The sequence below is a fragment of the Salvia hispanica genome, chromosome 6 (genome assembly GCF_023119035.1).
Source record: "Salvia hispanica cultivar TCC Black 2014 chromosome 6, UniMelb_Shisp_WGS_1.0, whole genome shotgun sequence".
Classification (NCBI taxonomy): Eukaryota; Viridiplantae; Streptophyta; class Magnoliopsida; order Lamiales; family Lamiaceae; genus Salvia; species Salvia hispanica.
This window is the reverse complement of record NC_062970.1, coordinates 41,394,015-41,513,964: the sequence shown is the minus strand read 5'-3', so window position 1 is coordinate 41,513,964 and position 119,950 is coordinate 41,394,015. Positions and strand designations below refer to the sequence as shown.

General features: G+C 36.2%; 23 protein-coding genes across 31 annotated transcripts in view; 11 read left to right on the top strand and 12 right to left on the bottom strand.

The window, feature by feature from the left end:
- Positions 1-5,122: 5,122 nt before the first annotated feature.
- Positions 5,123-7,699, top strand: LOC125191822. Of its 2 annotated transcripts, none has more exons than XM_048089243.1 (5): positions 5,123-5,322; positions 6,032-6,487; positions 6,647-6,832; positions 7,099-7,275; positions 7,444-7,699. In XM_048089243.1, the coding sequence occupies exons 1-5, from the start codon at positions 5,275-5,277 to the stop codon at positions 7,543-7,545; spliced, it is 969 nt and encodes a 322-aa protein (XP_047945200.1). In that variant the 5' UTR covers positions 5,123-5,274; the 3' UTR covers positions 7,546-7,699. The 2 variants fall into 2 exon arrangements, with proteins under 2 accessions (XP_047945200.1, XP_047945201.1); XM_048089244.1 differs by lacking the exon at positions 5,123-5,322 and adding an exon at positions 5,862-5,944.
- Positions 7,700-12,073: 4,374 nt separating this feature from the next.
- LOC125194018 lies at positions 12,074-15,786 on the top strand. The gene is made up of 3 exons (XM_048092010.1): positions 12,074-12,457; positions 13,536-15,300; positions 15,384-15,786. Exons 2-3 carry the CDS (start codon positions 13,666-13,668, stop codon positions 15,537-15,539), a joined length of 1,791 nt encoding a protein of 596 aa, XP_047947967.1. The 5' UTR covers positions 12,074-12,457; positions 13,536-13,665; the 3' UTR covers positions 15,540-15,786.
- Positions 15,787-15,973: 187 nt separating this feature from the next.
- LOC125195366 lies at positions 15,974-16,636 on the bottom strand. The gene has a single exon (XM_048093524.1). It carries the CDS (start codon positions 16,634-16,636, stop codon positions 15,974-15,976), a length of 663 nt encoding a protein of 220 aa, XP_047949481.1.
- A 2,008-nt stretch (positions 16,637-18,644) lies between these two features.
- LOC125194020 (transcription factor MYB15-like) lies at positions 18,645-20,086 on the bottom strand. The gene is made up of 3 exons (XM_048092011.1): positions 19,885-20,086; positions 19,655-19,784; positions 18,645-19,210 (listed from the first exon to the last, which is right to left on the bottom strand). The coding sequence occupies exons 1-3, from the start codon at positions 20,012-20,014 to the stop codon at positions 18,757-18,759; spliced, it is 714 nt and encodes a 237-aa protein (XP_047947968.1). The 5' UTR covers positions 20,015-20,086; the 3' UTR covers positions 18,645-18,756.
- Positions 20,087-24,140: 4,054 nt separating this feature from the next.
- LOC125192048 (60S ribosomal protein L23) lies at positions 24,141-25,888 on the top strand. The gene is made up of 4 exons (XM_048089501.1): positions 24,141-24,217; positions 24,310-24,594; positions 25,491-25,532; positions 25,652-25,888. The coding sequence occupies exons 1-4, from the start codon at positions 24,205-24,207 to the stop codon at positions 25,732-25,734; spliced, it is 423 nt and encodes a 140-aa protein (XP_047945458.1). The 5' UTR covers positions 24,141-24,204; the 3' UTR covers positions 25,735-25,888.
- Positions 25,889-26,501: 613 nt separating this feature from the next.
- LOC125193808 (peroxygenase-like) lies at positions 26,502-28,272 on the bottom strand. Its single transcript, XM_048091700.1, has 6 exons — positions 28,096-28,272; positions 27,707-27,856; positions 27,454-27,539; positions 27,087-27,181; positions 26,875-27,000; positions 26,502-26,796 (listed from the first exon to the last, which is right to left on the bottom strand). The coding sequence occupies exons 1-6, from the start codon at positions 28,217-28,219 to the stop codon at positions 26,643-26,645; spliced, it is 735 nt and encodes a 244-aa protein (XP_047947657.1). The 5' UTR covers positions 28,220-28,272; the 3' UTR covers positions 26,502-26,642.
- Positions 28,273-28,672: 400 nt separating this feature from the next.
- LOC125193809 (eukaryotic translation initiation factor-like) lies at positions 28,673-31,371 on the top strand. Its single transcript, XM_048091701.1, has 5 exons — positions 28,673-28,908; positions 29,673-29,841; positions 30,290-30,415; positions 30,973-31,038; positions 31,121-31,371. Exons 1-5 carry the CDS (start codon positions 28,727-28,729, stop codon positions 31,169-31,171), a joined length of 594 nt encoding a protein of 197 aa, XP_047947658.1. The 5' UTR covers positions 28,673-28,726; the 3' UTR covers positions 31,172-31,371.
- Positions 31,372-31,463: 92 nt separating this feature from the next.
- Positions 31,464-32,142, bottom strand: LOC125193810 (protein PROTON GRADIENT REGULATION 5, chloroplastic-like). Its single transcript, XM_048091702.1, has 2 exons — positions 31,738-32,142; positions 31,464-31,667 (listed from the first exon to the last, which is right to left on the bottom strand). Exons 1-2 carry the CDS (start codon positions 31,978-31,980, stop codon positions 31,563-31,565), a joined length of 348 nt encoding a protein of 115 aa, XP_047947659.1. The 5' UTR covers positions 31,981-32,142; the 3' UTR covers positions 31,464-31,562.
- Positions 32,143-32,767: 625 nt separating this feature from the next.
- LOC125193698 (actin-related protein 2/3 complex subunit 2B) lies at positions 32,768-34,653 on the bottom strand. The gene is made up of 8 exons (XM_048091556.1): positions 34,527-34,653; positions 34,381-34,447; positions 34,087-34,306; positions 33,772-34,016; positions 33,574-33,706; positions 33,409-33,500; positions 33,288-33,344; positions 32,768-33,214 (listed from the first exon to the last, which is right to left on the bottom strand). Exons 1-8 carry the CDS (start codon positions 34,583-34,585, stop codon positions 32,936-32,938), a joined length of 1,152 nt encoding a protein of 383 aa, XP_047947513.1. The 5' UTR covers positions 34,586-34,653; the 3' UTR covers positions 32,768-32,935.
- Positions 34,654-35,425: 772 nt separating this feature from the next.
- Positions 35,426-36,919, top strand: LOC125194198. Of its 2 annotated transcripts, XM_048092281.1 has the most exons (3): positions 35,426-35,714; positions 35,815-36,014; positions 36,489-36,919. In XM_048092281.1, the coding sequence occupies exons 2-3, from the start codon at positions 35,821-35,823 to the stop codon at positions 36,544-36,546; spliced, it is 252 nt and encodes an 83-aa protein (XP_047948238.1). In that variant the 5' UTR covers positions 35,426-35,714; positions 35,815-35,820; the 3' UTR covers positions 36,547-36,919. The 2 variants fall into 2 exon arrangements, with proteins under 2 accessions (XP_047948238.1, XP_047948237.1); XM_048092280.1 differs by having other exon boundaries at positions 35,428-36,014.
- LOC125194196 (protein unc-13 homolog) lies at positions 36,583-41,250 on the top strand. Of its 3 annotated transcripts, XM_048092276.1 has the most exons (6): positions 36,586-36,711; positions 37,215-37,865; positions 38,109-38,990; positions 39,213-39,671; positions 39,752-39,938; positions 40,191-41,250. In XM_048092276.1, the coding sequence occupies exons 2-6, from the start codon at positions 37,290-37,292 to the stop codon at positions 41,159-41,161; spliced, it is 3,075 nt and encodes a 1,024-aa protein (XP_047948233.1). In that variant the 5' UTR covers positions 36,586-36,711; positions 37,215-37,289; the 3' UTR covers positions 41,162-41,250. The 3 variants fall into 3 exon arrangements, with proteins under 3 accessions (XP_047948234.1, XP_047948233.1, XP_047948235.1); XM_048092277.1 differs by lacking the exon at positions 37,215-37,865 and having other exon boundaries at positions 36,583-36,711; XM_048092278.1 differs by lacking the exon at positions 36,586-36,711 and having other exon boundaries at positions 37,746-37,869.
- A 43-nt stretch (positions 41,251-41,293) lies between these two features.
- On the bottom strand, positions 41,294-46,397 carry LOC125194197 (protein NRT1/ PTR FAMILY 5.2-like). The gene is made up of 4 exons (XM_048092279.1): positions 46,110-46,397; positions 44,547-44,764; positions 42,709-43,274; positions 41,294-42,215 (listed from the first exon to the last, which is right to left on the bottom strand). The coding sequence occupies exons 1-4, from the start codon at positions 46,219-46,221 to the stop codon at positions 41,360-41,362; spliced, it is 1,752 nt and encodes a 583-aa protein (XP_047948236.1). The 5' UTR covers positions 46,222-46,397; the 3' UTR covers positions 41,294-41,359.
- Positions 46,398-50,871: 4,474 nt separating this feature from the next.
- LOC125195365 (LRR receptor-like serine/threonine-protein kinase EFR) lies at positions 50,872-54,162 on the bottom strand. The gene is made up of 6 exons (XM_048093523.1): positions 53,276-54,162; positions 52,722-53,077; positions 52,195-52,650; positions 51,974-52,098; positions 51,330-51,853; positions 50,872-51,241 (listed from the first exon to the last, which is right to left on the bottom strand). The coding sequence occupies exons 1-6, from the start codon at positions 54,160-54,162 to the stop codon at positions 50,872-50,874; spliced, it is 2,718 nt and encodes a 905-aa protein (XP_047949480.1).
- A 2,662-nt stretch (positions 54,163-56,824) lies between these two features.
- On the top strand, positions 56,825-58,491 carry LOC125192938 (50S ribosomal protein L28, chloroplastic). Its single transcript, XM_048090614.1, has 2 exons — positions 56,825-57,099; positions 58,007-58,491. Exons 1-2 carry the CDS (start codon positions 56,880-56,882, stop codon positions 58,237-58,239), a joined length of 453 nt encoding a protein of 150 aa, XP_047946571.1. The 5' UTR covers positions 56,825-56,879; the 3' UTR covers positions 58,240-58,491.
- A 7,659-nt stretch (positions 58,492-66,150) lies between these two features.
- LOC125197047 lies at positions 66,151-67,208 on the top strand. Its single transcript, XM_048095743.1, has one exon. It carries the CDS (start codon positions 66,622-66,624, stop codon positions 67,039-67,041), a length of 420 nt encoding a protein of 139 aa, XP_047951700.1. The 5' UTR covers positions 66,151-66,621; the 3' UTR covers positions 67,042-67,208.
- Positions 67,209-77,783: 10,575 nt separating this feature from the next.
- LOC125192081 (phosphate transporter PHO1-like) lies at positions 77,784-83,744 on the top strand. Its single transcript, XM_048089536.1, has 14 exons — positions 77,784-78,084; positions 78,838-78,915; positions 79,318-79,555; positions 80,843-81,161; positions 81,254-81,302; positions 81,382-81,453; positions 81,534-81,663; positions 81,743-81,863; positions 81,959-82,208; positions 82,284-82,388; positions 82,466-82,663; positions 82,735-83,013; positions 83,089-83,225; positions 83,316-83,744. The coding sequence occupies exons 1-14, from the start codon at positions 77,860-77,862 to the stop codon at positions 83,401-83,403; spliced, it is 2,289 nt and encodes a 762-aa protein (XP_047945493.1). The 5' UTR covers positions 77,784-77,859; the 3' UTR covers positions 83,404-83,744.
- Positions 83,745-83,931: 187 nt separating this feature from the next.
- LOC125192009 (KIN14B-interacting protein At4g14310) lies at positions 83,932-87,346 on the bottom strand. Its single transcript, XM_048089462.1, has 3 exons — positions 85,599-87,346; positions 84,892-85,505; positions 83,932-84,710 (listed from the first exon to the last, which is right to left on the bottom strand). Exons 1-3 carry the CDS (start codon positions 87,249-87,251, stop codon positions 84,179-84,181), a joined length of 2,799 nt encoding a protein of 932 aa, XP_047945419.1. The 5' UTR covers positions 87,252-87,346; the 3' UTR covers positions 83,932-84,178.
- Positions 87,347-92,150: 4,804 nt separating this feature from the next.
- On the bottom strand, positions 92,151-93,889 carry LOC125197534 (factor of DNA methylation 1-like). Its single transcript, XM_048096295.1, has 6 exons — positions 93,750-93,889; positions 93,281-93,606; positions 93,155-93,211; positions 93,016-93,087; positions 92,818-92,946; positions 92,151-92,740 (listed from the first exon to the last, which is right to left on the bottom strand). The coding sequence occupies exons 2-6, from the start codon at positions 93,602-93,604 to the stop codon at positions 92,285-92,287; spliced, it is 1,038 nt and encodes a 345-aa protein (XP_047952252.1). The 5' UTR covers positions 93,605-93,606; positions 93,750-93,889; the 3' UTR covers positions 92,151-92,284.
- Positions 93,890-100,274: 6,385 nt separating this feature from the next.
- On the bottom strand, positions 100,275-101,337 carry LOC125195364 (factor of DNA methylation 1-like). Its single transcript, XM_048093522.1, has 5 exons — positions 101,023-101,337; positions 100,873-100,944; positions 100,682-100,810; positions 100,395-100,609; positions 100,275-100,326 (listed from the first exon to the last, which is right to left on the bottom strand). The coding sequence occupies exons 1-5, from the start codon at positions 101,335-101,337 to the stop codon at positions 100,275-100,277; spliced, it is 783 nt and encodes a 260-aa protein (XP_047949479.1).
- Positions 101,338-102,785: 1,448 nt separating this feature from the next.
- On the top strand, positions 102,786-104,326 carry LOC125192803 (plastid-lipid-associated protein 6, chloroplastic). The gene is made up of 4 exons (XM_048090463.1): positions 102,786-103,061; positions 103,372-103,608; positions 103,688-103,814; positions 103,882-104,326. The coding sequence occupies exons 1-4, from the start codon at positions 102,834-102,836 to the stop codon at positions 104,094-104,096; spliced, it is 807 nt and encodes a 268-aa protein (XP_047946420.1). The 5' UTR covers positions 102,786-102,833; the 3' UTR covers positions 104,097-104,326.
- Positions 104,327-106,200: 1,874 nt separating this feature from the next.
- Positions 106,201-109,706, top strand: LOC125196085 (kinesin-like protein KIN-10A). Its single transcript, XM_048094450.1, is given in 7 exon segments — positions 106,201-106,968; positions 107,207-107,362; positions 107,442-107,549; positions 107,636-107,746; positions 107,827-109,230; positions 109,309-109,531; positions 109,534-109,706. Coding segments are annotated over 7 exon segments (2,787 nt in total). The 5' UTR covers positions 106,201-106,335; the 3' UTR covers positions 109,686-109,706.
- A 154-nt stretch (positions 109,707-109,860) lies between these two features.
- LOC125196086 lies at positions 109,861-113,055 on the bottom strand. Its single transcript, XM_048094451.1, has 6 exons — positions 112,932-113,055; positions 112,719-112,839; positions 111,375-112,065; positions 110,867-111,160; positions 110,350-110,606; positions 109,861-110,265 (listed from the first exon to the last, which is right to left on the bottom strand). The coding sequence occupies exons 1-6, from the start codon at positions 112,984-112,986 to the stop codon at positions 110,061-110,063; spliced, it is 1,623 nt and encodes a 540-aa protein (XP_047950408.1). The 5' UTR covers positions 112,987-113,055; the 3' UTR covers positions 109,861-110,060.
- Positions 113,056-113,646: 591 nt separating this feature from the next.
- Positions 113,647-119,950, bottom strand: part of LOC125196083 (COP1-interacting protein 7) — an 8,112-nt gene continuing 1,808 nt past the window's right edge. For 2 of the 5 annotated variants that reach the window (XM_048094445.1, XM_048094446.1), the window contains exons 4-15: positions 119,578-119,698; positions 119,455-119,494; positions 119,077-119,129; positions 118,945-119,000; positions 118,627-118,779; positions 118,316-118,530; positions 116,605-118,166; positions 115,367-116,296; positions 114,719-115,112; positions 114,319-114,384; positions 114,136-114,217; positions 113,647-113,960 (exon numbers count right to left, since the gene is read on the bottom strand). In XM_048094445.1, the coding sequence (XP_047950402.1) occupies positions 114,150-114,217; positions 114,319-114,384; positions 114,719-115,112; positions 115,367-116,296; positions 116,605-118,166; positions 118,316-118,530; positions 118,627-118,779; positions 118,945-119,000; positions 119,077-119,129; positions 119,455-119,494; positions 119,578-119,698 (3,658 nt within the window). In that variant the 3' untranslated portion in view covers positions 113,647-113,960; positions 114,136-114,149. The remainder of the gene's footprint in view (positions 113,961-114,135; positions 114,218-114,318; positions 114,385-114,718; positions 115,113-115,366; positions 116,297-116,604; positions 118,167-118,315; positions 118,531-118,626; positions 118,780-118,944; positions 119,001-119,076; positions 119,130-119,454; positions 119,495-119,577; positions 119,699-119,950) is intronic. The other 3 variants (XM_048094449.1, XM_048094447.1, XM_048094448.1) reach the window with 3 other exon arrangements.

Genomic DNA, 119,950 nt, shown 5'->3' with positions numbered 1-119,950 from the left:
ATGACAACCCTTCTTAAAGTGACACCGTGACACCACTTATACAGCAATATTATAAACGCTACACAGCAATATTACAAACACTACACAAGCAATCTATAGATTGTTGTATAGTGTGTCGGATATTGCTTGGACAAGAAAAATTGTTGTATAAAGACCATCAAATTGTTGGCCGTCTTTTTTGGGGGTCTTCTTTTTGCCACGTGGCAGCTTATTATTCGTCCACGTGTACAAATGATTGGCTAGAAATGGTGGTATGGTGTTATTTTAAGGGGTGGTGGCATGACAAACACGGATTTTGCATGTTTTTAAGAGCTAGATTTAACTCGTTTTAAATGTCAATCATGAAAATTATGTTCTTAAATTGCATATGTTATACATTTGGTATTTTTGATGTGTTTGTTGATAAATGATAGAAAAAGATAGAAAAAAGTGAAAAAAAAGGCCAAAGTGCAGCAGACTCTATTCGAGCCTATTCTACCAGCGATTTTGAAGTCCAATCAGTTCTTAATGCATACCATCTCTTCGTCTTCGAAAGAGCTTCGCGTGGATATCTCGCACGTCTCAATCAGAGTTCTGTGGAGAAAGTTATGGCTATTCTACGAACATTGCACAGTGCAGTCAAAGCTGGCGGAAATTTACGGAAGAAAAGAAATTAGTATATTGTGAAGCCCAATCTCTCCTATTTCTTGAAGATCACGAAATTATCAAAAAAGAAACCTTTTTTCCAACCTATAAATACCTCTAACCTAATTCATAATCTCTATCTCAGAGCATCCAATCCTTCCCCCTCTACACATTCATCCATCCCATATTCCACACATAACCATTCATCTTCCATTGGAGCGGAGCTCTGCAGATCCAGGCAAGAGAAGACTGGAGATCGAAGATTCAACCTTGGGTTTTATCTATTTCTTTCATGTCTTGTACTTTATTTGTAGTTTTTACTTGTCTATGAGTAGAACAACTTTTATGGATTTTTTGGTGAAGAATTAAATTGATTTTCCTTGTTAGCTCTTGTAGTTATTTGATTTATCCTTGTGTCTTCTATATTCAATTGGTTAGCTACCTCTTGAATACATGTTAGAGTTGATTAGAGTACTCGTGAGACGAAATGGTTGACTTGGACAAGGGATAATTCACACTTTAATTCAATAAAACTCGGGAGAGTTGAGGTTTCATGTGAGGTCATTGGTCTTACAATCTTTTAGGAGTTAGGTCTAAGAATTAAAAGGAGACTTCAATTATTACACCTAATCTACAGATTTCTCACCTCGGGAGGGGGTTTAATCTAGTTAAGTGACCGACTTAATAACTCTAGAGACCGTAATTCAAGGAAGTCAATTGTGTTTTGAATCCTAAAATTCTACATTCATTAGCCCGTTTCGTATTATTTGATTTTATGCTTTCTTTTATTTGTTCATTTACTTTCAGTCTAGCTTTAACAAACCAAACCAAAACTTTGTGTCTCTAAATAGTATATGATGTTTAGTATATGGTAGTCAGTTGCAATCTTATTCCCTGTGATCGATATCCCGGTACTGACCTTTAACTATACTATATCTACCTTGTATGCAGGTATTTTTAGTGCTAATAAATAGTGCATCATGGCACCCTAACATGCCCCTACACACAACTTTCCTAAGCAAGTAATTCTTAAATATAAATAAATGTTTTTATATGCACAAGGTAATATGGTATATGTACAAAATATTTATTTAAATAAAAATATAAAACAATCTAAAATGACTATTTTAACCTCCATTGTCATTATGTCTCTAAAACATTTCTCATATCTTATATATCCCAACAGAATCGGTGAACCGCTGGTTCAGGTTTCTCAAATTCTTGAACCTGAACCAAACCGTCCCCCAGTTTGAACCGTCACTTCCGGTTCCGGGTTACAAACTGGCAGTTAACTGCCGGTTCGGTTCGGTTAGTGCATGCCTAGCTATGATCAAACTCTAGGGCGATGTAAATTCGATTCTTAAAATTTTATGCTTCGATTTTTCTCTTTGGTACATTTTATAACAGTGTAAGTATCACGGAGACTATTATGACATTACCCTAATGTGAGATTTAGTCTTTGATTTGAGTGTAGAGTTGTTTGTGTATACTATGTTTAGTAGATTCTCCTCCAATCTTAACAACTTCCTCCATTCCCAATTTGTCAAGGATATAGGGGAAAATTTATTCTTCCATTTCCCTCAATCAATTCTCTGATAAATTTGTGATTCTTCAGACAATAAAAGACACTATTTGATTTGATGAATATAAGGATCTAAGATTTTTGTGCTACACTTACTTTGGAAATATAGAAGAAACATATTCCTTAAAAGACATGATTTGCCTTAAGGTGCTGTTCCAACCTATATTTTCTCACACGTAAAGCTGCTAATTTTTAGGCTAAAATTTTAATCAAGATTTCATCAATATGGCCCAACATTTGACATGTGAATATATTTTTTTTTCTAACAGTAGTATTAGATCAATCAAAATTAGTACATATCAGATTGAAAAGGTGGTTTGGAAAACTTTGACATAGTATATAATCAAAACAAATTCTGTTCCAACCTATATTTTCTCACACGTAAAGCTGCTAAATTTTTAGGCTAATATCCTTAATTTTAATCAAGATTTCATCAATGGCCCAACATTCGACATGTGAATATATTTTTTTTCTAACGGTTGTATTAGATCAATCAAAATTAGTACATATCAGATTAAAAAGGTGGTTTGGAAAACTTTGACATAGTATATAATCAAAAAAAATTCAAATATTGGTGTGTTGTTATACTTTCGGTTTTTGAAAGTGCAAGTCATGAAATGAATATAAATAGTTATATTTAAATTAAGGGGTAACTGCTTTTAAAGTCACCAACTTTCTATGAATTCCGGTTTTTCCCACGAATTTTAAAAAGTTCGTGTAATATCACGAACTTTATTGTCGGTTGCCATTTTCCCATGTCAAGTTTTCCGTTCTGATTCAAACTGTTCGTTTCCTATTAAGACAATGTCCAAATTCTTTTTTTCTTACTGTCGTTATCTTCGTCTTTGAAATGGTACAAGGTCGCACAAAGGTCGCAGCCTTCATCAAATGGTCATAACTTCTTCATCCGAGTTCCGATTGAGGCGTACAAGGTACCCACGCGAAGCTATTTCAAAGACGAAGATAACGATAGTAAGAAAAAAGAATTTGGACATTGTCTTAATAGGAAACGAATAGTTTGAATCAGAACAGAAAATCTGACATGGGAAAATGGCAACCAACAATAAAGTTCGTGATATTACACGAACTTTTTAAAGTTCGTGGAAAAAACCGGAATTCATAGAAAGTTGGTGACTTTAAAAGCAGTTACCCCTTAAATTAATACTGTAGTATTTTTTATATTGTTGTTTGGTGTAATTCCGTACAGTGGTTTATATATATTGAGTGGGGGATGTGATCAAATGAAAATTCTAAATATTGTACAAACTCAAAACTACGATTTGGACCATTGAAAAATGTCAACAGGTCAAAAAAAACATCAACAGGAAAATGTCAACAGAATTTCAACGGTAGTCAATGATTGATGTTGTGTTGATACTGTGTTGACATTAAAATCTTGAAACTTTACACTATGTTTATATTGTAGTATTTAAACTGTGTTGAAGTTGTGTTGAGGAGTTTTGAGTTTGTATAATATATAAGTTTGTATTTTATCACAACCTTATTGAGGGGTTGGTGTGATTCTAATTTAAATAACGTTTTGAATCTCAATTTGGTCTTGAATATTGCTTTAATTATTGAATTTTGGAATTTATAGTATAATATCAAAACAATACAATAATAGTACAAGAGAAAGGGCCTTTTGACAGTAAAGGAGGTCTCTAATTACGTAGGGTACCAAAAATAAATAATACTAGTAAATCAAAAGGAAAAGTGAGGTTACAAGATTCTTATCATATGTCTCAAAGTCACACAAACGTGCTATGAAATGCTCTTTTAGCAAAGAATTTGGTGCTTTACTCACATCTTTTTAATGCTTTTTTTATTTTATTTTTTTATATCAATTTTATCTATCTATTCACACAGAATTTGATGGATTTGAATTACATCAATCGTGATTGATTCCTTATCACACTTCTTGTTGATGTTTACCAAAATTAAATCCATAGTTCACTTTTTAATTCAATCATCACTTGCAAAATAGCACTGAGCCATAACTTCGGGAGAGAATGTGCCTCCTCACAAAGAGGTCAGGCCTCAGGGCTTTGTACGTGATAGTTAAATTGTTTTACAATGAAGAGATAAAATCTAATGAACTCCTCCACAAGTTATAGAGAGTGTATCAGATCAGATCAAACATACACCAATTTTAAAATATTAGTATGAATCAAAATTTTGGATACAAACTTATAAGTAGACTTACACCACACTCCTCCTAAAGACTATATTGATTATTGGAAAAATTCTTGTGGATGAAGTGGTCTCAAGCGACACGACTTTAACATTATGGGAGCTAATCAAACATCCAATTCGCCACTTTTAATACAGAATATTATGATCATCCTAGAAATAATATATATTCTCTTCGACAAGGAAATATGTTTGGAATCCAAGGTCCTAGGTTATTAAAATCTTACTAATAAATCCTTTGACCATGAAGCCACGTGACCAGTGTTATCTAATCATGTGAGATATATGGATTAATCTATTTAATTGAAAATTATATTCCTTAAGCTATTAGAGTTAGAATTTGGCTCAAAGAATTAAAAAATTTCCGTAGTTATTTGTACATTTTCAAGAATTTATTTTAGAAATATGAACTAGCTAGTCTTGTCTTGTGACATCTTTTGTGGGACGAATAGGGTATATATAATTTAAGAATGTCGATATCAAATTATACTCCTTATATAGTAATTCATTGTTATAATAAACTAACATCTAGTAAGTCATTTTGTATTTTTACATCTATATATATGGAATAAATATGCCACGTCGGAGCATATTCCCCCAAAATAAAATGGTTTAAATTATGAAATATGTGGCCCACCAACATTTTCGGATTCACCTTCTACATTAGGAAATCTATATAAACTAACTCTTATTTCTGGATGTTGTAATCTACCATCAGCATACCCATGCTTAATTCTGTCTGTTTAATTCATCTCAATCCATCCATATCTAGGTTTCTTCACTCTTAATTATCCATCCTCTTGAAAAAATATACATATATGTTGGTATGCTAATTAGTGTACTAATCTTCCCATCAATGAAGGCTGGGACAGAAAACAATGATGCAAAACATGGTTCCTCCTCAACAACAACACCATCCTCCTATTGTAATTCCCTCAATTCCAAAACCCTTTTCTTTCTTTCCTTTTTTCTATTCATTTATTCAATCACAATTTTATGTTAGGACTGCATATGAATACAATCGTGGATATGTCAACAAAAATAATACTAATAATAAAAAATTATAGTATATGATGTGTGGCCACTCCATTTTCTCCCAAGACCATACACAATTGATGGAATATTTAGCCTTTTGAGCTTATACAATAAGTTACCTAATATTGATTCTTTTATTGAGCTAGGCTGAATAAGGATAGAAGCACTTCACATGGTAGGATAGCATTAGCATAGCATGTCATTATATATGGTTCTAAGTTCCCAAAGTTTGTCCAAAAATGGACATCAGTCTTATCTCTGCAAATTCAAAAATACCAAAATATTTCCTTGTTTAGGAATAGTGGTATTCACATTTCATTTCCACACCCCACATGGAGCACATATGCACCCACCTTTTTTCTATTTTCTGCAAAAATATCTATATCAGATCACCCACAAGTTCCATCTTGTGTGCCTTCATTTGATGCCATTTAGGTACATAAATCTCTACAAATTTTCTCATAAATTCATCTCACAAAAAAACCACACATTCTTCTACCAATTATTATGAGTGTATGATTGCTAGCTCAACCAAAATTTGTTCATTTTGAATTTTGTTAGTGTTTAATTGTTAATAAGTTATAGTCTTTATTTTTGCAGGATGAAATTACAAGCCCACAGATTTTCGAATCGGAATATTTCCTTCAAAACTCAGAGGTTGGTTCGAGTTCAAATTGGTGGTATAATAATGGTGAAGGAGGCAACAAGGCGGCCATGGCGGTGGAAGACGACATCTCCGCCTCCATCGATTTCAGCCTCTCTCCCTCCTTCACCGCCACTCACGATCAGTTACTAGGCGAGGCCGCGGCGGCGGAGGGATCGCTCTATCCGCCGCATTTGTACAACCCCGAGCAGCAGCCGGGGGACTACCTCCAGCCCCCCTGCGCGCTCGTGGATCCCGTGATCGGCCCGTACCTGTCCTCGGGCCACATGACGCCCTTGGACAGGTCGTGGCTGTTTCTCTCTGGGGTTCTCGGGTCCGATTTCTCGCACCACGAGATGGAATCCCAGGGCGCTGCCGCCGCGGCTTTCCATTGCTCCGCCGCTGATCTTCAGGTCAGTTCGATGGATTAGATAAAATTGAGTCCATATTTTAATTTTACGAGTTTCATGTTTTAGTAGTTAAATTGGTCAACTTTTGACCAATTCAATCTCGGGCCAAGTTAATAGCGAACAATTGAAATTTTTACAAATTTAATTTATTTGCATGTGAAGGCACTGAGTAGTAGTGAGAGTCAACATATGGTCAACGGAAGTCCAAGTAGGACTTTGGCGTCTGAGATTTCAAGCTTGGAAGATCCAACGTTTAAAGTGGGGAAAATATCGGCTGAGGAAAGGAAGAGGAAGATCCATCGATATCTCAACAAAAGAAATCAAAGGAATTTTAGCAAGAAAATCAAGGTTTTTTTTTAATTCTCTGATCCCTTGCATGTCTAACACGTAGAAAAAGCATAGAATATGGAAGAATTACATCAAGATTGAAAATGAAAAGGGAAAGGAACAGATCCTATTTTTTCATAAAAGAGAAATTGAGTCAAACAGGAACAGATGCAGATAAGAGATGGATGTTTGTGGATTTAGATTAAGACATCGTATTTCATTATCAAACATAATCTGCAAAATCAATTAGAATTTGTGATGTTTATTATTGCACGTGTAAAATGCAGTATGCATGCCGGAAAACGCTGGCAGACAGCCGGCCGAGGGTGAGGGGAAGATTTGCCAAAAACGATGAACTCGGGGAGGCGGATCTTGCAAGAAATTCCGGTAACAACCAAGATGACGACGTAGATGAAGATGTTAACCAGATGTTCCAAAACTCCATGCCTGATTACCACCACAAGGTATGGCCATGCATTCCAACTCATTTCGTCCCACTCAAAGTGACATAATTCTGACAATGAAAACGTCTGTCTCTCTCCTTTATTATCTGTTTACTTAATATAAATAGTAAACAACACATTCTTGAATTTTCTTCGATCGATATTGAAATAGTTGTATGTTAATTTCAGGCTGCGAAAGAAGAAGAGTGTATCGACCCATCGGAGTTATTTGCACAAATGAGTGAAGTGAATTCATTCAAATGCAACTACCCAATCCAATCTTGGATCTAATTAACCACAAGTATATCACTAATTTTCTACCACCTTAACATCATGTAGTATATATTTGTAACTTTTAGTTTACCTTTGTACGTATTTGTGCTGTTTCTGTTTGTCATATACACATAACACATGCTCTAGTTCTTGAATGATCATACACATATTTATCCTTTATTAAGTTGTGTCTTAGTATTTGATCTTTTGAAGCAGTCGAAATGTGTTTGGTTGAGTTCATAGCCAACTATTTTAAGCTTCGAATTACAACACAACGGTACTAAATCTATTGGTAAAGATTTCATCAAACCTATTTCCATACAACTGAAAGCATTATAACAATAATATATTTGATGCATTTTAAAACTAATACAATACATAATCCATTTTTTAAAATTATTTTTCAATTTTGAATTAAAGTTGATAGGAGTATATAGTAACTAGGAGTATATAGTAAGTATAAAGGTATAATGCAATCATATAGGAGATGCATTGAAAATATATAGAAGATGCAGGTTTAAAAAATTGTGAAGAATCGTCTTGAAATTACCTATATAAATTTCATATATATGATCAATCACTAGCTGATCAACAAAACAGTTCGAGTAGATTAATTGTTGCAAACTTGCAATCTTAAGATTAATGCTGCCTCAAAATGGCAAATGCAAATGACAAAAGTAAGAACAGTTAACAAAACAATCACCCAAAAAGAATCAATTTGCAAAACAAAACAAAAGAAAAATGTCAAAATTTGGTATGACAGTATCCAATTGAGCCTAAAAGTCAGGAGCTTTCATATAATATGCAGAGTACATGAATGGGTTGAACACAATTAGCCAGAGTCAACGACAGAGTTCTAATGATATTCTAATTATATGTCAGTAATCAAATTAAATTATAACCCTAGGTTATACTATAATTTTGTAACTTTTCATAATCAAAAGGCCATTCACAACACTGCTGAATTTCCGGAAATCGGAATTGTACAGGACGTTGATGGGGCACAGCGGCCGCGAGATGGACCACCGATGCAACCCGCGAATTCGATCGGCTGTGTCATAGGCCACGTTTGAGGTCGCAACTGAATTTTTAAAATTAAAAAAATATATATATTTTTATTCATCTTCTCCTTTTATAAATACCACACAAATCATTCATAAATTCACTAATCTTGATTAATGAATTTCTCTTTATCCACATAAACTCTCAAAACAAAATAGATCCTTATGAAGGAAATGACAATTAATTCCAATTAAGAAGGAAGATACTAGTACTAATTATTCAGTTAATATTGGAGGCTGAAGCCCATTGGGAAAAGAGCTGCGAAGAAGGTCGCTTCTTGGGCCTCGTCTAGTAAGGACCAACGTGCCTATAGAACATGAAAATGTTGCATCGAATGTCTTGTGCATGCTTATTTTACCGACGAGTCACCACATGTGTTTAGCCTTCGGTTTCGTATGTGTAGATTGTTGTTCTTACGCATTTCTAACATGATGGTAGGACACGATGAGTATTTCCAGCAATGCTCCGATTGTATGCGAGTTTTTTCATTTATTGTGGACGGATCGAGTAAAACACAGTGGGAATGAATGTTATTTTTATACTCCTATTTTTAATAGATGGCATCTTTCTTTCTAAGAAATGTATTTTCCATTTTACCTCTATAATTTTGTCTCTGTTGTTAATGGTGGTTCGTATTTTCCAATTGGGTAGTTGGTGTAACGGATTCCGCAAAATTAAATTATGCTTCTGTCCTAGTCGTTGTCCTCGTAAAATTAAATAATTCTATTTCTACTTAAAAAGTTGAAATAAAAAACTGTTAGGTACATGAACCACATATAATGGAAAAATTGGCAACCAAGTGAAAATTTGGAGTTTTCAGTAGTACTATACTTTGAAATCGCATTCAAGTTTCAAATTAAGTGTTTAAAATTAAATACTATAACCACCAACTTAACAAATTTTTATTCTAATTTTCATAAACTTGTGGGTTGTTATCATGCAGAAACCATTTCCCATTCGTAGTCAACATATAATATTTAAACTATGTAGTCTAATATATGTTATCTTAATTTTTGTTACAATATTTAATAATGCTAGCGTATAGATAGTTAATTGCGCCGAATTTTGGATTTGTACCTTCCAGTCTTCGGACCTATTAGACCTATTAAATCATGGAATGTTAAAAAAATGTTTTAAATAAAATATTAAGATTGAGAAACATATATGCCCTACATAAGGTTTTTTGATAGATGCCCTACTATAGTGTTACTTGTCATTTTATGGTGAGGATCATTTTTGGTCCAATTGCAAAAATATTATCCAATTATAAATATGTAAAATGATAACATTTATTTGACTTCGTCAAATCAACAATTTTTATTAACTAGTATTTCTCATGTAAAATGTATGATTGAATGAATTTGTATAACTAATTGTGAAATTAATTAGTTTTGATTTTATACTTCTTTTTGAACGTGGAAATTTGTGAGGGCTTTAAATTTTAAAATAAATAATAAAAATGGGTTATACTAGTATTTAATAAGTGTTTGAGGTTAGTTAGTAACTAACGAAAAATATTGTTAGTGAATTGTACTTATATAATACTCCAATATATTGACTGTTTGAGCTTCAACGGCCATTATAGTGATAAATTATTATTTATCTAAAAGAAAGATAAGTTGTATAGTGTATATTAATGTCGCATTCAAATTATTTTCTCCCTAATGAATCCAAAAGTGGGTACGAGTATATTTCAAGACAACTGTTGTAGATTGTAAGTTATTCTTAAATGGGAGGTATAATGAATTAGTACTAAAGAAAAAACCATAAGAAACTTTATAAAAACATAGTACTAATATTTTGTATGTATTCAACAAATACAATATTTGGCGGATTCGATACACTTTTTTGTTGTTCAAAACTTAAAAGGCTACTTATAATGAATATTTCCTTGCTTAAATATATAAAAAAAATAGCACCACTTTATGTGAAAAGGCCTGCCCTTCCGGAATGAGTATACTCTATTAAATATAGATAAGAGTTATAGGCTAAATATAATTTAGAGAGATGCAAAGTGATTTGAGCATTAAATAAGACCGCTAATAAATTATACTAGTACTTATTTAAAATTTATAAATATTTGAAAATTGAATACTAGCAAAGTTTTATTTTTTATTTATATACATAAATGACGTATTTGGTGATGTTTAAAACAGCTTTGTTTGAAAAAAATAAAATGAAAAAATATTTCATTGAAACAACGTTATTTTGTAATTGAATAATTTAATTTCAAATCTTGTATTAAGACTGACCATAATTTTACAGTCCAAAAATTTATAATTTAAATAACTATTGAAGTACAACTAAGTCGCAGTTTGGAACATTTGGATCCCAAATTAAACTGTACGAGTACTACTAAATTTGATTACCGTATTATAATTGAACTTAATTATTGTGGTCTGTGGACATATAACAAATATCTACTGTAATTACTAAAAAAATCGCGACCACTTAAATTAATCGCCATTACTATATTAAAGTCTCCACATGGCTGCTCTCGACAAAAGAAGAAGATTAAAAGAAAAGACTAGACATCAGGTTCACTGTCTGCTAACAAGATTTTGTTGATTTTTGTAGTATAATTTAACAATAAATATTTGTTTGATAAGCTAGATCTCACATATTCAATCTAGAACACATATTTTATGTATATTCATTAGTTATGATTATATTTATACAATTACAAATATCACTCTAAAGTTAAAATACTATACTATACAAATCATATTACTAAAGTTTGATAGTATTTTAGCAATTATCAATCCCATCTTCCATTTTATTGTCATACTAGCTCCGTCCCTGAAAATTTGTCCAATTTTTCCTATTTCCATCCGTTCTTCAAAATTTGTCTCATTTCACTTTTACCATTTTCGGTAGTGGATCTCATATTTCACTAATTTATTCCTACTCACCTTTTATTATAAAACTATTATATAAAAAATAGGACCCACAATACCCTCACTTTTTCAACTCACTTTTCATTACATTTCTTAAAACCCGTGTCGGATCAAAATGGGACAATTTTTAGAAACGGAGGTAGTATTAATAATGATATAACAACCGATTTTAAAATAGCACCGGATAAAACAACAATGTAATAATCACAAGTACAAACACGTTTAGTCCACGTATTTTAAACACGACTGCAACATCAACCTAAACCTATAATTGTAAAAATCACCTGATTTATTTAGCAATTTGCATAAATTAAAACATATTGTATGAACAAATTTGGAATACATACATGAGTGCAATAAATATCACCTCCAAAATCCCATCAGTTGAAAGTTTTCACGCCTCAACTGAAACACAACACCTCAAAAGAATTAATGTGGCGATGGCCCTTGCATCTTCATCCAGCACAATTCCATTAAAATTAATTAATAAATGCCATATTTTTTCACATGTAAGAGAAACCAGAAAAGGGTCCACCGTTTCTTTCTTTTTGGGCTCTCGTTTGTTTTTTCGTGGCCGTGTCGGTTTCCGTGTTTGCGTATCCACTCACCTAGTGGGCGTATGACTTCTCCCCTCTTCGTGCGTACCAGCTCACTCACACTCACACCCTTCTCCTTCTCTCTCCTCTCTCTCTCTCGCCATTTCCGTTTCCGAAGCATTAAAAATTAGAGGATTGGTTGGGCTGGGCCATGAAATTTCAAGAATTTTAGATACGTGTAGATCCCACCATAGACAATTTTTTTCTCTTTTTTTGGTCAATTACTTGAGCCGTTTGACAATTACTTATACAGTTGAAGCTTCTGTGTGGTTTGATTTCAAAGCACACGTCTAGACATTTGTGTATTTGTGGGTAGGAAAAGCTTTTTTTGGAGTGGCGGAGCTTCTTATTCTTCTTCTTCATTGTCGAATTTTGGTAAAGTTTCTTCCTTTACTGTTGTTTATATTTTATGCTTTCTGGAATATCCACTTTGTGCTTTGGATTGGTAGTTTTTTACTTTCTGGGTATTGCTTGGAAGTGATAACTTGTTTATTGCAAGACTTTGCTCTTCTTGAAAAGGGATTCGGCTGAGTTTGGTCCAAGTTTGGAGTGATTTTACTTTAAAAGATTCAATTCAATTCTTTACGTGAAGATAATGGTTTATATTTGGATGTATGTAATTTGTCGAGTTGCTTTGTTATAAAGTTTTGGAGTATTTATGGATTTATGTGGTTTTAGGATGGTTGCTCTGATTTGATCTTTGATGTTCTTTATGGTTATTAGTCATATTCATGATCTTATTTAATTGAACAAAATAGACCTGATTGGCATTTTGTTGGATTGGATTGGTTGGTGTAGTTCTACTATAACAGGTCTATCTTTTTCATATTTTACTTCAAATATTCAGTTTTTTTATTGTCAAGAGCCTCAGTGAGTTAGGATTCAGTGAAGCCTCTGTTTTGACTGATGTGGGTATATTTTCTTCTGTGATTTTGTTACTCAGAGATCAGCTAGTGTTTTTACTGGTTGATTAAAGGAAGTATTTATTCTAGTTGTGTAGAACAAGAATTAGTTTGAATACTGTTAGTATAATTAATGTGGTGATGAATCCCCTCCTTGTGAAGATCTTATCTGTGATCTCTCCTTTTGGTAATTTCTGTTATTTCTTCAACACCTTTGATTAAATGATTTTTTTTCATTATGCAAGTCGAAAGTTCTGCAATTTGAGTTTGTTTACTATATCTAGATGAAGGTTGAAATGCCCTTTTTTTCTTGATTCTTTCCTTACTGAGGTAGATGATCATGTGCCTGATGTTTCATATGAGAATTTTTTAGCTGGGCGTTGTAACTTTACTGACTTTAACTAATCGAAAGGATAAATGCTGTTTGCCCTTTAAAATTTTGTGGGTTATGTTTATCCAATTTGTTTGTGGTTTGCTTCTTGATTATCCCTCCTCTTCTGGATACCTTTTGGATCAGATTGTACTAACTGTTTTTATATGTTATTCTCCAGATTGCTCGGAGTAAGTATTGCATAACATAAGGCTAAGTTTCCACCATAGTTAATGAGCGTAGCAGAAGTTGAAAGTGTTAACTTGCTCGTATTCTTCCATTAATGTATTGTGTTTCCTTGGAGCTGGAGTATGGAAAGCCCAAGTACAAACTTGGGGAAAGATGGTAGTGAGGAGGACAATGCAGTACTGTGTGCTACTGGATGTGTAGAATCCAGTCAAGAAACTCTCGTTCCCAAAAGAAACTTAGTGCCCAGCAAGACCCTGATACTAAGCAAAAGGAGGTCAAGAGCTAGTGCAACTTGCAGGGAGGTGTTCCTTCAGAACATCCACGCCTCACGGAATAGTCTTCCTAAGCATATTATCACATTTGATGAAAAGTATGCTATTCGTTGCCTTCAGTCAATACGTAATTTTGCAGTAAGGGCAGCAGCTAGGAATTTTAGCTCAAAAGTTGATATTTTGACGGATCATACTAGTAGTTTAGCATATATCAGGGATAGAAGTTCAAGTAATATGAAAATTGAATATCCATTGGTTGGTGGCACTGAGGTCATCGTGGACTCAACTGGTGACTGGACCATTGGCACTGTCTCCGGTAGCCAGACCATGATCAACATCTTGAAGAGCCCTTTGCTCCAACAATTTGGCTCCTTAGATGCCACGTTTATGAAAACAAATTTTCTTGGCGCGAGCGAGCAATTCTACTCGGATTTTGCGGGCTCTGTAAAAGCAACCGGTACCATATCCCCTAACTTGGAAAAGGAGGTAAAAGTTCTTGATCATAGATATGCATCTGCACCTCTGCACAGAAGGGATGCTTCTATATCGAGCACAAGCTCGAGCTCTGATCAGTCATCATCTTCGGGTATCTCATTCCAAGGAATGCTACAGTGTACATGGAAGGATGGACTCCCTCACCATGTTTTCACTGTGGATGATAAGAGGGAGGTCTATTCCGCTGATTTGTCAAAGGTTGAGTGTTCAGATGACAAAGGTTTGGACTACTTATACACATTCCATGCGCGGAGAAATGGCAAGAAAGAGCGTGAACTTGAGTCACAAAATATTGCTCAGATGCGAGTGTCTTCTTCAGTCGGATTTTCTTCCAATAGCATGGAAGTTAGGGAGACACAGTTCGTTCTATCTATCAACAATGACAACCGCTCAGGGGAGATGCAGACCTCAAATCAAGCCCACAAGAAGAACAAGAGATTGACGAAGAAAATGGTGGATGTTTTCAGGCCAAGTCATGCGTATAAGCAGAGATCCTCTTCTAAAGTAGGCATATCAGGTGCCATTCTTGAAGACACTCCATTGGAACCATCTGAAGGTGATAATTTTCCCGACGTAGTTGAGAGGTGTGCAGAATATAAATACGCACCAAATCTTGAGTTGGCCGCCATTGTTGTGAAGGATACTTACCACCACCATGTCGAGGCTGAGGTCGAGGCTGGAGGTTGGGGATTGAAGTTTCTTAAAAAATCCGGAAACAAAAAATCTCCAGATGCCACAACACCTACCAAACACTCCAGAAACAGAGGCGAATGCTCAACCAGCACAGACATTTTGATACCCGCAGGTATTCATGGTGGACCAAGAACGAGAGTGGGTGGCCCTTCGAGCATTATTGAGAGGTGGAAATCTGGTGGCCACTGCGACTGTGGAGGCTGGGATGTTGGCTGCCCACTAACAATTTTCAACACTGGGCCGGGAAGCACAGATTATTCGTCCCAGGAATGCAAGTCATTTGATCTCTTTATGCAGGTTCGCATACATATACCCTTCTCACTATCTGAATAATCTTCTTGTTATCTTCATCCATTACTTAGCCGTATGCAAATATACAGGGTTCAAATCAAAGTCTACCAAGCATGAAAATGGTGAACATTCACAAGGGCTTGTATTATATCAATTTCCAGTCGACTCTGTCAACTTTGCAGTCTTTTGCTATTGCTGCTGCTTTGATTCATTCGCGAAGTCCTGTTCTTCGATCCAGTGTATAGGGCTTGAGGCGAGGTGCCGAGGAATTAGTGTGTATAAATACTGCTACCATTAGCAAGCAAAAGGTTACACCATACATACATGGTATGATAGTTATTTCCATTTGTGTTGTAGAATTAGTTACTATTTGGAAGGTTAGTTATTACAGTTGTAACCGATTATCTTTCCGCTATCAGCCTCTGGGTTTTTAATCCCCATTAGTCTGCATATGAATATCATGATTTATGAATATAGCTTTTGAAATGCTCAGTTCATGATGTTTGGTATCCGGTCATGTTAAAGATGAAAATATAACAATATATGAAGAATTGTTCATGCTAAAGATTAAAAAGTAACCAAATTGTCAATGACAGAAATCAGATAGATTTGCAAAAAGCTGCTAAAGAAAGTCATGAATCAAAGATTGTTTCTGGAGACCAATCACTTTAGAGTTGCCTCATGTGAACACCACCTTTGTTTGATTATATGTGGCCTTGTGCATCAACAATTCTGCTTTGGTTGATAAGATTTTCTGCTGCAGCAAACAAACTTCTCTTTCGTACGCTTCCAAATCCTTCTCTAATCGCCTGATCAATGCATCAGATCTAGCCTCATAAGGCTGGCAATCTTTGAAACTGTTCTTTGTCTGAGCTATATACTCCACCCTATCAAGAATCCATCCCACGCTCAGCTTATGGCTCTCCAAAAGGCGGAGTTCAGAGATCATGCCTTGAAGCTCTGCAGGCGTGAGATCAACGAACTTGGCCTGCTCTAGCCTTTGGTAGATCTGGCAGATTCGTTCCAGGCAGGCGGAGACAAAGTCCGTCGAATTGACATCTGCACCACTAGTGATGTTGCCATATTTGTCGAAGATGGCTCTGAGCAGAGGGGCGAATTCTGTCTTCACCCTGTACCCGTGTATGTAATCATAGACATGATTGGAAGATGATGATCCCATCTGTTGAGGTCCTTGGATATCTGAGATGAGTTCCACGCTAGGTTCGTCCATTTCCTTCTCTTTGCCATGATGGTGCAGCTCTGGCTTGTCGTCATCTTCATCATCATCGATAGTTATGATTAATTTTGGTGTCAAGGTGGAAGATTGGCCCTGAGTCTTCATTGTACGGCTTCCAAAAGGTTTGGTGGGGTAACGAGGCGAAGTGAGGACTGCTCCTCTTGAAGAAAATGCAGGAGAAAATGGATAGTCCTGAGTTGTGGAGGAGATTGTATATTACTAAACCAGTAGTAACAGAACATAATTGCCAAGATGTAATCTTTGAGAAAATGTATAAACTAAGACCTGAGATTGATGATGATAATTTTGGAAGTTTCCTTCTGCAGCTTCTCCATATTCACATTCTCTACTTCTCTTTCTTCCTCTTCCTCTTCCTCGCCCTCGCCCTCGCCCTCGATCTCCTCCTGCCATTGCTACTCCAATTTGTGGAGAGACTGGGTGATTTTGATTTCTCTCTGTTTGTAATTGCAGCAAGAAAACAACTTTATATGTGAGCATCAATTCCTACGTGAAAATATTACTCACACAGCAACACACAGAGCATGAAGGAATGAGGTACAACTAAATGATCATGAAAAAGGTACAAAATGAAATCTGGATTTTTCTAGAAATGCTTGAGATTTACCATGTGAACTGTTAATTTGCTTCACACATGCTTAATTTTGAAACCTATTTCAAATTAATTGCTTGGAAATGGACAGAATAATAATATTTCGTACATAAAAACGCGAGAACAATTGCATTGATTGAACATACAAAGTAACTGCATAATCAGTTCAAATTAACAAGCAAAACGCCTCATGCCAGCCCGGCTGCTTCCTTATTCTCATGGATCATCTCACAGCAGATCTAAACTCACGGTGAGCTTCTTCTCCTGCTCCAACCTGCTCCTCATCAAGAGCAATCACTCCAGCTTTAATTCTTGCTTCATCACCAATAATTCATTTCCCTCTGTAAAGAGCAAACTTGTTTTTTCATAAGCTTCCAACTCCTCCATCAACTCAATAAGTCCATCCCACATTCAGTTTATGTCTCTTGAAAAGGTGGAGCTCAGAAGGAAGATGGACAGAAGACCGGATTATTTGACATCGTTACCACTAGTTATGTCGCCGTATTTCTTGAAGATAGCTCTCAGCTGAGGGGCAGATTGTGCTAATCAACATAATATTCATAATTATGATTATAAGAAGATTCCACTTCCTCATAATCAGTACGAGGTTGTTTGTGATGAATGCTGCAATGAGTTTCTTCTGCGGCTTCTTCTCCATATTCACATTCTGCTCTTCTCTTTTCTTTCTGCCATTGACATGATTTTTACAGTATTTTCTGTCTCTGAAATTTGTAGTTCTTTGGTGATTGCAGTTTCCAGTTAGAAAACAATTACACTACACCATATTAATATGCATGCTTTCACCTTCTTGAAGATTTTGTCCCACACCATAACATATAAAGCATGTGATCGTACAAATCCGATTGGGATGTATTTTAACATTTTATGTTGTTCAAAATCATTATTAAATGATATTTTCACTATTATCTATGCACTTTCCGTGAAATTGTTTATATTTTAATTTTACTTATCTTATACGGTTGATTTTACAATTTATAATAACATAAAAATGAAAATAATAGGTTCAAATTAAATTCTATCACTGATATAGTATTGGTTCTTTAGCTTAAATCTCGTCGGAAAATTTTGTCATCTAAAAATGAGAAAAATCAAAAGTTCATGTATTTATGAACAAAGATTATATATAGCTCATGTGCAAAACAAAATTCGTGTGAAATTTCGTGTATTTTGGCGCAATCACCCCAATTAGTCTCCATTCTTCTTTGATTTGCATTTAAACTTGAAACCATGAATCTCTTCAAGAAAACAATATATCAAAACATCATTCTTAACATCAATTTAAGGTTATGGATGGATTTGTGAGAAATTCACTACTTAATTAGCTTATTCATTTCACAGTTAGAGGTGAAATTAGTATGTATCTTATATTCCATCTATTCATGAAATTAGCACTACCTAATTGAGTTTGCTGATGAAATATAGTGGTATATAGTACTCCACATAATTAATATCAGTCTGAAGTTTGATTCTGGAGTTTCTTACTAATAAAACAATAATTTCACAAAGATATATAGCACAAAAATAATCTTGACATAGTAATTGGTAGCTTAATTAGTAAGTACATACAATAACAATATCAATATAGCATGCATCACTAGAGAACTATGTGAAAAGGGTAAATTGCAGCTTCTTCCTCCATCGATGGCGTGTAGGTGTGATTATCACTGTAACAAGTATCGACCACAAATGGCTGGTTCCAAAAACTCTCCAGACATCCATCATTGAAATTCATTCCCATTCGGCTTTCGCACTTTTCTCCTATAACCACCTCCTCCTCAGCTTCTTCTGCTCCAGCAGACTGTGAAGACGAAGCACAGTCTTCCGAGTCACACGTCACAGCCATCGGATTCGGCGAATTCAACCTCTCCGATGATTCCAGAATCAGCATACCAGATGTCTGAAGATCCTCAGAAGATTCTAGATTCTTGCATGGGGTGATTTGAGATGGAGATGGAGCCTTTTTGGTGTGTTTCTTGAAATGTGTGTGGCAGTAATTTTTTATCTCGTTGTCAGTTCTTCCCGGAATCTTTGCCGCCATCGCGGACCACCTGCATTAGAAAATCATGTGTTTCATCTTAAATAAAACATGATCAAATGTAATGAAGGTTCGTTACAAACTAAACAGAAGAACTCTTCGTAAAACCAAAGACGGTGAAACCCTAGAATTAACGGTGAGATGCATAACCATTATAACAAAATGCAATTACTTAGATTGAAAAGTTTCAAAAAATGACCAAATTTTAGGGCGCAAAGAAAAACATCCTTAAGGCACAATTGCCCACTGCATCCTTAATCTTTTGCTCTCATGAATGCTTTTCATTTGCGCCCCTTAATTTTAGTAGGTCACAAAAATGAGGGTGTTTTTTAGTGGATGATGTATTTAGTCAATTCGTGACTGAACTGGTCGAATCGGGCCGGTCAGATCCAAGTTTTAAAACACCGCCCCACACCAATTGTCTTACACAACCGATCTGGGACATTGAAATGCGTACTTGTTGCCGAGCTGACGGTGAAGTTTAGCTATAAGGATTTCTTCTTCCTGGGTGAAACGACCTCGTTTAAGACCTGGTTTAAGGTAGTTGACCCATCGCAATCTGCAACTCTTGCCACATCTAGCTAGACCTGTAATAAATCTATATGATCAGAAATCATGAATCTTACACGACACAACACTACTAGGAGTAGTAAATAATGGATTCAATGGAGTGGTATAATTTGTTACCAGCAAACTTAGGCAGCAATCTCCAGTTCCAGTGGCCATATCTGAGAACATAAGATCTTAGCTTGCTGTCTTCTTCTTCACTCCACGCTCCTTTCTTCACTCCATTTTTGTCAACGCTCGATTTCCTCATTTTCTTCCCTTCATTGGAGTATCTCTGATTCAAGATGTGCAATGATATATATACACATACAATCTCAATCTCACTCTCGTAATGATCACATATTCACACACGTATATATAAAAAGTCAAAAGACAGTGATATAAAGACACCTAGAGAAACACACAGAGATATTTATGAATAGTGATAAAAGTGTGTGAACTTATTAGGAGCAAAGAGACAGGAAAATTAATGATTTAGCGTATACTACTATATTATGTTGCATTGTGGTTCATGTGCCTAAAAACTACAATGAAGCTTCTCTTTTCAAAATCATTGAAACTGTCAACACGTAGTAATATATAATTTAGGGTTTAGGTCGGTAGTATATGTAGTTTAATCATTTGTTTTAAACACAAATTCGGATGCATGTGTGCATTTATTAATTGGGAGAATGTTTGTTTCAAAATTGATACTACTATTTTTTGGCCTTATCGTGATATACTACCGTAAATTCATTGAAAATTTCATAAGTTGAATTATGACTACACCTTAAACTAATTAAAGTACTCCATGTTTTTAATTCATAGTAGTAAAGTCATTTTTTTTCACGGAGATTAAGAAAAATGTGTGTAATGTATTTAAATAAGAGAGAAATGTGTGTAATGTATTTAAATAAGAGAGAGAAAAGTAAAAATGAAAAAAATGTGTTACTTTTTACTAAAAATTGAAATGATTCTAAAATTATAAAATGTTCAAAATGGAAAAATAACTATATTTATAGGGAACAAAGGGAGTATTATAATTCTACAATAGAAGCCCTCTTAATTTGAAATATGGTGTTTACAATAATTTATCGTAGTGCGTAGATATTGTGCTTAATTTAAAACTCTTAATTTGAAATATGGTGTTTACAATAATTTATCGTAGTGCGTAGATATTGTGCTTAATTTAAATATTACTCGTTTGTCACTTATCAAGCTAATTAAGTAGTACTCCCTATATATTATTCACCCATTTATCAAGCGTTTGCAATAATTGACTTCAAGTATCCAATGCAATTTTAAAAAAATATATATGATCCATTCCATCATTTTCATTCACTACTAATCAAACACTATTAGTTTAAAGTTTTACTAAAATTTGCAACTATCTACGTCCCAACCTAAATGACACATTTTCTTTTTACAATGTTCCAACCCAAATGAAACCACTAGATAAAATTCCAGGTCCCAATCTAAATGACACATTTTCTTTTTATAATGTCCCAACCCAAATGAAACCACTAGATAAAATTCCATACTGCAAAAGAAATGCGCTACTTTAGGATGAGACGAAGTGAGAAAATCAAAGTTATAGTAGTTTTTTTCAACCGAAGAAAGTGAAATCAAAACCCAATAATGGAGTATTCGTTAATTACCCTATATAGTAAGTCAATGGTTAACACATATAGTTAACAATGCTGAAACATGTTGCACACATTAAATTAAAGAGTGAGATACACAAGTCATCAATATGATTCAATTATATGATGTTTCTATGGCTGTTATTAATTAATTGACTATTGAACAAAATCTGCATGTTTCTATGGCTGTTATTAATTAATTGACTATTGAACAATATCTGCATCAGAGAATTGATTCAGAAGTGTACAATAAACAAGGGGTGAAGACTCAATTTTCAATTTGATTTGGCCAATTACAATTTTATTCGTTCTAGTTTGAAAAGGTTTCCTCCCTCTTCATCATTTATAAGCGATCAAATAAAATAGCTTCTGCACTCTTTTCTTGATTTATTCTTCAATTAACAAATTCATGTGTTGAGATTTAGAATGATGATAAATGGCTCATAAATAACTCTGGGGAATTATAGTTGGGGCCTTATGTGGTTATTAATCTTTGAAAGCACAATTATAATATATGCTTACAAATTGCAGTAATTAATCCAATTATGAGAAGTAAAAGTTAGTAATTGTCAAAATTATATGATGAAAAGGACAAATTTAAGTACCACGCCTATTTTGGATAGTTATTTATTAATCCATGAACTAATTAGCTACTCAAAATATAAAAAAATATGAACTAATTAGCTTAATTATAAGAAAACAGAAAATCACATCAAAATCCAAAGTCAGAATGTCAAATTATTCTCTTTATTTTCCAACATGTATGCAGTAATTCCTAGCTTCCATGTGATGCATAACTCAATTTTAATTTGTTTGTGTATTTTACAAATTTTAATAAGCCATCAAATTTTCAAGTCAAGCATGGGACCAAAATGTTTAGCCCCACACGAAACACGTTCCACGTACCATGTGCGAAAATAAACATTGTTTGGTAAATAGCTAATTAAACTCTTTTTTCACAATAGTAACGTTAGAGTGCAAAAATTTGTCCCTTTAGAGATTATATATTCAGGATTGTATTTTTGTTTTATATTTTATTATAATGATAGTTGCATTTGCATAAGGGCATCCACAGCGGTTCACAAAACCGTCTCTATCTCGTCTCGGAGAGACGAGACGGATAAGAGACGCCGCTGTGGGATGCATCCCGTCCCCATCCCGTCTCTATCTCGTCCCACGTCTCTTAATGATCCACGCAAAATACCAAAAAACCTAAGATGTTATGTTAATTAAGTAGTTTTTTAAGTATCGTTAAATTAATAACTTTTATCCTTCACTGAAGTGAAAAGGATGAATATTGATTTTTTTTATATATTAAAAAGATGGGGAAAAAATTGGAGAATTTAAAGGGATAAAATTTTCTTATTCCTAGTATTCCAATAACCATAGATAATGGTCCCTAAGAGTGAGCTTCAATGTTAAGAAATTGGGATTGGGATATAGAAATCTTTATATTCTATTGTACTACTACTATATAAATCTTTATAATATACTTTGAACCAAAAAAGTCTTTATATAACGCAACATAAATTTCAAAGACCAACTACACCATTTTTTCATTCAAAATATGATAATTGTGAACAAATATGGATGTTTAATTAAGAACCTATTTGCTAACATTAGTGCGGGAATCCGGTCGGTTCGGTTCCTATCAAATAGATTGGTTGGTTAATCAACGCCCAAAATTGACAAAGCCAAGAACTTGAACCGACACCGAATAAGGTTACCCGAGAACATGACTTTTTTTGGTTCGGTCTCGGGTAACCAAATAACCGAGAACCGTTGACCCAAGCCTAATACATGTTAGACATTTTGCTTGAATGTGAATTCATTATCAATATTGCTTATTTAGTGGCCCCTCATAAATATGAGATCGTTTTTTCTATTGATCTATCACTACCATTAGAGATCAAGTACAGCTTTGCATTATGTTAAAAGGGTACAAAAATGTTTCAATATCGTCGTTGAAGCCAGAGAGATGTCTTTTTCTAGTGTTTTTGTCAATTGTCATAATATATGTTCTCATAATGATAATATCACCAGTGGATTCAACTGGGCACAAGAGAAATGCAAATCAAATTGGAAAATAGATTTCCTTTCTATACAAAATCAAATTCTTATTTTCATACTACTATTCCGCTAAATTCAAACCCTGAATCATTTATTGAATTAGACAAGTCGTACACAAGTCTACTCTATACTAGAGTAGTAGGAACGGACACAAAATAAAATGCGGCTACATAATTTTGTTAAATAAATCTACCAAACTTTCGTTTTCTACCCAAAAACCTTCGACGAAGATTCGTCGACCGCAACATATGTTGATGTTTGGAAAATTAACGTCATCATATGAAATGCTTATTAAAGCCCATGTTTTAAAATTGATAATTGCTTATTTTGACTGCAAAACAAAATAAGAAAATTCCATATTTTAAAGCCCAAAAATCTTGATCACGAAACATATTCATGTATTTAGTATTTTCTTTAAGTATAAACCTGAAAACTAGACAAATAATGTGGGTTTGTAAATTTATGACAGTGGAAAATTAAAATACTTTAGTAATTACTACTCCCTATTTTCGTTTGTTAAAAAATAGTAGGAGTCCTATTACCCCGAAACAATTTGTTGTTTATTTATAATTAAATTTGCAAAAAGAAGCATAAAAAGCCCAACTCCAACCTTTCAAATATTCTCTTGGCCCAAAATCTTAAGCATTAGGCCCAAGATCTCAGGCAAACCCTAATTACTAAACCCTAAAAATCCTCCCTTTAAATTACACAAAAAAAAAAAACCCATTTGCACACACCATAGCTGAAAATGTCGAAGCGGGGTGAGTTCAGATCTGCGTTTCCTCATTCTCGTAGTCATGTTACGAAATTTCCATAGAAACTTGCTTAACTTTGATTGGAATCATTGTTTCAGGGCGTGGAGGATCGGCCGGAAACAAGTTCCGGATGTCGCTGGGTCTGCCGGTGGCGGCGACGGTTAACTGCGCTGACAACACCGGAGCAAAGAATCTCTACATTATTTCCGTCAAAGGTATCAAGGGAAGGCTGAACAGGTTGCCGTCGGCTTGCGTCGGAGATATGGTGATGGCTACTGTGAAGAAAGGGAAGCCTGATTTGAGGAAAAAGGTCATGCCTGCCGTCATCGTGAGGCAGAGGAAGCCTTGGAGGCGAAAGGACGGCGTCTTCATGTATTTTGAAGGTGAGACTTTTCCCCCAATTTTTCTGTTAGTCAATGTAACTTTTAAATTAGGGTTTATTGCTTTAACCACCTTTTTGTGATATTATTATGCGTGAATTTTGATTTGATATCGCTGATTTTTTTGTATTTTATTTGAATTATCTGATTTTGACCTCATGCGTTAGATTATCATTGTTCTACTTGCCAATTCATGAACCATTAGATCTTCAATCTCCTTTTGATTCCAGACCAGTCATGTATCCATCTTTGTTAAATGGTGCTGATACCGTTACGTGTCTGGAAAACTAAACGAATCCTTCGTTACAGGTGTGATTATGCTCAAAGCTTACTCCTGCTCCATTAGGAACCTACATTTTACATTGCTACTTAGTTTGGAATTTGAGATTAATTTGATTTGTGATCTGAATAAAGTTTAATCTGGATTTCATTCTTCAACTGCCAGTTTGTGGTATTTTCTGTAAATTTTGACTGGTATTTGAAATTAGTTTTTTGAATCATTGCTTGGTGTTAAGATAACAGTAATTTTCGAGTTCATGTTTGATTATGCTTTACAATCTCTTTTTTGAATATCGCCATTTGTTCATTCTGTGTCTTCACCAGACCTTAGTCATGTATCCATCTTTGTTAAATGGTGCTGATACCGTTACGTGTCTGGAAAAATAAGTATTTCCTTCGTTACAGGTGTGATTATGCTCTAAGCTTACACCTGCTCCATTAGGAACCTACATTTTGAATTACTTATTGCTACTTAGTTTTGGTTAGTCTTAATATGGTATCCCGGTCTAAGTAAATGTTTCTTGATATGGAATTTTTTACATCCAATGTTCGGGATTTTTAAGGAATGATTAGTGTGGAATTGTTATCTGGTGCTGATCTTCATACTATATTGTTTGCAGATAATGCTGGTGTTATTGTAAACCCAAAGGGAGAAATGAAAGGTAAATCTTGCATGCATTTGATATGTTCAAATTCAATACATATTGATGTTTCTTTATAAAGAAGTGGTTTGAACTTTGAAGAGTTATTTGGTATTGATATCTTGCTTCATGGGGTGCAGGTTCTGCTATTACTGGTCCAATTGGAAAGGAATGTGCCGATTTGTGGCCAAGGATTGCTAGTGCTGCAAACGCTATTGTTTGAGCAACCAATCAAATGATGTTTTTCTTAAGGATTATGTTTTGAATTTGAGATGTTTTCTTAATGCATTTTGTACTACCATAAGATTTTGATTCGTGGCCTTCCTATGGTTTAAACTTATAGCACTTACTGTTAATAGTACAATCTCCTTCGCCCACCTGAATTTTATTGTTTTTAGGTAATTTGTTGGGTACAAGATGTGACCTTTATAAAAAAATGTAAACCTTCGTTGTGAAATGCGCTGGATGTCGACTAAATGCCTAATGTTAAGAAAAATTGATGGGGCTTCACTTATGCTAGATCTCTGGTTTTCTTAAATTTTAATTTTTCATATTTGGTGTTTACTAGAGGAAAAATTCTTCTGAAAATTCTGTTGTATTATGAATTTTGGAGGTTTTGGATTGGATTTTTGTTTTGCTACCGAAAGAGTAGAAGGCGGGTTCCATACATAACTCATATAAATAATTCATATTAATACAAAAATATATAAGTTTACTTTATAAAAAAATTTATTCTTATTTCATGTTAATGCATAAACGATGTTAATTTTTCACTTATGTGATGCATAAAGCATAAAACAAAACAATAATGAAATTTTATGCACTAACATGAAACAATTATAAAACTTTTTATACTAACATAAAATATTTTATACTTTATATAGACAAAATTAATAACATCCAAACAAAAAAATATTTATAAAATATTTTATACTTTGTATAGAGAAAAAATTAATAACATCTACACAAAAATAACGAAATTGTACTAAATTGAAACCAAAATTTTGGACGTATATATGAATTTATTCCATTCAAACTTTCATGTTATCTTACATTGTCATTAGTAGTTCTAAGTTACTCTTACATACATAACTAGTCTCCAACATAAGGACAACAAGGATTTGTATGCCACTAGTCGGTCTTGGTCTGGGGCTGCATTTGCATCTTGGCGCAGTACTCGAACAAACTGCCATCGTAGCAGCGCCTAATGGCCTCTTTCGACAGCAAGCCATCTTGATCACTAGCTAGAAAGTAGAGAGCACCCCACTCCACCTTATTCGCAATCCTGCATAACATAACATAAGTGAAAGAAGAATCATAAGTAAAATGTGGGTATGCAAAGCTTATAGTCATCACCCCATACCATCCAAAAAAGTCGAATACTTCTCTGTTGCCTTCGGTCATGTCCCACAACTCTCTAAATGTAAGCTTATCTGGGGATGTTCTACCATACTTGCTAAACATGTTCTCAAAATTCACTGGGGAGTATCTGGATCGTGCAAGGCCGGTTATTTTTCGAATTTAGGGAACGCCAGAAAGAATTACAAACACATCAAGACATGATTGGCTGCGTACCTTCCTTCCCTATCATAAGTTTCAGAGGCACTTCCATGCTTGGCCTTGTGTATATTAGATATGTATATAGGGAATAGAAGAGAAGGAAACCATCCCTGTATGAATGTGTGAAGCTATATTATTCTCATCAGTTACATATGCAGTGATTGTCATAATTAATAAGTATAATACTCTTTTAGACTACAATAAGAGCTCTAACATATTTGAAATAAAAGCTCAAAGGTTGCAAATGCTTCCAGCAAAACAAAGGCAGATAAGTTTTCATTGGGACTAAAAACACTATAAATCATGTAGACCAAATCACATTCTCAATATCTACTTACAGCCACTCATATGGTTTACATATCAACCTAACACAATTACTTACTGGGAGTGTAGGATAACTCAAGCCCAAATTGATGAAAAGGGCCAGGAAAAGTGATACAACAATATTGAACCCGAGTTTCCGGAGTCCTGCATACATTGAATGGCATGTGTTAAAAAGACTGTAGTGGTGTGGACATAGTCGTCTTCTTCGTCGTTAAAATACTCCTACTTCAGATGCAACTCAAGGCAAACATAGCAATATATGTCCAAAGCAAACCAACAAATTGATGCTCATCATAAGGGATGAAAATTACCAGCAAAGGTTTCCCATGGATATATGATACCGTTGTCGTCTAGATCAAAGAAAGCACAATGCTGCTGAAGCACACTCATACCACGATGATTACGCCCCGGAGTTCCATCAGGATGGTCCATATCTGCAGCAACTAATCCTCTTGCCATATCTGAAACTCCATTTACAATGTCTATTAGCAATTTCACAATTCACAAATATGTTTTTCATCAACATAGTAACAAAATTAGAATAGCTGCAGCTCTAAATTAATTAACCAACTCTTAATCAAAACCTAAAACAGAAAATCACAAGCATATTTGGGGGAAAATCACATACTAGCTCAATCAGCACATACAAAATCGAAAATTCAATAATCAACATACATATATAACGTGAAACAGAACTCACAGGGCTTAGGGATTGAAGTTTCGAGGTCGGTACGCACGGGACGATCGATGGTCACCGGCGCAAGCGGCGCCACCGGTGACAGTTCCGGATTTCTTTCCACTGGATTAGCTTCAATGGCTGCCATCACTCTCCTTCAAACAAATATGTAGGCAAAATCCAAAAACGAACTAGTAATTGATTCAATGACGCTTCTTTCAGCTATATAAATTGCCGAAGAGACGGTGGCCACTGGCCAGGTAGCACCTTAGCAGCATAGCCTATATGGCGTGGCGCAATGCATGCGTAACACATCGATTTTGCAGCAAATAAACAATTCTGGGAGTTTCAGCTCTAAATTGGATATTGAGTAGGCGTTAAGTCGTGGGATAAATATAAATTTTCTCATTAATTACAATTAGAAAATTAATTAAGCCATATCATATCTATAGGCTTAATCAATTAATGTAGATATTAGTAGTATTTTCTAAAAATATCAAAATTTGAAATTTTTATAAACCCAACTCCGATTAGCAGCTAACTCGAATCTAACCACGGTTAATTGGGGCTCTCTACCCTTGAAAACCCAGAGAAAAAATATAGCCCAACCCTTACTTTCCCAACCCTTTTTCTTCGGTGATTTGATTTTGGTCGAATGGCATCTGAGGTGGCGGCTGCTATACCAGAAATCCCGGTCGAGGCGGAGAAGCAGCCGCACAAGCTCGAGAGGCAGTGGACCTTTTGGTTCGACAACCAGTCCAAGCCCAAGCAGGGCGCTGCCTGGGGCTCCTCTCTTCGCAAGGGTTATACCTTCGACACCGTCGAAGAATTCTGGTGGTACGTATCGATTCCGAGTTTCAATTGTTTAACTGTTGGTTTGGTAATATTTTTCGATTTGATAGAGAAGATTGTTGCTTTGATTTTGTTTTTCGGTATTTTGACCTAGATTTTTGAGGTTTGCTTCTGTATTTTAATGTGCTCTCCGTTGTACTTTTTGCACGCCTGTTTGTACATCTGTTTTTTGTTTATTCTTTATTTGTGTGTTGGAAGTTGATTGCTGTTGCTGTGGGTTTGGCTGTGACTGCGATTCTTGAGTTTTAGAGTTGCGTGTTGGCTTTGAAAAAGATTTAATCTTGACTGGGACCTCCTTGTCATGGTTCTTATGATTAAGTACCTGAAATTCTGGTTTACCTTACCTGATATTGTGGCTAAGCAGGGTAATTTAATTAGGGTGTAATGCTTGAACAAGTACTATCAATTATAATTGGATTTTGTAGTTTGGTTTACCTTACTGCTGTATTTTGCACTCTTTCCATCTTCTGCAACTCTGTCTTGAATAGGCCTACATATTTGTGCTATATATAATTACAAAATAGCTGAAACTTGTGGAAATATCCATACTGATAACTAGATTTAAGCCACTGAATGGAAGTGTGGAAGAGGTAATGGATGAATTACTGTGAAGTTTGCTGTTTGTTGTTGTTGTTGTTGTTTCATTTTTTTAGATGGGGATGGGAAGGCAATGGGTATTCTATTGTCAATTGCAAAAAAACTTTCCATTTTATTATGACTTACTGAATAATGTGGTGATTTCTATGCAGTTTATATAACCAGATATTTAAACCCAGCAACTTCTCTGCAAATGCTGATTTTCACTTGTTCAAAGCTGGAGTGGAACCCAAATGGGAAGACCCTGAGTGTGCTAATGGGGGCAAGTGGACAGTGACTAGCAGCAAAAAGTCTGATCTGGACAACATGTGGCTTGAAACTGTAAGGAATCCTTGCCCTTCACTTCTGGTTACTATGTGTTACAAATGGACCTAACTAAATGATACATACTGAGAGATTGATTAACAAGAAAATCAGGACAAATTTGTTTGGCTTAGCATGTAAGGACAGTGAATTTACTATGTTGAAAGTACTACAACTTGTGTCACTCTCACACCCAACCCTCGCAATGTCCAAACCATAAATATTTTCCTAGAGTATCTATTGAGAAAACACCAATGGTTCCGAAGCTTTCTCTGAGGGCTGGGTGTGTTTTGGCCTTGCAAACTGAAGCTTGGGTGTGTTTTCCCTTGGAAATTCTTACACAGCATTATTGGGTAGAGGTCTTGTATCCTGACTAGATATGAATAAGATCTAAAGACTGATGTTATGATCAATGAATGGATGGGATTTCCAATTTGACATTGTCTTTTGTGGTTTTGTTTGTTAGTTAATGGCTCTTATTGGAGAGCAGTTTGATGACACTGATGAGATATGTGGAGTGGTTGCCAGTGTGCGCCAAAAGCAAGATAAACTCTCATTATGGACCAAGACTGCAGCCAATGAAGCAGCTCAGGTATTTCCCTCAGATAGTTAATCATGTCAATACTTTTATTCTTGTTGGTTTAGAATCTTAGATAATAATGAGAACAGAGTTCGTTATGATAGGGTGAGAAATATCCCATCTGTTCATATTGACTGTTTGTTGCATCATGTGAGCAGTATGCTGTAGAGACAGATTAGGAGGTTATAGGAGATTACTATGATACAAGGGATTTTAAGGCACCCCTAGGTAATAAGATTGTGGAGATCATGCGCTTTGAATGATAACCCTTCAATCTGGGGGCAATTTAACATAGGCTTTACAAATTATTCTGAAATAGCAAATGTCAGCATGTCCACCATTGCTTGAAGCTAGAAATTACATCTCCGTAGAATCGATTTGGCTAAGTCGTTTCAGTATCCTTTATGTCCATATGGTTGGACATAAGGACAGCTGAACTTTTCTGGCCACTAATTATGATTTAAAACTGTAATATTATAAAACAACCGTTGGAGTATCAATATATCGAGCACATACAGTTATACAACCGCAAGCTATTTGACATTTACTGATTCATCTTTCCCATGCAGATGGGCATTGGAAGGAAGTGGAAGGAGGTGATTGACATCACTGACAAAATCTCCTACAGCTTTCATGTATGTTCTATCACCTATCTATGTATTCTTCACTTTGATACCTCATTTTCTTAACGTTTTAATCTTTTGCGGGTTACTACAGGATGATTCGAGAAGAGAAAGTAGAGCACCAAGAAGTCGGTATCAGGTGTGAAGCAACGGGCCAGCGATTTTGTCAGATCATGCCTCTGATTGAGTTCCCAAACTTTATTGAGAGCGGCACTCTTCTCTTCCTAGTGAATTTGTGTTCTTTTTCAGTCTATCTAGTTATATTTTGAACCTTATTGAATCACCTGTGAAGATAACTTCATTCACATTCGACATGTCTTTTTTGATCAGAAAATTGTTGCAACACACCATTTACTACTACAAAGTTTTGAATATTTACCAAATGTAACAGATCATTCATCTATTATCCAATCTAACATGAAACAGAGGTATTCATCTGACAGTAAGAGAGCTGTATCTTTGATGTTTATGAATACAATACACAGTAACACCTGTATATCAAACTGAATACATAAATGGCAAGAAACATTATCTCATCAAGCAAGAAAACCTAGCCACTCTCCATTCTTCTTAGCCAGCCGAATCAGCCCCTGCCGTTGCTTGCTGTCCGCTCCTATCGATTTGCAGAACTCCGTTATCACCTGAACAAATATGGTTTAGGGTTTAGGGCTTTCGGATAAAAAAAATAAAAAATTATCGGGATTTTGTTACCTGTGAGTGAAGGGCAATGGCCTTGCCTCGGAGCTGGTTGAACCTCTTCTTTCCGATGATGTTTCTTGTGACAACGACAGCGGGAGCGAAGATGCCGCCCTTTCCACTCCCCATCATCGGCTGTGGCCGTACCGCCACCCTGAGAGGAGGCGGCGCGGCCACCTTGGCCTGCAGCATGGCGTGGTCTTCACCTGAGCCCCAGCTCCCAAGAAAAGCAGAAGCAGAAACTGAGGTGGAAGCCATTGATGAAAGATGAGCTACTTTCCAGCTGACTAGTGCTGGAGGAGAAGCAAATTCTTGAGGATTTTGCTGTGGATTCTGAAATTTGTGTTGGAGGGTTTTTGCTTTTTTGAATGATTCAGAAAGACTTGAGGTGAGGAGGCGATTTGAGAGCCACAGAAATCTGGTGGGCTTGGATTTTCTTTTTCCTTTTTTTTTAATATTCGTTGGAATTTCTATTTTTCAGTTGAATGTTGATTTTTCTGTATGGTTCCTAGGCAACTGGAGATCTTTGTCTTCGATTTTACTGGCTGTATCCATTCAGTGGTCCCTCCTATCGATTATTTGACACGTATGATCTGAGTTTGAGGTGGCAATATTTTGGCCGTAAAAACTGCAAATATTTTAGGGTACAATCTCTATATTCTTAAGCTATACAGTAAAATATTTATTTTAGAAATAAATGTATATTTTCAAGAATTCTTAAAACATTCAACCTCCAGTTTGCAAATGAAAAAAATAAGGAAACGGATGAACAAGATGAAATAAATAATACTATCATTCAACCAAAATTTTGATTTGGTACGAATAAAAGAACATTCTTATGTTATTATTAGTAGATAAGATATTGTTATTCGTGATAGTGATTCTGTTCAAGATCATTGAGGAATATGTAATTCATTTATTGACATTACATTTACGATGAGAGATTAAAACCAGAGTTATTGCATAGTAAAAAACCTTATGACCCAAAAGTAAACATTCGATTAAATTTTCAAATGAATTTGTGTCAAATAATCAATCCAAGTTCTTATCCAAAGTTTACGTAGTAAAATGAAAGCAACCCAATTTCACATGTATTTTCATAGCTCTAGAAAATTATAAAAAAAGGAGTAGGATTTTTATTGCTAATAATACATGGAGACTAATAACCCTCCTACTAAGATGTTTCCTTCCTTCCTTAGCTGAACAAATATGTTCATTCGAGCTTCATATACCTTGTAACTGGAGAGAATTTGGGCATTCTGAGCCATTTCCTACGCAAACGGCTGAAGCATCGAATCTTGATTCTCGACCGAATCCGCTTCATTTTATTACCCAACTCCTCATTCCTCTCTAGAATCTTCTTCTTCGACACCCTTATCCATTTCCTCACATTCGTACATCCTCCATCAACCTTCTTCTTCTTCTTCTTCTTCGACTTCTTCCTCGTCTCTTGGTGATCATCATCTTCCTCATTCTCCACATCACGCAGCGGCTGCAACAAAAACACAATCAACACTCCCATAAATGCAATCATTTTCAGTTACTATAATAGATTTTCAGCTAACCTGAACTAACTTATCAAGCCGCATTCTCATTCTTCTTTGCACGAAGCCTCTGCTGCTCTGTTTCATTCAAAAGTTTTATGAATCTCTTTACTATTTTTGGCAGATTCTCAACTTTCCTTACCTTCACATGCCACTTCACAAATGTATACACGTTTAGAAGGTTCCACACTGTCTTCTCCAGCTTCTTCCCTTGCACATGTCGCGCCGTTATGTCTGAAAATGCACTTGTTGAGTCATGTCTCAATATGAACTTGTCTAAAAAAGGTTAGTTGAATTTAGCTATAACCAAAAGAGAGGAAGCCTCCGTTTGTGCTGAGGTCTTCAATCGGCTCGCCTCTCAGCTCTGCAGGCGGAATAGGCGACCATATGCAGTGAGGGGCCTTTCGGAATGCTTCTGTGCTTCCCACATCCATGAGTTCCTGCACCATGTTAATCAGGTTCGCGTGAAACTCACTGCTCGTTTCTTCCTATGTCGAACAAGTACCTGAAAGAAGGCCGTGGCAATGATCACGTCTTCCTTCTCCTTGAATCGCATTGGAAATATTGCACTCATCTTTGCTGGCTGTTTGATGACAAAGAATGACTCCCTTGGATGATATATGAGTTTGATTGGTTTGTAAATCCCATGGCCAACTTCTTGAGAATCAACACTCCTTAAAATTTCCTTCAACTGATTGCTCACTAGCATTGATTGAACTGAGGCTATGTCTGAAATCATCTTTGTGGAGGCTGTGGAATAATGTGTATAAGAATATAATCTTTTACCATTCTGTCCAAGAATCTGCATATCAAGACTAACCTTTATTGTTGTCATGTGGGATTCTTGAAATGTCGAGCTTCAGAGTCAGCTGATAGCCCTCGTTGGGAGGGACGAGGGCCTCCATAACCCCGGGGAAAATTCCATTAACCATCTCAAGAGTGTGTTGAGGAAGAAGCTGTGATGAGATTGGGAGCCCTTGAGATGATAGAAGAGGTGTTGACACTGATAAATAGGTGTAAACTGGATCTGTCACTGAATGCTGATGGGAAACAGTTAGGCCAATTTTTGGTTATGTTTGGACTGCACTTTTTGAGATGTATGAATCAATAATACCTTGACATGGTAGTGTACGGAGCCGAATTCGTGCACGTGGTGGTCTACCTCGAGTGGCCTTTCTGCTCTGTGGTCAAGATTGGATGATGTTCCGCGTGTTAGTTTACAGATGGTCGACACGATAAAAACACGAAGATTTGTGATACCTGTGTATCCTGGTGAGGATTTCCCTCAATGCTGGTGAGACCCTTTCAAAGCATGCCATTTCTTGTTGTTGTTTGAGTTTGTGTGTAGTTTGAGGAGGGAAGATTGCAACTTATTGTTGGTGAGAAGTGAAAAATGTTTGTTGAGTAGAATGCAAGTAGTGTGTTGTGCAATTATGGTTAGAAACATGTGAAGCAATGGAATGGAAATCACACACTTGGAATTTTGGAGTGAGGTGAAAGATAATGACATAAAACAGTTAGTTTGGTGATTGAAAGAGGAAATCTGACTTAAGTTTAAATCTATGTATACATTGGATGATAATTGAAAGCTTCAAAGTATTGTCATTTTAATTATTATTGGATAACACCAATATCCTAATATATATTCAGTGGTATCTTAAAAAATGGAATATATGGGATTGGACACACTCAAAAAGGTTGTTGTCGGTGTTGGAAGGCCAAAATAGTATAGTGTTTGTTGCTATATAGTGAAGAACGGAAATGAAGCCTAGTCCTAAAATCGTGCAACGATTGTCGCTATAAACCTACACATTGTATGCTAAAAATTCGCACAAGTAGAGTGAAATATAGGAAACAAAATATACATGATGATTGATGAGTAGTTATATTTGTGTAAGCAAGTGTATATGTGAATGAAATTGGAAGGCTCTTCATTTAATGATAACGAAATTAACTAACAAGAAGCACAGTGACGGTTAAATCTACACTGTTGAATCTTAAAGCAGCCATTTTTGGATGTAAATGTAACTATCAAATTTCATTCAATAAGCCTTTGGATTCAATTTTTGGATCAGAATTTTATCCAATCAATCAAATTCTAAATTTTATAAATTTTATTTCGATTTAGTTTGAATAAAATTTTAGGATTTGGATTTAGATTTAGGACATTTTGGTGACCACAACACACATTTCTCTCTCACACATCTCTTCTTCTTTGGTGCTGGCTGGACAGCACGTGCAGTTTCTTTTTCTTCTGAGGGTTTGTGTATGGACGGATAGCGAAATTCTGATTCGTCGAAGAACCGATTCATGGTAAACTTATTTGTCGCTACTCACAATTTCCCCCAAATCAGGGTCTACTCTTTCTTCTCTCCAATCCACTTATTCTTTGGTTTTCTTGATTATGCAATCCGATCACTCTCCGCGTTGACTTGTCTGAGGAAATCGGTAAGGTTTAGTTATACGGATTTCAATTGATTGCTCCTGAAGAATTTGGGGGGTTTTCTGAGTATCGATGGCTATGGATTGAAATCTTTTGGGGGTGTAGAGATAGATGGATATGAGTAATAAGAATGGCGTTGTGGAGCCTCCAAAGGTAGTTATTGAGGAGAGTGATGAGACGAAAGCATTACTATCGCCTTCCAACAACGGTGGATTGGCGAACAAGTCGGATAAACCTAAGAGGAAAGTTCAGTGGATGGATAAGAATGGAGATAAGCTTGCAGAAATCTTGGAGTATCAACCTAGGTAATTAGGATTTTTTTTCTGCTTCTCAATTTTGATGTTTTGTGTTGTTGATGCTGCTGGATTTTGGTTAAGGTTTGTTTGATTCTTGTGAGTTCTTGAGATTTTTCAATTTGTGACTAGAAACTGATGCATTAGAATCAGAACAGCAATGTTGTTATAAATATATAGATACGTGAGGTGATGATCTTGTTGATGTTCAACATTTAATCATCATTATATTGTTTCAGTTAACTGCATATTCAAGTACACACCAATATGTGATAAGATGATCAATACACCAATGTTTGGGCCGAATGTATAGAGAATTCGAGTGACCTTTCCTTTGCTATTCAATTGGCTCATTATAATCTGCTATTGGTTGTAGTTTCACACAGTAGTCAGATCATTAGCAGTAGGCTCTGTATTGGTGCTACACATGGATATCTAATTGCTCGTCGTTTGCCTCATATAATGTTCAGTTCTTTTGCTTTGCAGTGATGTGAGCGACTCAGAGGAGGACGACTCAGATTCTTGCAACTGTAGGATAATGTAGATCGGATTTCCTTAGATCGTCCGCCAGTAACTTTCTGGTGGACTTGAGAGACTCCAGTTTTGTTATAACTAAAATGGCACACCTTTCTTGAAGTATATCGCTAACCAAAGGAACGCACCGGGTTCATGGTTTCGGGATTCTCATGACTATCTGTCTGTGTATCATGTGAGTTTTCTCAGCATATTAATATTAGCATAGAGTGTGCATTTGTATTCTAAAATCATGTGATTATCTGTGATTGTTATATACTAGGAGTAGTAAAGTTGTAGGAGCATCCATTTGCTTCCTTGTTTCCTCTTGTACAAATTGACAGTTTTGTGTATCAGACTGGTGTCTTTAAGCAATATATATTTATGGAATGATAATTATTTCTGTATGATCTAAATATAAAGTTATGAAAATATATATGCATTTAATAATAAAATCTGGTAAAACTCACGTATTAATTTCTCTAAAATATATACACTTACATTACATGCTTTATATAAATGAAGATATTCCTAAAAATGGATATATTCCTGAAATAGTTAATGTTGGATCATTATCTTAGATTATAGCAAAACCAGCCACCAGTTTCTCTCTCATTCTAAAACTAACTTTATTTGTCTCCGGCCATTCTCTCTCTCTCTCTCTTAACGTATGACTAACAATAGTATTATGTAAATCAGTTTCTCTCTCCCCCTTTCTCTGCCGGATTCTTGACGACGCAGATTACCCTCGCCGGAAATTCGACCCCGCCGTCAATGGGTCGTGATTTCCGCATTAACGTTAACCACCACAGCGCACCCTCCTCGCCGACCGCCTCCACCCACCGACCGCCCACACCTACCGACCTCTCGTCGCCGTTCAGCGAGATCGAAGGCCTCGATCGCGATGAGCTCCGCGAGGCGGCCTACGAGGTCTTCTTCACGGCATGCCGGTCGTCGCCGGGCTTCGGCGGCCGGAGCGCCCTCACGTACTACAACTCCTCATCCATCGACACCGCCGACCCATACGGCGCCTGCCCCGGGTCTCCGGGGAAGCATAACGGCGTCGGAATGGCGGTCACCAGCCGTGTCAAGCGGGCCTTGGGCCTCAAGATGATGAAGAAGACGCCGTCGACGCGGCGGACCAACTCATGCGGGGCGGTGCCGATGCCCACATCCCCGAACTCGATGGCGCCAGGGCCGTCGAGCCCCAGGTTCGGCTTCACAGTGCCAAACGCATCGAGGTCGTGCCGGCCACTCACGTCCGCAGAGATCATGCGGCAACAGATGAAGGTGACGGAACAGAGCGACAATCGGCTCCGGAAAACTCTCATGAGGACTTTAGTTGGCCAAGTAGGTATTTGACCACAACCGTTTAAAATCACCAACTCTGGTTAATATTGGTCAAAGCAAATTGCATGGAAAAATATAAAATTTGGTGCTGCAACTTTAAAAAAAACATCCATAAATTTGGTGAAAAAAATTTGTTCATTCTGTAATATATTGATGATGTTTTTCAATGAAACAAGACCGTTTTGTTTATGAATAGACCATGTCACTTAATTCATTAGCAGTGACGTATATGTATATATTCAGATGGGGCGGCGGGCAGAGACGATCATCCTCCCGTTGGAGCTGCTCCGCCACCTAAAGCCGTCGGAATTTAGCGACGCAGTCGAGTACCACATGTGGCAACAACGGCAGCTGAAAATCCTAGAGGCCGGACTAGTTCTCCACCCATCCATCCCTCTAGACAAAATGGACGCATTCGCCACCAGGTTCAAAGAGATTCTCGACTCCTCCGACCAGAAGGCCATCGACACCGGAAAAAACTCTGCCACCATGCGAGCCCTCTGCAACTGCGTGGTGTCGCTGGCCTGGCGCAGCCCCAACGGTGGCAGCACAGATGTCTGCCACTGGGCCGACGGCTACCCTCTCAACGTCCACATCTACACGGCCCTCCTCGCCTCCATCTTCGACTCCAAGGAGGAGACCATGGTGCTCGATCAAGTCGATGAGTTGCTCGAGCTGATGAAGAAAACATGGTCCACTTTGGGAATCAACAGATCCATCCACAACCTCTGCTTCACTTGGGTTCTTTTCGAGCAATTCGTGGCGACTGGGCAAGTCGAGCCGGACCTCCTTGCCGCATCCTTCGCCATGCTCACCGAGGTTGCTAGCGATGCTAAGAAATCCGATCGAGATCCTTACTATCTCAAGATGCTGGCGCGAGGTCTGAACTCGATGAAGACGTGGACTGAGGCAAGGTTGCTTAATTATCACCACAATTTTAATAGAGAAACTGTTGGATTAATGGAGAATATGCTTCCTTTGCTCTTCTCCGTTACCAAGATCTTGGAAGAGGATGTGCCGGCTTACGTCGCTTCTAGCCAGGAAAAGGATGAAAACGGCGATGAATCGTCTGGAAATCGAGTCGATTATTACATCCGATCGTCCCTCAAGAACGCATTTGATAAGGTTTGCATGCAAATACTCCTTCTATACCATAACATGTGTCTCACTTTTATATTTTGGAATGTCCCTTATTAAATAGAGTATCTTATTTTTACTTTTACTAGTTTTGGTAAATTTATGATACATTCTTAATTTGTTTCACTTATATTTTATTATAAAATTAATATATAGAAGTAGGCCTCGCGTCTATTAACTTTTTCTAATCTAGTTCATATCTTTTGGAAGGTGGTAGAAGATAAAGACGCGTCGGGGTTGATAAGGGATGGCGAAGTGCAGGAGGCAAGCGAGCTGCTAATGAAGCTAGCTCGGAAAACGGAAGAGCTGGCAATGAAGGAGAAGGACATTTTCAGCCCTCTTCTGAAGAGATGGCACCCCATCGCTACCGGAGTTGCAGCCGTGACGCTGCACAGCTGCTACGGGGGTTTGTTGAAGCAATTTTTGGCGGGAAAATCGCCGATGTTGAATGAGATCGCGATTGTTCTGCAGAGGGCCGGGAAGCTCGAGAAGAGCCTGGTGCAGCTGGTGGTGGAGGATTCCGTCGAGTGCGAGGACGGCGGCAAGGCAATTGTAAGGGAGATGGTTCCTTACGAAGTCGAGACCATTATGCACAAACAGCTGAAGCAATGGAGCCAAGATAGGTTGTCGAAAGGGAAGGAGAATATCTTGAGAGCGAAGCAAACTGAAGTAATTAAACTGATCAAGATCATAATCTAGTATGTACTACTATCTTGGAGTAGTTGAGATGTTAATTTTCATTGATGCAGACATGGAATCCCAAGTCACAACACGAACCCCACGCTTATTCAGCTGTAGAGGTGATCTCGTTCGCGAAGGAGGCCATTGAGAATTTCTTCGATATTCCCATCCCAATAATCGAGAGCTCGTTCCATTATCTCATCGACGGGGTGCAGAACATCTTCCGCGAATACATCGCTTTCGTTGCCTCATGTGGTAAGAAACATCTCAAGACCTAAAAGGAACTACGCAAAACTACTTAGTTTATATATTTCAACAATCTTGATATCATTGAATGGAATCTCATGTTTCCTCTACTGATAATAGACTAGTTTTTAGATAAATTTTTATATTTTCTACTTTGTTAATAAGTTAGTAATATTATGGAATGAATCTTCTTGTTTCTTTGCCAATATATTAGTCTTGTGACGAATTCTCATATTTGGTCTATAACACGGAACTCTGCAGGAACGAAGCAAAACTACATGCCCACACTTCCTCCGTTAACACGGTGTAGCCGCGACTCGAAGTTTGTGAAGCTCTGGAAAAGGGCTGCATGCAGCGTCGGAGTAGAGGATCTCAGCCAGATCCTCTCTGGCGGCGGCGGCAACCATCTCCGGCCAACAACGAGCCGCGGAACACAACGTCTCTACATAAGGCTAAACACATTGCACTACCTCGTCGCCCAGCTGCAAACACTGGACAAATCAGTCTCCATGTCGCCCAAAGTTCTCTCCAACAAAAGTCTCTCCTCCAAGAAAAAATCCCCATCCCACTTCAAAACCAGTCTGTCCACATTACAGCTCGCCTGCCGGCACGTCTCGGAGGTGGCTGCGTACCGCCTCATATTCCTCGACTCCAACTCCGTCCTCTATGGAAGCCTCTACATCGGGGGCGTAGGCAACACGCGCATCAACCCGGCTCTGAGAGTCCTCAAGCAGAACCTCACCCTCCTCTGCGCCATAGTCACCGAGAGAGCTCAGCCTAGGGCGCTCAAGGAAGTGATGAAGGCCTGCTTCGAGTCATTTCTCATGGTGCTTCTAGCCGGCGGAAACAACAGGATGTTTTGCCGGCTAGATCACCCCGCCATTGAGGAGGACTTTGACCTCCTCAAGTCGTTGTTCTGCACGATCGGAGAGGGTATGATCGTGGAGGACGTTGTCGAGAGGGAGTCTGAGGTGGTGCAGGGGGTGGTGGCCCTCATGGGGCATCCGACAGAGCAGTTAGTCGAGGATATCAGTAGCGTTGCTACTGAAACCTGTGGACTAGGCGGCGTGGGGCAGAAGATCCCCATGCCGCCGACCACGGGAAAGTGGAACCGCTCGGATCCCAACACCATATTGAGGGTGCTCTGTGCTAGGAAAGATCGAGCTGCTACTCATTTTCTCAAGAAAACATTTCACTTAGCTAAGAGAGGGAGTGGCATTAGGATTATTTGAAATATTCTCTTTTCACTTTTTTTTCTTCAATCCATAAACAACACAAATCTAGTTAGAGTGCCGAATGTAAATAAATTTGCTTTATTCTATACTTTTCATGTACTTCTGTAGTTGTATGTCGAGAAAAAGATATAGGTTGGTAGAATTTTGTTTCTTTGTTTACTTTTTTATTTGTCTCAGTCACATAGTGTAACAACATTAATCCGAAACATGTTGTCTTGATCCCTCGAGTTCTTGCGTAAGCACGCTCATGGAATCTGAGACCTCTGCCCTGTATACGTAATACCTGACGACAAGGAGGAAGAAACCAAAGTTGACGAGGTTCAAGATGGCGAAAAACGCATAGTAGTAATCAAGATGTGACGCGTTGAGGTTATTCCTTATCCACCCTTGGTTGCCTCCAGTGATCCTGGTGACAGTTGAGAGCAGGAAACTGCTGAGAAAGTTTCCTGCTCCTAGACTGGTAGTGGAGTATGAAGTCCCGAGGCTCTTCATGCTCTCGGGCGCCTGGTCATAGAAGAACTCAATCTTGGCAACCTCCAAAAACGCGTCCGCAGTTCCCATCAGCACGAACTGCGGTAGCAACACAAAGATCGACAACGGGACCTGGTTCCCGTTGTCGACCAGGCCGTTCGCCTTGGCAACCTGGAGCCTGTGCCTCTCGGTCAGGGAGGCGACGACCATGATGACGATGTGGAAGACCATGCCGATGCCCATCCGCTGGAGGAGGGTGATGCCTCTAGGGTTGTTGGTCCATTTCCGGATGAGCTTCATGAAGAAACGGTCGTAGAGGACGACGGAGATGAGCATCGAGAGGGTCACGAATCCGGCTAGGCTGGCCGGAGGGATGACGAAGGTGCCGATGCTTCGCTCGAGGGTTGTGCCCTGCTTGATGAAGAGGGTGCCTATTTGAGCTATCATTGTGCTTGGCACTATTGTGGCTATCAAGATTGGAATCATTCTTAGCATTTGTTTGGTTTCTTCAACTTGAGTCACGGGGCATAGCAGCCAGGGGCTGGTTGAGTTGCTTTTCACACATGCTTTGTTAAGAAATCTGCATCAATTCACCAAAGAGAATTATGTCAACAATTTATGAGTGATGGAGAAAAGAATTATGCCACCATACATATATGACTATTTTGTTACAAAGTGTACACAGCCTAAAAAGTATTAAGTGATTTCTTCTAAATCTAGCCCTTAACCCAAAACAATTTTGGTCAAATTTGCCCACAACTCTAATAAATAAACCGTAAAAACCATGATCTAATTAGGTTGAAGTTGTTTTTAATGTGGCATTGGAAAAAATTTCTAAGACAAGACCGCCTATGAATTTCATCATTTTCTCAAAACACATCACAAATAAATAAATTTGAATGTGACAAATCATTAACGTATTACAAATAGGAAATTAGAACATTTCTTCATGGAAAATTTAGAAAAATGTTAAAATTCATAGTTTACGTTTGATATCTTAAAGTTGTAGGACGGACCGAGACTTGACCAAAATTTATGATTTTTTCGAATATTTGTCCTTTATAAACACTAACCTCAAAGTGGGGGTGGAATCAATCCTGTATTTTCCTTTCTTAGCATAAACCTCCAAATCAAGCTCAAACAGCTCCTTAGGATCGGCCGGGACGGGCAGGCTCCAGTTTCTAAGGGCAGCCACGATGACCCTAGCCATCCTCGTGAAAGGGCTGCCCGCGGGCACTTTGTGCCTATAGAAGGGCGTTCCCGCCAAAAATATGAGAATCGAAATGGCAAGCCCAATAGTGGGGAGCCCATAACCGAGAGTCCAGCCCACGTTGTCTTGGATGTAAACCAGCACCGTGTTAGCAAACAGTGTCCCAAAAAATATGCTGAACATCCACCAGTTGAAGAAGGACAGCTTCTGGGCCTTCTCCTTCGGCTCGAACTCGTCGAACTGGTCGGCACCGATCGTCGATATGTTGGGCTTCGTGCCGCCGGTGCCCAGCGCCAGTGTGTACAGGGCCCCAAAGAAAACGCCCAGTTGGAGTGTAGTGGGCTTTTTGCAGTTCAGCCCACTTGGATCCGAACATGGGCTGGGCTTTAGTGGATTGATTGATACTGATAGAGTTAGGAGGGACATCCCCTGTTATTAAGGGTAATTAGATTTTGATTAATTCAGACAATCATATTACAAATGAATTGATTTGTACAATTGATAATTAGCACTAATAATTACTGTTTTGAAAGACTAATGAATTCTGAGACCATAAGATCTAATAACAAACCAACCAAAGAAAAAGGGAAACGAATCTTAGTTCCTTTTTAAGGAATCTTAACTCTTTACCTAAGATGTACTATTAAAAACTATTTGAAGAAAGATTAAAGCTACTTGGCTGTCATGATAGGAACATATTCGTAACTTAATAATTAAATATTTAGATGATGTTAAATGCTAGAGAAAAAAAAACTTAATTGAAAGACTAGAGAATGAAAAAAAAAATTGACTACCATAATATATTATGACCAAAGAGCACTACTCTATAAATAAGTTTTGTGAAGTATTATGGCCATGAATTTGTGGACGGATCTAGTTGAAAATGATTTTGTTTTTGGTAAATGCATAATGATATTATTGTTCAATTAGCCTAAAAGTAATTCATATATTGCTGATGATTTTATACATTGATAATAAAAAACAGTTTGATCATTTTTTATACCTAAAAGTATTTCATAATTAGGTTAAAGAAACCTCATTTGTTAAATCTAGTACTTAGGTTTAGATTGTGACATGTCATGCTTAAGTATTTTCATTCATTCACCCTTTTTTTATCAATAGAGTGATTTTTTAAAGATTAATATACAATAATATGGTTAATTAATTAGACTGTGTGGATTGCATGAGAGAAATACTAGTTTTCATATAATACATTAATAGGAGCACCGCAATTTGTGAGTGACTATATTTTACTAAATGAAGATTGGGGACAGATGAGATATCTAACTAGTAGTATTAAATTTATGTGACTATTACAGCTGCTGCTTAAATATGATTGGTAGAGCAAATTATTGCACCAAAAATTGAATCTATTATTTTTTCAGCAACTCGCATTGAAAATTTCAAGATACCTAATTGTTGACTCCAAATCCAACTTGCTTATTTTTCTAACCAAGCATAAAAAACTATGGATCAAGGACTCTAATTAATTTTCTTACTCGAAAACTGCACCTGACTTCGAAAAATTAAGTCCTTCACAATACAATAAGATAGTAGTAACAAGTAGTACTAATGTATTAGCCAGATATAGTTAACTAAGATTTAATAGTAACGTGATAGCATCCCCACATTGACAATATAGTGTACTTAAGCAAAATAAATAAATGACTAAAAATGTGTAATTGTAGCAAGTAAACATACCGAAAGGTAAATTCCACATGCAATGAGGAAAGTCCAGTAACGACCCAAGAGCGCGTCAGCAATGTATGCACCCAAAACCGGAGTCATCCAAATGGTTCCGACCCAATTGGTGACATTATTGGCGGACTGAACTGTGTCTTGATGCAATTTCTTGGTCAAGTATATGAACATATTTGTGGATATACCATAGTAGGCCATACGCTCAAACACTTCGTATACTGCATGTCAACAAATAACCTTTAATTAAAATTTTTGATTTGAAACTTTATTAAAATATGCGGAATAAATAATAATTTGATCAAACTTCATAGTTTTATAGATATTAACCCTTAAATATATTATGTCGATTTGGTGTGTACATTTATATGCTCTGTTTTATTCATAATTGCCTATTCCCTATTGGTTGGGGAGACTTATAAATAGTTATAAATTATTGGTAGGTTTATACCATAAAAGAGATCATGTAAAGATGTAGATCTTACTGCCAATTAATTGACGTATCAAAGGATCTGTTTTTCTATATAATTGCCTGTTAGTTGGGGAGGCTTATAAATAGTTATAAATTAGGCTGATTTGTACAACTTATTATTGGTCAATTAATTATCACAAAAAAGCTCATGTAAAGATGCACACCTTGTACCAATTAATTGACCGATCAAAGGGTCTGATTTAGACATATCTTATAACCTTTTTATTGATAAAGCAAAACATGATTTAGTTTCTTGTCGATTTCGCTTAGCAATAAAAATGCAATGACATGTCTAACTTTAACTTGTGGAACTTCAAGTTATATATATTTATAAATATTTAAATATTCTGGTGGGCACAAATCAAATAAAATAGCTGAAAAATTGACAATACTTCAGCACATACGATCTTTAAGTTAATAGTACTACTATATCACCTTTTAGTGTCTTCCCATATATCACTATCAATTTCCTCTTCCTTTTGTTTAAACATTATTGATTAGGATTTATTTTATGCAAGTACTATGATTTATTTTTATATATTTATTTATTTATTTTTCAAATGTCTTGATAATTGGTTACTCCATGACAAGAGTACATATGAAACTTTTAAGCATATTATTAAAACTCAATATTTATTAGGTAGCAATGAAACGAGATTCATACCAGTGAACAAACTAGAATGGAAAAAATAGAATTATATTTCTACATGAAGGAAGTTGAAACTATTAATTAAATTTAAAATCGAAATACATAAAAAATCAAACAATAGTCCAGAATAGGGAAATAGTGGTCTATGTAGAAATGAATGGTCGAGGAGAGGAGTTCTATCTAAAAGATGAAACCTTTGACACATATTAAAATGGTGGAAAATATCCATATAATTTTCACGAAAATATGTATAGTCTCATCCATTTAAGTATATTCCATATATAAATTGGAGATTAACCAAATTATAGTGAAGTTCTATCTCTAAAGTGACTCACTAAGCACTTTTACTATTTTCGATGAGAGACAACTCACATGTGAATATCTCTAACAACTTCATACGGGAGTAAGAAACTAGATAGGATATACGCAAGAGATGAAGGATTACCGACGACGAAGAAACAAGCAGTCCATCCACCCCTCTTTGATCTAAGAACAGGATTTCCTTTAAGATCAACTGTTCCATCTTCTGTGTATCCATTGCCCTTTTCTTCCTCCATTTTCAACCTCACTTTTGCTCTCTATTTTCCTTCTTCACAAATGTGTATGAAACCTTCGAGCTTATGACCCTTTTATTGGCTTCTACTACTCCTACTGACAACTGACAATATATGTATTTTCTACGTCAGTTAGTAAGTATAAGACAACAATTTTATTGGAGCTAAGCAGCTTTTATTGCATAAAAATTGAGACTTTCTCAAAATTGAAAATAAAATAAGTACTTTGAAAAATAGGATATTGGAGTTGTGGGGGCAAAACAAATTTATATATATTTCAATTAAGACTTAGTTGCGTTCCATGCCATCCATGTCTTTGACTATCAGACTGATATTAGTCATTTTCCTTCTAGATATTTTTTACTTATATTATTATCAAAAATATGTGCTGCAACCTGCTGTCCCTTTATTTTTAGTTTTTTTTGGCAGAGAATCTTCTTTTAAAAATTAAACGAGTAAGTATCTTAATTTTAAAATTGAAGGCAAATATTTTGTCTGACTTTTCCGAGTAACGACGTGGAAATAATTTGCATCTTACTTCTCATTTTTATTTTTAGATAAAGAAAGCATCTTATAATTTTGTTAGCGTACTGAGTAATGGATCGAAATTTGACTTAATCGACTAGGACATATTTCTTTATTTTGGATCATCCACTTAAAATTAACCATCTTTTTTTTTTTTGCAAGTTTAATTATTTATTAATTCTTGTATTTAAACTCGTGTCGATCTACTATTAGTCTATTACGAGATTTGAAAAAATATTATAGTACTACTAAACAATTTCTATACAAATTAGAAGTCAATCCTTATCCAAATAACACCAAATTGTATTTACCAAGAAAAGAAGGATCCATCGTCTTCGGGGTTACTACTTACTGCACAATTTTAATCATTATCTTCATTTATTTCACTTTTTTTAAATGTAGCTGCAAAAAAAACAAAATTTAATTAGAAGTTAGGGCATTACAGACCCATATCCACCACTTTTAAAAACTTGTGTCCTTTTCTCATTCTTCGGTTATCCATTAATAATTCACAATTATGTATATATTGGATATTCTAATTAAATATGTATATACCATAGGTCAACGACCTATATATGTCGAGTTTTAATTTTGTAACAAATTGAAATAAAAGTTTGATATGATTATACGATGAAAGTCCGGCTTAGGCGGTGCCAAATTGCCAATCTCAATCACTCGAAATGTAAGAGTGTTAATTACTTAATTCTATAAAAGTAAGGATGTACACACATTGTTATTGTTACGTTTCTCAATTATCCTATTTCACCACATTTCACAATTCAAATAAAAAAAATCACAACCACAAAATATCGATTAGGACTAGATATATTGGGCACCTACTAGTGGAAAGAAAAAACTCACCACTTGTGTCATGCTAGCAAAAATCCAATTTTGAAAAACCTTTTTTTCCACACCATAGTAGTACAATCTTAACCTTACTATTTTGTGGGTCTCACTTGTTAGTACTTTTTCAACATAGCTACAATTTTATCTGTTTTTATTTAACTGAATTAATAAATAAGAAAATCAAGGAAACCTCAAAAGGTCGAGTTGACTGAAAATCGAAAAAAAAAACGAAAAGGAAACTATTGGAGCAATATAATTACTATAATTTATAAATATTTAGCATATATATATTGACCTATTGCTTGAAGAAGTATGGGCGAAAAATATCAAACTACGAGTACTTGATAATGTCATGCCAGCCACCATTTTTCGTAGAAAAGATTATCCTTTTCTTCCCCAATAAAGAAAAGATCGAAATCGATTTGGCCAGATATTATTAAACAGAATATGATATTTCTTGTACAAAAAAATCTTGTATCGCTTGATTGCAAACTCTATAACTTGTGCTTTGTTTTCTGATAAAAAAAAAGAGTGATGCTAAATGGTCATATTGTGGCCGGTCATAAAAATAAAATATTAATAAAAATCTGTACATTTAATGCTAATCTACTTGAAATTAGTCCATCTTAAAAGTATTAATATTTCAAGACTAATTTACCCTTGTGCATGAATAGGGGGTAGAGTAAAATTAAATAGGGAGTATTTATCTTGGAAATAATGAATAGTGTAAGTGTACGTTTCTTTTATGTCATATCTCTTTTCGGTTTTTCTGTTTTACTTTTTCCGTTTATTATTTAATTTTTATTATATAATTACTTTTAAATTAGAATATAAATATATTCATGATATTAGAATTCTAATTGGTATTTACATTCACTTACAAATGAAATAATTTAAACTATATTATATTTAACATATATTTAAATAACTTATAAATAATATAAATAAATAAATTTAAACATTACACTATATAATTATTTTATATAAAATTAATTAAAATATTTTGAGGAAAATTTGTTCCAATATTAAAAGCATATATTGAAAATATATTATTATTAAATAATATACTGGAATAAAATTGATGGTTAAAGATTAATTGAGATCGTTAAAATAAATTTGTGTAATTAAATTAGTAACTTAAGTGTAGTAAGGGGACACTTAATAAGAAAATATTTAATTAACTCTTATTAAATAGAAATAATGTAAGTAGTTTAGGATGAGCCAAAAAAATGATAATAGCATTAGACGGATAAAGTAGTACTCCATCCGTCCCACTTTAGGAGTCCCGGTTGAGTTCGGCACGTGTTTTAAGAAATATAAAGAAAAGCTGGTGAAAAAAGATAGTGGAATGTGAGTCCTACTTTTCTATATTAATTTTATAATAAAACGTGAGTGGAAAAAGGTTGGTGGAATGTGGGGCATAATACCATTTATGGAATATTCCAACTGGGACTCCTAAAGTGGGACACCCAAAAATGGTAAACCGGAACTCCTAAAGTGGGACGGAGGGAGTAACTAGTACTCTCTTAGTCCATACTAATTATTGAACTCATTTGGGGTCTCGGTTTATATTGATTTAAATGTAAATTTTTAATGTTAATTTGAATTTCAATTGTTCTTGAATTTAAGAGCAACATCTAATTCATTTATATAAATAAAAATTTAAATATATGAAAATGTTATAATACTATATTACTATACTATACTACTCCATAATTTTCATACTAATTACTAAGTGTACACACGTAAACACCTATATAACACTTAGCAGTAATATATTAATCCATTAAGATATACTCCATTTATATATGATACTGATAAAATATGGAATTACATTAATATTACTAACTTAATCTAAAAGTTGTTTTTATTTTAAACGGTACAATAGAAGTGCCTAAAAAGTACTTAATAAATTAGGTTAAGTAATAGATAAAACTTTAGAGCATCCGCAATGGTGCTTAGGTCAGCCATTCTCTCCCCTGCCACGTCAGCAACACTAAAAAATCCACCTGCCACATCAGATTTAGGCCAGCCATAGGCCGTACCGCAATAAAAATAATTCAAAATATACTACATTTACGGAATTAAAATTACGATTAAATTACGGAATTAAATTTACGACACATATACGGGAAAATTCATTAATTTTATTTAAATAAAAAAAAAGTACATTAACTAAAAATCATAAAAATAACATAATAAAAAAAATCCGGGCTTCCACACACGAGCCACCATGGGGGTCCGGGGGCGCGGAGAGGCCCCCGGCCCGACGGTATGACATGTTTCTGTTTTAGGTCTTAATTTTGTATTGGGCTAGTTGTTGTTGTCCATCGCTAGATGTTGCTCTTGTACAGAAATTTAGAGATAGAGAAAATCGCGTTTATATAGTTTTTCAAAAATTAAATTTTTTTTTTATAAAAGAATTAAAAAAAAATTTAAAAAAAAAAAAAACAAAATTCGGCGCTGGCCGATCGGGCCGCCACAATGGCGGCCAGCGCATCGGCTAGTGCATCGGCCAGCGCCGAGCGATCGGCCGGCCCACGCCGATCGGCTCGCCCGACTGCAATGGTTCGGCTAGCCGATCGGCCAGCGCGACGAATCGGCTAGCCGGTCGCTAGCCGACCATTGCGGATGCTCTTATAACTCCCCACTCCAGCCATTCCAAAGACCCATTCCCCAGACGTGAGTTTCCGTAACTCATACTCCATTAATACTGTATTAATTCTGTTAGTGAAGGGCAATTTTGTAAACACAACGTAAACATTAAATAGACTTATTAATTTATTATTTATTTCTTATGTATAATGACCAAAATATCCAATTATGGTCAGTCATAATGTGGCTGCATAGCATTACCCAAAAAAAAACTAGTAGTTTACTGTTTGGCCAATAATTACACACTTACCATGTAAGCCATTAATATATGCTATTACAACTGCATACCATGTAAACATTCTCAAAATTTCTGGAGGCATTATGTAAATTTTGCAAATAGGAAAAATTAGCAAGTATCGTTATAGTAGTAATTAAAGGGCACTCGCAACCACTTACAACGTTTGGCAAGGCCAGAGGCGTGGGCATGGGCACGGATCGCACATTGCGTGGGAGTTTGGTGGGCCGAGGATTGGGCCACATGCGCAGACTGGTCCAAGCAACATGGAATCGACCACTGTAGTATAGGCCTGGCCCGGATTTGTGGCCTGCGTTGTGAGTGCCTTAAGTCGTTCCAGCTCTTCCCGCCCGAGGAAGCCTTGTAGTAGCTTCTAGAAAGTGGTGCCTTATCTAGTTGAGAGAAACCACAACCTCTTTCATGTTACTTGTCTCACTTGGTGACAAGGCAAGACACCCCATGGCCACCTCAAAAATGAACAAGATGCATTGCTCCTTTACACCAAAATGTTCATCTTCTCTAAATAACAAACCAGTCGCCGCCACCGCTTCAATCTCTGCATTTTCTTTCATTGCCATACTTACCCACTCTTTCAAGCTCATTTCCTTGTTGAACATATCATCTGTCGCCTGTCGGCTTCTTCCTCGTAAACATCTCCAGTAGCAGAATGCTGTAGCTGTACACATCCCCCTTGGTTGACACTTTCCCCTCGGATCCATATTCTGTTGCACGTTCGTCACAGAGTCAAACAAAATGTTACTCCTAAAAACCTAAATATTTGAAAATAATATTATCACCTGACACCTGGTGCCATATATCCAACCGTAGCCAACGTGACCGTGTGCCTCACATCTTCTCCTTTTCGAAAAGCTTAGAAATTCCAAAATCAGCTATACGAGCCGTCATATCTTGGTCTAGCATGACATTGCTCGGCTTGAGATCACAGTGAACAACAGGGTTCAAACCGCCATGGTGAAGATACTCAAGCGCGACTGCAACATCAATTGCTATATTCAATCTCTGCTGCAAATCCAAGCAATAGTTATGCGAATACAACCATTTCTCCAAACTTCCATTAGGCACATATTCAAGAACCAACCCCTTAAAATCTACGTTGCTGCAGCAGCTAACGACACGAACCAGATTCCTGTGACGGACACGGACACTGCTCAGTATCTCACATTCCACTTCAAAACGGCTGAAGCTCTTCTCCAGCTCTTCATTGAAAACCTTAACCGCGATGGTTAGGCCATCAGGAGGAAGAATCCCTTTGAACACCGACCCAAAGTTTCCTCTCCCGAGCAGATTGACCTTGACTGAAGCCGTCTGTCGCCTCCAGAAGCTCCCGGTATGAGACTCTTCTCCAAGCCAAAACTATTGACATCTCATGATTATGTTCATTCACTCTGTTTCCCCGCCGCCTCAACACAAACCAGATAGCGACAGCCACTGCTGCAAACGCCACAGCCACCAAAACATATTTGATCTGTTTACCACGTCGGACTTCTCTGCATGGAGGCACTTGAAATCGGGACATGCCGCAGAGTGCGGAGTTCTGCATGAACGATGATGCTGACATGTTAGAAAAGCATCCTCCCGTCGGAATCTCCCCCTCCAGTCTGTTACGTGATACATCAAACTGTTTCAGATCTCTGAGTGTCTCTAATGACCTCGGGATCGATCCTGACAGATTATTATTCGAAAGGTTTAGAGACTGCAAGCCTCGTAGATTCTGAAGCGACGGAGGAAATACTGCAGGGAGGCAGATAGATTCCCGACTGAACGTGGGATGATTCCGTTGAGTTTGTTCAATGAGAAGTCTAGCCTCCCCAGATACTTGCAGTTCTCGAGAGACGAGAAGAAACTGAGCTCCTGACCAGGAGATTCCCCTGTTAGATTGTTTCCTGCGAATATGAGCGTGTTGAGGAGGCGAAGGTTGCCAAAATCGGGTACAACACCTATGAAGGAATTGTTGTCTATCTCTATAAGAGATAGTTTAGAAGCATTTCCTATGTAGCTCAGGAGCTCTCCGCTCAGCTTATTGAACGCGAGGTTCATCTCGACTAGTGTAGAGATATTGAAAATGGAAGGAGGGATAGAACCATTGAATCCATTGTAGGACATTGTAAGCCTCTCGAGGTTAAGGTTGCCTAGCTCAGATGGTACCTGACCTGATATATATATGTTACTGACCGAACATGAGAATTCATCTTTAAAGATTAGTATATTTAGGATAACATACCAGTCAACTTGTTCTCATTTAGAAAGAGAAACCTGAGCTGGCTCATGTTTCCAACTTTTTTAGGCATGGGGCCGGTGAGTAGGTTTTCCGAGAGCTGGAGAAGCCGAACCTTACGGCAGTCAAGTAGGCCGGACAAGCTTTCGCCGGTGAGATTGTTACTATTAAGAAAAATCATCTCAAGATTAGGGAGATTAAGCGTAGGTGGAATTCTTCCTGAGAGGCTATTGTAACCAAGGTCTATCTCTTTGAGAGAAGACATGTTGAAGATGAATGAAGGAATCTCCCCGGTGAGTGAGCTTTGTGCCATGCTCAATATCTCCAATCTTGATAGATTGCCATCTTTGGTGGTATACCTCCTGCAACACACATACGTGTTTTAAGAAATGTAATAGAATGTGAATACAAAAAATTAGTAAATGTAGAGTTCGTTATCAAAAATAGTAAAAGCGAAACGAAATATTTTATTGTGAATATCTATTTTTTGGCAAAATGAGACAGTTTATCGCGGACAGGATGGTGAAGGTGTACCTTGCAAGTTATTTATCCCAAGATACAAGTTCTTCAGAAGGGTCAAACTAGCAATCCCCGTCGGCATGCTTCCATTGAATTGGTTACACGAAAGGGATAAGCGCTGCAGCGATGAGCACTTGAAGAGTCTCGACGGGATCAAACCAGAAAGTTGATTAAGAGGGAGAAAAAGGCCTTCCAGTCGGGGAAGATCATGTATCACAATCTTCTCCGACAGGTTGTTTGCTGAAAGGTCACGCATTTCCAAAGATGACATGTTGAAAATGGTAGACGGTATTGATCCCGTCAGCTGGTTATACTTCAAGTCCAACGATTTGAAGCGGGAAAGGTTACCGATCTCTTTTGGAATATTGCCAGTGATCGCGTTGTAAGAACCGTCAAGTCTCTCGAGGTTCGAAAGGTTGAGTAGATTTGGAATGACACCGCCAAGACTCTTGTTCTGCAGGGTGGCTTCTTTTAGTTGCGCCAACGCGCCAAGCCATGGAGGGAAATCTCCGGTGAAGTTGTTGAAGTCGAGGTATAGGTTTTGTAGGAGACGGAGGTTAGACAGTTCACAGGGCAGGTGCCCCGTGAATCTGTTGAGGCCGAGGTCCAAGGAACTCAGGAAAGAAAGGTTCCCGAGATGTGGAGCAACGGTGCCTCCAAGGCTCGCATTGTAGAGACTTAAGGCCGTGACTCGCCTTCTGGCACCGCACGAAACGCCATACCAGCTGCAGACGGAGGCAGAGGCGGACCAATTTCTTGTGATTTTGTCAAGAGGGTCTGAAGTGATTCTTGATTTGAAGGCAAGAAGAGCTTCTGCATCAGTTGACAAATTAGTTGATGCATTGGGTGAGAGTAGAAATAAATATGCATAAAATTGTAGTAATATCACATCTGAAAAAGTGATGTGTAAGATTGGACCTATTTCCATATCATAATATTCTGAAATAGTACTATTTTAACAACTTCTACGATTGATATACTTTCGTCAAAAACATAAAATAAATTCCAAAAATGTTCTCTTTACATCAAAAATCCCCAACAAATATTAACATAAGCAACATTCGTCATGTAATCTCTTTAGAATTTGATAATATTAGTTCACATAACTCTCAAATGTGAGCGCAAGAACATTGCTTTGACAGCCGAGAGATGGTGTTTTTGGTGACGCCTTTGGTTCTAAGGCATCGGTTTCCGCTTCAAGAAAGCATTTGGCGGTGGTGGAGGAGGGAATAGGTATTTAGGCTTTGTTGGAGAGGTGCCGTTGTATGCTTTTACATATAATGATTTTTGGGCTCTTTTTTTCTTGAGCTTCATTTTAGTTTTAGAGGCGGCAGTTATGTTCATTCATGGGTGAAAGCCCAATTATTCACGGAGTGTAAATTATTGGGTTAGTAATGCTTTCTCATTTTTAAAAAAAATTACTACTCCGTACAACTTTTTTGTGATTTCATGCCATCATGCGCATCTAGCATGATATAATTTGTTTTAAATTACTTTTAAACAAAGTTAAATATACGATCCAAATGTATTTATAATGAAATTGGACGAAGACGTAAAATAAATTTGGACTGTTATGTGAAAGTTTTCGATTTGAATGATATCTCATCGATCCAAACTAAATTGAGATATTTTTAGAGTATGATGATTAAATAATTATGTTAAATGTGTTAAATGAAAATAGAATAAATTAGGAGAGGGAATAAAGTAAAAAATATAAGAAAATAAAGAACAAGAGAGAATAAATAAGTGTAATTGATTTGAAATTATTTCATATTTAATTTCATTTTTTAGTAATCCAATAAATTATATATATATATATATATATATATATAGGGGTGCACTATGGTCCATAAGGAAAATTCTGTCAAAAATGAAAGCAAATCTCAGTCCTTGGATCCTTAGATTGGATGGTTGTGAACATAATATACGAGCTACATTATTACACTAAAAGCGTTACATTATTAACTGTGTTACATTATTGGACTGCACAATCTACATTATTAGACTAAAGCGCGTTACATTATTAGCCGAGCTACATTATTAGACTACACAATCTACATTATTAGATGACACGTGGCATTAATCTAACGGTTACATCACAGGATCCAATGGCTGAGATTTGCTTTGATTTTTGACAAAATTTCACTTATGGACCTGATCACATCCCTATATAGATATAGATATATATATATTTCTGGTTTTAAAATTTAATTTAGCAATGTTGTCTGTCATCAATTTATAATTGATATTGTAAAATCAGTATGTCTGATACAAAAGGTTGATACAAGCTTTAACCTCAAAAAATGATACAAACGGCTGATAAAAGCTTTTCAACACACTTATGTTGAATAGAACACTTTTAAATGGTCAATAAAGAGAGAGCAATCATATTCTAACAGCTTAAAGTGATAAAAAAAAAATCAATACAAAACAACTAATACATAGCTTATTATGCTTCATAGTATTATGCACATTTATCTCCACTTCATTATCCTCTTACTTTTACTTTATTTTTCTCCATTCAGCTCATAAAATAAAAATATGTACAAAGAGGATAAATTCTCCATTCAGCTCAAAAAATAAAAATATGTACAAGGAGGATAAATGTTCCACTGAGAACGGGATTGAAGAAGTACATTTTCTGTATAGTGTACATAATGATCTTGTTACTTTTTTTATTGAATTATTTAAGATTTATAAGTGAAAACCTTATGGTCCGTGTATAGCACAGGTAATAATACTAGTTGTAGTACTATCACACCTGAAAAAGTTGAACGAAAGTTGTTTTCATCTATTCATTTTCAGATATTTGATCTGACGTTCATTGCCATCTTATCATTATTCATCAAACTTTAATTTTTTGTTAGAACGAATTGTTTTATCAATTACTATGCTATACTGAGAATTTTTAACAGTATTGTACTACATTGCCATGGCCATCATTTTATCATTAGGGTGTCTCCAATGGCGGACGTCTTGGTAGGACGTCGTTAGAACGAATTGTTTTATCAATTACTATGCTATACTGAGAATTTTTAACAGTATTGTACTACATTGCCATGGCCATCATTTTATCATTAGGGTGTCTCCAATGGCGGACGTCTTGGTAGGACGTCGCCGACGTCCTACCCGACGTCCGCCGTAGTGAAGGGGAAGGGCGCCCACGCCCGTCCCATGTCCTCGCCCCTCAGCCCGACGTCCGCCAGTGTGGCGTGGGTAGGACGTCCCATCGAAAATTAATTTTTTTTTTTTTAAAAAAAAAAGAACTCTATAAATACGGCTCGTGTCGAAATTTGAATTCCGTAAATTTTAATTGTGAATTTATTAATTTTTTTTGCGGGAAGTCCTAGTGAAATGGGAAGTCCTAATGATGACGTGACATGAATTTTGTGTGGGAAGTCCTAGCAGAAGTTTTAGTGAGAAGGGCGCTACCGGAGACACCCTTATTAATTAGTCCATGTATTATCAAACCAAACTCTCTTTAATTAATTTCGTACCCAAACGATAAATATTGGGGTTAATGTGATAAAATCCAAAATTGAGGGTCCAACTTACAAATTTAACTCTGTTATCTTATCCTTCTTCAAACATTTTCTGGCCGAAACAAGCGCAACAAAACAACTCTAAAAGCTCAATTCTTCCACAATGGCGACGGTAACAGCTACGATACGACCGGTAATGATGAGCGTGCCGGCGGCGAAGTCCCAGCACGTTTCCAGAATTTCACTCAAGAGCTCGAGATTGAGTTCAGACGTTGGCTTCATTTCATCCCAGCTGAGCGGCATCAAAATTTCAACCACAGCCTTCGAAACCACCCCTTGCACAATTTCGGCACCTTTCAGGCCTTCTCTTCAGCCCGTTGCTCGTAAGTTTTCTTCGATTCTCTTTCTGCGCGCTTTTGTGTTGTTAAATTTGATGTTCTAGTTATTCCTTTACGCCTTTTTTGGATAGCTTAGGGCTTTAATGTGGAGATTTTTTGTGAATTGTTCTGTTTTAAAGTGAATGAAGGTACTGATTGGTCTGGTCTTGTTGCTGATTTTTCCTTTGAACTGTGTTTATGAAATTGAGAGAGGTTTGATGTTCTAGTTCTTCAATTACGCCTTTTTTGGATAGCTTAGGGTTTTAATGCGAAGCATTTTGTGAATTATTCTGTTTTAATGTGAATGAAGGTACTGATTGGTCTGGTCTTGTAGTTGATTTTTCCTGTGAATAGTGTTTATGAAAATGAGAGAGGTTCATTTGTAAAGCTTGCTCAAACGCTGATGACAAACTGGAATTATAAGAAATGTTTTATCTGGATTAATAGAGGAAACTTATCCTTGTAAAAGTAATTCATTGAATTTGCTATAGAATTATTTCATGTTGATCTCAGCTACCTGTTGTCATGTTTAGCTCATAATCATATCCATGTTTGTGTCAACACGGTCGGTTATGAGTGATTAGAGTTGTTGGAGTAAGTTAACCTGGAGTGGCTAAGACACATAGATGGTTGCAGCACCTAGCATTGCAATGAAACTAGAAGTATTTCTGTTCTTGGAAGTAGAACTTATCTATGGACTAGGATGGTCAGTTAGCTTGTGGTTTGTCGTGGATACGTTTATCAGAACTGATGAACCAACGCAGACAAACTGGAAGTATATGAAATGTTTTATCTGTCTTAAGAGGTGAAACTTATGCGTGTAAAAGTAATTCATTGAATTTGTTATGGAATGATTTCATGTTGATCTCAGCTACTTGTAGTCATGTTGAATCTGTTCGGGTTTGTATTACAGGGAGAATCTGTCCCTTCACCGGGAAAAAACCAAACAAGGCCAACAGGGTTTCCCACTCGAACCACAGGACCATAAGGAGGCAATTTGTGAACCTCCAGTACAAGAAGATTTGGTGGGAAGCCGGGAAGCGCTTTGTGAAGTTGCGATTGTCAACCAAAGCTATAAAGACCATCGAGAAGAATGGACTCGATGCAGTGGCTAAGAAGGCCGGAATTGATCTCAGCAAAATGTGATCTTAACAGAGGAAGAAGAGGTGACAGAAGTTTCTGATCTCTTTATGTTCCTAACTTCCTATTGTTTCCTGTTATGTAGCTTCTCTCTTCGCCATATTTTGATGCCATTTCCTTGCTGTAAAATCTTGCTTCGTTCCTCAAATTATCAGAGAGTGAACATAATATTCAAGTAGTACCATAATTTTGGTGAACTGAAAAGATTTTGTTGGGTAAATTTGAAGATAAATGATATGTTTGGTATGCTAGTGTCAATTTTGGTATATTGCTTGATAAATTTTCCAAACTTAATTCTGAAGAAAATATAATTATGATTATATTAGAGGGATTTTAATTCTTAATCTCTTTTATTTCAGAATTCTCAGTTGACCATTGGACCCCATTGTCAATGGCGTAATGGATAATTCTTTAATGCCATCAAAAATGCAAACCTAAATTTACAGCTCCTCTTAACTCATTCCAATTTTAGAATCGGCTGAATTCATTTTTCGAATTTCAACTTGATAGTTAACCTATATTTCTGATCTTTTGTTTATAAAAGGGGCTCATAGCAAAAACAGTACATCAACTATAAGTTAGTTCAGATTGTTACCACCAGCTTTAAATGTGGTAAACTTTTTAGCATATAGTAGTCATTTTCCTACGAAATTGAATTTTTCCTAAATTCAATATAAGGGTAATAGGCCCAAATAATTTGAAAAAAAAAAACTTTCATTAGTACATTGAACTATTTTTCCTCTCTATTAATATATTCAATCTGATTTTATCTCTTCACTCAACACATTAAATAGTAACAATTTCTAAATTCTCAAATAAATGAAGAGTAAATGTTGTGTAATATGAATCATTTATGTCATTTTGGTACGCCCATCAATAGAAGTCTCGTTTCTATTCAATTATAAATGGTAAGTATGTCACATATTTCACTCACTCATTTTATTCATATTTTATTATAAAATTAATGTATAAATATGATATTCATATCTTACTAATTATTTCAACTTACACTTTTTCATGGAATTTCTTAAAACTCATGAGAAAAAAAGAGATTTTTAATTACGGATGGAAAGAGGATTCATAACGCTTATTTAAGATGATTGACTCAAATAAATTCCAAACCTACATATACAAATAATAATTATTTTAGTTGATTTAATAATAAACAAGTACTAGTACAGTAGCAATAACGTTTTCAAATACTCTGCACCCCAAATAATGTATACCTACGCCCAAAAATGAATGCCTAATAACAGCCTAGAAGTTGATATTTTGGAAAATCTATTTATTAGCTTTTGCCAGAATTATTAATTAATCAATATTAGTACCTTTTTTATTGAGAAATATTTAATCTTTTAAGTAGTATTAACTTTTAAGTTTTAGAAAATCAGTATTTGCAGAGATTATTAGCTTTTGCCAGAATAGTTAATTGATAAGTTTTACTTTTCCTTTATCGAGATATATTTACTCTTTTAAATATTAACTTTTTCTATAAAAATGACACCTTTTTTTTTCTAGAAATCTAGTCAGGACTGAAGATTCTCAAACTGCGGCCACACTTATTTTCTCGCCCTGTTCACCACAACCTAAAATTCCTTATCCCCTTGTCTTCTTTTTTTTTCCTTTTCTTTTTTCTTTTTATTCCTTTTATTTAAGAAAAAACTTTTAAAATTCAATTACTATTATTATGGTTATCAACCATGGAATTACTAATTAGCATATGGAATATTAATTGTAAGCTTAGACATGATTAGTTTTCAATTAGGTTTTTAACCCTTGCTATTATGGAATACAATCGGGATATACTCTAGTGTTTGGGTTGCGTGTTCATCATATGTTCGGCCTCAAGGCTCACACTATTAATTTCATTTTAGTGAATTAACAAATACTCCAGGGTTTTTTATACATGGAATAAAAAATGTTTAAGTTAATTACACTATAAAATTTTAATAATCAATTAATTATTAAAAAGTTCAGTTTAACTATAGAAAGAACAAATCAACTATTATAAAAGTAATTTTCTTCTGCTAAAGTCATCATATTGTTTTGATAATTGGAATCCAATTAATACTGACACATTTTTTGCAATTATTGCTTATATATTCCAATTCGGACTCACGTGTATAGTGATATTCTCGACAATTATGTTTAAAACTTGTTACATATGTTTATTATAGGTCGAAATATAGCTACCAAACTTGTACTAGCAAAAGCGATCAAAACGATACATAATATAAATAGTGTGAACCTACCCAAATTTATGACCAAACAATGGGTGCACTTGTTCAAGCCCTAACAAATCCATAGACCTCAAATTAAACGTGTCTAAAATAGTAGCATTATTACGTTGAGTTAACATAATATAATCCAATTTCTTTGGACCTTCCAAGAAAACCAAAATATTGAATAAATAATAATTCATGATCATTTTAGTGATCAAGAGTACTAAGGTCGACTTTCTTATAAATTTTTGTATATCGATGTAGTGATGTATTATAAAATGACCCAATTGACAACCTAAAGTGATATCCCACCAACATATATAAAATTTACTATTGAAAATTTATATGGCTAATGCAATTATACAATATTGTTAGCTGGCTGGCTATTGGTACAATATAATGACAAGGTATCTCTGGCATGGGACCTCTGAATAAGATGGATAACTATAAAGTTTCCCAAATTAACTCACGTAACAAATTATACTTGTAGTTGTTTTATTATATATTAGTGCAATGATAATTTTATGAAATTAAAATAAGTTGGGGTTCTGATTGATTTCTAAAAAATTATTAAGTGATGCGATTGGGAGCAAACTGTATCCCACGTCGGAGAGCCAACTAGAATTGCAAGCATATATATTATGAGCTAATCCCAATTCCATTAGTAAAATCTTAATTGGCCAGAAGAGATTAACAAATTTTAAGACGGGTGATTCCGAAAAGTCGTGAATTTCACAATGGATCTTAATTGGACATGAATCATTGCTGGAAGGCAACGACACAACCACCAACAGTGCAATTTGTATAAAATGAAAATAAAATGGGCTCAAGTGGATATCTAACTGAAGGCCTCAAGTGATGCGAATATAGCACAACATCTAGATAAGTTAGTTGTAACATTCGATACAAAAGTAGAGTTATTGTCGGTGCATAAGAATGAATAAAGAGGGGCTCATATTTTTAAAACACCATGAGCATGGATTAATTGAAATGCACCAAAAGAGAGATTCTAATAGAATGGAGGTATTGGATTGCATTTTAGAGGAGACCTTACCTTTCTAAGATGGGTAACTCCTAGGAAGCAACGATGTATCTAGGGTTTCGTATTTAGGTGTACGACAAATAATTACAGTATATAACGTAGTATTGTAGCAGTCGATGGCAATCGTTACTTCAAGGTAGCAGCACAACCAAGAATAGTGTAAATGTCGACTCTTAATTTTCTTTTCTTTTTGTCTCTTTCACCCTCTCTTTCCCTCTACTGCGAATCACAATTATACTAAAAGGAACGTGCAAACTTATGAAGATCTACTATACTTTTAAGTTTCTACGCCATGTGAAATTATTCTTTTAATTTGCACTTTAGTTCGACAATTTAAAGCATTACTAAAAAAGAAAAAAAAATTAAGGACACAAAAATCGAGATATTATTATTTGCATTGAAATTTTTTTAAAAATAATAATAATAATTTATAACGCAAAAGAAAATGTTCCTAATTGAAGGATAAATTAACTTAAATTTTGCTCTTTTGGGATGATTTCATTTGCGTCCTTGCTCTAATTTTAGTTGATGCACCAACAATATACAAGACATTTTATGAATTGTTTATGGTATATTTAGAAACACAAATTAACATTCTTCATTGGATTTTTATTTTTTTTAGTGACTAAGCAACAAGACTATTGTAATTATATGTGCACGGCGTAATATGTTTGCTAAATGAGACTTATTGAAAATATCATACACACACAGAAGGATTGAAAACCAGGTTCTTGCACATCAAAAAAATAGAGAATTCAAGCTCCAAACAGAATAAATTGCATGGAGTACATTCATTAGAATTATATAATTATAATTATCATAATAAATTACATATGAATTTTGAAAACTGAAATACTATAAACCAATAATTAAAGATTTTAGAAAATACCTCAAATTTGTTTAAAATTTTGAAAACTGAAATACTATGGAAGAATGGCATGATATCTATATTGTTATTCTTTTTCCTGAAAAGAAAATAAGGTATGATTTAACTTTTTCTTTCAATAAATTGGGAATAATTGACCATGGTCAAAGTCAGTAATAATAACAACAAATCATTCTGTAAATTTTACTCCGTTAGTTATATTCGTAAATAGAGGTGCCCATGGTTCAGGAACTGGTGGTTCCGGTTTTGGAAATTATTGAACCGGAATCGAACCGCAAGGGTGTTTCGCGTTTACGGTTCCGGTTCCAAAACCGCCGGTTTCGGTTTCGGTTCCGAACCGGTGGTTTTTCGGCGGTTTTATACGGTTCTGAACCGCCGGTTTTTTGCAGCTCCGGCTTGATTTCACGGTTTTCCGGTGGTTTTTCGCGGTTCCGGTTTGGAACCGGCAGTTCCGAAACGATTTCGGTTCGAAAATTTTTGAACCTGAACCGAACCACGATTCAAAAATCGACGGTTTCGGTTCGAAAAAATTCTCACGTTTTCGGTTCGGAACCGTAACCGGCGGTTACGGTTTTCGGTTTTAACCGCCTTTTCGATAAACCTTGGGCAGATCTATTCGTAATACAGTGATCAGTCATTACTCTATTTAAGATAATTTTATTTTTAAAGTATAAACTAATGCTGTTAACCTGGGTGGTCCAATTGCAAAAAGTAATAAGCTCTACAAATGTCACAACTCATGCCATTCCACGAAAAACAATTGATAGAGGGTAGTAGTATTTAAATATTATAAAATCAATAAAATAAGTGAGAGCTAGGGAGAAACCTTACATAAATAAATACTCCTAAAGGTTATTAAAATAGAAAATAAAATTATTTTTTTGGAATAGTTTCGCTTTAAAGACATACTCACACCTCCATCATATTTTTTAGAGTGAACTTCAAAAATGGTCCCTGGACTATGGGTTTATCTCGAAAATGGTCCCTGGACTTTAAAAATATCACCAGTAGTCCCTGGACTAAGGGTTAATATCAAAAACGATATTTTGAGACGAAAATGTCCTTTTGAGGGATTTTGAGGGTTTGGGCAATTTGATCTTTTTACACTTTTAACATTTTAAATCTGATATTATTTTAGTTATGTACTAAATCTGATATTATTTCAAAATTATCATTCTTCTTCCCTTTTGTCATCTTTCACTTAGTTTCTTTATTTCAATATTAGATTTAATTTTACAAAATTAAATTTTAAATTTCAGTTTTTAAATATCAATAAATTTTTTTAATTATAAAAATTATTAAATAACAAAAATTATTAGTCATAATCAATATTTGATAGTGTCTAATATTTAATCAATAAGATATAACAACGTCTTAGTTTTAATCAATATTTAATAGCTTTAATCATAAATAGACATTATAACACGGTTTATTCTGAAATAAATATGCGTCTAATGTAAGACTAATATAATTTTCGTTTATTAATTTGAAAACAATCAATCAAAATGACTAGAAAATTTCAACAAAAATACTCCTATACAAAATTTTTAGTCGACTTCATAATATTCAATCACAAGCAATTATAACAACCGAACGAAGGCTAAATAGAATAGCTCTTATTTTTCCATCACGATTAATATTATTTTTCTGTACTTCTTCAATTCAGCTTAATATTATATTAAATAACAAAAATTAATAGTTTTAATCAATATTTATAGTTTCCATGAATTAATAGTTTTAATTAAAAAAATTTATTGATATTTAAAAATTGAAATTTAAAATTTAATTTTATAAAATTAAATCTAATATTGAAATAAAGAAACAAAGTGAAGGATGACAAAAGGGAAGAAAAATGATAATTTTGAAATAATATCAGATTTAGTACATAACTAAAATAATATCAGATTTAAAATGTTAAAAGTATAAAAAGACCAAATTGCCCAAACCCCTCAAAACCCCTCAAAAGGGCATTTTCGTCTCAAAATACCGTTTTTGATATTAACCCTTAGTCCAGGGACTACTGGTGATATTTTTAAAGTCCAGGGACCATTTTCGAGATAAACCTATAGTCCACGGACCATTTTTGAAGTTCACTCTATTTTTTATAATCTGAAGTGATATTCTTTTATAGGAGTACGTTTAACTAAATTGGCAATAAAATGTCTGAATTTATAATAACTATATTTGTTGAGAACGAAATTTCATTTGAGTTTAAGTTTATTAACAATAGTCTAATGTAAAATTAATAAAGTACGAGAAAAATTAAGATAAAAAGTGATTGAAATATTTTTAATAAATAATGAGATTTACTATGTTAGAACAAATTTTTACTAAAATAAAAAAATATAATTTTCAAAATGAAAAATATAACTATTGAGTTAAATATGAGATGTGATATATAAAAATAATGAATTCTTTATTTATTATTTTTTTCATCAATGAAAAATACTTCCTTCGTCTCATTAAATATGCAATAGTTGTTTTTCGGCACATGATTTTATGTAGTGTTGTTTTGTGAGTTAATGAAGAGAGAAGAAAAAGTAGAGAAAGTATTATCTTCATTTTTAGAAACGTTTCATTTTTAATGGGACAGACCAAAAAGGAAAACGTTTCATTTCTAATGGGATAGAGGGAGTGTCTCATTTTGTTATTTTGGGATGTCCAAAAAAATTAGTCCTATCTCTAAAATTAGAAATGATCGTTTCTCTTACTTTATTATTTTCTCATTAAAACTTGTATTGTACATATTAATACGGAGTATTATTTTTTTTAACGGAGGGAATAAGATACACGCGCACGTCGCCCGCCATTCATTGATAACAAATTTTAAAACATAATTCACTTTTGGCAACATGTATTTATTGGTTTGAAAGCATTCAAACTCATTTAAAAACACAATAAATTACAATATTTTTCTAAAATTAAGTACACTAATGGTTATACAGTTATACTATCAGTAGTCGAGTATGGTTTATCGCGGTCTTATGGAAACCTGTCTCACAATTATACAATTAAATATTTATAATTGCAAAATTTTGAATATATAGTCACATATACTAGTTTACATCTAAATTATAACCCGTCTCATAAATTTTAATTACTTTGTCACAGAAAATATTTTCCACTAAATAGAATGGGCAAATCACTAAATAAATATAGATGATCAAATTTTGCTTGGTCCCACTTTTCAAAATCTAAAAAGTAAATTATAAAAGATGAAATTATCTCATTATTTCATTATCCGACAGCTAATTACTTGTTGATGTGGTATCTATTTAAAATATCCGGATAACACTTACTTGGCAAGATGATATCAATTAAGTTCGAAACGTCGTTTTGTCCACGTATCTTAAATTTATTAGCACGTCAACCCCCAAAAAGGTAATAGTGTAGTTGAGAAATTTTCACTCTTTCAAAATTTAATTTTAAGATTTTGAAAATTTTGTGACGCAACCTGAATTTGATCATCATCATTTATTTGGCCATTTATTCCTTTAGAAATCACTAATTAAAAGCATATAATACAATGAGGGAAGCGCTAAAAACAAAACTAAAATAATGTAACCACGAATGTACCAAAACATCCTTACTAAATGCCCAAAAAGTCGTAGTTGCGTGCCCCATGGAGGGGTATTACAGACATTCCCGAATATTGTGGATGACAACATCATCCGATGGCATTTTAGTGAATAAGACATAAACTCGAGGGCAATAAAAACCCTTACTCGCTATATATACCCGCAAGCACGGTGCCCGCAAACCTCCTCATCCCTTTTCTCTGTCTCTCACTCTCTCCGTCGCCCTCCCCTCTCTCTCTCTCCTCTCAACCGCCGCAAGCGGCGGAGACAAACATCGCTCCGGCGAATCTTAAATCCAGATCCGCCGTCCACGCCCCAGATTTAAAATTTTCCGATTTTCCAATCTCCCCCTCCCTCTACTGTTCATTTGCATTTTTCTCGGAAATTCATAAATTCTCCGCCTCATTATTATTAATAAAATCAAACTCCTTTTATTTTTGCCCTTTCAATATTTTTCTCAAGTCAAAATGCACAATTTTTTTTTATAGCCCTCCCTCTACTTTACTTTTGATTTTTAACCTTTTCTGCTTTTTCACTCTCTGTTAAACCGTTTTTGCCGTTTAATTTCAATCCAATTAAATTGTCTTTGTAGTTTTCACCACAATCTGACGCTTCTACCCTTTAGCTGACGTGGCACTCTATTAAAAATAGACGGTCAGGATGAGTAGTTACCCCGCGCGAAGAATATTGACACCTGGGGCCTCACGCAAGCGGAAAGAGACGGAAGCGGCGTTAGTTCCACTAACGTCCGTCAGCCGCGCCGTTAGTGGGGCAACGACGTCGTCTAAGGGATCCGAGCCGCAGCCGGTGGCGTCGAACCGGCTCTTAGCCGGGTACATGGCGTACGAGTTCCTGACCAAAGGAACGCTCTTCGGGCAGAAGTTCGACCCGGGGCGGGCGGAGGCGATGCCGGTGAACGTGGCGGAGCCGAAGAGGAACAGGCATGGGAAGGAAGCCGAGCCGATGGTGAAGCCGAAGCCGGAGAGTTATGCTGAGGTGGCAAATATAATTAGAAGCGATGCGGTCCACATACAGGGAGTAGTCAACCCCACGCAATTAGCTCGGTGGATTCAAATGTAGATTTTCACGGACACGTGGAAGCATCTGGCTGCGCGGTCCACGTGATCTCTTGTAGAATTCCCTGCTGTGCCGTATGAAACGGCGACGTATGTATGTACGCGGAGCTTGAATTCTCTCTTTTCGTACTGCAATATTATATCAAACGCATCTCCTCTTTTCATTTCGAATACTATGTTTTGTCTGTCTTTGATTTCGGCGTTTTGCTTGGTTGAATTTGTGGTGTTAAAAGTAGAATCTGCATGCATTTAGTGGGGAAAGTGATGGGAACAGAACAATGAACATGTATAAGTCATGAGCGAATGATGCAGTTAGTTTGAATTGCCGCGCACGTGCTTGATTTTTGCATGCAGATGTAGTTTCAGATTCAATGAAAACTATGTGACTGTCAATTCGACTTTTAATCTATCAATGCTTTTATATATTCCCACATTTTCAACTTATTAGTTTGATCTGTTAGAACATGTAGACTCCTACTAGTATCTTTTATGGAAGAAAATTTGTTAGTGATGTTTGTATTTCTTGTTTATTTGATGACACGATATGGAGTTTGACTACAAAGTTTGAAAAGCCAAGAAAAACTACTCCCTCTTGTCTCTGTGGGTTTCAAAACTGGTGTCTATTTTATTCGCTGAGGATATGTACAATTTTTATTACCCACTAAGTCATCAATCTTATACTCCTATTATGAGTGAACACAGATACAGTTGTATAATACATATCGGGTTGATTTTATGAAATTAAAAGTTGGATATATGTATCACACATATAGCAGCTAAATGTTGGGTTCGGCTTATGGGACTCTTTAGATGTGATGAGATACATATTGGATAGGAGACGAAGGACTCTTTAGATATGATGATCCAAGAACCAGACGTATGATGAACACTAGATCGAGAATTCAGAATTCGGTCACTCCTGGAATATAGAAACCTTAGCCAAGAACCTTGACATGATCGAAACCATGCTCAAGTGTCTTGTTAGAGTATCCCAATCCATGCTCATGGATGTGGCCTGGATCTATTTTTATTCATTTTTTACTCCATGCTCTTTGGCAAGAGCACAACATGACAACATCCACATGGATGTGGCCTGGACCCACTTTTATTCATTTTTTACTCTCTGCTCTATGACAAGACCACAACATGACAACATCCACATTTATGCTCTTCTGCAAGGACATGCTCAAGGGTCCCACCATTCTATTATTCAATTTTAAAAAAACTTTTCCACAATATTAAAATGCATTTAAAATACCCAAAATACAAAAAATATGAATGAGAAAAAATTTGATGTGAAAAATGGATGATTAATGTGTGTATTTATAAATGATTTTGCGATTAAAGAAATTTTTAAAAAAATCAAAATTTTAAAAAAAAACGGTAATAAAACAACTATATTTTGGGAATCCGATTTTTTTTAAAAAGAAATTGGTATCATATTCGATTTTTTTTAAAAGAAAGGAAAAGAAAATACCAACGGCATTGCCGTTAACCAATAGAAACACGCCACGTCGCCCTGCTCAGCGGCAGGGACGTGCTCGATGCATCGAGCAGAGCCGTGCCGTCAGCAAAAGCACAGCGGCAGACAGGGACATGCCGCTCCGACGGCACGGACACCGTCCTTCCCCACAAGCACCGATGCGGATGCTCTTACGTTCCAAGAAAGAGCTTAGAAATCAGTCATGACTCATGACTCAATCTCAGAAACAATGGTCATTGGATGGGCTGGGACCGGCTCTGACTGACCCGAAAGTGTTGCGGGCTGGGTTGATTTTTTGTAGGCTTCAGGCCGACTCGGCCTGCTACCTCAAATTGACGGCTTTAATAATGACTAATTGATTTTAGACATGACTAAGAGTTGTGACTGGTACGAATTGACAGCTTTGATAGCAGCTATCAAATTAAATACACGATTAATTACTAGCCTACATGAGTAGACGTTATTAAAAATACTTTATCCAACATTGCCCTTTGGATGTACAAGTGGGAATTGTGGTGCTAAGCAACCCAGTAATAAATACTCCAGAGGTAAACTGTATAAAGATCGAATATGCTAATGACCAATAATACAAACTTCATGAATAATAGCAAAGTTGAAAAAAAAATTTGGTGTAAGATTGTCTTCCTTAAATTGGGCCTTCACTTAGTAGCGGAGCTAGGCCCAATATTAAAATATCTACGACCAATGAATGGGTAGTAGTTCGGTCAGTAAAATATTACCGTTGAAACTCTATTTTAAGACATTTAAATAATGTAAAAGCCCGTGATTTTATTTTTCAGGTACAAATTTTGGCAACAAATACTACTCCTATATCCCTCATTATGTGTTTCGGTTTTTCATTTTAGTCTATTCATTATTAATTTTCCCAGTTCATTTTTACTATTTTTGATAGTGGATCCGACATTCAACTTATTTATTCTCACTCATATTGTTTTATTATTATACTAATACTCCATATAAAAGTAATAGGAGTCCTATTCCATTAACTTTTTCAATCATCTTCTTTATATTTGTTAAAATTCGTGCCAAGTCAAAGTGAGACATTTATTAAAACTCATAATAGATGCACCACCACTTGGCGGTGAATGTGAATGTTATTTGAATTTTGAATGGTCTAATTTGTAATAAAATGAATCAATAAACAAATAATCTTTCAAAACCCAAGCTAAATTTACATATTGAAGCATATTTAACAATTAAACCATTTTTAAAAATTTTGAGATATGCACCGACGATATTTGAATCTATTATATATGAGGTCGCATAGTTTGGCGTCGATGAGTAAACAAAATGCTTATAAGAATACTTTACAAAATTTAACAACTTGTATTTCACTTTTAACAAAAAATACCATAGTGATAAAATCATGTACTTGAGCCTAGTCATGATAACATTACTTACATTCTAAATTCCAAGAAGCAAATTCAACTTTCGATCCCATTTTCTACCTTTTACTCCTAATATCAATCTAGTTGTAGATAACATAAATACAAGTGCAAACTAAATAACTAAAAGTATTTTGTGGTTATAGTCATGTTAACGCTTTTCTCTTTCTTTTGAGAAAAATAGTCATAATGCCTATCTTGATTGGGAGTTTGGCATTGCACAATCCAGTTTGGTATCGATGACCTTGTTTTAAAAATTTAAAAATAAAAAAAGATGCATGATATGAAGTCTCACTAATTAGTGCTCTTGTACTATATATTCTTTTTTTTTTTGGTTGAATAGTATGTGTTGTACACTATTGCATGGGCTTGTAATGGATACTATAGTTGGATTATCTAAAATTTTTTTATATTAATTGAAAAAGGCTCGAGTTGGTACATGAATAAAAGTTCGAGACAAGTGGTCAAATAGCCAAATGCAAAAATCAAAAGTAGACAAATTCAACAACACGACAACATTCCAACATTACAAAAAACATCATTGCCAAAGAAACATGCGCAACAATTCACGAGCAAAAGCCAAAGCGTAAGGTTGGGACTCGGGGACACAAACCTAGTATAAATCTTCAACCAAAATCTGATATCGTTCACTTGATTAATCGATAGCTCTATCGTGGGAGAAGTTTGGACACCCACTTATGACTTCACTATAGTTTCCTATTTCTCTTCATTTCACACGCCTCATAATTAGTTCAAGCATATGGATAGCATGTGTTGGACCCATTAAATATTTTAATAATTCATATTGGATTCGAATATCTTTTTATAAAAAGTCTTTTAATTTCTTTATTTCTTATGTTATTACTTATTACATTATTTTGTATATATATTATGTGAACTTGTGAAGTATGGTATAGGGTCTATAGACGTATAGTAGCAAAATACAGTACTATAAACTTAGAACTTCGAAATGGAAATGCAGTCTATATATATAAGAAAGGCAAGATAACATTGTTCAGTAAAAACATCTGAATAAATTATTTAGTCTTATTTTCTCTGGCATGGTTTTTTTCATTATTATTGAACAATAATCATTTTGGAACTCTCTTGATGACCTCCTTTCCTTTTGGCATTTTATTGTCTTGGCAAACTAATGTATATAGATACCATTAATAATATCAAATAATTTTTCATTTTATTCTCAATTGGGCCCTGCCTATTTTTGGTTCGTGTCTTCATTTATCTTTTTCACAAACTTTCATTGTTTTTTTTTCCATTGAAACCCGCATCCAGATAACATTGCTCGTGATAATTTCATATTCTTTTCAAGTGAAGGGTGACTTTTTCTGAAAAAAATGGATATCTTATCAGGCATCCACTCTTTTCACATCAAGATCAAATAATGAATTGAGATGGTGAGGAATGAAAAGGCTTTTATGTAAACTAAAAAGAAGTGATGTTAAAAAATGAACTTATAATAGGCGTCTAATAACACATTTGTTGCACATTCTTGGTGGTTAAAAAAATAGTACAGAGTAGTATTCCTTCCATCCCATTAAATGGGTTTGGATTCCCGGCTGTGCATTCAGTCACAATAGGGGGTGTTGTTAAATACACACTATTAATATATTAATAAAATATATTATTAAAAATATCAATATTTATTTTTATTTAATAATAATATGTATGTAACAACACCCCCCTGTTGTGGCTAAATGCACTATCGGGATCCAAACCCCCCATTAAATATACAATATTTGTTTTTTGACACGAGATTTCATGTAGTGTTGTTTTGTGAGTTAATGAAGAGAGAATGAAAAGTAGAGAGAGTACTGTTTCCTTTTTTAGAAATGTTTCAATTTTAATGAGATCGGACAAACTAAAATGGAAAACGTTTCATTTCTAATGGGACATAGGGAGTAACTTTTTTCAAGCATGTACAATGCAATACTTTTCTAAACAACCCATTCTCCTTTTTCCACTCCAATATATATTATTCAATTAATGAAAAATGCTCTAAATCATAAAATCTTACGAACCAAGTATATAAGAGCATCCGTAATGGTGCTTAGGCCAGCAATAGGCCAGCCATAGGCTAGCCATAGGGCAGCCGCAATAAAAATAATTCAAAATATACTACATTTACGGAATTAAAATTACGATTAAAATACGGAATTAAATTTACGAGACATATACGGGAAATTCATTAATTTTATTTAAATAAAAAAAAGTACATTAACTAAAAATCATAAAAATAACATAATAAAAAAAAATCCGGGCTTCCACACACGAGCCACCTTGAATCTGTTATAGTTTGCCGCTAGCCGAACGGGGCCCGACGGTATGACATGTTTCTGTTTTAGGTCTTAATTTTGTATTGGGCTAGTTGTTGTTGTCCATCGCTAGATGTTCTCTTGTACAGAAATTTAGAGATAGAGAAAATCGCGTTTATATAGTTTTTCAAAAATTAAAAAAAAAAGAATTAAATTTTTTTTTAAAAAAAAAAAAGAATTAAAAAAAATTAAAAAAAGAATTAAAAAAAAAAAACAAAATTCGGCGCTGGCCGATCGGGCCGCCACAATGGCGGCCAGCGCATCGGCCAGCCCACGCCGATCGGCTCGCCGATTTCGCGCTGGCCGACTCCAATGGTTCGGCTAGCCGGTCGCTAGCCGACCATTGCGGATGCTCTAAGACCGGCAATAAACCATTGTCATCCAAAACACGAGCAACCCAAAACCCAAAAGCACAACATCAATATCAATTCGCAGCTTGATAGTATTCCCCATTTTTCCCATCTTTTCTTTTTCCACATTTTGTTATGATAAATTTACAACTGAATTAGAGAATAAACCCTAACTAGATTTATAATAATTTTTCGTTCAAATCATCTTAGCACCACACACACAAAGAACAACGTTTCCAACACAACTAAAGAAGGGCAATGTTCCAACATTTTTATCTTACTAATTAAAGAAAAATAATCCTATCTAGAGAGGAGTCGCCACCAAACTACGAAATTAATAAAGTAAATAGCACTGTTACGTTAACCAGAACTTTGATGCATCTCCTCGTCATCAACTACATATTGCTACCTCTTTATTTTCCCACTTCGTGTCGTTTTCTTTAATCCTCTTTTGGCGAAATTGATTCCATCATTAACTATTCTTACTCACAAAACACAATCGTCCTATTCATAAATTCGGTGTGTAACTCATTAAAACGACATTTAAAAAAATTCAAATCGGATTTCATCTTCTATATATAATTAGATTCGTAAAATGATATGTAACGAATCCCACTGTCCACCACGACCTTATCTACCACATACACGAAATCACGAAATAGCAAAAAAATGTGTATCGTGTTATAAGTGGTATTGAAAATTTGAAATTCAGTCTTTATTTCGATAATTATGTCGTGGACAATTGGAATTGTACCTAATCAAATGACATGTTTAAATTGTTATGCTAAATGAGATTTATTTAAAGCTAATTAATTGTTACATAATTAGATGACTAATATATTAAATACGATTTTTTAAAGCCAATCGGAAAGTGCCACACCCAAATCTTGCACAATTTCACTAATTTAGTGGTCATGAAAAAAAAAATCCAATGTTTTTTTTGTCAATTTCTTATAAATAAATTGCTCAAAAAGCAGCATAAAATAAAATCATGAATTTTTTTATTGTGGAGAAATTTTAATTTTAATAATGTGCAGTCCCTTAATTTATTTAAACACGTCTAAATAATTTAGAAATTCTTTAACATTTTGATGATATATAAGTATTTTGATTTTATAAAAAAATTCACGCCACAAAATAGTACTCCACCAAACTCCGTGACAAATTTTGATGAAAACAATTAAACAACCTTGTCGCATGTCGGGACATAGTTAAAATATTATGATTTGAAATATGTATAACAAAATTATTATATAAGTGCCAGCAGTCAATAGATATCTTTATAGTGGCTGCTCCAACAAAATCGCCTTTTTAAAAAATATAAGGATTTTTTATTTAATTTTATAATGACTCATCTTCTCAATGTAATGGATAGGAAGGGTACTACTTGCCAATTAAGTTGTTGTTCCTCTTATAATTTTACAGCTAAAAAAAGGATGTTAATAATTTTATATGAATGTTAACGGAATTGTCCAAATGTGTATCAAAAACAAATTGATTAATGCGACATAATTACTAATTAAGTAAGAAAATTACTTGGTTGATATAATGAAATTGTTCGGTCAAAATCCATTTTCTGGCCACTAACTAAGCACCATGTTTATCTTTTATAAAACATTTTTATTTATTAGAGGAAACTTAATTATGTCAACTAGAGATGTTCTCGAATCATCAAGAGCCCCTCTATCTACAGTTGGACATTTAAAACAGATTCACATTAGTTTATGCAATCCCATGCTATACAAACATCAAAGTAAATTTTATCAAAATCGAAAGTGGGCTAAATTCCAAACTTGTAGGCAAATATCCTAACCGAATGTCACAAAACTAATTTATATTATCTAACTTAAGGAATCCCAATAATTTAATTTTACTTCATTTTAAAAATATTAATTTGAAATTCATGCAGTATGAAAAGATTTCTCCCATGATCTTGGGCAGTTTTTATTTCAACATAAAATACAATTTTTTATCAAAAAAAAAAACATAAAATACAATTACTTAGACATCTGATTTTCCGGGTCGGGTAGGGTCTTCGACCCAACACCTCTTCATTGTGAACCAATTAACACAAATTTTGTAGTAGTAGTAAAGTTAAAATTCATTTTAATCATTTCATAATCATCAATCTCGTTCAAATTGAAACAATTTTTTTTGCAATTTCCTATCAAAATTATGCATTTCTAAAATTTGAAATATCACGCGACAAAAAAAAAATAGTCGTTGAATTAGACAGAGGGATTATGTGTACGTCCCATCATGATTCGTGCTTATATATACATACACAAATTCAGAGCTAAAACCCATACATACTAGTGACATGGAGTATATAAATATTTAACATGTCCAATAAAAATAAAATATTTTCTTTTTTAGTCGTCTCATTAAATATAAAATGCTTCATAAAATGGAAATATCATTAAATATAAAATGCTTCATAAAATGGAAATACCTCATTTTTACTTTTTTACTTTCTCATATTTTATTCTTTATCGTTTCACAAAATAACATTATATAAAATCCCGTGTAAAAAAACAAATTATTTCTTATTTAATGAGACGGGAGAGTGTATATTTTGTAGATCTAAACTCATTCTATTAGAAGAAGAGATAACATATAGTACTATTATTAGTATTTAATTCGCAGTGGGATTCGCGGCACTGACACGATGGCCGGGATATTCAGTTGCGCCACCAACTCCGCCGCGTAGGATTCTCAAAATGGATCTCTTAAACTTAAACCACCACGTTATCATACGTATTCATTAATTGTCTTTTTTCTACCACTAGTTATTTTCCTACTTTTTTATTTTTTAATTTTGGAATTTACCATTTGACGGTTTAACTTAACACGTACACTCTTAATTTCTTTCTTTTGTTAATGCTAGCTAATGGCACTATCATTCATTCTTGATTCCACTTCTTTACTTTATGTAAATATATATGTATATAAAGGTACTTTAGATTGTTTGGCCTTATGAATCGAGTACTTTTTGAAAAATCTCAAAATTAGTGGTGATAGAATTAATGTACAAGAAATTTAAAATTAAAGGCATTATAAAATAGGAATATATAGAAAAAATAATTGACAAAAGATTAAATTATAAATGCATGAAATGTAAAAAATTATGAGCTAGAATATGTGCTAAATTATTACAGTATTTAATTTAATCGACATCCCAACGACTATTATGCCAGCCTATGTATTATATTATTATTGGCATTCCAATATAACGGCTTCATATTTAGCCTAATCCATTCTAGAAACGACTACCATTGTGCATTCTTATACGTAATATTAGGGTGGGTAGTGATAACGGCTTCATATTTAGCCTAATCCATTCTAGAAACGACTACCATTGTGCATTCTTATACGTAATATTAGGGTGGGTAGTGATAAAATACAAATTTATATATTGTACGAACTCAAAATTTCTTAATACATTTTAAATACAGTTTCAATACAATATCAATATAGTGTAAAATTTTAAGATTTTAATGTCAACACAATATCAACACAATATCAACACAACATCAATCATTGACAACCATTGAAATTCTGTTAATATTTTCCTGTTGATGCTTAACATCAATCATTGACAACCGTTGAAATTCTGTTGATATTTTCCTGTTGATGTTTTTTTGTGATCTGTTGACATTTTTTAATGGTCAAAATCATAATTTTAAATTTGTACAATATATAGAGTTTTCATTTGATAACATCCTTAATATTGAAACTATGAAAAACATACTAAAAAATACTACAATTTGGTATAGCTGATTAGGAAATAAACGCACAAAGAAATAAATTATTATGAAATGTGGTTGCATTCGTGTAAGTATGTAACAGTTGTTAGAAAATATTTTTTTATTTTCATTTTAAATTAAATGTATAATCTCTTTAATTATTGGTGAGAAAAGAGTTATTTAAGATCATTTTACCACTATCTATTCCTTTTAATTTATTATATTAATCATTATAATTATTTATGAAAATGTCATTGTGTAGCTGGCCAACATTATATTTTAGCTGCAAAGCATTACTGTTAGATAATTAATCTAGCTACAATTAAGGTTAAGAACGTAGGCAGAGCCGATTAGGAAACAGGTCATGCCATATCTTAACGTAAGACTCCTATAACACAAGTTGGGGCATTTTTGTAATTTCAATCATATGCAAAAATTAAGGAATTTACCTATTTTAATTGTACTTTAATTTGACATTATAATCCCCCATATTAACTAAAGAACGAACAATAATACTTTCAATTCAAATTCAAAAGGCAAATACTTATATTTTTTTTTCTATCAATAATGTTTTATTTTCAGAAATTTAACATATATTTGACATTATATTTTTTCTAGTTTTGACAAAAAATATGGAAATAAGTTCAAATAATTAAGTAAAAAAGAAAAAAAAAAAAGACAACGAAAATATTACTGAAAATTAAATCAAAATTTATTGAATCAAATATGAATTTTAAACAGAATATAAAGTAGTAATAATTATATTGTAAGATTATTTGTGGCATCCAACATGTGACATATCCTATTTTTAGAAAACGGAGGGAGTATAACTTTATATGAGAGAATTTCCAAATAAAAGAATATATTGCCCAACTTTTACTTTATAGAAAAAAAAACAATTCATTTGTTTTCCATTGTGATGGTTTAAATAAAATGAATAAAAACTTATTCTATGAAAATAATATGAATGACTATTTTATACTAAGATTTTATGGTGAATCTTTTTATAAGGGTTGAATATTCTTCTACAAATGTAAATAGGGTAAAATTAGTCATAATTATATGTAATTAATGATGCTACCAAATTTATCTCTTAATTGGTATGGGAAAGAAAGGCCTATAAATGCAAAAGATCAACAAATGATAATATTTTTCACAACTTTAACGTACAACAATCGTTTGAACGTATTAAATTCACTAACAAAATGGGTATAATACTCTAGATATTCACACTCTCCACATTTTCATCCTTAAATATACAATACTTAGACGCTACGTGACCAACTATCAAAATTTGCTTTTGCTCGGTATATAACTCGTTTCTTCACCAAAAATTAATTCTATAATTAAATCATATAAATATATGTTTGTTCCACGTTGCCCCTCCTTAATTCCTTATAAATACCTTCTCTCCTCTCACCACGAGTCTCATGCTTTTATACACTACTACTTCTTCTTCTTCTTCTTCTTCTTCTTCTTCTTCTTCTTCTTCTCTGTCGACGAGATGGTGAAGTTCTCGAAAGAGCTGGAAGCGCAGCTCATCCCGGAATGGAAAGATGCATTTCTCGACTATTGGCAGCTCAAGAAACACATCAAAAAGATTAAGTTGGCAAGAAAATCCAAACACTCCGACTCCGATTTCGGTCGCTCCATTTTCGACCCCATTCGCCGTCTCGCTGGAAATATCTCCGCCTCCGCCACCGCCCATAAATGGTCCGAAAATAACCAGGTAAAAAAACTTATTTCTTAATAGTTTTCGTATTGTTTTACTCTATTTGTCTCTAGTAAATCTATATGTATCTTTTACGAGATGTCACAACTTAAAATGGATCATTTCCTTTTTTAGTAAAATTACATCTTTTTAATAGTATTTCTTATTTTGGTCTCTCTCACGTTTTATTCGTTTTTGCACTATTTAATTTTATTCTTCTAAGTAATTTTCATAAATTTTGTAGAAAAGAAATGTCAAAAAAATTAACTTGAGAGGAAGGGAAAATTAGTTAATGGGAAATATTGTAGGCTGTCATTGTAACGCACTCATGAAAGATGGCATAAAATGTGAAAGCTTGAAGAATTTTGCACCAAAAACAGTATTCGATTTTTCTTTTTCTTGTTCATGAAAAAAATAGAAGAGAATACAATCACGATACGTCGTTTTCGAGCAAAATTTGGTGCCCTTTATGAAATAAAAGGCGAGTGTAGTTACACTAGACTGACAACAAAATTACGTAATACTAATTTTTTTATTAATGTATTTCAATTAAATTCATTTGATGAACAGTAATAACGAATGTTACTACAAAGTTGCTTGATTTATGTTTTATATTGTCTTTATCAATGCGTTAAAGCAGGAAACAGATTTTCGTTGCCTTTTGATCATGAAGAAATCATGAGAAAGGCAAACTAATTTTAACAACCTGAAAATGATATAAACCAATAAAAGTCGGTGTTTTTTGAATGATAGTATTAATTATTTTTGCAGATGAGGAGTAAAATTGGTGAGGATGAAGAAGAAATTGATGAAACTGAGCATACTCAGCTCTTTTCAGAAGAATATGAGGTTATTATTAGTAATTTCTCCAAGTAGCACTTTTTCTTTTTTTCTGATGTTGTGTAGGAATTATCGGAATTAATTCCAATTAATGCATTAATTCTTTAATTCAATACTATAATATATTTATATTATCTAGCTATTGTTGCACTACACCTACGAGACGTGGCAAAAATATGTATCTCGAATTCTTCATTTTGAGTAGTGGAGCACACTAAAGTTTTAGTAGTACTATTATATAAAACCAAATTAGTGCTAAGAATAATTTAAATGAGTACACTAGATCAAGTAAGGATAGCGACAAATCGCTAGTTAACTACCAAACTTGAACATGGGTATATAGTACTACTACAATATCATTTTAATTTGCATCTAATGTATTTTTTGTTTAAACTTTTATAAATGAAACAGGTTAGGCTATTTTTTGAGATTTTAGACGATGAGCTGAAAAAAGTAAATGAATTCTATTCGGAAAAAGAAAGTGAATTTCTTGAAAGAGGAGAATTACTAAATAAGCAGCTGGAGATACTGCTAAACCTCAAGCGTGTTCTAAGCCATCGCCGCCACTGGAAAACCCCGCCGCCTAAGACCGCCGCTGGTGACTCGGCGCCTGACTCGCCGTCGTGGCAACAGAGCTCGGACTTCTCCGGTTAGTTTCTTTTCCCCTCTCGCAGTAATATAACATATACTATTATTTTGCTATTTTTATAGGACGTAGGACGTATCAAATTGAATAACAAAATTGATCTATTTTTATTGGACAGACTAAAATGGTAAAAATATTTTTATTTTTACAGGACGGATGGAATGTACGTCACGTGATTTTATGTAGACTAGAAAAGAAATGTAAGTAGGCCTGAAAATTTAATCCGCGGGTTTCGGGTATTCCCGACCCAATCCCAATACCCGACGGGTTTTAGGTACCCGAAACCCGAAATTATGGGTTCGGGTATGGGTTTGGGTAGTTAATGTTAGAATTTTTTGGGTTTAGGGTACCCGAAACCCGTATTAGGGTACCCGACCAATACCCGATTAAACCCGATTAATTATGTATTTGTGATAAATATTTTTATTTAGTATAGGGCCTATGGCCCGTAGGGTAAATCGAGGGTAATTTTATTTAACCACATGTAGATTTAATACTTCTTTACATTCGTGTTCGGTTCATGTTGCATTATTTATGTTCTTACTTGTTATCTTTTGAAAATAGTATATATTTAATTAGTTATTCTTTCTCCATTTTATTTACATGTTCATTTAATGTCTTTAAAAATTATTTTAATCTCTTTTATGTTTCAAACTATACCAAAAAAAAAATTATTTTAAAATTAAGTAGTGTCTATTTGTCTAATGTCTATATCTATTTTATATAATATAGAATTATTGTCAATAAATAGTAAGTATTGTGTTATGTTTAATCATTTCTATTCTCATCACAATTTAATTTATATAAAAGAATAAATTTTAAATATAATAATTCCAGGTTTATGGGTACCCGATTAGTTGGGTTCGGTACCCGCATCGGGTATTAGGATACCCGAATTCACATACGGGTCGGATATTGGGTATGATATTTTTTAAATTTCGGGTTCGGGTACCCGAATTTTCGGGTTTGGGTACCCGCGGGTACCCGAATTTACGCTTCATGTACAATCTTCACTAGCTCATATTTTCGACGATAAAGCGAATAACAATTTCAATAAAGACATAATCTTAAGGTTGAATATGTACATAGGTCCACTAACCAAAAACTAACATGACAAAAAACAAGTGTGATAATTCACAAATACACTAAAATAATTTTATATACTAGTTTTTAACATTAAAAGTGAAATAGCTACCTTGTTTTTTTTGGTAAGAAGATGTGTATATTAAGTCATTAAATAAAATTATACATTACTAATTCATGTGTATTTTATTTTATTTGTAAAAAAAGAGTGTGGAAGTCCGACGACGGAAGAAACAACCGACGATGTGATAGCTGCACTAGAAAAAAATGGGGTGAAATTCGACTATTCATCAAAGCCAAAGAAAGGGAGGAAGCCCAAGATCACGATGAGACTAGACATTCCGGCGACAACGCCGGCGCGGACCATCTCCGCCGTCACATCCATGCTGCGTGAGGATTCCTCCAACCACCCCAAAAAAGGAGGAGGCGAATGCATCAACCGGAGCAAGATTCAGTCTGCTGATAAGATGATACGAGGGGCATTTGTGGAACTTTACAGAGGCCTTGGCTTGCTTAAAACATACAGGTTTTCCACATTTTCACTTCGCCAATCATGATTTAATATAGTATAAAGTGAGTGAGTGTTGTAATGAGAGTTTGTTTGATGTGTTTTGGCAGCTCGTTGAATATGGTTGCCTTCACAAAGATACTCAAGAAATTCGATAAGGTATGTGTATATAATGCGGGATTTTTAGTATTTTGGGATGAGTTCTCCCGTTTGATTAGCGTTTTCAATGCATGAACAGGTATCGAATCAGCATGCATCAGTGGATTACCTGAAAAGAGTGAAGAGATCCGATTTCATCAGTTCAGATAAGGTGTAGTAACATTCAATGGTCTAGAAAATAAGTGTTGAATGTTATAGTAATAATTAACATAAGGTGTTGTGGAAATTAAGGTGGTAAGATTGATGGATGAAGTAGAGTCCTTATTCACAGAGCACTACACCAACAATGACAGGAAGAAAGCCATGAAGTTCTTGAGGCCACTGCATCACAAAGACTCCCACGTTGTCACCTTTTTCGTTGGTACGATGATCATGTCTGTTAAATATTCAAACTAATCTGGATTGAGGCATGAATCAATTCTGTGTTACTGTGGTCACAGGTTTATTCACAGGTAGTTTTGTGACACTGTTTTGTGTCTATGCAATCTTGGCACATATAAGTGGCATGTTCTCACCAGCAACACAGACAGCGTATATGGAAATGGTCTATCCGATTTTTAGGTGAATTTTTGCAACTTTTTTTCATTGACAGAATCAGATGATATACTATCATATATGCTATTACTAACTCTGTTGATTTTTGGGGCAATTTGCAGCATGTTTGCATTGCTGAGCCTGCATTTGTTCATGTATGGTTGCAATCTTCTTATGTGGAAAAACAGCAGGATAAACTACAACTTCATCTTTGAGTTCCAGCCTAGCAATGCCCTCAAGTACAGGGACGCCTTCCTCATCTGCACCTCTTTGATGACTGCTGTCGTTGCTGCTCTGGTGCTGCACCTCGTCTTGCTCTCAACGGGCTTCTTTCCTCACGAGGTCGATTTCATCCCCGGGGTCTTGCTGCTGGTTAGTTGATTTCGATGTTCTGTGTTACCACACCTTGAATTCATGCACAAAGTTTGATAAAGTTTGTTTTGGTAGTGTGCTCTCCTGCTGCTGATATGCCCGTTGAACGTGTTTTACCGGCCAACGCGCTACTGTTTCCTTAGAGTCATCCGGAACATCATCTGCTCCCCTTTTTACAAGGTACTATGAGATTTCGATTGCATATTGAGTATTGTCAGCTTCAAGATTGAAGATTTTGATATATACTTTCGTTGCAGGTTTTGCTGGTGGACTTCTTCATGGCTGATCAGCTAACTAGCCAGATCCCATTGTTGAGGCACATGGAAGCCGCGTCGTGCTATCTTGTCGCGGGAGGGTTCAAAACGCACCGCTATGAGACCTGCAAGTCGGGGAAGATGTATAGGGAGCTGGCATATGTCATCTCCTTTGCGCCCTACTACTGGCGAGCAATGCAGGTGTGAAGCATTAGCATATATATGATTATGTAGATATCTAGCTTCGACTAACGTTTGTGTGTTTGTGTTAGTGTGCAAGGAGATGGTTCGATGAGAGCAATCCGGATCACCTGGCTAATCTAGGGAAGTATGTGTCAGCCATGGTGGCAGCGGGGGTAAGGCTAACCTACGCCAGACAGCCATCGAAGTTATGGCTGTTCGCAGTTTTGGTGACTTCAGTTGTGGCCACAGTTTACCAGATGTATTGGGATTTTGTTAAGGATTGGGGGCTTCTCAATAGGAAGTCCAAGAATCCATGGCTCAGAGATCATCTCGTGCTCAAGAACACAACCATTTACTATGTGTCCATTGTGTGTCTCTGTCTCTCTCGATTAATTCATCTCTCTTTTTCTCTCTCTGACCTGTGTTTGTGTGTGAATTTTCAGGCATTGAACTTTGTCCTGAGAATACTATGGGTGGAGGCGGTGATCAAGTTCAACGCAGGGGCGTTGGAGATGCACATGCTCGACTTCTTCTTGGCTTCGATGGAGGTGATAAGGCGTGGACACTGGAACTACTACAGGTAAAAGATAGTACAAAATTAATAGCCCAAGATAGCATCATTCAAATCTGTGTTCAGTGTTCACTAACACTAAATGGCAAAAAATCACAGGTTGGAAAATGAGCACTTGCACAATGCTGGCAAGTTTAGAGCAGTCAAGACAGTGCCCTTACCATTCAAAGAAATGGATTCGGACTGAGATCTTGTGATGCATCAGTATCACTATCAAGGAGAACGAGCACACGACGTTTCAACTAACCATGAACCCCCACATAGCTCTCAACGAGACAGGCACTCGAGAATTCACAAGTTCTACTCTACAATGATGGAAAAGGCTTCTGGCAACAATGCATTGGTTGATTGCTGATAATCACAAAAGCACGAGCTATGTCTATACTTTCACGTCCAGCAATCTACTTTACCTTACTAATCTAGACAATTGTATCTTGATTTGATGTGTGAGCTATAACTATGTATATAGACAAATAGTCTATCAAGAAAATGCAAAGAAAGGAATTGAATTACTACATCTTTTTGAAATTCGAGTAAATAAAACTTGTGTCCTACTTCAGATTTTAAAGGCTCTGTGCTTCATCAAAGTAAAGAAATAGATTCATACAAACTGCCAAGGCGTCAGATTCAAAAGACATTATCGTCTACCTGCATTTACACAAAGTGCTGCTTCAAATGCTGCAATACTTGCTATATTGTTGCCATATATGGAGGATTGATCACACAGTAGCATCACTTTATATTATTTCAATCCAAAACCATTGTGTTATCATACTTGCATAAGCAAAACGGAAGAAAACCAGATATACAATGCAGTAATTACAAACAAAGCTGCTTCATTAAAAAAAACCACCTCACAATCACTCAAAGAAACAAGTTTTCACTAATACATAAGCTAACATTGCAAACCGAGAGGCAATAAGTAATTGCTCAATCCAAGTCCAAGCAGATACAAATTTAACCTAGAATAAGTACCTCCACTGCGCAGGACGATCTTTGGATATGAGCAGGACCCTTGAAGACAAGTAATCGAAAGAGGGATAGTACATGTCATCTTGTCCAATGATTTCTTTGACATTTTGGGAGCTGTTATAATCCATTGTGTAGGAAGGTAGTCCATCATCCTTCAAGGAGTCGAAAACAAATAAACCAAGTCCACTAACTCCCATGACGTAGTTTGAACTTCCCCAAACTTGGGTCAATGCTGTGAAGCTGCTGTGAGCATTTGACTCAGGTAACATATATGTGCTGAAGAGCCTCTGTTTGCGCAAAGAGAACTGCTGGATTTGGGAGGAGTATTGCTTTTTCGCAGCTGATGTTAAAGTAGAACATCCAATGTAGATGGAATCCCCACGTGAGAAAGCTGACTGCACGTCCACTCCAACTTTAGGTATCTTTAGAGCAATGCCTGAAGGTTGACGGAAATCTAGAACATTGATGGAATCTGAAGTGCAGAATACTCCATCATTTCCTTCTGCTTCTGCTGAACTAACCCTGTATAAAATGTATAAATCAGTAGCTGCTAATGACTCTTCATCGAAGGAACTCCATAGTCGAGAAGATAACTTACTCAAAAATAAAAAAAAATAAAAAGCAATAAAGAGATATGTGTTGACAGACACACACATAATATAAAGAGTATTTATAAAGAAAAACCACATTCGATTTCTCTTACCTTTGTCTAACTCCTCCACCAAGTTCCGCATCAGTGTTATTCACATGAAAAGCGGAGATTCTACGACCAGAAGAAGATACTGAAAGCAGTGCCTGAGAACTAAGAGAGCTGACATCCCAAACAGAAATACTGTCCGATTCTGCGACTGCCACTTTTCCTCTAGTTCTCCACTGCAAAGGACTTGAATAGTCCATTGCGGTAAGAGGCCTATGCAACTCCCATTTCATCACTTGCTCCCCATCACGGATATCATAGAGTTGGACCATCCTCTGATAGCTACAACCCGACATAATGAGAGGTCCACATGGTTTATACCACCATTGTTGGTTTTCAGCAGCCATAGCATTTGACAGAGTGAATCTTCCATGCATTGTGTTGTTCGGCAGAGGAGCAAGGGCTGTTCTAACACGAGTGGTTTCATCTTCAAAATGATAAGCACATATCTTTTTGGTGTAGAAATCCCACGAGCAGAAGCCTGAATTCGCAGAATTTCCAGCAGATGCCGCCACAACATATCTTCCAGAACATCCATCTGCACTAGGGGCTCGTACCATCCAGCAATCTTGCCATATATTTGGGACAACTCCAGATGGGGGCTTGTATTCGGCCTTCTCCTGTGAAGAGACGATATTTTTGCAATGTTTAGCCATTCACTATGATTTAACAGTACAAAATAACAAGCATACAAGAAATAATTATGGTTGTACCTCAGAATTAGAAATGTCATAAAAAGAACAATATCCATCATCATGAGCCAGAAGAACAGACTCTCCCTCGGACACAAACCAACCTCCAGTTGTGGTCTTCCGCCCGATACCATTCAGTTTATAACTAGAGTCTTCCTCTACCTCCTCTTCGAATGTCATGGCTGGCACTATCTCTTCGTCATCAAATTCATTAAGCTTTTCATCAGCAATAAGGAAAGCATCAATACTAACTTTGTCATTAAGTGCATTTAAAGAAGAACTTTCTGCAACAAACGTCTTAGAACCGTCCATCTCTTGAAGCTCTCTTACTTCTTCACCAACATGTGATTCTTCCTTAGCCACAAGCAATTCCACAGCAACAGAATTGTCTTCGAAAATAGTTGCCTTCTCATCCACAGCAAGAGTGTCTGTAGACTCTCCGACTTCTGATACACAAGTCTCAGAACCTCTAACTGTTGCCTTGGATAAAGTCCTATCTCTAATCAACTTATGATGAGGAAACAGCCGTGCTTCCAAATCTTCAGCATTCAAACCCTTAGATGTGCCCTGAGCATCCCTGACTTCCTTTTCTTTATCAACCAGAGTCTTTTCCACATCGCCACCAGCAACACATACCATGGCCTTCTCGATCCCCGTAATCTTCTCTTGAATATCCGACAACATCAACTTGGAGGCATCCGGGTTATTCATGTCCAATATTTCTTTCGTCCTCTTTATATCAGATGCTATCCTTTTCACTTTCCCTTCCAAAAAGGCAAGCTTCTCATGAAGCTTGCTTGGATACTTGTTTGCAGCATTCTCTCTGGGAGCACTCGGACCGCTACCACCTGTGTTCACCATCTTCGACTCCCTTGAACTTGACCCTGGTACGACTCCTACTGCGCTAGACTTCATCTTCACTTCCTCAGTAAATTTGCTACTTTTGGGACCAGCCTCTGAACCAGTTTTCAAACTAACTTCCTCAATATCAGATTTTTTCACCACGGGCTTCAAGTTCCGTCCTTTTTCATCACCATCCCCAGTTATAACCGTTACATCTAGTTTCCCATTTTCTTGAGATTCCCCTTTTGGCTCCTCCATACTTGGTTCAATTTTCATGAAATCTTTCAAACCCCATTTCTCAAGATTCGATCTTTCATCTTTCATATTGCACCTCCCCTCGTTGGCAGCCCTAATGTTGACCTTATCTTTGCTTAGGTCACCCAAAAAAACCCCTTTTTTGGTCAAATCCTTTCCAACACTTTGTTCAAGATCAAATTTTCCACCACATTTCACATTCAAACCTTTCAAACTAGCCCCACTCTCTTTTCCCCTGGCCGAGCCGACACAACCCCTCGAAGCATTTTTCCTTAAATCAGGCAATGCCCTACTAAATTCAAAGGGGCTAGAACTCCTACCTCTCGGCACAGATGAGCTAGAACGCCTGGGCCGTGTCTCCTCCGCCTGTGGCGGCGGCGGCAGCGCCACGGACTTGTCTACCCGCGCCATGGGCTTCAGAGTGGGCTTCTGCGTCGCCGCCCGAACCCGTGACGTGGGCCTGGGATTCTCCTTCCCGGTTGAAACTGGGGAGACTTTGCCGGCGGCGGGTGCGGCGGAGATTTTCCCTCCTCCGCCGCCGCGCTCTTTAATCCGGCGCACCGATGCTGTGGACATTTTGCGAGATTTGATTGAGCTGCTCTTTTGTGTTTTTGGAGTGTAGGTGATGAAGATTGGAGTGAAAGTGAGATTAGGGATTCGAATCTCGATTGATTCCTGGGGATATAAGGTTGAAAAGAAGCTCCAGATTGTGTTTAGGCGGGAGAATGGCGATTTTGGATTTTCAAATATTTTGGAGTATTCTTCACAAATGGAGTAAAATTTATATGGTCAAATCAAATAATTCACGAAATGTACTCTATTTATTTTGATAGAGAAATTTTTGGAAAGGTGTGGTACACAAAATCTAAGTGAAAATATAGAAAGCTTTTCCATACTGATACATCTCATAATTAATTATTTTCTTCAAACTTTCATTCATTATAAATACTTAATTATTCAATTTACATCACTATAATAAATTTACTTTCTCAAATGCATGTTCAAACTTTCGAGTCATATACTTTCTTCTTCTTCCCTCAACATGTGTCCAACTTTATGAAATGTAGTAGATCCTATCTATAATAAAATGTAACTAAAATAAATTACATATAAGATCAATTACTAAAAAATAATAAAAATAAAGTGAGATGATTATTAAAAGACAACCTAAAATGAAAAATTGGGATACTATACATTGTACTCCTCCGTTAACTAAGGACCTTAAGTTAAAAAAATTGGGACACCATACATAGTACTCTAACTTAGGACTTTATGTTAACTGGGAAATTATGATTGTTCACCTTCCACTAATTAAGTTGAGGAAGCTCTAGAATTAGGCAAAGGCCCGTCTTGTTCAAAGAAATGAGCAAGAATTGAAATCTTAGACAGTACTACTATGTAAGATTTGTTTTTGCATTGGGCCATCTACCAAGAAATAGATTTGATTTTACACATTTGCCCCACCTTTCCTCCTCATTACTTCTCTCTCACTCATCATTTTTAGTTAAATTTGTCAATCCATAATTTGTCAAAGTCTAACATTTAAGGGGGTGTTCACTTTCTCATATTTCATTTCTATCAATTTGGGCCCTTCAAGATTTGAGCCATAATTGGCCACATATCTCGTATGTTCCCTCTTGTTTAGTATACTATGATCCAAATATTATATAAAATAAAGACTTTGACTTAATATAATTATAGATTGACAAATTTATCCCTCCAAGTGAAAATGTGGAAAGGTGAAAAAGTGAAAAGGTGGGGCAAATATGTAAAATCAAGTCCATTTCTTGGTGCACTTTTCAATGTACATACAAATCTTACCAATTTTGCAAGATTCAATTCTTCCTCAATTAGCATGAATAGTGCCGACCCCGCTTCAATTGTAAGGCCCCCAACAATTAATTAGTGGAAAGTGAACACAAGAATTGGCCAATTCTTTCAAAATGAACACACTTAAATCAAATCGTGTACACTAAACAATGGAGTCTTGAATTATACTCCCTCCGTCCGCCATTAAGAGTCTCATTAATGGACAACACGGGTTTTAAGAATATTAAGAAAAATAGGTGGAAAAAAGTTAGTGGAATAGGGGTCCCACTTGTATAGTACTCCCTTCGTCCGCCATGAGAAGTCCTGGTCACTTTTTGCGCACTCGTTTTATAAAAATGATAATAAATAGTTAAATTGGATAAATGGTATGGTAAGAGAGAGAATAATGTTGACAAGACTCTCAACATTATTTTTCCTCTTACTTTATTATTTATCCACTTTAACTATTTATTTACCATTTTACAAAATGAGTGTGCAAAAGTGAGCGAGACTCTAATTGCGGACAGAGAGAGTATTAGTTTTAAATTAAATGCGAGTGAAATGAGTTAGTGGAAGGTGAATGGTAAAGGTGAACCGAGAGTTATATTTATGGACGAACTAAAATGGAAAAACGGAACTCATATTCGCGGACGGAGGGAGTATATGGGCTAATTCCCCCTCGATTATTGAAAGATTTCATTTCATGAAAATGTTAGAATTAGAATTCTTCTAAAGTGAACATTAACATTTTAAAACTCAAGTGCGTTGCATGTAATGGAAAAAGTTGAATGGATTGGAGTATATTTTAGTAACAGTGTATTCCTAATATTTCACTCTTTTCCCCTTTTTGTCTTCCAGTTGAAACACTACAAAAACACCTCAATTTCCAAATATTACTATTACTGATGAAATTTTATCAATTTCAGTATGACAATAACATCTATACATTTAAAAATGGTGTTTTAGTAAAAATAACATAGATACCACTAAAAAAGTTATAAAAATTATATGATAAATCCGGCCATAAGTGAGGAATTCAAAAAGTTTTTTGATTTATATAATAAATAAATAAGAAAAGTGAAAAGGTTTTAGAAGATTTTGATATTTTATTTTGACTATAAATATAGTATGTCATTTGAGGTCTCACGAGATAGTTCATAAAAAATAAACATAATAAAAGAAAGGAGATAATGTTATGGCAATGAAAAAACAAGATTCAAGTCCGATTTATTTTCAAGCCTCAGGTCATCTTCAAGAGTACACTAAGAGCATCTCTGGTGGCGTCTTTTCCACTAGGATCTCTACTAGGACTTTCCATAAAAAATTCATGCCACGTCATCACTAGGACTTCCCATTGCACTAGGACTTCCCACTAGAACTTCCCGCAATAAAATTAAATTCACAATCATTCAATTTACGGAATTAATAAAATTTACGGAATTAAAATATCGACACGGAATACGGGAAAATTCGAATACTTCATTAAAAAAAATTACATAATACTTAAAAAAAACATAAATAAGTTAAAAATTACAACCCTCGGCTCTCATTCCTCCTCGTCCTCGTCCTCGTCCCGTCGCCCGTGCCGCTACCGCCTCCGACATCCCTGCCCCCAACCTCGACGCCACAGGTGGCATTCCTAACTCGCGCCGACATGTGTCGATCACATTCTTGCACATCCTTTTGTACACAGGATCGCGCGTGCTATACCACCTATGCATGGTCTGACTCAGGGTCTTCGTTAGCTGCGCGCGGGCGAGACGATCGTACTCATCTAGGGCTTCAGGAGCCTCCGATTCGACCTCGAAGGACCCGCTGCGACTGCCGCTTCCCCTCGCCATCAGCTACGCAGCCTTTTGCCCCATCGGGCGACGACGACGGCGAAAGTCTGATCGTGGTAGCGGGGACACTTCCTCGGCTTCGGGGAGCTTGTGCGAACCAGCACTGCTGCTGTACTCACCGGAAGAGTTGATCTTCGTCCGCTTCCAGCCCGAGTTGACACCTGCACAAAACTTTTGCGAATCTCTGACCACGAGAAAGGCCTCCCATTGGTTAAAGTCTTTGAACTTCAATTCTTTGTCGGGGTAATAGGACAGGGCCCGGTTCTTCACATCATGCGCAAGTTGTTTTAGTGGAGGCCGGCAAAACGACTGAACTTAGGCCTCAACCGATCCCACTATTTCCGGCATTGCTCGGAAGTGCGAGGCCTCACCCCAGCCGGTTTGTGTGTTAGGTAGGTCTCACTAATGCGCTTCCACAATCGGTCAATATACTGGTTCGCCCCGATATAGGGATCATCGACTACACCGACCCAGGTCTTCGCAAGCGCAGCGTTTTCCCCCACGGACCAGATCGACCTCTTCTCACCCTCCTCCTCTACCCCCGTTTGCGAGGAAGAGCTCGGGGCTTTCCAGTTGCCCTTGCCCTTATCCCCGCCCCTGGCCTTGCCCTTGCCTTTGCCCCTGCCCCTTGCAACAGGCTCCACCTCATCGGGAGTCTCACGGATTAGCGATAGTCCCAACTCCTGCCCCAACTGCTCAAAGGAGAAAGTCTCGATGCCGGCGTACTGAGAGGGGAATCATCGGCCAACAAATCTATATATGGGCGATAGACAGATTCCCTTGGTGTCTGAGGGCTCCTGTGCTGCATCGACCCACCTACCCCCGCCATATTTGGCGGCGTACCGCCCATCCCCGCCATATTTGGCAGCGTACTCCCCATCCCCGCTGCCCCCGACATCATCCCATCCACCCCCGCCATATTTGATGGCGTACCGCCCATCACCGCTGCCCCGGGCATCATCTCACTCATCTGACTCATCCAATTGTACATATTTAAGAACATTTGGGGAGTAATCTCTGCCATCCCTGCCATTTGGGGATTCATCCACGTCATTTGGGGATTCATCCCCGCATTAAAGTTTCCCTCTGTTCCAACGGGAAACGTGGGTGTGTTTTCTCCGCTCATGTTGGGGGAGTTCCTATTGTACTCCATTTAGAAATGAAATTTGTAGATTTTAGAGAGAGAAACTTGTCAGCACAAGTGGTGTGAACGAAATGAAGTTCAACGAGCCCTATTTATAGAGTGTTTTTTTTTTAAATAAAAAATAAAAAATTAAAACTCGGACGTTCGACCCACGCCACAGTGGCAGACGTCCGGTCGGACGTCGGGCAGATATCCGAGCCCATCCGACGGGCACACGGGACGGGCGTGTCCTACCTTTTTCCTCACTACGGCGGACGTCCGGTCGGACTTCCGCGACGTCCTACCGCGACGTCCGCCGTTGGAGATGCTCGAAAACTTAAAATGGGTTAGGTAATTAGCTTCAATAGTACTCCAAAATCAATCACATTTTTTATTTCTGAGAAAAAAATACCTATCTTTAGGTTTATATTAAACCCAAACTCAATTTTTTTTTAAATTTTATGAGTAAAAAAAACATAGTATAGAGAATATTCTTTGAAGTTTGAGTTTAGTGTAAATAGTTGAAGTAAAATCATATTTAATGAGACATTTACACTAAAATGAGTTTAGATTTAGTGAAAATGATTGGAGATGCTGGATTGAAACAATCGACCGATGTAAAGAAAATTTTCAAACAGTGAAGGCCGAACAAGGTTAGAAAATAGTGGAGCATCCATTTTAATAGTTGTACAAAACCTAGAATGAAAAGCATTAAATCGATGCGATAACCGTAAATGAAACTCGCATCTGTTGAGAAGTAGGTAATTCAAGTGTTCACCTTATAGCAAAATGAAGTCATGAGACAACAACAAATAGTAGAAAACAGCCAGATTCTGTTAGGCTCCTTTGGTTTGCTTCCTTTGTTTAGAAGTTCGTTTAGCAGCTGGAAGCTTGAAGAGGGAGTGGACAACTTCAACAAGCGACGCCTTCCTTTTGTCTTGAAAGTTCCACAGCTCGCAGCTTCCACTGAAGGTATGGTCATGGATCTCAGTGACAGCATCAACAACCATATCGTGTATCTCCTCACCAAATTCTTCCTTGAGAGATACCAATACGCGATCCTCCTCGTTGATCGATCTCTGAGGCTTTCCATTGGCATCTTCGCTGATGTTGAAGGGATGCCAGTGCACATCTTTAATCTTTTCTTCCCACTCTGTGCAGAGCTCGACGCCTCTGATCACATTGTCGCCGGGAGGCATTCTCATCACCAAATGGTTGATGAAGGCGTCGTGATCGAGTTCTCCAATTGTTTTCAATCCAATATGGCCACGGCTGCTACTCTCTCTAAACCCCTGATAACAAAATGGAGCAAAACAATTCAGGCAAATACATTGATTTGAATTTTGATGCGGCATAAACCAACTTATACCTTGATAAGTTCTTTGCGAACCCCTTGCAGCTCATCGTTGGAAGCTCGCTCTTTTGTGATAAGCACATTCATCTCTTCTCTCGTCTCATCCATCTTTCTCTCCAATTTAGCGCGGGTCTCCTTCGCCCTCTACACGTTATCATCAGGCTCAATCGTGGTACTACTACTAAAATAAACAAGATTAATTATGTAATATACTTGTTGTCTTCTAGCAGTCTTTGCTGTCGTCTCATCCAACTTTTTCTTCAATTCAGCAGCCTCCTTCTCGCTCTACATTAGTTCCATTAGAATATATAGGAGGAAGAAAAAAAGGAAATTAATATGTTCTACTACATACCTGTTCTGCTCTGGCCACATCTTTGGCATGCGCAGCTGCCTTTCCTTTTGAATTATTCTGCCAATCAATGATATGATATTATATGCACTACTCAACTATCAAATAGGCATAGCAAGAAAAGACAACCTTTTTAGTGACTTGTGTTCTTGACCTCTTCGTAGGTTTTGGAGGCACCCATTCATCATCGGAATATTTCTCTGGTGATTGGTATGATATATCAATGGCAAGATATGTAGCCATTGCAGAATGTCTGGCTCTCTGGTGGAGGCTTAGGGAGCCCTCCGACACACGAATAGCATGCTGGAGGAGGCTAACATAGTCATAGTCCTGGTCTTTACATGCGCAATAGGGGCATGCAAATTTTCCATCAGACGCCTTCACCTTCTCATTTCCAGCTTTGAAACCTTTATACAACATTTCTTTCATCTCCGAGATGTCCTCCTCACCCATTCCTGGGTCAGGAAACACAAGATTTACATTGTGGTTTTTCCAAAAATATTCACAATTAACAACAATTAGATAAATAAAATTAAAAGAAACATCAATTGTAGACAACAACCAAGTAACAATTCAAAATGAAAAAAATAAATCTTACCAATATATAGAAGATGGTGAAGATTGTGGTTGACAGTGGACACTTTCTTCCTCTACTGCAGTCTGCATGCAACCGAATTGGTGGAATATAAGAGTGGGGAGGGGGAGGAGCATAAGATGCTGATGGTTGTAGACTTTACCTATATTTATAGGAGAAACTGACTATATGTAAGAAAATAGAAGGAGAAGAGAATAGAAGAATTGGCGGCAGACTCTGCCTTCCTTCCAGTCTGTGTTTATAGCCATAGGGAAATAGTGGAATAATTGAAAGAATAAATGTGCCTGCCAGTCTATATTATAGGAAAACGGTGGAAATGCATGAGTCATCACTGATTTATTTTCTATAATTACTGTACTCGATAAGCAATTAATAACACTTGCGTACACCTTCCCAGGTTTGGATCCTAAATATATTTATTTTTTTATTCATAAATTATAATTTAAAATATTACAATTATTTTTTTATTATAAATAAATAATTAGGTGTTTGAAACAATATCCATGCTGTGCTATCACATGGGATCCAAATCCAGCCTAAACAACACGTTACTTCCTTTATCCCAAAAATTAAATGCAATTTTAATTGAACATATATTTAATATTTTAATACTCTCTCCGTCTAAAAGAAAATGACTTCTTGTTTAAACGGCACAAGAATTTATGCAACTTTATTTTGTAAGTATGTGAAATGAAGATAGTAAAGTAAGATATATAGATGGAATAAAGTAGATAGAAAAGTGTTGGGTCGTATTCATAGAACAGAAAGAGTATATAATTAATAAAGTAAAAAAGAGGTAGAAAGAAAAAATAGTTAAAGTATTACTATTAGTAAAGAATGAGTCCAATCTCATTAGAGAAAAATGAGTTTTCAAAATTAGAAAATGTATATTCCTGAGGGATGGAGGGAGTATTTTTTTTATAAAATACTAATGATATTGGTTTAGGAGAGACAAAGTTGCAAATCTGGGCAAGGATCGATTCTCACCACAACATTTCTCAGGCACAAGTGTGAGACCTTGAGAGATGGCTTCTAGCAGGACAATAGATTAACGACCCTCTCTCTTAACGAGCTAATATATATCCTAATTAAATACTCCTCACAATACTATCGGTCAAATTGTGGCGAGCCCTTAGGTTGGTGTTTTAACCTTTTGCAATGTGAGTGGAATGAGATAGTGGAAGGTGGGACCCTATCATTTATGGTAAAAGTGAACCCTTCTATTCGCGGACAGACTAAAATTGTAAAAATGAGGTTCCTATTCGCGGACGAGGGAGTATCTCGCTAGATTTTGGCTTTGCATGATGAAAGGAGTCGTTGGTGATCAATCCTAAAACGAGGAATTATTTTCACTGGATGATGAAATCGATTATTAGAATACTTGGCCTATCTAATTGATTTGAAGCAAGTTGTTAGTATAATTAATAAAGTATTCCATGCAAAACGTACGTGTATTGAGTGTAAATGTGTAATGGAATAATGTCTGCAATGTGATATAGTAGTATATAGAATAATATTTGCAACATGTATGGGTGGGGGAGTAATAAATTGTTATTTAATTGCTAACTATAATTAATTTAAGGTTATAGGATTTTAGAAAATGTGTAGTCTATAATTTGTCATATGTAATTTTTATTTTTATTAATAAAATAAAAAAAATAAAAAAAAAATTCATTAGGGTTTTGGATGAAAATGTCAATATAGTGTTTCGAAAATATCAACACAATGCTTTGAGAATGTCAACACAAATTTAGGATTGACATTGTATATGCTTTATATTGACATATTATCTTAGCTGTATTGACATTAGCTTGTGTACGAAAAATACGAAAATTCAAGATTTTTTTTTTCAAATTTTGACGTCGGAACATATGCATGTAGTATATCGTTGGGATCCTTATAAAATTATCTTTAATTTGATATATATTATATGAATTTAAAGTTTTGGGATTTCTTTTAAAAGTTAGTTTCGAAAATATCAACACAATACTTTGAGAATGTCAACACAAATTTAGGATTGACATTGTATATGCTTTATATTGACATATTATCTTAGCTGTATTGACATTAGCCTTTGTATGAAAAATACGAAAATTCAAGATTTTTTTTTTCAAATTTTGACGTCGGAACATATGCATGTAGTATATCGTTGGAATCCTTATAAAATTATCTTTAATTTGATATATATTATATGAATTTAAAGTTTTGGGATTTCTTTTAAAAGTTAGTTATAACTAACTTGATATTAATACCCATATTGATATTTTTTGGAATTAATCCTATGGCCTTATTGACGTTTTTTGTTGATCGTATTGACATTTCGTGGTTGATGATCTAGGCCTTTAATTTGAATATCTAATGGCTATTATTTAGTTGTAGTTAGCAATTAAGCATTGAGTTAGCAATATAACACTCTCCTCTAATAACTACTCCCTCCGTCCCAAGGAAGATGACCCCTTTCTTGGGCGGCACGAGATTTTATGCAACTTTATTTTGTGTGTTAAATGGAGAGAGTAAAGTAAGAGAGAGGGGATAAAGTAGAGATAAAGGGGTTTCCATTTTAAGTAATGGGTCATCTTGGTTGGGACAAACCAAAAAGGAAAGTGGGTCATCTTTAATGGGATGGAGGGAGTATTATTTTGTTGTAGTTAGCAATTTAGTTATAATTAGCAATATAACACCTCTATGGGTATCATATGGTATAAAATAATGTGTAATATAGAGTATTAAGTCTATGTATATATAAATATCATATTTTAATAGCCGTAGGATGAATTATGGAGTAGTTTATTATATTGAATCTTTGAAAAAATAATTTTTTACGGAAAATTTTAGTATGTCACAAAATTCTATATTTTTTTCTAATATTGTATTGTAAATTGAAAGAGCTAGGAATGTTCTCGTGCGAGTATGTCAATATATTCAAATTTTTTAGATCCAGAGAATCCACTAGATCACATAGTCTAGAAACTCAGAAAACCCTCGAAATCACCTGTCGTTGGGCACACAATCACTTCCTGCTTTTCAAAACCCTCAACCCACTGTTCTAAAAAGAATTAGTATAAGGAAGTAGGGATCGAATCCTACAGAGATGGATGCGTAAGTAAACATGCGAGAAGATTTGGAAACTGTTTTTGGCTGTTGCCACGCATTTTCGGGTTGAGATTTAACTACTAGACTGGGGAAACGAAATGCTTTATTCTAACAGCTAGACCTAGGCAAAAATAACAGAAACATGCATGATGATAAATAGACGTACTCAAGATCACTTTCCAGCTAAAACAATTACCAGACCTAGTGAGTAATTTTCTAAAATGCCTAGACAGAGAAAAAACAGAGCGTGGGGACCATTTCCCAAAATAGCAGGGTACGAATGAAAAGCTGCAGATTAACTAACTAAATTTTAACTAACATTGACTTCATCTTCTCAAAACCTTGATCACAAAGTGTAGAGGAAATATAGAGCCAAACATGAAATGGAAACAGAGCAAGCTAAACTAAACCGATTACTCTAATTAACTACTGAAACTCAAGCAGATCTACTATCCCTAGACGAAGTAAATAAGGAAACAGAATTTAAACATCAAGACCATGCAAACATGAACAAATCCAAACTCTGGACACTTCATCCACTCCGGATCCAAGCCATCCACAACATACCAAAGCAAATTCCATCTCTGATCACACAGATTTAACCAGATTCAACCGAACAACTACATTCTCCATACAATTCAACTCCAAACTCTGATCGATCACCAAAAAACATCAAAAGTAAACGGAAAATGCAGCAATAACATGAAACAAAACCATAGCAGTGAATCCCATAGCAAAAGAGTGTAATATCCAACGGAAATTTAACAAAATATGACCGAGCTTCGAACGGCGAAGTCTCGGGATATTCAGGAACATAAAACGAAAACAGGAAAACAGATTGTATCTTCGCCTCCCATGGAGACGGTGTTACACAACTCCAAATGAAATTTCTAACCGCGAACCCCTAAACAAATTTCCCTCCCAAGTGCGTGTGTGTAAAGAATGAGAAGAGCTGAGCTAAGAGCTAGAAAATGATAATGATGATGGTTATGTAAGGCGCATGCTCTTATTTATAAGGGATGGAGCTTCTAGACTCTTCCTTGTGCTTCTCATTCTGCTCTTGTCTAGAATGCTCCTCCGTCTAGTGAATTTCTTCCCTTTTCTGCTCGCTTCCTCTACCAACTTTCTTTCCCAGGCGATTTCATCTTCTTTCTGAATCTGGCCTTTTCTCTACACACCTGACTTATAAAATCTTATCAGACTCGAAAATTTATAGAATTTAATCCATAATTAATGCACGAAATTAGCATTATCATAAATATACGTGGCATACTTATTTCTTAGCAAATCCAGATGTTTATATTCTACTCTACTATCACATTTTGTTTACTAATTTGTCTAAAAAGACTTGTTGGCCAGTGAGATACTAGCTCAAAACTCTATGTAACACTTTGTATTTGGTGCTCCAGTAATTACGACAGATTTGCTTTGTTTCTTAAAAGTAATATAGGATCTGACTTATTTGTAATATACTCCCTTCCCTTCGTCTCATGAGTTTGGATTTAATATTTTTTAGTGTTCCACTTTAGGAGTCTCGGTTGAAATATTCCATAAATAGTATTAGGTCCCACATTCCACTAACCTTTTATTATTCACATTTTATTATAAAACTAATACTTCGACTATAAAAAAATAGGACTCACATTCCACTATTTTTTTTCACCTACTTTCCTTTATATTTCTTAAAACCCGAGTCGAACTCAACCGGAACTCCTAAAGTGGAACGGAGGGAGTAATATTTATAAAGTTTTCAATAATATATTCTGTTTCTCGCAAAAAATAAACACATCAATGCCTATTGAAAATAGTTCCGAACACTCTCTATATTAGTATAAATGGAAATATTCTTCCACTAAAATTAATTTATACCTTTGATAAATTTCCATTTTATTTCAAATTAGACATGGCATGTTAATAAATAGGATAGCAATACTGCAAAACTTTAAATGCAGTAAAATAATACCTCCAACAGTATTGCAAAATCAATCCCATTATAGGTTTTTGAAGAAAAAATACCTATCTTTAGGTTTGCACTAAAAGTATACCAAAAAACTTTTCAGATTTTGTTTTATTACATTTAAGTCCAAATCATTTTATATTTATCTAACATAACATAAGAAAGAAAAGGGAAGAAAGAGGGAAGGGAGAGAAGTAAAAATACACAGAAAAAAAAAACTTACCGACACTGTTCCAGCGGCTAGAAGAGGAAGATAGAAAAAAACCTAATTTTATTCTATTAATATTTGGTTGGTAATTAATTAGTGGGTTGGCCCGTATTAGTATATACACATGTTATTGATTAGTTAAAATGCTATACACATTTTTTTTTTCTAAATTAACAAATAGAAATATTGTGCGTATTAATATTGATTAGTTATGCTTTATTAAATTTCTACATAATTTGATAGCTTTTAAATTTTAATATTAAGAATTGATTTATTTTAGTTTAAAAAATTGACCAAAAAATATTTAATTTTAAACTAATATTATGCCTAATGCATAATATCAAACTATATATGTTATCAAGTACTATAACAAACAACGGTTAAACATTAATAATTAAAACGATACCTAATGTATATACTTGTGGTATGTTTAAATAAAGTTTAATTTTGAATTTTAGTTAACCTATTTATACCTTTTGATAACTTTTGTAGTACTAGTATTTTTTTTTATTTAATAAATAATAGATTTCATATATAGTTATATCAATTAATAAATCTTATCATATTATTTAATTTAATTTAAGTTATTGATAAGTGTCATAAGGTTAGTGTGTAATTTAGATAAAACATATAGGTATGATTGAAAAATATAAAAAGTTAGTGGATGAGGAATATTTTTTTGGATTTGAGTTTGATGTAAATGGTTGGAGCAAAATCAATATTTAGTGTGAGATTTACACTAAAATAGGTTTGAGTTTAGTGGAATGGTTGGAGATGCTCTTAGCTCCAATAGTACTCAAACTAATCTCATTTTTAGTTTTTGAAAAAAAAATACCTATATTTAGGTTTACACTAAATCAAAATCTAAATATTTTTTAAATTTTATGAGTAAAAAAGGCGTACTATAAAAAATATTCTTTTAAATTTGAGTTTAGTGTAAATAGTAGGAGTAAAATCATATTTGATGTGACATTTACATTAAAATATATTTGAGTTTAGTGTAAACCGTTGAAAATGCTCTAAAAATACAATAATAGGAGCAAATATTCCAATAGGAGCAAATACAAAAATCCCAGATTTTGTTAGCCTAATTTGGATTGCTTCCGTAGTTTAGAAGATGGTTTAACTGGAAGCTTAAAGATGGAGTCAATAACTTCAACAAGCAACGCCTTCCTTTTCTCTTTGAAATTCCAAAGCTCACAACTTCCACTTGAGGTATGCTCTTGGAATTCGGTCAGTGCTTCGACAACCATGTTGTGTATCTCTTCCCCTAATTCTTCCTTGAGCGATTGCAACACAACATAATCCTCCTTGATCGATCTCTGCACACAAACACTAACTGCTAATAATTACCGCATCGAAAATGCAAAGGCAGATACACATAACACACCTGAGGCTTTCCATTGGCATCTTCAACGAACTTGAACGGATACCACTGCTCATCTTTAAAATCTTCTGCTCCCACACCGTGCAGAGCACGACGCCCTCAATTTCATTGTCCCCCGCAGGCCTCCTCATAACCAAATGGTTGATGAAAGCGTCGTGGTTGAGTTGTCCTATTCTTTTCAGACCAATATGGCCATGGCGGCCAGTCTCACCCAACCCCTAATATATTAAAAACATCAACACAATGCATTGCCAGACAATGATGATCATATCAAATAAAAGTGATGTTACCATAATTAGCTCCTTGCGAACACCTTGCAGCTCATCGTTACAGGCTCGCTCTTTTGAGATTAGTACATTTATCTCTTCTGTCAGTTCATCGATCTTCCTCTCCATATCTGCACGAGCCTCCTTCGCCCTCTACATATATATCATCAGTCTCAATGCTAGCTAGTGGAATACTACAATAATATTATGTATACCTTTTGTGCTCTGGCAATCTTTGCTGCCATCTCATCCATTTTTGCCTTAAATTCAGCAGCCTCCTTCTCCCTCTACATGTATAACAACAAACTCTCAATGCTAGCAAAAAGAAAAAAAAGGAGAAAAGGAGAGACAGCAAAACAAACAACCTTTTTAGTGACTTGTGTTCTCGGCCTCTTTAGAGGCACCCAGTCTTCATCGGAATATTTTTCTGGCGATTGGTATGATATATCAATGGCAAGATATCGAGCCATTGCAGAATGCCGGGCCCTCTGGTGGAGGCTTAGGGAGCCCTCCGACACACGAATAGCATGCTGGAGGAGGCTAGCAAGGTCATAGTCCTGGTCTTTACATGCGCAATAGGGGCATGTAAATTTTCCATCAGCCGCCTTCACTTTCTCATTTCCAGCCTTGAAACCTTTATAGCACGTTTCTTTCATCTCCGAGATGTCCTCCTCACCCATTCTCTTCATAATTAACAACAAGAAGATAAATAAAATTTAAAGAAACATCTATTGTAGACAACAATTTTAAAGCAACTAATTCAACATAAAAATATATCTAACCGATAGAAGGCGGTGAAGATAGTGGTTGGCAGTGGACACTTTCTCCTTCTAACAACAACTGAATTAGAATACAGAATAGCAAGAAGGTAAGAGTGGGGAGAAGAATTACATGCTGATAGATGTCGACTTTACATATATTTATAGAGAATATGACTATATGCAAGAAAATAGTACTAATAGTAATTAAATTTTGGGAAGACGAAGAGAATAGAAGAATTGGCGGCAGACTCTGTGCCTTCCCTGCTTACCGTCTGTGTTATAGGGAATTGGTGGAATAACTGAAATAATAAATGTGCTGGAAAAAGTAAATGAATGATACTATGAGTGATTTATTTTCTATAATTACTTTACTCAATAGTCAATACGCAGATAATAGCGAAACTGCAGACCTACACATAAAGAATGATGTCCTAAATATTTACTTTTTTATTTATAAATTATAATTTTACAATATTTTTTTATTACAAATAAAAATAATTAGGTATTTTGAAACAACATCTATGTTGTGCAATCACATGGGATCCAAATCCCACCTAAATAACACGTTATTTTCTTTATCCCATAAGAATATATTCTCTTCGTCCCATAAATATGCAACATTTGGGAATCGGCACATGTTTTTATTTAGTTTTGGTTTGTGAGTTAATGAAGAGAGAATAAAGTAAGAGAGATGAAAAAGTAGAAATAAAGATGTTTCCATTTTAGGAAACGTTTCATTTTTAATGAGACAAACTAAAAAGAAAAACGTTTTATTTCTAATGGGACAGAGGGAGTATATATTTTTTGTTGGATACAAATTTTAAAACATAATTAGTAAAGTAAGAAAAAGATAAAAAGAAAAAATAATTAAAATATTATTAGTAGAGAATGAGTCCGATCTTATTAGAGAAAAATGAGTTTCTAAAATTAGAAACTGTAGGACCGAAGTGAATATTATTTTTATAAAATAATCATGATATTGGTTTACGAGGAGAAAGTTGCAAGAATTGGCAAGAATCGATTCTCACGACTGTCGTATAGTTGTAATATCTCTCAAAGAATAGTGTGAGACCTTGGAAGGCAGACTTACAGTAGGTTAACGACTCTCTCCTTTATCAAATACGTCGTATCCTGATTTAACACTCCTCACAATACTATCGGGCGAGAAGGTGAGGAGCCGGTTGGAGTTTCAACCTTTTTGCAACAAGTAAATTTGAAGCGTACTAAAGACAGTCAATTGTGGTATATATAATTCCACGTCACACTGATTCCATCACCTAACCACCTAGGTGGGGACACGTGGCACGCTCTCGGTCCACCTCATGAAATCCAACACAATTGTAAAATACTCCTAACCACCCAATCAGTTACTTACAAACTTGAAGCACAACACACAGTGACCGCCGCAGCAGTCAATGGCGTCGATGCTTCGGTCGCCGCTCCCTCTCTCCCACCACGCATCCACTTCTGTCTCCAGTTTTCCCACAGCTCCTCACATACTTGGAAATTTGCCGGCGCTTCATCGGAGAAGCTGTGATTTCAAGAATCAAGTCGTTTGTCAATCCTCTTCCGGTGAAGTCACCTTCATTCAGCCCCCTAAATCTAAAGATGATCTCGATGCCTCTCTCAAGATCAAATTATTGGTCTGATTTCCTCCCTTCATGTTTTTGTCTTTTTATTAAATTGGGGAAGTTAGTGTTTTGGTTCATCTTCATAACATATTCAATTCTAAGATCTTTATTTGAAGTAGTACTAAATTTCTATCAAGATTGAGCTTTAGATTGCTATTTATGGACCACTCAATATAAATAGTCATTTTTCTGCTTTTTTCCACTTGCTTTAGATATAAAAGATTGTTTTTTTGTGAATGGGGAAGAAATCACAGTGTAGCATCTGATTCTTAGTGTGATTTTCGATTACCATTTGTTACTAAAAGTAGTAGTGGTGTTGCAGAGTGCTGTTTCTGGGCTGAACAGAGGTCTTGCTGCGAGCGAAGATGACCTGCGAAAAGCCGATGAAGCCGCGAAAGAGCTTGAAGCAGCTGCAGGTCCAGTTGATCTGTGTGCTGAGAATGATAAGCTTCAAGGCAGGTGGAAACTCATTTACAGCAGTGCCTTCTCAACTCGAACCCTTGGAGGTTCCCGGCCCGGCCCACCTACGGGGAGGCTTCTTCCCATAACTCTCGGCCAGGTACAGAAAACACCACCACCTTAAGTAGTGGAGTAGTAGTAATTAACATCTCCATTCCTATTGATTGAATCATGATTAGGTGTTCCAAAGGATCGATGTCTTCAGCAAAGACTTTGACAACATTGTTGAGCTCGAATTGGGGGCTCCGTGGCCTCTTCCGCCTGTCGAATTGACCGCCACCTTAGCCCACAAGTTCGAACTCATAGGTCAGTGTTACTAAATCCTTTAATTAGAGTTTGATCATGTGAAAATGTGACTGCAATGTGATGATAGGAAGTAGTGGAATCAAGATCACGTTTGACAAGACAACGGTGAAGGCTACGGGAAACTTGTCTCAGTTGCCGGCATTGGATGTTCCACGGATACCGGATGCGCTCAGACCTCAATCTAATACGGGAAGTGGTGAGTTTGAGGTTACATACCTTGACTCTGATACACGTATAACTCGAGGGGACAGAGGAGAGCTCAGGGTTTTTGTCATCGCGTGATGGCACGGTTTTGAGAACTCGGGTTGCTGCTGTTTTCTCCGGTGAGTTTGATGCAGTTTTAGGTGCATCTGTTGTAAAGAAATATGCATTGTTCGTGAGCTGAATGTAAAAGAATAACACACACCTCCATGTTATGATACTTTTCCTTCTCTTACTTCTACATGATAGTACTATGAAGGATCAAATGTGATAGTTCAATTTTCGATGGAAATGTCATGTGCATTCTAACATATGATTATGTGCATTTTACACGCAATGGCAACGTATGTGTAATGGAAGAGGGGCTTAACTTCTTCATCGTCTTATTCGCCCGAATTTATGTTAAATTTTAATGAAGTTGGCGTTACTAAAGATTGAATTGTTGGATATTGATATTAAGAAGGGTTGAAGAACAAGAGAAAAACAAAGAAATTTAGCCACAAAAGATAGGTTTAAGAGAATAAAATTAAAAAAAATAGCAAAATATTAAAAAATAATGTAACTTTAACTTATTTATATAGTACTCTATAATATGGAGTAATTGTAAGAAAATGGCCTCAATAATACTCCTTAGCACTACATTGTTTCTTACCTATAAAAATTATCTAAATTTGTAATAATAACACGCCAAAATATGATAAAATAGAACGAGAGAGTACTCCTATTAAAATGGATAGCAAGTATCAGGTAATTTTTGACCCGATACCCATCTGATATTGAACACCTACTGCCCGCAAAAATAAGGATAGGAATTAAATACTAAAAATAGCTAAAACTCAAATTGGATACCGAATCAAGTAAACCAGATAAATTATATTAATTGGTTCAGACTTAGGAACTTAGGGTCAGATAAATTATATTACTTGGTTCAGACTTAGGAACTTAGGGTCATTAGAGCATCTCCAATGCCGGCTAGCCAACCGGCTAGCCGATTCGCGTCGCTAGCCGGTCGGCTAGCCGAACCATTGTAGCAGGCTAACCGAGAATCGGCGAGAAAAGCGGCGTGGGCTAGCCGATTCGGGTGCGCTGGCCAACGCGCTGGCCGCCATTGTGGCGTGCCGATCGGCCATCGTTATTTTTTAATTTTTTTTTAATTTTTGAAAAACTATATAATGTATTTTTTTATGATTTTTTTTAATTATGTAATTTTTAAATAGGCACACAGACGATGGCTAGACCCAATACAAAATTAAGACCCCCGTTCGGCTAGCGGCAAACTATAACGGATTCAAGGCATACTAACATTTTTTAATGTATTTTTTTAATAAATTAGTGAGGAGTAGAGTGGGGCGGTGGCTCGTGTGTGGAAGTCCGAATTTTTTTTATTATGTAATTTTTTTGATTTTTAGTTAATGTACTTTTTTTATTTAAATAAAATTAACGAATTTTTCCCTTATATATGTCGTAAATTTAATTCTGTAATTTAATCGTAATTTTAATTCCGTAAATGTAGTATTTTTTGAATTATTTTTATTGCGGCTGACCTATGGCTGACCTAAATCTGATATGACACAACATTTATACTACAAACGTTTCCCATATACTATTATTCCATCAATCACTCCTACACTTATACCACACAAACTCAAACCATTATTTCCTCTATTGATACGGGACAATTAAATAACATCAATACAAATTCGATAGAGCATGAGACTTTGAAGGTGAGGGGAAAATCTGTGGCACAAAAAAAATTATTACTCTACAACTACATATTAAAATCTCGATTGCAATTACACACTAGTACATAAGAAAGTATAAAAAAATAAAGAAATGAAATGTTAACACTATGATATGCATAAATCATATCATAAGCTCGAACCATAAAATTAATATACTAGTACTAATACATAAATGAAAATGAAGAAAATAAAAATTAAATTAATACTGACAGAAGACATTCCACAAACCCCAAAAAACTAGATACAATGATGAATCCATCCATTTGTTCGGAGAGAGAAAATATTCACTTAGTTGCCTTTTTTTGGAGGGCAAAATATTTAAATTAAGTTGACGGGCCCGAACCCAACTTGTCGGCCCGCAAAAGAGAGACGTTACGAATACCAATTGTAACGGCTACTTTTAATTTCAAACTCTAAAAACCAAAAACAAAATATTCCGGACAAAAAATTTGAAGAATTCTCTCTGAGAATTTCTCCACTTCTCAGAAATTCCTAAACCTCTCTTCATTCTACGATTTCCCCGTTGAAATTCCGCAAAAATATCGAAGAATTCTCTATTGTATAGTTCTACTGAGAAAATGGCTCCCACACCTTCATCAAAATCGAGCCTTTCGACGCCGTCATCGAAAGCAAGCACACCCCATCACCACTCCAAAACCCCTCATTCAAAGCATCGCCTCAATTTCGCCAAGGAAGCGGCGTCGGAGCACCCAGTGGAGGTCATAGGGCGAATCCGCGATCACCCCGATCTCAAGACCAAGCTCAATGCTAACCCTTCCGCCCTTCAAATCGCCGGAGACGGCAAATCGGTGAGAGTCAAGACCGAAATTGGGTACCGCGACTTCACTCTCGACGGAGCCTCGATGTCGGAAGAGGACGATCTCGAGGGCTTCTACAAGAAGTTCGTGGAGTCGAGGATCAACGGCGTGAAATTGGGCCAGAAATGCACGATCATGATGTATGGCCCGACCGGGTCAGGCAAGAGCCACACGATGTTCGGGTGCTTGAAGCAGCCCGGTATCGTGTACAACTCGCTGCAGGGGATTTTGGGTGGGGAGGATGAGGAGGAAGAGGGGAAGTTAGGGCTGAGGACTTTTGTTCAAGTGACTGTGTTGGAGATTTATAATGAAGAAATTTATGATCTTTTGTCTCCAGCTACTAATGGTGGAGGCTTTAGTCTTGGATGGTCAAAGGGTGGCTCTGCCTCCAAGGTGATGTTCTGATTTTGGTTTTTGTTTCATTCATTTTGAGGTTTTAATTGTGTTTGATATGCTGATAACCTGATTTAGTATGTGATCATTAGAAGTTGATGATTTGGGGAAGTTTATTTTGATCATATGGATATGATGATGAATTGGTTTAGCTCAACTTTGGCATTTAAATTTTAAGCAGATCCCTCTTGTTGTAGAAACTGCAAGTTCAGTCTCTCAATTTAGCAATGTTATGCAGGTGAAGCTGGAAGTGATGGGGAAGAAGGCGAAGAATGCGACTTTTATTTCAGGCAATGAGGCTGGGAAGATACTGAGAGAGATTCAGAAAGTGGAGAAGAGAAGAATAGTAAAGAGCACTCTTTGCAATGAGAGAAGTTCTAGGAGCCACTGCATGGTACTTTTCTTGGAAACTTTGATAATTTTGAAGGGCCTTGTGATATGATATGTAAACTTATTTTTTCGATGTGTTGCAGATAATTGTTGATGTTCCGACTGTTGGAGGACGCCTCATGCTTGTAGATATGGCTGGCTCGGAGAATATAGAGCAAGCTGGTCAAACCGGATTGGAAGCAAAGATGCAGGTATATATAATTTTTACTCTCTTATAAAATGGTGTGCTCAGATGTGATGATTGTGAATGAAAAACATTCTTTGTGTACATACACAGACAGCAAAGATCAACCAAGGCAACATAGCACTGAAGAGAGTGGTTGAATCGATTGCAAATGGCGACTCTCATGTTCCCTTTCGTGATAGCAAGTTAACCATGCTTCTTCAGGTTTGCTTATGATCTGCAAGCCCAATTTGGTTATGAATCATGCCTTGATTTGTGGAATTGACTCGAGTTTTTTTGAGCAGGATTCGTTTGAGGATGATAAGTCCAAGATTTTGATGATACTATGTGCCAGCCCGGATCCAAGGGAGTTGCATAAAACGGTTGCAACCTTAGAATATGGGGCGAAGGCAAAGTGCATAGTTCGAGGCCCCCATACACCTGTGAAGGGCGTTGAAGATTCTTCATCTGCTGTTATTATGGAGTCGAGGTTAGCAGCTCTGGACCAGTTCATCTGCAAGCTACAGATTGAGAACAAAACACGGGAAAAAGAGCGAAACCTAGCCCAAAAGGAGCTCATTAGGAAAGAAGAAGAGGTCTCTTTGCTAAGGACAAAGCTTGCTTTGGCAGAACAAAGAGGAGTTGAAGCAAGTGAAGAGGAGATCAATTCGAAAGTAAATGAACGTACACAGAAGCTTAAGAGTGAGTTGGAGAGGAAGATACGAGAATGTGAGAACATGGCCAACGAACTTGTTGAAATGGAGAGGCGAAAGATGGAAGAAAAGATTCTCCAACAGCAGCAGGAAGTTGAGATGCTGCGCCAGCGTCTGGAGGAGATTGAATGCGAACTTCGTCTCTCAAAGGGTGGGAGCTCGTCCGTGGATATGGAAGGTGGAACTTTCATGAAGAAACTTTTGCATTCCTGCAATGACGATTCGGACATGGTTAAGTCCATGGATTTGGCCAATTCACTCGACTTGGAAACGAAAGTGATTTTCAACGGAGATGTAAATGGCATTGCTAGTGCTGTTTCAGGCTACTCGTACCTTAACGAAGGGATTTACAGTTTCCCAAACAACAGATGCTTGACCACTGTGTACGAGGAAGAAGAATGTGAGGATGAGGATGACGATAAGAGCAGTCATTGTGATGATGAAGTGCAGAAGGAGGTGATCGAGGAGAAACAGATGATAGTGACACCAGATGTTGCTACCCAGGATCAAGGGAAGTCTTGTTTCGGTGATGCATCAGAGCACGAGGGACTCAGATTGTATGACGACTCTGAAAACACTGAGGAAGCAGCTGCCTCTCGCCAGCTGAGGATTCAAAATATTTTCACTCTGTGTGGAAATTATAGAGAACTTTCACAGCATGGTAACACTCCTGCGCCAGCTAGAACGGCATCAGATAGCAATGATTCGTATGATACATCAATAACCATGATCAATGAAATCTCCCCACTCGAGAAGAGCATCTCAAAAGATCTTATGTTGTCGAATAAACTTGCCGTGGGAGAGGAGGATCTTGGGAAATTGGAGGAGGACCACGTTGAAGTATACGTGAAGTGGGAGGCATCAAAGGAGAATCCCGGGAAGCTCATCACCACAATGAAGGTTTTGAAAGACTCGACTCTTGCTGACTTGAGGAAGTTGATAGAAAAGCATCTTGGTGGAGACCAACAACAGTCTTTCACGTTTCTTGCTCTTGAGGTATGCCCTCATCATCATCATCTCTCTCTCTCTCATGATTGTTATAATCCTAACCTATTGACGCTTGTGAATAAATAGGATCCTTCTGGTGCCCCTGTGGCAAAGGATAAGGAGGCGACTACACAGACGAGCAAGCTCCCTCTTTGCAAGAACCAGCTACGCGGCCACCTGGCTTGTTTACGCCCAGTGAAGGCAGTTCAGTGTCCTGCTCGTCAGCCCTTTAGCCCGCTGGAAAACAAGGTGGCTACAACTGCGATACCGCCACATCTCACAAAGAGGGTTGATGAATGTTTTTTACCAGATTCCACATCTCCACACCATTCATTACTGTAGTTCTACTAAATGCTGTTGTGTATTCATATGTTGTAAGCCTAGACCGCGCAATGAGCTGCACGAATGGGTATGTATGCGCAGTTTATGTACTCCTGGTGCATCAAGTTGACAATGGCTACTAAAGCATGTTTTCTTCTTCTGCAGATACTTGTGTTCTTTTGCCTTACTTATTTTCTTTTTACAAATTCTGTAGTTTCTTTGTCCGGTCTGTCAGTGGAAATCTCTTTCCTTGTTTCATACTAAAAGGTGAAAGAAAGTAAAGTTTAAACTGTAAAGTTGTGAAAAAAACAGTAACTGTCGAAAAATGGAATTTCCTTTGGATTTCAATAATGTTGAATTTCACAATAAGATGAAAAACAAACAAACAGCCCTCCAAAGCTTACATCTCAGTAGATAAAAAAGGTGCTCTCCTACTCTAAAAGGACTGTGAGAAGGAAAATCTAAGCTATCATTAATTCTTTAAGTAAAGAAGAAAAATCTAAGCTATCATTAATTCTTTAAGCAGAGAAGAAATTGTTTTCTAGGAAGTCTAATTCAGATGTGTCCAATTCGCTCTTCAGTTTAAGCAGCAACGCCTGCGCTGTGGCTTTCAAATGTTTTCGTTCCAGTGGGTGATGCCAGAGAGCTAACAGCACCTCAGGAGGGAAGACCGGTGCAGGCTCAGCGTGCACTGGACTACCTTTCACCACGCATCCATTTAAGCTGCAAATCAAAGAGAGAATCAAAATCTAGGCAGAGAAGATCACTGTAATTGTTCAAAATGATATTGATGCTGTATATTTGTACCTGTTCAGGATCTTCACCATGTTTGGCCATTCAGAAACTTTAAAATGCACATCTAGTACATTCGGGTCTCTTGAAAAGGATGCACTAACATCTCCAAGAGATCTGCATATTTGTACAACATCTCCTACAAGGGGAAATCTGCTGCTTGTAATCCTTACTGCTGTCGTTCTTGGACAATCAATTCTTAGTATGACCAGATGCCTTCCCAAGACATTGATGGACTGTTTTGCAAGCGCCCGTTCTTTGCCAATTTCTGTCTGCAACAATATTCCAGGGTCTAAGGTGACTGAATGAATAACAGCAAGCAGAAAAATCAATAGGCACAGTATATGGAAACTCTAAAAAACCTTCAATAACAAAATTCCAAGCAAATGTTAGGTTAAGTGGAGAACACACAGTCAGACAGTGGAGAACATTAATTGAAAGTCTGAAACCAAAAAATTATTCAAATTTAGCTAGAGAAATGTCTCATCAAGAAATAAGGAAACCAAAGAAGTTTTGAGGTAGCATATTATACCTCCAGCTCCACATAAGCAACAGAAGGGGAGGGCCCCAGAAAATAGCTAGATACTTTGCTCTGACAGAAGGCCAGAGCTTCTACTATATGGTGTGAACTCATCTCTTCAGTTAAATGTTCTATTCTTATCGTCCTAGTTGGGTTCTTTACTAAAGCAGCTGGGATATCAAGGTCGCCAAGCAAGCCAGGAACGGTTACTGCGCTCCTGTTTCCTGGAGCAGCAGGTTCCACAACTATCTGCCCAGAAAGATACATTCCAGATCTGCTGAGCGCTTTCAGAAGCCCGTCTCTGGTCTGCAGTCAAATAAATGATAAACATTATGATATTTAACTTTTCCAGTATGAAGTCCTTAGAATAACTCAAAGTACAAATACATGGACTTGTATGTGTAGCCCATATGAGAATCAGTTTTGAATTTCCAAATTCTTGTGGCATCAGTTTTCTGTCTGAACTAATTATGTGTAGAATAATAGAAATGCTCAAGGAAGAGAACAGCTAATTACTGACCTTAAAATCGATAGAAGCAGTTTTGAACTGAGACCTTGGGGCATTACGACATTCAATTTTCAAGATCTCCCCACAATTCTTAAAAAATTCAGATAATGCACTCTTGGAAACAGAACTCTGCAGGAACCTTACTAGTACTCTGTGCCCCTCTGATTCTGCTCCGGCCAAATTCTTTGTCTGTCTTTGCTTTTGATCATTATTACTTGTGGGAAGCAAAACCTTCACACAATTTTCTTGCTCTTTCAACTCAAGATCAAAGCCCGATTTGTTTGTCTCCCTGTCCTCAATTGTAGAAGTCCCAGCTGGAAAAGTTAGCAAATTCGACCTATCATACTTGTCAGATCCTTGCACGTCAGCATTTAATGAGTTGCCTTTAGTGAGACCTGTGCTACTATAAAGCTCAGTTGGATTGAATGGTGAATGCCGTGCTCCGATAGATAAAGTTTGAACAAGCCTTTGAAAGGGATTTTTTTCAGCATCCTCTTCACAGGGTTCATTTGAAGGCTCATGAGATGGATGAATAGATGCGTTATTCTTTGCCCTATCATTCCGAGCCGTGGTTTCACTAGGATTACTCTTATGCACCGTGAAAATATCACTTAGAGTTGTAGTCTTATGGCGGTCACCGTATTGTGGCATTATATTCCCAAGAACTTCTACCTCAGAGAGGCTGGGATTCTTCGCCACAGCCCTAGAGTTCATTGAGAATATGTAAAGAACTCGTGGTTTAGGAGAAAAAGAATCTAACAACCTTACTAACACAAGGGAAGGAAACCATAGGAAGCAAGTACTATATCCTCTTCACAATGGCTTCTCTCCCAACTCTAAAAGATACAGAGAAACAGATCTACATAAACAATATTGAAGTTGGAGGCTCCAACCAAGAAACCTTACATCAACAACATCATTTTCCACATTAACACTATGATAATGAAGCAATTGTACTCAGATCTTAGTGAATTGTGCAACACCCCTAAATCAGATGACCCAAGACCTTGATTAAGTATTAGCTTTTCTTGTTTGGTACGATAGCTTAATATATCAAGATATTAATACATTTAATAAATACTATACTTTTTAAAGCCACTTAGCATCTCTATGCAAACTATCCAATTTCAGCTTAATGTTTAAAACAAACACGTTAATTTATATGAAGTTACACAGTAGCAAAAGACTAAAGTTCAAAATCAAAACAGAATTGAAGCAAGAGCTACTAAAACTACTCTTAAAATCAGCTGAAATGAAATTTCGTAGCTATATTACTACTTAAAGTAATTGCACATTTTCAGTCTCGAATCAACTTTTCTAAGAATACACAAAATTAAAGAGAAAGAAAATCCTTACTCGCTTACTATATCTGATAGCATGATCTTTGTATCAGCTTCTTCCTTCAATTGCAGCGTTCTGCCGCCGTCGCCATCAGAACTCCCTGAAGAGCAGAATTTTGCTGTTGCGGCTGAATACCCTGGGTGAATAAAATTGAATAATCATCACAATGGGAGATGCTTGAAATGAGTTAAATAATTAAAAAAAATGGCAAGGATTGTTCAGTTTGACCTAATCTGCAGGAGCGAATGGTTGAATTTGGAAGAAGGAGACGAGAGAGAGCCATTTGCGCTCTCTCACTGCTTAACTGTTACTCAGGGGGGGTTTTCTGAGGTTTAAGCAAAGTACAAAAGGAACTATTACAGCCAAATTACAAGAATGGCCTTGTTAATGTAATTTTATAAAATTTGTAAAATTCAAAGTTTTAATAAAGCTCAATTTTGGTCCCGAAGAGTAATACTATAAAAGAGTATAGCTCAATCAAACTAATATGAACAAAATACGAATTTGGTCCTAAACATATGACCAAAATATACGAATTTGGTAAAAAACATCCACTTTATGAAAAATCGACCTACAACAAATGAAATCCTTGTTGGGGAGGTATATTATGTTATTATAGCTCTGAGACTGAATCTTTAGTCGAAGAACAAAAGTCATATTTTTCCAGTAATTGTTAGATTTTTAGTATTTTATGAATTCAGCATTCTCGTATCTGCTTTCTTCATATACTTTGTATTAGCTTTAAATTGTTTTGTAAGAGCAAATGTCTGCACACATAATTGGGGATTGATATCTTACTTATGGAATACTGAAATACGTCCATTTTAAAGGGAGAATTTTCGAGTATTTTTTAAAAAAATGGGTGACAACTGAAGTTGAGTTCATTAAAATATTATCCTACGTATTTATTTGTTCATTAAAATTCATGGATGCATGTAGGATATTGAATGAATAATGACTGTTTATCTCTTCATGACAAAATTTGACAGAACTAGGAATCGGGCATGAAACAGTTTAAGATTCGAATACTAATCTACATATATAGTCAGCCTTTCTGAGGCTTGGAGAGGATCTTGAGTTTATACATAAATGGAAAAACATATCTGTTGTCGCACAGAATTTATCCTGAGCCCGGATACTTTGCAAATAGTGGGATTTCAGGAACCAGGGGCTGCTCTTCAAACGAGATTCTCCTCTCATTTGCCACGGGAATAAGAGAGGAAGAGTGTTCCAACAGCACAGATATAGACTTCCAACCTGATTAATAGTAAACATACCACAGACTATTAGTACCGAGCCAAAGTAACAAAGTCACGCATGAATGATGGAGCTGTAGAAGAAATGTAGTCTACATGATGGACTTGAGTTTTGTATAATGATGGATTCTCATTTCCTGCAGAAAAATAGATGCAAGGGAAACAGGGACTTTCACCTCAACATTTGAGACTATGATGCTTGTTTCTTTTCACTGGATTTGATCCGAAAGGGTGACAGTAAAGAGAAATGGCGAGATGCTGTGGCAAAGTAGAAAACGAATTATGAATCAATGTCATTGTCACAAGTACAGAAAAACATAGTATAAATTTTATGCAGATTAGGGAACCAAAAAACTCACTCTTTTGGGGAGCACTGCCATCAGGGGAACTTTCGTCTTGTGAGATTAAGTTCTTTAATGTGTGAACTGAATTCAAAACAAAAAGAACATGTATCAACAGGTCAGGCATTTCAAATTATTTAGCAGAATGGCTGTCGATTGTTTTTCATGCTGCCCTCAATGTAGCAAATTGTAAAAAGATAAGAACAGGAACAATTGCCCTAGAATAGAAAACATATTCTAATTTTACCAATTTATTGTTCTTATGTACGATATGATTAGTGGCTGATAATGTGATATTAAATCTTTCAGAATTTGAAATTACATACTGCCTAATAAAATTATCTTATCATGCATGCAAGGCATCAATATCTGATTGGACAAAGTATACCAGGTTTTCAGGTTAGGAAATAGAGCTCACCTTCACCGGTTGAAGTCATCTTCTTTGCATTATCATGATCAGAACCATCTGCAGTAGTACACTCTGAGTCAACACTTCGATCTACTGATGATGAGTGATTCTTCTTTCCAAATTTCAACAGCCTCCTCAAACCTTTAGATGATTCTTTTGTGGATGTTTTCTCTGAATGTACTTGATTTATCTCCATCTTGAGGGCTTTCACATCAAGTACATGTGCTTTGAGAGTTTCTTCAGCTCTTGGAGGCATTGCTAATGGTGCCTTGCCATACTCTGTACGGAGAGTGGAAGGGTCTTCCAAAGAGGAGGCACGAGCATGAGGGGCCCTATAAGGTTGTTCAGAAGCACTATTGCTGGCAAAGTTTGGAGCATCCTTCTCCGAGTAGTAACTCTTTACCTGAGAAACACAAGATATGTTTTATCAGAATGATGTGCAAACTGATCGCCTGTTATGAAAATTTGGGGATGGAAACCTATGGATTAGGGTCTACTTTGATTTAAGTGTGGGGATGTGAGTCACATTGTTTACCATGTATGAACCAATGCAGTATTATTGTATTAGATACGTCACAAGCAATACTATATAAAAATCTGTCAAGAACCACCTCAAAATAACTTATTTTCAGTTAATATCAATTTATAATATCAAACCTCATTATAGTCAGATTGCTTATTTAGCTGACAAGTTATCAGTTCTTTATCAACTCCATCCATGGATGAAAGGGGAGCATGTATTGCAACACTTTTCTCTCTTATATCAAGATCATTGTGCTGCTGGCTACATACCTCCAGCTTTCTTTCCAGTGAGTTTAGTGTTGGAGCAGAAGGCTTCTCAGACTCAAGGACAACAACAGTCTTCTCAACTATAGGGTTCTCATCTATGTCAAGTTCACGTGTTTGATTGCAGATCTTTGCATTTAGTTCAGCCTTTTCTGGAGCTACAGAAGGCCTTGCTCCAATTACCTTTTGTCCTTCCTTCACTTTTGATATGGTCTCATCAGCATTCACAGGCAACTTCCCTGTTTTGATCTTCAATTCAGGTAGAGTTGCAGCCTTACTTCGGTCAAGGTTGATAATAGCAGATACTTTGTTCCTCTCAGGGCCCTCTGGCAACTTTCGCTTTAATACCGCTTCAGCACTTCGGGCTTTCATTGCGATTACAGGAGAGTTGGTGACTGTTTTGGGCTCTGATAACCTTCTAATCCGGGACATGGAGGCCTTAGGCTCGGGTGTTATGCCATTGGTTTCTCTTTTTGTCTCAGACAACGAAGTTGCAGACCTGATTAACCTATTCCCTGCCTTTTGGCTACCCTCACTTAATACACTAGCCTTAGAGGTTTTATTCAACACACCTGACCCAACTGAAGTTCGGACTTTGGATCTTTGCAATGGGGACGACGATCCAGGCTCTGAATCACTGAACTTTGATCCTCTATTAGTTGCTGGAGAAGTTTTAGTGTGTAATTGTTTAGCCTGAGGTGAGGGTGTGAATGCTTTCACCCCACTGGTAACACCCTTAGCAGCAATTCTTTTTTGCCTTTCTAGCTTTAAAGTTTCAAGTCGCTTTCTTTGTGCCTCCTCCTGTAAATTTGTAATTATTAAAGACAGAAGAAAAGTTCATTGAGAAAGAAGTACTAGATGTGTCATCTATGATTCATGGGTATCTTCGATTAAGCAGCGAGTTTGGAATCAATAAAATGATTAACAGTGTGGATCCGGGTATCAACAATGTATTGCGGTACATAATGTGTATGTGTGTGCGCTTCAATTTTTCTATATCTGTTACTGTGAATTGTGTGCTCTCAGGCATATGAAGCTACTGTGTCAAAACCTATCACAACATTTAATGCAGCAAGAGTCAACCAATTATTAAAGGCGATTTTCATTACCTGCTCTTTCTTCATTTTTTGAAGATCAGCTTTGTAAGTTCTTAAACTATCAGCACGGGCTCGTGCATCCTCTAAGGGGTTCATCTTCGACGGTTTGGCCTTCCTCAAAGGGCCCCCAGTTCTTTGCTTCTGCAACGATTCTGATGCAACCCTTGCCCTCCTATCCTTGTCTGATTTCTTTAATCCACCCTTCACATTAGTAACATCTTTCCCCCCTTTCTTTCCTGACAATTCAGCACATACCTGCATTTCGTAGTCTAGAGCAGGGTCATATACAGTAGACCTCTTATCAATTCCCCTTTCAGGTATCATGCTCAAATCATTAGGCTCATACTCTACTTTGATTTTGTTTCCCGCGGGGCCAGACTTTTGATATTTTGATGGGATCTCAGAATCCATGTCAATAACATTTCTATCTGTTCCTCCATCTTGATCTAATGACATTGACCTAAGTGGTCCAACCAAGGTTTCATCAGCCATTCCAGGTGATGATTCTCTATCATTCTTATTAGTATTCTCATACCTATTGAGAGCTAGTGGATCTGATGAATTCCTGATATTAGTCTGGCTCAATTTATTATTGCCAATCATATAATCTTCATGTGTTGTACTATATAGAATCTTTTTTCCATTGCTTTCAGAACACTGGATATCTCTTCGACCACTGCTTTCCCTAAAGTCACTATCAGTACTTGCAAATTGAACTTCGCTACCACATCCCCTGAGCCTACGAGAAGCACTTCCATTGATTCCGTGGATGTCTTTCATCCTATTATCTAGCATTTCACCCCCATCGTGTACACCCAGAGCCAATGGGTCATCACTGGCAGCATTTGCATGTCTCTTCAACTTCACACCCTTTTCCATCCCAAACATACCCTTATTGTCAGCATCAGCATCTTCATCTTTGCCTCGCAGTAAACAATCTTGAAATGCCTGCCAGTGCCTATCATCAGTATTTTTGTCCATAACAGAGACATCATCATGGTTTAAATTCAACCTATCAACAGATCTCAGCTGGCTTCCTCCTCTTTTGGAAGATCTATTAATCACATCTTCATCCACATTTTCACTTTCTGCATCCATGTCCGAATGTGACTCTGAATTTGTGTCACTGCCAGATTTTTTCCCTTTAGAATTGATGAAGTTAATATTTCTTATTACAACCCTGCCAGATTTCTTTTTGCTAGAGCCGCCTGATATTTTTCGTGACCTCCTACTCTGTGAAGTTTCCTCATCAGATTCAGTGTCATCCAAAGAACTTGTTCTACCAGTCTCCTTCATCTCTGACTCATTATTACTATCCCTAACATCAGAGCGTTGTCTGTTCTGTCCTAAATGAGAACCTAAATTTGATGGGGAGTGTTCATGAGAGTAGTGATGTGGCTGCACAAAAGGGCCATTACCAGCATACGGGTGATAGTAAGGCATTCCTTGTACAGGGTATGCTTGAAATACTGGTTGACCACCAGGCGAAGCATGCATAGGCCATGGAGGATAAACGAGATGAGGAACTTGTCCTTGAAAGTGTTCTTGATGACCATTAGAAGTCGAGTTATCTGCTGGATGCCAAACAAAAGGAAGTGGAATCAAAATATATACTTTTGGTTATAACAAATGCAATTATCATTGAAGGGTGTATACAACTTGATCTTACGGTTGTAACACAGGCAATTATCATTGAAGGGTATTTATACAGACTTAATCTTACCAGCATTATGTGACCCTGATTTCCCGATATGCTCAGAGGCCAGCTCATGGTTAGAGTCATCTTGGTTATTGCATGGGCTAGAGAGAACAATGCCAGATGCTTTAACTGAGGAGAAGTTAGGTTGAGGGGACAATGCTTCTGATGCTTCAATATCAAGCCACTGTCCGGTTTCATGCTTACACTTCCAGAGATCTATGAACCTTGAGCATGCCTCCCTGTTGAACTTACATATATCAAATGGAACTTTCTATTCGGAGCATTGGTTTAAAAACCTATATTTTGGCCAACAAGAGGGTGGAGGAGGAACTCACATTAAACGTAAAGCTCCAAAACACCCAGCAAAGAAAACAAGAGGTGCCACATGATCAATATCAAAACCTGCTGCTACAGCACGTGCAAAGGCCATTCCTTGTTCTTTCTGAAGAGCTGTTTTACGGGTCTCAAGGACTTTCAGAAGCTGAACTCTGGTAGACACACCATACAACTAAAATTAGAATCCCTTATCTCGAAAAAAAAAATGATACTCTATGAGAAGTTATTTGCATGGTTTCTGAATGATCCCCCAACCCAAATAAAATCTTTATAACATTGTAATAGCAGGGCATTTGTGATGGCAATGCATAACATACTTTGGATTCTCCTCCTGTGAGCATGACCCATTAGCTACAGGTGGCAGCGCTCCAGGCTGTCAAAAGATAGCGGAGTCAGAAAATATGTAATACAATGTATAAGATGAAAAGGAAAGTTGAGTGCCTAGTCACCGTGTACAGGACAATAGCTTTCTCGTCATTAGCATTTGCCACAGATTTGCCACCTGTTAATAATTTTAGGGTGATCAGTGTTGCATCACTTGCTGATAAACATCACTGATAGTCTAATGTGGAAAAGAGTGAAAAATAAACAAAATAGAGCATATGTAAGGATGGAAGGTATCAATATAGAGCTCTAGTATCCAAGGTCAAAGTTCCTCTCTCAACTGTAATTGTATAATAAGACAAAGGAAAAGGATAAAAAAGGAAGCATAATAATTAAGCCATTGTTGTTAAGATATATATCACCAGAACTTGTTAGAGATAGAGAGCAAAAGATGAATGAGCATTTATTTAGGAATACTAAATATATATTTTGTTTTCAGATACCTTCATAGCCTCCCAGGGATTTCCCTCGTTGGCTTTCCACCTGTGAGTACAATTAAACAGTAAGAACAAAGAAATTTACAATTGTAAGCACATAAAGAGTTTTTCCATTGGCCAGTGGTTTACGTTGCTTTGCCCGATATCATTGCAGCTCTGCAATGCAATTGCCTCCCCAATATGTACAATCTCAGTTTCTATTGTATAGACACGTTCTAAGATCTCAGGGGTGCTCACAAAACGAACAAACCTGTTCAAGGCAGCAAACATAGTTTTTTCTTTTAACGATTTTTAGCACAGAAATATAAAAGGAACTGAAGCAAAAACTAGATTCACATCTTTTAGAAGGAATCCATAAATGTTAGCAACATAAATTATACTAGTATTTGGTTTTCTCAAGGCAGAATTTTAAAGGGCAACTATATGATAGAGTTTTGAACATTCAAAGAATTGGAAAGCATTTCATCTTTCTCTGAGATGAATCTATATATAATAAAGACAT

Bases quoted from the DNA above. Each gene is read 5' to 3' on its own strand.
- LOC125191822 (XM_048089243.1), top strand. From the start codon at position 5,275: ATGATGCAAAACATGGTTCCTCCTCAACAACAACACCATCCTCCTATT. The intron at 6,488-6,646 runs GTCAGTTCGATG...TTGCATGTGAAG, and splicing joins GCTCCGCCGCTGATCTTCAG to GCACTGAGTAGTAGTGAGAG. The intron at 7,276-7,443 runs GTATGGCCATGC...TGTTAATTTCAG, and splicing joins TGCCTGATTACCACCACAAG to GCTGCGAAAGAAGAAGAGTG.
- LOC125194018 (XM_048092010.1), top strand. From the start codon at position 13,666: ATGGAAAGCCCAAGTACAAACTTGGGGAAAGATGGTAGTGAGGAGGAC. The intron at 15,301-15,383 runs GTTCGCATACAT...GCAAATATACAG, and splicing joins CATTTGATCTCTTTATGCAG to GGTTCAAATCAAAGTCTACC.
- LOC125195366 (XM_048093524.1), bottom strand. From the start codon at position 16,636: ATGAAGACTCAGGGCCAATCTTCCACCTTGACACCAAAATTAATCATA.
- LOC125194020 (XM_048092011.1), bottom strand. From the start codon at position 20,014: ATGAGGAAATCGAGCGTTGACAAAAATGGAGTGAAGAAAGGAGCGTGG. The intron at 19,785-19,884 runs GTAACAAATTAT...GATTTATTACAG, and splicing joins ATTGCTGCCTAAGTTTGCTG to GTCTAGCTAGATGTGGCAAG. The intron at 19,211-19,654 runs GTACGCATTTCA...TTTCTAATGCAG, and splicing joins CACCGTCAGCTCGGCAACAA to GTGGTCCGCGATGGCGGCAA.
- LOC125192048 (XM_048089501.1), top strand. The intron at 24,595-25,490 runs GTGAGACTTTTC...TATTGTTTGCAG, and splicing joins CGTCTTCATGTATTTTGAAG to ATAATGCTGGTGTTATTGTA. The intron at 25,533-25,651 runs GTAAATCTTGCA...CATGGGGTGCAG, and splicing joins CCCAAAGGGAGAAATGAAAG to GTTCTGCTATTACTGGTCCA.
- LOC125193808 (XM_048091700.1), bottom strand. From the start codon at position 28,219: ATGGCAGCCATTGAAGCTAATCCAGTGGAAAGAAATCCGGAACTGTCA. The intron at 27,540-27,706 runs GTAATTTTCATC...CAATGTATGCAG, and splicing joins TCCATGGGAAACCTTTGCTG to GACTCCGGAAACTCGGGTTC. The intron at 27,182-27,453 runs GTAAGTAATTGT...ACATTCATACAG, and splicing joins TGAGTTATCCTACACTCCCA to GGATGGTTTCCTTCTCTTCT.
- LOC125193809 (XM_048091701.1), top strand. From the start codon at position 28,727: ATGGCATCTGAGGTGGCGGCTGCTATACCAGAAATCCCGGTCGAGGCG. The intron at 30,416-30,972 runs GTATTTCCCTCA...TTTCCCATGCAG, and splicing joins CAGCCAATGAAGCAGCTCAG to ATGGGCATTGGAAGGAAGTG. The intron at 31,039-31,120 runs GTATGTTCTATC...GGGTTACTACAG, and splicing joins AAATCTCCTACAGCTTTCAT to GATGATTCGAGAAGAGAAAG.
- LOC125193810 (XM_048091702.1), bottom strand. From the start codon at position 31,980: ATGGCTTCCACCTCAGTTTCTGCTTCTGCTTTTCTTGGGAGCTGGGGC. The intron at 31,668-31,737 runs GTAACAAAATCC...ATATTTGTTCAG, and splicing joins CCATTGCCCTTCACTCACAG to GTGATAACGGAGTTCTGCAA.
- LOC125193698 (XM_048091556.1), bottom strand. From the start codon at position 34,585: ATGGCATGCTTTGAAAGGGTCTCACCAGCATTGAGGGAAATCCTCACC. The intron at 34,307-34,380 runs GTATTATTGATT...GTTTCCCATCAG, and splicing joins CCGTACACTACCATGTCAAG to CATTCAGTGACAGATCCAGT. The intron at 33,215-33,287 runs GTTAGCTGAAAA...TTTTTGTTGCAG, and splicing joins GGCTTGATAAGTTAGTTCAG to CCGCTGCGTGATGTGGAGAA.
- LOC125194198 (XM_048092281.1), top strand. From the start codon at position 35,821: ATGGATATGAGTAATAAGAATGGCGTTGTGGAGCCTCCAAAGGTAGTT. The intron at 36,015-36,488 runs GTAATTAGGATT...TTTGCTTTGCAG, and splicing joins ATCTTGGAGTATCAACCTAG to TGATGTGAGCGACTCAGAGG.
- LOC125194196 (XM_048092276.1), top strand. From the start codon at position 37,290: ATGGGTCGTGATTTCCGCATTAACGTTAACCACCACAGCGCACCCTCC. The intron at 37,866-38,108 runs GTAGGTATTTGA...GTATATATTCAG, and splicing joins TGAGGACTTTAGTTGGCCAA to ATGGGGCGGCGGGCAGAGAC. The intron at 39,939-40,190 runs GTAAGAAACATC...GGAACTCTGCAG, and splicing joins CGCTTTCGTTGCCTCATGTG to GAACGAAGCAAAACTACATG.
- LOC125194197 (XM_048092279.1), bottom strand. From the start codon at position 46,221: ATGGAGGAAGAAAAGGGCAATGGATACACAGAAGATGGAACAGTTGAT. The intron at 43,275-44,546 runs GTATGTTTACTT...CCTTAATAACAG, and splicing joins CATGTGGAATTTACCTTTCG to GGGATGTCCCTCCTAACTCT. The intron at 42,216-42,708 runs GTTAGTGTTTAT...GAATTGATGCAG, and splicing joins GATTCCACCCCCACTTTGAG to ATTTCTTAACAAAGCATGTG.
- LOC125195365 (XM_048093523.1), bottom strand. From the start codon at position 54,162: ATGGAAATAGGTCCAATCTTACACATCACTTTTTCAGATGTGATATTA. The intron at 53,078-53,275 runs GTATCTTGGGAT...TGTGTGTTGCAG, and splicing joins TTGACCCTTCTGAAGAACTT to GAGGTATACCACCAAAGATG. The intron at 51,854-51,973 runs GTAAACAGATCA...AGATGTCAATAG, and splicing joins ATGCAGAGAAGTCCGACGTG to TTTTGGCTTGGAGAAGAGTC.
- LOC125192938 (XM_048090614.1), top strand. From the start codon at position 56,880: ATGGCGACGGTAACAGCTACGATACGACCGGTAATGATGAGCGTGCCG. The intron at 57,100-58,006 runs GTAAGTTTTCTT...TTTGTATTACAG, and splicing joins TTCTCTTCAGCCCGTTGCTC to GGAGAATCTGTCCCTTCACC.
- LOC125197047 (XM_048095743.1), top strand. From the start codon at position 66,622: ATGAGTAGTTACCCCGCGCGAAGAATATTGACACCTGGGGCCTCACGC.
- LOC125192081 (XM_048089536.1), top strand. From the start codon at position 77,860: ATGGTGAAGTTCTCGAAAGAGCTGGAAGCGCAGCTCATCCCGGAATGG. The intron at 79,556-80,842 runs GTTAGTTTCTTT...TTGTAAAAAAAG, and splicing joins ACAGAGCTCGGACTTCTCCG to AGTGTGGAAGTCCGACGACG. The intron at 81,454-81,533 runs GTGTAGTAACAT...GTGGAAATTAAG, and splicing joins ATTTCATCAGTTCAGATAAG to GTGGTAAGATTGATGGATGA.
- LOC125192009 (XM_048089462.1), bottom strand. From the start codon at position 87,251: ATGTCCACAGCATCGGTGCGCCGGATTAAAGAGCGCGGCGGCGGAGGA. The intron at 85,506-85,598 runs GTACAACCATAA...GTCTCTTCACAG, and splicing joins ATGACATTTCTAATTCTGAG to GAGAAGGCCGAATACAAGCC. The intron at 84,711-84,891 runs GTAAGAGAAATC...CATTTTATACAG, and splicing joins GGTGGAGGAGTTAGACAAAG to GGTTAGTTCAGCAGAAGCAG.
- LOC125197534 (XM_048096295.1), bottom strand. From the start codon at position 93,604: ATGGGTGAGGAGGACATCTCGGAGATGAAAGAAATGTTGTATAAAGGT. The intron at 93,212-93,280 runs GTTGTCTTTTCT...ATTGATTGGCAG, and splicing joins GAACACAAGTCACTAAAAAG to AATAATTCAAAAGGAAAGGC. The intron at 92,741-92,817 runs GTATAAGTTGGT...TTTTGTTATCAG, and splicing joins TTCGCAAAGAACTTATCAAG to GGGTTTAGAGAGAGTAGCAG.
- LOC125195364 (XM_048093522.1), bottom strand. From the start codon at position 101,337: ATGGGTGAGGAGGACATCTCGGAGATGAAAGAAACGTGCTATAAAGGT. The intron at 100,945-101,022 runs GTTGTTTGTTTT...TTATACATGTAG, and splicing joins GAACACAAGTCACTAAAAAG to AGGGAGAAGGAGGCTGCTGA. The intron at 100,811-100,872 runs GTATACATAATA...ATATATATGTAG, and splicing joins AGATTGCCAGAGCACAAAAG to AGGGCGAAGGAGGCTCGTGC.
- LOC125192803 (XM_048090463.1), top strand. From the start codon at position 102,834: ATGGCGTCGATGCTTCGGTCGCCGCTCCCTCTCTCCCACCACGCATCC. The intron at 103,609-103,687 runs GTACAGAAAACA...AATCATGATTAG, and splicing joins TTCCCATAACTCTCGGCCAG to GTGTTCCAAAGGATCGATGT. The intron at 103,815-103,881 runs GTCAGTGTTACT...ATGTGATGATAG, and splicing joins CCACAAGTTCGAACTCATAG to GAAGTAGTGGAATCAAGATC.
- LOC125196086 (XM_048094451.1), bottom strand. From the start codon at position 112,986: ATGGCTCTCTCTCGTCTCCTTCTTCCAAATTCAACCATTCGCTCCTGC. The intron at 112,066-112,718 runs GTAAGGATTTTC...AATGAACTCTAG, and splicing joins CTATCAGATATAGTAAGCGA to GGCTGTGGCGAAGAATCCCA. The intron at 110,266-110,349 runs GTACAAATATAC...TTTGATTTGCAG, and splicing joins ATGGTGAAGATCCTGAACAG to CTTAAATGGATGCGTGGTGA.